This window comes from Caloenas nicobarica, chromosome 2 (genome assembly GCF_036013445.1).
Source record: "Caloenas nicobarica isolate bCalNic1 chromosome 2, bCalNic1.hap1, whole genome shotgun sequence".
NCBI lineage: Eukaryota > Metazoa > Chordata > Aves > Columbiformes > Columbidae > Caloenas > Caloenas nicobarica.
In genome coordinates this window covers 20,219,656-20,336,942 of record NC_088246.1, presented here as the reverse complement: position 1 = coordinate 20,336,942, position 117,287 = coordinate 20,219,656, and the positions used below count along the sequence as shown (strand labels likewise).

Here is a 117,287-nt window from a genome sequence, read left to right as displayed (position 1 = left end):
TGGAACAAGCAGCAAGAAGATGGTGTTGCCATAGACCTGTGCGATTTGCATAGTGTTCCATCTGCTCAAGTCCTGAGGACCAAGTATTTGTATTTTCAAATCGGGAGTCCTGAAAGAAGATGGGTAAATAAGCAAGCTCAGCACCAACACTAGGGGAATGTGAAACATCTGGCACAGCCAGGAGCATCTCTTGAGTCCTACCTGCTGAATGGCTCCTCAGCCATGGAGGCTAGAAGATACTCCCCACCTTCTAGGGGCAGCTGCTGACTGGTTTATGGAGTGAGGTGAAGGCTGGGCAGACCAGGCATTTCCACTGCTTGAACCTGTGCACTATCCCGGTCAGCCCTAGAACTGGTACCATCTTTCTCTGCCTCTGTTTGGGTGTTGACTAATTGTTAGTGCCAAGGGAGAGCATAGAGCTCATGTACACTGGGCCACTAAGACTTCAGTGCTTCACCTGTAGATGAATGGGAAGAAAAGCCCAATGTGGCCCACCAGCATGAGACCTCCAGGGAATCCTCAGTGGCCCTTTGCCTGGAGTTATTGATACATTACTGCTGCTTCATCGATGGACCTCAGCTGAAGAGAAAAGCTTTATGTGGCAGACAAGAAGTATCAGTAAGCTGTCACGCTCCTGCTGGAGCAGCACCACAGAAACCACTACAACTGGGTTTTGCTTGTGTGTTTCTTTCACTTGAGAGGGACTGCCTAGACTCTGGTGTCTGTCTCTTGGTAAGATGCACAAAAGCACAAAAGGGACAAAGCTGGAAATACTAGTGAACTGGTCAAATTCAGGACATTCTTAAAATCTCACCTTGTTAGAGATTGGTGCCAGAATCCCACAATAGCAATGGATGTTTTAGGGTAAGCATAGTCCTGAGGGACCAACAACAGCAGGGAAATCATGAAAAGGACAGTGCTGACATCCAAACAAAACTCCAGTTCACCAGCCCTTTAAGGAAAGAGACCACATCACAGCCAAGTTCACATGAGGGCCAGATGCAGCCAAACCCAGCCTTGTTTCCATGATTTTGCAGATCCTGACCTGCCATCAGTGATGGGCTGCCCTTCTGTAGTGTCTTGCCCATCCCAGCAAGAGGGACATGCAAAGATGCTCAACATACACTCATACCTGACTCATTTAGGTGCAAGTCACAGTACAGAAGCCACAACACAGGTCCTCTAAGAGTGGAAGCTTTTCATGCACAAAGTTATTGTGCAAAAGGCACTACAGCTCACAACTGCCCAGGAAAGAAAAACATATTTTGCTAGCAGGCAAATACTAGCATTACTTAAAGAAAATCTGCACGCTGTGCTAGAACCAAAGTTAGAAAAAGTTGCTTAAATCCCAAGACCCAAGTGACCTCAGTTTTCATGGCCAGAAAGTTTTAGAAAAACTAGCTTTGGTGGTGGATACCAGAACCATGAGAAAACAAAGCCTGGCTCTGATTTACCACGTCTCTAGTGAGCACCACATCTGACCTCTGTTATCACAGATGAGAGCCACTGCCAGAAGGGCCGGTTGTCTCGCCATGCAGCGCACACCTTGGACCTGCAGGAGAGCACCCTGAGCAGCCCTGAAGATCTTGGACTCCACCCATACCACCCTCCTCCCCCCAGCCAAACACAAAAGCCAAAGCTTAGGCTGGGCCAACTCCTTTGGCCCTCGAGGAATCCAGTGTGCATAAGATTGGATGGGGCCTGACGAAGCTCTCACTTCAGCACTATGCGAAGGATCCCTCCGACACAGGTATCTCTGCAGGTCAGATCCACCGAGGCTGGACACCGACTCACGTTCCTCACCCCACGACCTGCACTGCCAGAGCACTTGGTGTGAAACACCCCTGCCATTCCAAATCACGCCCCAGGGCATTGCAAAGCCTTTCCAGTTCCTGACAATGAGCCAGTTGGTTCTGCCACCAGCTCATAGTGCAGGTCCACTGCAGAAGAGGCCAGTGCGTTTCTCTGACACTGCCAGATCGCCTCTGCTTGCAGGCAGCTTGATTCTTCAGGCAATAAGGACACAATCCAACAATTCACTTCCATCCAGGCATGAGCAATGCCTGTGATTAGACACTGACATCCATTGCTTCAGGTACTCAACCTGAGCAGTGTGACATAATGACACGTACCATCTTTGCCCAGCCTGGTCTTCCTTCAGCTAAGCTGCATTTGTCAGGAACACTGTTTTAAGTTTCTTGGTGTCAATGATCTTACAAACAAAGAGAAAAAAAGTTTCTTACCATCAGTGGTGCTTGTCCCTCTTCCTTAGCGCTCCCTCCGGAAGGCCTGGGGCAGATGGAAGCTGCAGGTGTTGCATGGGGAGCGGGTAGTTATTGCCACATACACAGGAGGGATGCAGGCAAGTCTCACACAGGTGCTCTTACACAGATAAGTTTTCAGATTTCCAATGAAAAAAGGTGCCAAAGTCCCCCCAAGTCCTTATGACATTTGCCCCAATATCTAACTAAACTATTTATTGCCCCAAACTGAGCCCATTATTATTCCTCACAGCCACAACAGACATAGAACAGTTCTGTGTAAATTACATCGGGGAGCCACAGAGATCATGCAAGTGCAAAGTTTTATGGGAAGGGGATGAAGTTTGGTGAAATACTGATCTGTCAGGAGCCACACAATTTGCAAGCAGTTACTGGGGCAAAAAAAGAAAATCAGTGGTGTAAATGGCAGAAAGTTAATGGAGATTTCAGCCACCAAGCTCCGATTGAGTTCAGATGCACGGTCCTCTGATTTTCCATTTTAATTTTGAATTAAGGCTCAAAAACTTATTAGAATCCTGGTACTAAATCGGAACAAGTGCTAAATCTTTAAAAAAAGCAAGTCCTAAATATTTCTTGCAAAAGACTGTGACCGCTGTTCCGAGTTACTGATATAATTTACAGCCCATTAAGTACTCCTCATTGCAGCATTTTAAGCTTTGTATAACTTTTCCAAAATTATGAAAAACAAAATAGCAAGTAATGAATTAACAACCCTTATTACCTATTCTTCAAATATAAAATCAAACTATATTGAGTCCAGGATATACAACCCCCCCCCCAATAACGTCATCTTTTAAGCCCTATTCTGTACTTAAGAACTGGTCAGGACGCCCTTGCCCGACGGATCGTCATGAGAGGCCTTGAATGTTCTCACCCGTTTCAACTTTTCCAAAAAATGGCACTATCAAATATCCCTGCGCATTAGTCTGCAGAGCTGGTAGAAAGGGAATGATATTGCAGATGCATATAAATGTAAGTGGAATTTACAGTTAGAAATACTGCTGCTTTCAAAATATTGATGGAAGGAACAGACATTTCATGCAGCAGCAGACATGCTGGTGAGCATATTGTCTTCTATTTATAGCTGCAAGAAAGAAAAAATATCTCGAGTGCAGAGTTCCGTTACTCTTGTCGTCGCTTAACAGTTTCAGCTCAATTCTAATTTTCAAAACAAGATTTAAAATTCTACATATTCTGTATATTCATTAGCTGTAGACCTACCAGTTCCAGTAGGCAATTATCAGTGGGGCTTCTCCTGAAGGTCCAGGAATTTTTAAGACATTGTTATCACACATCTGCATAAGCAGCTCTCCAACGCAAAAATACACCTTCATTCTTCAACACACAAAGTAGGTAAGATGGTATAAGATTATTTATTAATATTTTCTTTTACTAAGGCACATGACGTATAGAAATAGTGAGGTACAAAAACGCAGTTTCCTGCATATGAGATGTAAACCCCCATTTTGACAAAGATGAGCTACATCTCTTCTGCTCAGAGCATTCAGCTTTTAGCCATTTTTTTCTTTTGTACCAGTTCAACAAGCAACTTGTATCTTGCTATACACTCCTCCTAAAAGGAAAAACAGAAGTGTTAATTGAAGTTTGATATTTTGGTATTGCTTTAACTCTATACACGCTGCCTCGTTCTAGGAGAGCCAGGTTCCGGGGGCTGAGGGGGTTTTGGGGGGTGCTTTATTGTTTAAGTTGTGCACTGAATTTCAGAAGGAGAAACTGCATCAAGTGAAGAGCAGATCAGAAAGATGAACCTGCAGTTTACATTTCTTAATGGATACTTTCTCTCTTTAAAGAGCACACAAGCCCAACAAAACAGTTGCTTGGTACTTGTTGCCAATGACGGCAAAAGCAGTTATTAAGCACTTGTGTCGCGGTGCCCATTTCAGAGCGGTGATTCTGGGTGAGCCGGGTGAGGACGAGCCCCTGCGGTCACTAACACGGCACCTACTGACACCAGATGCTGCTGAGCAGCTTCGCACCACAGAAACGCTCCAGCACACACCCACGTTTGGCACAAATAAAATGAGGGTTTTCTGCAGTTACAATGACTGAAGCAAGCAAACTAAGCTATCAATCACAACTACTATGAAATCTAGCACAAACCAAACTACATCACAATGAATGCTGTTTTAAAAAGATTATACTTACAAAAAGAGTATTAGATAGATTATTGAGCATTTAACACTTGCAGATGGATTACTTAGTTTGTTCATTGAGATGGGTTGAGAAATGTATTGTAAAAGTGTAAGTAACCAACATTTGGTTACTAACTTTGAATCAAAATTTGTTTTAAAATCTAATTTGTCCTGCAATTGAAGATCTGAAAGGCAGAGGAGAGGTAGGTATTTTAAATGAAACAGGAGGTATTTAAATGTTTTCTGTAATAGATCAAGCAAACTGAATTAAATGAAAATATATTTTAAATAAAAAACAAACGACGGTAATGCTCTTTAGGTCAATTACGTCTGGACTGAAGGCTAAGCAAAGACTTCACCTTTCTGCATGGACCCTCAGTTCTTAAGGTGATCATAAAATTGGTAGAAAATCTGCTTCCCCTCAATTTATACTACAGTTCAAACAAAGCTAAGCATACCTTGCTCTTTCCAGGAACACATTTTGCTATTTTATCCCAGCGATCCGATGTTCCCTTGGGGTACTGCTGCAAGGCCATTTCAAGAAGCTTCTGTTGATTTTGAGTCCACAGTTCTTCTGGGACGCGGCTTTTCTCTCTTTTTCTGCTCTCATCATCACTCTCTTCCTCTTGCTCGGTGTTATCAAAATCCTTCTGGCGTCTTCCTCTGCCTTTCTCTTCTGGTGCCTCTTTCGTGGCTGGTAGAGTCATTTCAGGTGCTTTGAGAATTTTCCGTTTGCGGTGCCTGATTTCACTTGCCGTGGTCTCCTGATCTGCTTGGACATCCATCTGCTCTGGGGTATGATCGTAGTTCCCCTCCTCTCCCTCCTCCCTTTCGCGCTGGGTGATTATGTGGTCGGGCAAATTCATGTTGACTTTGACATTCTTGGAATTCTGGGCCAGCGTTTTAAGCTCTGAGAGCCTAATGATACCTGTTAGAAGTATTGTTACACTTGTAAAAAAAATAAAACCACAAACAAGCAAGGAACTGCCCACAAATGAAAGATACCAGGAATAGTGCAGAGAGGAGAAAAAGCTCTTCTGCATGAAGAACTTAAGGAAAACGCCTATTGAAATATCAAGGTATTTGTTATGAAGCAATGAACTTCGCCAATTATGATCTTATCTGGTATATGTGAAGTACTAGGAAATTACCACACTGATACAAACAAACGTAACAGAAGAGCCTGAACAAATGAACAAAACCCACAATAAACCGAGTGAGCAAGGCTGGGGGGAGGTAGCGAAGGGAAGCATCCCCTCAGAACCCCCGTCAGCTCTTTGCTCACAGTAAGGCAAGGCTGCCAAGGTCTCCGCAAAGCGAACCCCGAAAGGTACAAACCGCGCTGTGTTTGCATGGACAGAATCCAGACACCATGCTCTGTGTAAGCGCCAAAGCGAACCCCGAAAGGTACAAACCGCGCTGTGTTTGCATGGACAGAATCCAGACACCATGCTCTGTGTAAGCGCCGGTGAGGATCTAGTAGCACACACCTGGTGTATGTGTAACAGAATCCTTCAGTTGTTTGGCTTTCATGGTAACCTGCACGGAAACAAGAAAAAAAAGAAAAAAGGACTATTAAAAATTACATTATTTGGGCTATTGAAGAATTCATTAGCAGCTTACTGCAAAATACCAACACTGAACATACATTAAATAGACTGGGGTTGATGTTGTTCTGCTGGTTTTGCTCAGATACAGATCCCAAGCTTGCAAAAAGTACCTTTCTAAACTTTTTCCTTCCTAAAACATTCCTAACTTATTAATCTAAGCAATGCTACACATTTCTATTCCTATCACCATAATACATCACAGTTGATATTCAAATTTTATTTTCTTTCATTTTTAAACCCCAATTCTCTAACCGAAAAATACCACAAGGAAAAGAGAAAAAAGGAAACAAATCACTTATCTTCTATACATATTAGTTTCTTCTTATAATATTGAACAAAAGAACAAACCAGCCCACATAGGTCCTGATGATGAAGCACACTAATGGACAGGCATTCAGTCCCAAAATAAAATGTAACAGTTTGACTGCCAAGGATCAGCAAAGACACCTATTCCTGAGTCTATTCCTGAGAATCCAAAGGATGGAGATCTGCCTGCTTCAGTCTCCATGTACACCGAAATCTGTGTCCTGGGAGAAAATTAACACCAGATGTAGCATTTCCATTTTTACTTGAATAAGACAACAAACAGGCTTTCTCTCCACCCAGAATGAGGAGCTTCACCGCCCCAAATTTCTGGACCTCACTATAGGTAACAAAGATGACGGGCTTCATTTAACATCCTTCTAATCACTTAGTACCCGTGTTATATCAAAAGAGCTAGAGTGCAAAATTCAAATACCACACAAAAGCATCTTAAAATAGAGTACTCAAAGAAATATACACACTTTATAATTACTGAAAATGTTTTATTAATACCAGATTTCTATTTCTTTTTTTTTTTTGAATATGAGATCATTGTGAAAAAGCTAGAAACTGAAATCAAGTAGTCTGAGCCACCCAGACCAAATAAAACTTAAAATGTGAACAGGCACCGCACTGAATGAGAACCGATCCCACCTGGGATGGGTAACCTGGGGGAACTTCAGACGTTTCATGTAAGGCACATGGCAGAGCGCTGCCCAGAGCAAAAATAAAAAATACATCACCTACAAAGTCAGAAATTCCTCCACGTGGGATCGTATTTACCCACGGTATGAACCTTTTAGGCCTTCAGAGCCAGAGCTCCGCTGTTTCCACTAACTAACATGAACAATTATCCCCTGCATAGAGCGACACGAGAGAGCAAACCTGCCAGAGGGCTGTACGGCTGTTTGCTGGAAGAAGAAAATACAAAGATTCAGGATTTTTATTCCATGAGAGGATTCATAAGTGAGTACTTCAATAGTTAAAATACTTCGGTACCATTTGCTTCTACTCCAGTCTGTTCGGTTCCTCCCACCCACCTTTCTGCCCATGAAATTGCAGAACTTTGCTTTAAAAACAGGCAAGTGCTGGATCTCCTTAACGAAATGACAGCAAGACTTATCAAGGTGAACTGGCCTCTCTTCCCCACAAATTAAGCCTCATTTTCTGGGATGATTACGTATAAATGGGAACTCCGCGAACAAAAAAAATTCCAACTGTAATTAACCCAAACCTTTATCCAGAGGTAGACATCTGGCACAGAACGCCCCAGTTTCTGCCGTTGCAGTATGATAAAGTGTTAATAGTTCAAGGAGAAATCTCACAATAGTAATTTGGACAGATAACTTTACATAGGACTAACAGGTCTGCCTGTGATCTGCATGATCCTGATTTTGAAACAACAGGACAGATTGTCCTTGAAACAGGCGATCCAGTAACAGAAATTGCTTTCCTTGAAGATTTTATAGTGTAAAATAATCCAAATTAAAATGTTTGTGTTCCATTTTCATTATTAGCAGAGTGTCTCTACAGGACCAATGCTTTAAAAAGTTAGAGTGAAGAGGAATCCATTTTTGATACCTGAAGAGAGTAGATCCTTAGTGGTGTCCCTATTACACATCTCTTAAATAGAAATCATGTTACATGAACTGGATTATAATAGTTTATTTTGAAAAGAGTGAAAAGAACTTGTCATGCAAACGATTAGAGCTTTACACTTTAGAGCTTACTGCAATGATGCAGTGGATTCATCGTGAATATGACAAGGCTTCATCTACCTATGTTCACGTATTCCAGAGAACCATTTCTAAACCATTTTGCAATTTAAGTACTTCCTTCAAAGATTTACAGCCTACTCATAAGGCCAAGAAGGCAGGAAAAAAGAAGACTCCCTGAACAAAACAGAGCAGAATAAATGGCAAACAAAGACAGATACGCTGAGTTGCTACCTCAAGGCCAATGTTCAGTTTTCTCGATGTTGAACCTCTGACGTTTTCGGAGGTTTCCAATTATCCTTTTATCTTTCAAAGTGAGACCACACTTGCAACAGAAACTCTGCCTTGGCAGTGGTGCAAATCAATACGCTGGATTGAGGTTCTCTTTACAAGACAAGATATTCCCAAATTAGGTTAGCATATGTATCCTATAATAGATACAAATTTTGCTGGATATTACGTCTAATTGAATTAGAATCTGAACCAGCCTTTTCCACTAGAACAGTGAAGGACTTTGGTTTATTCCTAGATCATAATTGGCATTTTGCATCTGCCCCTACATGTAAAGCATTCAAAAGTAACACTCTTGCTGTAGACTATCTAATTTTGGATAGATTCAACCATGATAACTTGGTGAAACCAGATGCAGCATTTGCAGCAAGTTACTCCATTTACCACATCTAATATTTCCAAGACTTTCTCATTGGAAAGCATTATGATACCTGTCCATATTTTGATGGACTTTCAATTTGAACATCCACCAGGTAAGCTGGAAATAACAACTGTGTGTATAGTTTAGATATTGAAAATCTACAGTTCCAAACACTGAACAAGCACCTTTAGTTGACATAAGTTTGACAACTCATCAAGCTTCTTATGGCTTCACTATCATTATTCACAGGTTACATGAGAAGATTATTTGTCTGTTACTCTCTTTTTTTTGGTCAGCTTTCTTCTTCATATGGATGATTTTGCAAGTCCTTTTCCAGGTGCTATGTAAAGTTCATGTTTACGCCGGGTCATTTCACTGAGAGTTCAGGTGTCTCTTATGTAGACTTAAGATTCATTTGTCCATAAGCTTCAACTGTCAGCGCTATTGAAGATGCTGACACAGGGCAAGAATCATAACATGTTAGTATTAAACTACTAAGGATTATTAGGAATCCAACCTAAGGAACATATTAAATTGTATTTCAATTTGATCTGTTTGAATTTAATCATTGCTCTTGCCACTCAAATTTGCAGACTCTTCTGTTGCCACTTCCTCCATGCTTTCTGACATCCTTAATATCAATTTAAATTTCTTCTCCTGTGGTGAGTAGTAGTATCTACCACCTAGTTCTTAATGGTGATTTAAAAAACAAAACAAAACAAAACAACTAACTTATGCAACCTAAGTTGCTCCACTGCTTTCTCTAATCAATTTCTTACCATAACTTACTTTTATTATTACTTTTTCATTAGGTAACAGATAACATACTTGGAAATACTGTTATCCAAAGTATGAAGCAGTTGTAGAACTACTCTTCTAGTTATTATTGCAGATTTTTCCTGCATAATACTTTAAAATTACAGTTTTCATGTATATTAAGTTATGAGTTTTATCATGACTGTGAAAAGTTGTGCTAAAAGCCTGCTGTTATTGACGACAGCTTTCAGCAGAGCATTAGCGAGCCCTTAAGAAATCCTGGGTCTGGGGACACCTTAAATAACAAGGATCAAGACTGTTAAATTGATTTAAAACAGAAGAGGGTAGATCTCATATTCCTGCAAGCATTTGTAGTGCTGAACAGACACACTGCATTTTTTCATAGGCATCAACTATGTCCAAATAACCCAGGCAGCCCTGTAGTCCACCAGGGATCACAGAAGTTACAAATGAACTCAGGTAATCATATGCACAGTAAAACACATTTTCTTAGACAGAGAAGGATGACCAGAAAAAAACCATGTTGGATGCAAGCAATCAACTTGCTGAAGTAGAAATCAAACCATCTTACTATGGGACCTACAGAAAGCAGCCACAGAAAAGTCTGCTTCTGAGAATTCTCTTCTGAATTCACTTTCAATACTTGTTCAGCTACAAAAAGATTTTATTGAAAGCAAGTGGAGTTAGTGGGACAAATTTATGCGATGAAAGCCAGACAGAGCTGTTTTTCTCCTGTACTGCTGACAATTAGTCCAGATGACAAGACTAGTTGCTACTCAACAAGACACCTAGCAGTAAAAACATTCCTCATCGCGACTATTCACGTGTCAAAGCTCTTGTTACCCTGGACACCTGCCACCTCTTTCAGATGGGACAATCGATGCTTCAGAGACACACAGGATTAGAAAAATATATTATTCAGAGTCAGCTTAAAAGACTCAGTAGCGCAGGCAAAAGTAAATTTTGCTCTGACATGAACGAGAAGCCACTTTTCATCCTGCCGGGAAGGCAGGAATAAAAAAGCACAGAATTGTGATAGATCTAGAGGGAAAACCCTGTGAAGTCAGGTACAGTCATCCTACTGATGCCAAACAGAGAGAAAGAGCAATTCTGCACAAGCTGAAGAGCAGTTCCCCACTCCCAGAGCAGCAGCCACCAGCCCATCACTTGAGCTGGACCCTCCAGCACCACGACCAGCCCAGCTTCGCCGGGCACAGCCAACAGGGCTGGGAAACCCTTGTCATGTTGCTGTCTCCTGGCAATCTTCCGCAGACAACAATCACAGAATACCAGGCTGGAAGGGACCACGAGGATCACAGAATCACAGAATGTCAGGGATTGGAAGGGACCTCAAAAGATCATCTAGTCCAATCCCCCTGCCAGAGCAGGAACACCTAGGTGAAGTTACACAGGAAGGCGTCCAGGCGGGTTTTGAATGTCTCCAGAGAAGGAGAATCCACAACCCCCCTGGGCAGCCTGTTCCAGTGTTCCGTCACCCTCACTGAGAAGAAGTTTCTTCTCACATTTAAGTGGAACCTCTTGTGTTCCAGCTTGAACCCATTACCCCTTGTTTTACTGTTGGTTGTCACCGAGAAGAGCCTGGCTCCATCCTCGTGACACCCACCCTTTATATATTTATAAACATTGATGAGGTCACCCCTCAGTCTCCTCTTCTCCAAGCTAAAGAGACCCAGCTCCCTCAGCCTTTCCTCATAAGGGAGATGCTCCACTCCCTTAATCATCTTTGTAGCCCTGCGCTGGACTCTCTCCAGCAGTTCCCTGTCCTTCTGGAACTGAGGATCACCTGGTCCAACCTTTTTTGGCAGAAATACAGTCTAGACACGATGGCCCAGCACCCTGTCCAGCTGAACCTTGAAAGTGTCCAACGTTGGGGAATCCACCACTTCCCTAAGGAGATTATTCCAATGGCTGATGGTTCTCATAGTGAAAAATTTCCCTCTTGTGTACAATTGGAATCTCCCCAGGAGTAGCTTGTACCAATTGCCCTTCGTCTTTTCCATGTGGCTCCTTGTAAAAAGGGAGTCTCCATCTTCTCTGCAGCCACCCTTTAAATACTGGAACACGGTGATGAGGTCTCCCCTAAGCCTTCTTTTCTCAAGGCTGAACAAGCCCAGTCCTCTCAGCCTTTCCTGACACGGCAGGCTGCCTTCCTTCTCTGAATAGGATACTATTTTGATCAGGATTGCACCAGACAATTACATAAGTACAAATCTCTTGGGTTCTGGCAACATTCAGAGAAAATAACGTGGGGGTTTTTTGTAGAGGAAGAGATAACCCAGGTCACTTGGCCTCCCAAATGTACATAATCTTCTCTCAAAGAAGGATGGCATGTTATTGTACCGCTGAAAACTGGAGGTCCTGATAAAATTGTTTACTATTCTTAGCATCTTCCTGAGCAGAAGTTCTTTAAATATCTACTAAAGCTGCCACAGTTTCTCAGCATCAGCTATCAGAAATTTGCTGTCCCAGAAGCAGCGTTCTGTTCACCTCGTTGTTATCTTCCTGCACGCTCTCCGTCCAGTTATGTCATGCAAGAATACCAAGATCTGTGAAATTACAGAAAAAAATAATGTGGACATAGTCTGTGAGTAGCAGAGGCTAATATATGCGGCAGTGAGGAATTTCTTGAATCTTTGAGGCTAATTTGAATTAAAATCACATTTTTTCTCATAAAGGACAGCCAGACGGTGAAGGACTTTAATGCCTTCCTGACTTGGTCAAAGGAGTAGGTTTTTTGCAGGTCTAACCTTCCAGAAGAGCACAGAGTAAACTGCCAAATTTGAAGTTCTCTCCTCACAACCATTACCTGCTTGACAGAGTTGTTCTTCCAATTTATATCTAAATAGCTTTTTCATAGCAACCACAACTACATCAAGAACTGTGTGATCCAAGTCAGACAACAATAACAACCCATTCCTTTATTTTCATGTGACATATTCAAAATTTGTTGCTTTATAAACTTCCTTCCCCTACATACACTAAAAAGGCTGCTAAAAGCGTCTTGCAGTTTTAACAGATTGGTGATGCTTCAAATACTGAAACATCAAGCCATATCGTTCTCCATTTTTTGCAGGTGTCCTTATTTGCAACTTACTGGATCTCTTAAAATATTTCAAGTTAGAAGACGCACCTTTGTTTTGTCACTGCTTATAACAGACTTCTTAGTAGATTGTTACTAATTTTCTCAAAAGTATGTAACATAACTAGTCTTTATCCACTATGTAAATGACATGTTGAATTTAATGCTAACATAACAAATGCGTATTTTATGGACAATGTGCTTTTATTCTTGAATGAACTGAGAGAGGCAAACTTGGCCTAAATCACCAGCTGTAGAACACTAGCCTCTCTCCAGTTTAAGTACCCAAATAGTTAATTTAAAACAGCAGAAGAATTGCTCCTTTATTCAGGACACAGAAAGAGGAAGAACTGGGCAACTAGAATTGTCATTATGTTGGAGACTTCATACTAGGGGTTTTTTTGGTTTTTTGGTTGGGTTTTTTTTTTGGTCAGTTAAAATTGGTCAGTTTGAAAATCTGTAGCTCAATACTATGGGCACTCATGTAAGAGAGGAGCTTGGCTCAAATGCCTGTTGCAACAACTACTCAGACATCTTATTTTGTGACTGTTGTTGCAAAATGCATTACCTTTCCTAAGAGTCAGAAGATTTGAATTCTGCAATGGAGTTCAAACCCAACTCACCAGATGTATGTGGGATGTTACATTAGTTCAAGCCACTTTTTAAAGCTGCTGCAGCACTGGCTTGACCACCCCACAAGCCATCTATTTGAATTAAAAGCTGGTGTCCCACTATCTTCTGTAAAAATCTTTCTCCTTTAAGTGAGAAGAACGCTCTGGTCATGCTTTACGAGAGGGAAATCAATCCATTTTGCATCTGGGTATAAGATGCATTGTGCTGCCCAATTCTATAAACACTGTAGGGGCAACTGTAGGAGAGCACAAAAATTAACTTCTGTGCAAGAAGGGAACTGTAAACAGCAACCACCTTTTCCTCCCCTCCAAGCATCGGCAGAGACTGTGGGATTTGACAGGTGTTTCAAAGATTTCACTCTCAGATTGAGGGATCTACATGACCTATGTACGATCTAAATCCCATCTTAGATATTCATAACCTCTTTAGGACCTCAATCCAGAGCCAGGTCTTCATACTTCAATAGGCGACTGGAAGAACTATTGATTACATAAATATATGCAAGCTGCTAGGGGTGAATGTTTCAGAATATCCACAACTAGAGAGCACAGTAACTGAGTGAACACAGACAGAGTACACAAAATGAAATGTAAAACAGACTTAGGAAAACACTTCATCTCCAGAAGCAAAAAACCTAATCAATTCATGAACTTTTACATATGGATCATTTATCATATAGATGTTTTCTTGCTGGAAAAGTAACAAGCTTGCATTTGTCAAATATAAGGAATCTATTTTAGAATGGCATATAAAGGACAATGAGTATGAACTCACACAGTCAGAGTTAAAGGCTGAAACTGTTGCGTGGACATACAAAAGATACCACAAAAACAGCACCACTTGAAGCTTATGCTTCCGGGTTTCATGATAATTCAGAATGTCTGCTCAAATATATCCACCTGTCCATTGTTTTGCTGTCTACCTCAGTGTTTTTCTATACAATCAGCAAATCCCAATCAGGCTGTTTTTGCAACACAAATGCATGAGATTAGTGACTGCAGGAGCAAACAGAATCCGTTTAAATCCTGAAAGACAAGTGAATGATATTAATTCACAAGTATGAAATCTGAGATCTCTTTGCCTTTAATTTAAAAAACCTGTACCTAATAATCACATTAAAGTCTGTTTGGCATGCCAGACAGCTTTTACTTCCTCTGTTATTTTTACAATTTGAATGTCCTTTGTAGTTACTGAAATTAATTTATGCCTTTCAGCAAATATTTTTTTTTATCTATAAGGGTAGCTATTGTCCTGTACAATATACTTCTGTAACTTCACATCTAAGTGCTTTTTCTCAATTTTTGAATTCAGCAAAAGCTGACAATCATTATTATAAATCTTCATAAGGCTTAGCATTTGTCAAATCAAACAATATGATTCTTGCAGAAATAGTAGTCTTGCAACTCCATTCCAGTCATTATTTATACTATGTTATAGGGTGTTCACAGTGCTTAGGAAATTCAAACATAACTTTTTTATTTTGTTTTAAAAAGTCAATTATTTCCTTAAGTATTCAAGGACAGGAACGAGAACTAACCCTGGAGCAACAAATTCAGCAAGGAAAACAGGTCAAAGAACAGATGTTTAGAGGATGACAGAGAGCACTGGTACAGGTAACCAGGTCAGCAGGCAGGAACCCTGATTGGAGTTAACTGAGCTCCATTTCCCTTTCATAATCAAAATACTTGAAAATCTACTTTATAACACCAGCCATTTGCAATAAAAATTACTTAAGCTGTAGAAGCTTTCAGTTGCGAAAGCAGTAAGATTTCGTTACGCTAAGCCACTTGAAAATCATCTTTATTGGAAAAAGATTCCTAAGTTCCTAACATGCACATATTAAGATGACATTTAGCAATTTAAATAATTAAATGTACTGACAAAATAAGCACAACTTCACCTGTTTTGGGTTGATTATTCAACCCAAATTAAACCCTGTTGTATTCAACCCTGTTAAAAGTTGTCTTCCTGAAGACAGACAAGATAAACATATCCTATATTTAACATGACAAAAGTTAAAGAAATAAACCCTCTTATAGTGTGTCTGCCCCACAGTTGCAAACTTACCCTGAGTCTGAGCTGAAAAGCATAGGCATAACTTGCAAAGATATTTACGCTGATATCACATGAGGCAGCATAGACAGAGACAGTAGAGCTGAAGGAGCTCAGGGGCACTACAGCACGGAGAGAGCTGTTATTGTTGGATTTCGGCTGTTACCTTCCCAGTGGTCTGCACCCCATCCTGTGGATGTACCTGCTTGGATGGGGAATCTGGCAGACGTACCCATGTAATGGGCCTTCCAGTAAGCCTTATTTGTTAATATTTTCAGAAATAACACAATTAACAAACTTAACTGTCTACAAAACCTCTATTTGAATACTAGTAGAAAAGAAAAAAACATCTAAAAGAACACTTTGTAGGAATTACTGAATTTAAGAACAGTCCAGCTAAGGTATAAGCAGTGATTACTAACCAACTATGGTGACTATCTGGCTTTAATTTTACATTTTTAAAATGAGTTCACACATGCTTCCAATTGCAGGGAAGGTTTTGTTTCCTCCCCCTTTCCTCCTAGATAGCTCGCACTTGCTAGTCTAATCACAGGCCCTGTGAGGAGCAGGGCCTAACCTCGGGCAGAATCACTGCATTGATGTCGGGTCTCGCAGATGTTTGGCTGCCAATGTGGAAACTCCGCAGCAGCTTATTCCACTGCTTTATCCTCTCCATTGGAATTCTTTGCCCCTCAATGTCTAACTCTGCAGCCCATGATAAAATTTGGGGTAACTACTTTTTGCCCTACAAAACCAATGCATAGCACAAGCCCCATTCCTCTTTACAGCTCTCCTTTACTGCAGTTGAATACTAACCTCCTCAGTTTATCTTTTCTTTCAGTCTCTCAACATGAATTCCTTCACAACCTTTCCTTGTCAGACATACTTTATAGATGTACTATTCTCTTTATTCTCACCTGGACTCTTTATATTGACCCACGTGTTTAAGTGCAACACTGAAAACTATACACAATTTAAGGCTGCAGATGCAGGTTTACCATCCTCCTGTTTATATGTTCTCCGTAAGCCGCTCGCCTTTTTCACAATAACTCACTATTTGTTCACTTCTATCCAGCTCATTATCTCCACATTCCTCCTGCTTTTTGGGAGCCACCCCTAGCCAGTTGTTTGGTTTCTTGTATTTGTGAACCTGATCACCATCATGCTGTGTGTCCTTGCATATATTATCTTTTTAATTTCACCCTATTTTCTGCATCTTATTTTTCTAATTTGTCCGGACCTTTTTGAATTCTACTGCTCTTCCAATATACTTCCAGTTCCTCTTAGCTTTGTAATATTTACATGTGCTCACCAGGTCTGGGGTATCAATGTCATGTTCTAGCAAAATCAATGAAGAATTTTCCAAGCTGAACAAATCTTTCTGGAAATGAGTCAGACACACACAGTTTTTGGGCTTTCTTTATACGTGAAAAAGCAGTATTAAAGCTCCATGCATTAGAAACGCCACTTCATACTGTTCCGAAACTCATTACCACAATGCCTGGAGGAAAATTCAGAAATATATTAAAGAAACCTCCAAAACAAATAAACCCACAAAACTAAGTTAAAACAACACCATGCAGCTGAAAAGTTCACAAAAGCCAAGAACACTCTCTTCAAGTCACTTCACTCTGCTTAAACATTGCCAGTGGAAATGAAGATAGATTAATGTAGGAATTTACTTCTTAAAAAAAGGAAGGAGTTTAAGACAATTTAAAATGGAATTTCTTTGGGGTGGTTGGAGTGAATTTCACTGATGCTCTTCTGGCATATACAAATGGTTGCAGCTTATTCTTTAAAAAGTATTGAAATATTTTCCTACCTTTTTTTTTTGCTGAGGAAGAACACTTTGAGACAGAACCAACAATGGAGTGATCATTTGGGACTGGATTACTTTGAACTGTTTTTGTTAAAACCTGTTTAGCTAATCTACTATTAGAATGGGTTTGGATGCTTAAAATCACATGGAAACAAGCACACTGTACCTTGCCAGTCCTTTCTACTACAGCTTTCTAACTGAAAGGAAAACTAAGCCTTAATGCTCTTGATACCTAACAGGAGAAGAAACAAGCAGAAAGTGGTCTCGAGTTTTTAAAGTGTGTTTCCTGTGTCACATAAAATGTCGGAAAAAGAAATTCCAATTTGTCCTTGAATGTTTTCCTTTTTTAAGATCTAGTGCATTTGCCAGATAATACACACTTCGAACCCTCTCTGACTTTGACTGATGTTAAATTAGCTGTAAGCAAGGGATTCCCAAACTCTGCTACACAAACTATTTCAAAACAGCACCTCATACACCAGAATGTACCTCCCTGCACCTCTCCCAGTGGAAACAGGGACCAGTTGTTTGGGCAGCAAACGTTGCCTGCACAGGCCAACACCTCTTTTGTTGTGCACAAAGTTTAACAAAACCAGACATTTTTCCTGCAGCTTTAGTGTAACATTTCTTATTCAACTATGGTGATGCCCAGGCAAAATAAGAAACCTTGCTGTAAATTTAGATGCTATTCTATGTCACCTTCAACAAATATAAAGGATAAGCTGTACATCTTGTTCAATAGCTAAATGGATATATCTGAAGTAGTTCCCAGTAACAGTTTAAAATACAGAGAAGTTTCCAGGAAGCTTTTGTTTAAGTGTTTCCTTTTTAAAACCTAATCACTGTAACTCTGTGCAATCCAATGATAAAAGCAGCAGAAACTCTAATAAGTCTGTGTCAGGAAAGCTGCCCCAGCATTATCAGCAGTGGGAAATTTTTAGAGAAGCAAAAACTTGTGTGGAGAACACTTACTTTAAACATATAGTTGGAGGTCACTGGAAATAAAAGGGATTACAGTCAGACCTTTCTCTACACATAAACACCCCTGAAAATTCCTTTTTTCATACAATAAATTGACAGCTCTTAGAACATACGCCTTTCCTTTATTTCTCTTTCCAATTCACCGAAGAGCACATTGCTCAAGACTTCTCACCTAAAGGAAGAAGCAAACAAGCTTCATTTTTTCTTCCCAGTTCTGGTTGTGTGCAAGTATGGTGGCCAAATATATATTGCAAAGGATTCTTAATAAATAATGTTCTTACACATGCTTCAAGGAATAAAGCAGAAAATGGGTGTAAAAGGCAGTGTTAGGATAGTGTTAGTTTTGTAATGAGTGTATGTGGAAGCATTCCACATATTTGTATTATCAGTAACAAGCAAATTCATCATTTTTTCCAAAGCAATCTCAAAAGATCTTTGCCATACACACTGCATACTACCAAGCCATGTGAAATATTTTTGCTATTACCATCTGCTTAGTAAAATGCAGCACCTTTTTAATAAAGTCACTCCACCTCAGTAGTATGAATACTTCAGGAGTATGACAGACAACACTAAACAGAATAAAAAAAAATACAATCTCATTTGCATAGCAGGTTTGTAACTTCTTGCTTACATTCACTTATTTGCAAATAATATGTGGTGTTCTAAAATGGTAAGAATGCAAACGGGTTATTTTCTAGTATATGCGAGTAACAGAACTGTATAGTTGCAGTAATTCTTGAAAAATAACTTCTAAAAATATATTTTTGTGATTAATTAGCAGGGAAAAAAACACTTAAGAAGTACACAAATTGCCCAGAAGGCTATAATGGTTACGCTTCATTCTAGCCAGAGGCTATGTCTACCATTATTTAAGGTAATTCCTGAAATATAATAAATAAAGAACATCTAATCTCAAAATGTACATCAACAGATTTAAACGTTATTCTCATTAACCCCTCCACAGCCTATAAAATAGGGTCAGCTGAAAGGGCTTTCAAATGGTCCTCAGCAGACACTACATCATGTTCTAGTGATCTATTGCTTGAAAAGTCTTTTACAGCCTAGCCCCTAAGGGTTTCAAGATCATAACACTTAAAAACCGTAAGTACAAGCTTTCTTTGATACCTGGTACAATACTATAAAATATGAATTAACAAGGATATTAATCATTTTACACAGTATCACTATTAACCATGTTATAATCCAGAAAAAGGGACTGAAGTAGTATCATATGTTTAACTCGTTTTAAAGTTTGTAGAGATATTTCAGCTTAATTAATGGAAACCACCTGTCTAAACACCATTAGCTCATCTACATTTTTTAAGGACTGGCTTGAGCAGAAATGTAATCTTTAACCAAGTCACACAAACATTCGCCTGCAGTGAAAGGAGGTTACTGCAGAACCCGAAGCGCATTGTTTTTCTGTTATTGGGTTACAGTAGCTCAGGTCTGTGAGCACCAGAATCCCCCATCCAGCTGATCAGTTACAGCTGTTAATTGTGGAGGGAGAGACTGGCTGACATCTGCTTCTTGCATAGTTAGTTAATGGTTCACTTCCAGGTCCTAAAAGGATTGTAGCCTCTCTCAAAAGACAATGTCGGCCCCCACATACGCCTGCCTTCGACACTGCCTGTCTTGTTCTGGTTTGTCATTCTCCACACAATGCAAATCTGAGTGAACTCACATCTGCCACTGATCGACCCAATTCGTGAGCAATCTTTTCCCATCGACCTGGAGTCCCCCCTGGGAACTTAACCATACTTCTTGTCAGCTGGCTGAGGTCCTCCTCTGTCCATTCGGGTGCCTGTAAAACATTCGTAAAACATTCATTACACTGGTATAGTGGGCATATTTTTGTGAGGTAATATACTGGGAAAAAAAAATCTTCAAAGGAATTAATCAAATCATGTAAAAAAAAATATTAATAGTTTCAAGCAACTGGGTACCATCTCCTTGTGCTGTGGCCAAAAACACATAAAAACCAGAGCAACAGTAAGATACTAAAAATCCTTAACACCCCCAAAATGCATTTTGTATATTATACAGACTAACACTTTAAATTTCTATTAACATTTATACAATATACATAACACCATAAAATGCAGCAGATAAAAAGCAACATTTTTATCAAAGATTAAATCACAGTTTAAGATGCAAAATTTTAGACATCTATTTAATTGCACATGTAAGGTTTTTTTCAGCAACAAAGAAAATATTCTCACTTTTACATTTTTAAAAGGCCTTTAAATAAAACATAACAGTCATTTTAGCTTTTTGCCACTGTAATCAGCCTATGTTTTAGCATTCTGAGACGATTCAGGAATGAAATCTGTTGATTCTAATATTCCATGAAGACTACTAAACGACACCCCTCCCCCCCACAAAAAAGCACAGTTACGCCACAAAACCAAAGCCGATGCTTCTACCACCCCATAACCAAGAGCTATAACAATGTTTTGGTCTATCTACATAAGACAATCTCTTAAAAATAACTGTCTTCATAACGGCCAAATAAAAGCGAACAAAGCAAGGAATACACAATTAGAGCAGTGTACGGCACGGAATCTTGCCTGCCTGGGAAGGCAAGTGCAGCAACCACCTTTGATGTTTGCAGCATCTTTGGCAACGACTGCAGAGCCAGATCTTTGTTAGCATCAGTAGTTTGCCATTTTATTTATTTTTAAGGAATCCTTTATGACATACCTCTTCTAATCACCGTTCCCAACAAGGACCCGGCAGATATCACGCAGTTTGCATTACAGAGCCATCAGCAGAGAACAACAGTCAGAGGTGAGTGACCCCAGGGACCATCTCCACAGCCCCAGCAAAGCTTCTCCCTGACACTAATCCCGCCTGTCACTCTCCCACTGAGCTCCAACCAGGCTGACATCCGCCCGCCGCACCGCCAGCTTAGCGGGGCCCGGCCTGACTTTTTACTGTCTCCCCCAATCAATGGTTCGAGCGTGCTCTTTTCACCATGTCCAAATGGCAGCTTCACTCATAATCAAAGTGCACTGCTCCTGTTAAAGGGCTTCCCGAAAGGCTCCACCATTTGCATTCATTTGCAAAGCAAACTACTTTTATTCACTTTGTTCTGCTATCAAGAGTGTTCCCTGAAGCAGATAAATTGGCATAAATACAACCTGCCACTTAAAAGACAGTAAATAATAGCCAATAGTAGCAAGGATTTCATCAATCGTCCTAGGTTGGATCCATGTAGTCCTTTATTCAATGCTGAAAGCCTCAGATTTTCATATTCGGATAGTTTTTAATACCAGTATAAAATGAATTATCTCTGATAGTTCAAATGCAAGATGCTTAAATAATGTGTGTGTATGTGCAAGATCTCGCACGTACATTATATATGCATTATCGTACAATTACACTCTGGCCTACAGAAGAAGTGACAAATACATAGAAAATCTCCACACTGCACAATAACCTTATTACTTTTATTGTATTAAACAAGTTAATATACTCCATATATTTTTAATATGTTATAATCCATATATGTATTTTATACTAAAATATTTCTCATCGATTTTTAGGAGGGAAGATGTGGGGTACCTAATGTTCTACTTACAAAAATTTTCATTGCTGTAATTTAAACAAATTCTTATAAGATTTTTGGTTAAAAGGCTTTTGTTCAAAAGTTAGTCATATTTCACACCTCAACATTAGCCTTAATACGCAGTTTATTGCAATTTGCTATTTACTTTTGGTTTTGCTTTTGTTTTGTTTGGTTGGTTCTAAGTAAATTTACATCTATTCTGTCTGACCACATCCAAAGCGTATCTAGGCAATTACACACGGAAATCAAGATTATCTTTTCAGTGATGTACACACATAGGAAGCTTTCTGGTAAGTTTTATTTTCAGACTTTTCCAGTAAGCTTTGATTTTCCCATGTGCTCACAACTTTACTAACCATTTGTAAATATCACAGAACTCATAAGGTTATCTTCCTGAATAACAGACAAAACCACAGTCATTCTGTAGATCTGTAGCTAATTACACAGCTAATTCACAGCACAAAAAATCATTAACTACATTAAAATATCAACTTGTTAATCTTATTTCAAGCTGACAATAATTTTAGAATGTGAGGATCTAAGATTTCTAAGTGTGGAAAACCTTTGAAAAAGCTTTTAGAAAATCCACTCTCAACAGCTAAAGCTGTAAAAGAGCTTTTGTGAATTTGCAATTCCTCAGCAACAGTTAATTGTGTCTTTAGATGCAACAGCACCTACTGTGATTCGACTCCTACAAGCAGCTATGAGGGTGGTCATGGTGTGAACGTGTTCTCCCTGTTCTCATCTGTAGCCAACTGTAACTGCGAGAGTCAAATGAATGCATAAACATACTGCTTTGTCACTTAAAACCATGTGTGTCCAATATTCCTGAAACACTGGGCCAAAATTCATCTCTACAGCAAAGCAATGGAAGACACCACATGGTGAGGGGACAGCTGTTGTTACTACACAAGCATTCAGATTTTGCATCAAAAAAGCCTCATTCTGGGATTAACTCCCCATACTGAATACAAAATTAAAAGTACAGAGTTATGGTCTACAGTCTTTAAAATGAAAATAAACTACAAGTGTAGATATAAAAAATTCATAGCATTCTCATAAACAATAATCCTCTAACATGGTTTATCATACATAGCTGGCAATACCAAAGGATTAGCTCACCAAACCACTATGTACCTTCTATAGAAAATAAATATGAATGTGGTTTATTGTTTATCATCACTCTTACATGCGTATCTGCACTTAGCAACTCCATAGCATCTCTTTCAGCATGACAGTTTTACACTATTAGGATTTTTTTTTTTTTTTTTAATATGAGCAACTCTTTTTTCAATTACATTAAAATCAAATTTTTAGACAATAAAGAATTTGTTTTCAAGAAAACAGCCTGACTTTAGACCTGCTAACATTAATAAGTCATGCTGGTTTTGGCTGGGGTAGAGTTAATTTTCTTCATGGTAGCTAGAACAGGGCTATGTTTTGGATTCGTGCTGGAAACAGCGTTGATAACACAGGGATGTTTTAGTTACTGCTGAGCAGTGCTTACAGAGAGTCACGGTCTTTTCTGCTTCTCACTCCATCCCACCAGCGAGTGGGCTGGGGCTGCACAAGAAGTTGGGAGGGGACACAGCTGGGACAGCTGACCCCAACTGACCAAAGGGTGATTCCACATCATATGACGTTCTGCTCAACAATAGAATTAGAGGGAAGGTTGGCCAGGGGGGCGCTGCTCAGGGACTGGCTGGGCATCGGTCGGTTGGTGGTGAGCAATTGTTTTCATTCGCATCACTTGTCTTTCTTGGGTTTTCTTTCTCTTTGTTATTTTCCTTTTAATTACAATTTATTATCATTGTTTTATTTCAGTTATTAAACTGTTCTTATCTCCACCCACAAGTTTTCTCACTTTTACCTTTCCAATTCTCTCCCCCCATCCTGCTGTGGGGGGCAGTGAGTGAGTGGCTGTGTGGTGCTTAGTTGCCAGCTGGGGTTAAACCACGACATAAGTATTAAACTATATACCCTTTTATTGGTAAAACTGGGAAGTGGCTAGAATTTGAGAATTTACAAAGAAACTTTAAAAGTTATTTATATTGACTTGACAATATGAGATAATTGGGTTTTTTTAAATTAAATTTTAGCTTTAGACCATTTCCTCCTGTCATCCGTATACTGTAGATTCGACTAAAATCACTGTTGTATGGAGGTTTGGATAATGTTTTCAATCTGGCTAGGACTTTGTGCTATGCTTCATCTAACTCGGGTGATTCACCAATTTTAGTATGTCTAGTCCATGATCTTGCAAATAAACCACGAGGCAGCATCTATTTAAAAATATCTTTGCAAACGTTTGTAGAACAAGAGTCCTAGTAAAATCCCAGACAGTTTTGCAATTCAGGATACATTTAACCCACAAGAAGGTGGCGTTTCTATACAGTAACTATAAAAACAGAATGTAAAAGTATTCCTGATTTAATTTCTTGCTCTTGATGTCTTATTCTTCTTACATTATTCTTCCATATTCTTTATCTACAAGAAGTCTTAAGTCAGTCTTGTTTTATCAAGTCTAATACACATCTGGCATTGTGATCCAGCTTTGGCTGAACACTAAGGATCTGCTACAGTTTTAAAGATCTCTTGTTAAGCTCTAAAGATCTGAACTCGTATTCAAAACCATAATATGTTCACATAACCCTTTGTTCCTTCAAAGCCATAACTCAAATCCCATTTCCATCAGTACATTTTTCATTAATTGAGGTAACAAAACCATTAGGACAGCTATACTGTTTCAGACCAATGGTCAAGTTGGGCCAGTAAGCTCATCATTCGTGCTCAGGGAGTGCAGCTGCAGAAAACTTTACCACATACTTTGTGATAACAGGAAGGACTGACTTTATTATTCATCCTTTCTAGTCCCTCTCTGCTTTGAAAAAACAGGGCCATATGCAGATACTAAGAGTAAGAGGAAGGCGAGGATATAGTTTACCTACATTCCCCCTAATATTTTCCCTAATTTCAATTATTTTCAGCCACAGGAATTTCTCTAGGCTGAAATATTTTTTCTGTTTAGGAACCCTCAATGAATCTCTCTTTCAGTGTTCTTTCCAGTCTCTACTGAAACTATTTAAACTTTCTGGACTTGCAACATCATCTTCATGAGGAGTTGCACACATCTGCTATCCATCGTACATGGAAACACCTTATTGTGTCTATTTTGAACCTGGCTCCTGCTAGCGTTGAGGACACCGAGCTCTTGGCTGTGAGTGAAGAACCAGCAAGTAGTTTATGTCTACTGACTTCCACATCACTCACAACTTTGTTCAAACTGTCCCTCTGCAGCATTCCCCCAGAAGTTGTCTCTTCCTGGCTAAAGAGTCCTCCTGCTCTAGTCAGCTCGTTTTTCATGTAAAAAAGATTTTATGCATAATACTGCCCATGATGCTTTTTTTCTAAAGCACCTGCAATTCCATTATAATTTCTTTGCAATGAGGTACCAAACTGCACACAGCAGGATTAATCATAAGTTCATACAGTGGAATACGGATGCGTCTGGTTTGCTCTCTGTTCCAAATAATACTGTCATTGATAAACTGTCTCACCTCAAAGCTCACCTTTTTACCATATTATCATGTTAACTGTACTATGTGAATATACTGAGCAGCACAGTTCCCAGCAGAAACCCAGCCAAACTCCACTGCTAACCTCACTGTACTGAAAGAGCTATTTATTTCTACCCTCCATTTCCCATATTTTAACTAATTATTTATCTGGGAAAATATCCTTCCCCTTATCCCATGACTGCTCTTTTTCCTTAAAAGCCTACAAGCCTTGTTAAACCCTTCAGGAAAATCAAGTGGACTTTATCAATCAGATCACCTTCTCCCTGCATATTTGTTAACCCTTCAAAGAAGTCCAGCACGTTTAAGTCAGGACTCCCCTTTATAGAAGCAAAGTTCAAGACTCTGTGCAGGTCATATTTACATGGTGCTCAGTAATTCTATTCTTTATTTCATTTTTTGATAGTTTTCCACAAAGAGGTGTCAGATGTACAGGCCTGGAAAGATCCTTGAACTCCACTGACAACTTAATAAATAAATAGAACTACACATTTGCCATTTCAGTCCTCAGGCACCCAAGAAAAGAAACAGTTAAATTAATTATTTAATCCTTAAATTTTCTTTGAACTCTTGATTGCACATCCTCTGGTCCCAGAAACTTAAATAATTTAATCTTAAACAATATATTACATAGGTCTAAAAGAACATTAGAGATTAATTTTAGAATTTTCAAAGCAACTACATGTAAATATGAAGATACAACTAATTATCTTCACGTATATCGTAAGCTTGTCAAGATAATAACCTAACCATAATAATTTTTGTTTATACTATTCCTCACACAGGAAGGCCTTCAGCATTAAAAGCATTAAAATATTAAACAATATACATAATGTAAGCAGACAAGAGCTCTTAGAGAAGAGTGAGAACCTAAGAAGAGTATCAAGTCGTCTACCACATGCAGCAAGTGTTCTAGGACAGAGAGATTCTTTTCCTCTCAGCTGCCTCCAGCCTGGATGAGGGATTTCCTAAGCATGAAGTTGAATCCATTTCTGTTACAAGGCAAATAATCAAGTTGTTGGCCATTTTTGCTCTTAATCAACATTATAAGTTGGCTTTCTACACACATTCAGTTTCTCACTTCTCACCGTACTTGCTGCCTTTTCATTTCTCTGTCGAACATATTTCTGCCCTGTTCTACGGCTCTATGTGGAATGCAGGAGGGAGAAAGGAAACAACAACCACCACCACCCAAAAAACAACAACAACAACACCAAACCCCAACAACAACCAAAACAAAAACAAACCACAAACCCCAAAACACTACCAGTAAGAAATGTGGTTTCTTTAATGTCTAAACACACAGTTGGAGACAATTTTCCTGCAGTAGGAGAGTCCAAAGAAAAAGACAGGACTTCTCAGAAGAGATTTTTCCAGACCTTGCCTGTTTCAGAATGGGGATTACAAAGACACTTCAATTAGTGCTGCCCTGAATAATTCTGCATCACTCCTTGCAATTCGCCACACCATTTCCAGTACTGAACAGAACCTTGCAGATACACATGAAACTCCTCTAGTGACATTTTGCAACAGCAGAAATTTATCTGTTTCCTGTTGTTTAATGAAGCATTACTCTAAAGATCTTCCCTTTCATCTTATCATTACTCTGTCTCTGTAAGAACTCTTGCTGACAGAACCTGCCAAAAGCTTTATAAAATCCAAGTACACTGTAAAGCTCTAATAATAAGGCATAACTTTTCTTTAAATTCACAATGACTTTTTACTATGATTTTAAAATTGGCACATCTAATAGTATAATTCATTTCATAATTTCAAAAAATTACCCAGTGTGGAATTCGTGCTAACCGGTCTGTACTTACCAGAATCCTCAACAAAGCTCAAAAATTGGTATCATATTTCCATCTCTCATTTCAAGGCTCATTTAAGTAATTGCTAAAATATTAACAGCAGTATTAAACGGATTTTGAGTACTTTTTAGGTCAACTAATGGAGAAAACCATTGTTGCAAGCAATTTTTTATTTATCAACTTCAGATGAATGCCTTAATCTAAATCACTCCCTCCCCAGTTGCCTTCAATACATGACGTCAAAAACTCCCTAAACTCCTTTGCAGTAAACATGAGTGAAAAGGACTTTTAGCTGTAGCATCTTCTTGAAACTGCTTTATATTTTGATCAGCCACTACTTCAACAATATCCTTGGCACTGTTCATTCATCTGTTTTCCTTGAAAACAGTCAGGTTTTTTTTGTTCTTGGGCTTACCTTATTTTGGATTTGCATTTGACTTGTAAATCCTGTGTTCTTTTGCATAAGCCTTGCCCTTTCTGAAGCTTTTTTTCCCTCCAGTTAAGCAGCTATCTTCACTTTTAAGTCTGAGACAAGAATAACTTAATTCCAGTAAAATGGGTATATTTGAAATTCTTCCACTAGCTACCATAGTGATTATTTACAATTTTGACACTTTTTTCTAGACTTCAAGCAGTCTGTTAACCCGTCCTAACTGGATGTCAATAAGTGATTTTTAAACACACACAAAATCTAAGTTTACTTTGAGAGTTTAAGCAGATTAGAAACCAAACTGCAAACACATCCATAAGTGTATAATCTCAATGTAACAGCTCCCCTATGTTTTTGGGAAAGCAAAACCAGTTGCCACCTATTCAGAAACATCAACTAAAATCTTCATTTACAAGCACATTTCACAACTAATGCAGGTCAAAAAGGAATTATTATTCAGCTTGCTCATTCCTAAGCTGTGCATCTATATGTACCTATATATAGCTATACCTATGTATATAATCTTTTGTAACCTCAGCAGGAAGCCAGAGTGAATAATAGATTCTCCCATCGCCACCTTTGGCAGTATTACATGGTGCTGCCAGGCTGTTCCTAGACTTATTATAAGCCATACCTTGAGACTAAAGAAATTGTGTTCTAACAGACAGACAAAAAGTGGAGGAGGAGGAGAAGAATACAAATCAATTTAAGAACCAGCTCCATGAAGCAGTAAGATTATTTTTAAAGTTATTATTATATTCAGGAAGTTGCAGACACTCGAATAACAGTAGTAATCAGTCATCTGACAGAAAAGGTGGCAAATAGTGACTTAAAAACTAAGCACTGGCTGAGCTGTATCCCCACAAGATGATGGCTGTGACACCACATTCATTGCAGCGTCTCTGGCCGTCACTTGCAGCCACTGGCTCCTCCGTGTGTCCCTCCAGACAGAGCAGCCCTTTAGCAGCAAGTACTTTCTCCCATGAAGGCACCTGCTTGGTCAAAAGGTCACTCTCCAAGTATCAGTAGATACCATTTCCAAGCCTGGAGCAATTTCTAGAGACTTTCTTTATACCTGTTTTCCAACTCTTCCCACGTAAATCCCCAAATTACAAAAAGCCATTCAGAGCTGATCTTTCTTCCACTTTCCTACTCATTCTTTATTCGCCCTTCGAGAATTCAGAGCCAAGAGCAGTTTTTAATACTTTCTATGGAAGTGCTCCAATTCTTCATAAAGAATCTGTAGGGGAAAGCAATGCTGAGATGTAATTTTCAGGTTTTGCACAACACAAACGCCTCAAAAAACCCCCTCTAAATTACTTTAATAAAAATATTTTCTTGTTAGAGCTGAATTACAGCTGAATTAGAGCTGAAATTGCTCTAAAATTATGACAAATAATGTTTGACAGGAGGAAACACAACTAGATGTCTTAAGGTTCATTTCAGCCCTAAGACATACATTTTCATGAAACGAACATCTCTTGTTCTATTAATATGACATCAGGATAGGACACCAGAGGAAAAAAAAAATCGTATTTTAAAATTCTACTTCTTGGCAAAGATCAGCACTTTATGAATCTGGTAATACAAATGGGATGATATTGAATAAAGTGCATGATCCTTTCAATTTACGCATAAGTCAGAAGCTCACCAACTCACATTGACATAAAAAGAGCCAAGTTTACTGGCAGAAGGGTGACTATAAACTTCTAGTGTTATTCAGAGATGAAAAAAGCAAGATACTGCTAAATGGATGAAATAAGGTCTGTCCAGAGATCCAGCTTTAGAAAACAAACAAATAACCCAAACAAATGTGCTTTTTAGGCCAGGTTTTGTTTTATATAATCTAGAATGGTTTTCTGATCCCATTTACACCGCTACAGCCAGTTACCGAAACATAACAGACTAACACACGACAGAAGTGGAACCTGAGTGCTCAAGTGTTCATTTACCGTAAGTTTAGGCTGGAAGTTAGAGAATGCTTCAAACAAAAGTGATTTTCAGACCCGGAGGGAGTTGGGTTCAGGGAGGAAGAGAACCTTGTAATCCACTCTAATATGGAGCTTGTTCCATAGCAAGTTCCTTCTAGTATTAACATAAAAATATGTCAGATATATGTATTTTTTTAAAAAACAGAGCTAATGCCAAAAAATAGTAAAGCACCTGCTTCTAGCAATACACACCTGAAAAAGGCCACTGCTCTACAGCTAATGTTTTCACACTTCAGTTTCTACCAGGCTTTGATTCTAGACTTAATATGAGGCTTTCTTTAAACTACAACCATTAACATGGCCAAATACACACAGGAATGTTTCAAATATCCACCTACACTACCATGAAGCAATCTGAATATTCCTCCTATGAAGCAGATAGTTTTCAAAAACATGAAACATAATTCAAATAACGACACATTTTTATGGCTTTTGAAATTAAATTGTTCTGTTGTATTTACACCAAGCCCAGCTAATTTTGTCTTTTTCTGTTTGTCATTACAGAAACCATAGGAGGAAAAAAGTTATTTCTTGCTGCATTCTCAAAATCAAATCTACTTTTCCATCATGCAAGCCAGAGGAAAAATGTCACAATTTAATGGTTCATAAATATAACACTAAAATTACTACTTAAGTCAATGTAATTGAACAGAAATTAAAATGTAGTTTTTAATTGCATATTACAACTTAAATGGTAGCACTTAGCAGAAAGTGTTAACTCATTTATTTTTTAATTGTTAGCTGCTTCAAGGCAATTGTTTTAATGCAGAAAAAAGTGAGAAGCTCTTCAGTAAATTTGATTGTAGGACACTCAGGCATGCAGATCAAATAAACTATAGGTTGAATAGGTAATTAGGTTTGGCCTGTGATACATTAATGTGGAGACAAATTCCCAAAGAACAGGAATAAATGTTTTTCATTTAATTCTCTCTCAAAACATCACAATATTTGGGTTTTTAAATGCAGTTTGAAAAGTATTTCCATTTGATAGAGAACACGAAATTGCAAATCGTCTAGAGTACACAGGTCAATGAATTCTTCAGGAAAATGATTTTGTAACTTTCATAAACTTTAATAAATAAATGCATAGGGTAGTAAGTCCTCAACAGACTGCAGGTGACAACTTTTTCATAATTACTTGATAAATTAAAAATTTTTGGCCATGCTGTTAAATTTGCTAGAGAGGATGAGCCCAAAGGCATGCAGATATATTAAAGCATATGGTTAGTCTTTATCAGTAAGGGTTGGTTTTCGTTGCAAGGTTATTATTTGTCTCATGAAATACTAAGCAGACTAAGCAAGTGTCAAACACATAACAGCGTTGGGCTGTTATATATTGGGCTGTATACACTTCTTTAATCCACTTCAGTATAACATAGCATGTTATGAGTATTCTGAAAACATTCACATATGGTATTAAAAAAAACTATTCAATACACTAAACCATCCTCAGTCTCACAGACTGTGTCATAATGAACAAGATAGTACTACACTCCGCAGTCCGGTCCTCTCCTGGCCTTTGCCCAGCTTCTCTATCTTGCTTCCTGGCACACTTTAGCATAAGATCTCTATCTCAATAACTTCGGGATTTTTTTTTCTTTTTTTCTTTTTTTTTTTTAGATCTTGGTCTATTGCTGGCAACCTGTTTCTCCTACCTTCATTCACCTTAAATAGCTTATCCCAAATCAGTTTTTGTTTTGTTGTCCCTTGTCTTTCTTCACAATATAGTTTCAACTGTCTCCATAAGAATTATTTCAACAAGACAGTTAATGTCTAAAAAACACTATTCCACATCAAATGCAACTAAATTATTTCACTAGCAATGTTATCTTGCTCTGCAAATAATCAGTTATTCCCTAAAACAGCCTGGATATTCTGATCTCTTCATTTTTAGCTGCATTGCACTAGGTACTGTGCACCCTAAACATACCGCACAATTACAGAGCAATTATCTCCACCAGTGCTATTCAAATATTTCTTCTATAGGAGAGTATGGCTCATAAATTTAGGTGTATCAGTACGTTAAAACCCAAAAGAAAAATCCAGCACCCTTCTCCAAATGGACAAGAAATCCTAAGGTAATGAAATTCTGCTAAGCAGAATACCAAAACTGAGAGATTTTGTTTCAATATACAAGTTCTCTTTGGTAGAAAACAAAATAGATAATGTTATCAAGCCTACCAGCTAACAGATATTTTGACATGGCTCAAGGCAGCTGTGAATTTTGGGCACAAAGGGGAAGAAAGAAAAAGGAGAGGGGAGATCTACTATCCCACCTGAATATGCCTGCAAGAATGAGAAACAATATGCATTTAGGACCCTAAACAGGCTACCTGGAAAATGTCACAAGCACATCCCATAATAAACTAGATTTTCAGTTCTGTTTTCCAACAGTCCAAGTTGTCATGTAATAATATCAGGAGAAGAAAAGAAAAAAAAAATCTGAGAAATTTTCATGAATTCATAAAGCACAGATCTGTGATGGCAACTTCAAGCAACTACACTTCCAAAAGAACTGCTGATATCAAAATCATTAATTATCGTGAAATAGTACATGTGTAATTGAAAATAAGGGTAACACTACTTAAAGTGCTTAACTTATAAACACTAAATCTGCCTGTCAAATTCCCAAATATAACCACAAAGTCTAGGCTAATTAAAAATCAAAGTTAGCCTTTGCTTTTCTCATACACACAGCTTTTCCTTCCCATACTTTGCAGCAATTTAAAAACGTACCATTAACCTCAGTCTCACTCCTTCCACACTCGCTGTCTCGTTACTGGGCAAGTCTTTCAAACAAGGGCAATAAAGTCCAGGGCGCTGAAATATTGCTGATAATGGTAGGTATCCAGTCAAGACCAGCATAGTTAAAGAAAGCAAACACACACACACAAGAAGTAACTAACTTACTAACTAGATTCTCCGTTGACATTATGTTCTTTATAGAGCTGTTCCAATCCAGACTTCCAAGGTGAATTACAAGTATCACCTAGTAAATAGTAAAAATTTAAGTATCATGGTTTTTTGTGTTCATGTGTGTGTGTTTTAACAAAATAACAAATCTAGGCACACAGTTTCTCTCATGATTAAAAAGAGAATACCACTAGGAGAACTTTGGATAGTAAGAATGCTGATGTTCCCTGAAGAGATCTATGTAAAAAGTCTGATGCTCTACAGCACATCAAATCTGCTACTTTTGTAAGTAAATGCATGCTGTAAATGCATGGTTACTTTATGAGAGTATGAGGGCTGCAGCAAAACACAGATCTTCCGTAGTGCTCAACGGCAAATGATGCAAGACCCTCCATTCCTTCACAATTTGCGTCTCAAGGATAGTCACTGTATTCAAGAAGTTCTGCCTTTTGGAAATTATGGGAAGTGCCACCACCAACCTGACGAACAAATCTCACCTGCGGTGTACCACTTCTCATATTGTGTGCCATCATTAGGAGTGCCCTTCTCTTTCGTATGTTTGGGTAAGTATTAATAATATATTATCCAGCAGCATTTTATAAGGAATGGTTCAGGACAAATAATTTGCATCCCAACTCAGAGTGTACTTAACTTCAAATATGGACAGAACTCCTATTCATTTAAATGGAGCACAACTGCATGCTCAAGTGTGCTGAACTGAGGGTTTGAAACTAATGGTGATCTTTCCAAGACTGCATCCTGCCTGTCAAAAACTATACAGAAAATGGCTAATAACTAGATTGAGATTCTCTCAGAATTCCTAGGTGGGAAAATGCTTATGTCAGCAGTATTAAATCTTTCCTTGGCAAGGCAATATTACACATTTATCTTTCCTGGGAAAACAAAAGCCAAACATCTCTCACATTGTTCAGTTTATTTTTAGTTGCTGGAGTTTACCCTAGATTATAGTTTCTGGGGAATTCCTATACATAAATTTGACCAAATCCCACTATAGTCGTGGCCTCAGGAAGAAAAGGAAAGCAGCAGCTCTGTGTATTGTAAAAGAAAGTATGATGCTGAATCTAACCAGATTTTAATTGGTTTGTCTGGAAAATATGATCTAGAAACATCAATATCTGTTTACATTTATAAAATAAAACTAGATTTATTTGAAGCTAACTCCACTCTCTAATTTAAAGACGGCTGAACTCATATGAAGAAAAGTGAGTGACTATTTTGCAACAGTCTGCACTTTTCAAATTCATGTCAAAAAGCCAAAAAGCGCTGCAATGATTTGTACTACAGAAGTTGGTGCCATAAACTGCAAATTATTTCTGATCCCTACGTTGTAGATCCTGTGCAAATCCCAGTTCAGGGATATTTATCATCCTTGCCTCTCATTTATTGGCAAAATTCCAAGGATACACTGTGTCCATGCTGGACTGCTCTCTCTCCCTTCTGTCAGATGGGCAGGAGCAAGTGGGACAAGGTCACAGTGATTAAGCAGCTTTCACATCTTCCTCCAGCTTCTACTCCTTGTATGTGCAGCTACAGTTCCTTCCGTCTGCTTTTCTGCTCCTCCTTTCATAGCTGAGACAGGAGTGACTTTGTTTTGGGAGGTGACACGGAGGGAACGTTGCCAAGGAAAGTCAGGATTTTCACCACCCCCCAACCCCAGCTGGGCTAAGTCAGAGTGGTCCCATCAGATGTTTTTCTACATCTCTCCCAAGCTGCAAAGAAGACAAAACCAGTGTAATGAAGACTAATATTTACAAAGGCACTGCACAGCTCCTCGCAAATTTACGTAAAATGAATATCAGCTTTAGGACAGAAAAGCCGCTCGCAAGGAAGAGAGTCAGACTTTCAATGCTTGACTGGGAAAGAGCTCTTGTTTCTCCTCAGGGGTACAAAGTTTCCCTTTAGTCAACTACCTTGTCTTTCTGTGATAGACAACTAGTGTGTCAATCTGAGAAACTGAACAGGACTCGAGAACTGAGGTAAACTAAGAAGTCAAACCTGAGTTATAAAGTTAATATAACAGAAGCTATAGCCCTAGTTCAGACCCAGGGAGGTGTCTAAACAGAGGTTATAGTGCTGCCTGGTGCGGAAACAGAGCTGCGTTTTAAAAACCCTGTGTGTTTGTCCACACAGATTAATGCTTTGCACAATTACTCGAGCTCTTGGGTAGTTTTCAACCGACAGACTCAAAAAAACCTGAGGACTACAAACAGAAAATACACATGTAAAACTAGTCAAACTGAATTACGGCAGCAAGTCACATCAATCACTTCTTCTGGAGTACAGATTCAGTTGAAAAACTATTGAAAGCAAGAATTTGACACTGCAGCATCTATAGCATGGTGTTGAAATCAGTGTATTATTCTTCTTGTCTGTACAAGAATCTACACTACTATACTTAATTAGACAGAAAGTTTAAAAACTCAATAGAGATCAGGAAATAGGCAAATGTCAACTGAGTGGCCTTAATTCAATACATATGCATGGCTGATTTTTTTAAAAACTATTTTATATAACGTATTGTTACTATCTTTAGGAAATGTCCTTAGAGAAATATATATTTTGGCTGTTTGTTTCCTTTGCAATCTAGACTGAATTTTGCTTGTGCTGTGAAATACACTGTTTCCAAAAAAACTTTTTCCCTGGCTGTCATACCAAATCATTTCTGTATATCATTTAGAGGCTTTTTAATATTCTCTTTGAAAGCTCATAGCATGACTTCCCTTCTTGCATAGATTACAACACCTCTCCACCCAAACTAGTTCTAGCCAGCGTGAGCATGGCACATTTGGGAGCAGAATACTGACAAATTACATATTCTATAAACACACCGTTACTTTCTATAAATATAAGAATAAATGAAGTAATAAAGTTTCCCGTAGGAGTTACCTATAGGACATAAACTGTGGAGTTATTTTAAAATACAAAATCCAACATTCTACTCAGGCCGAGTCCACATTTGCAGTGACACAAAGCACAATAAACTATAGGAAAGCCTGGAGTCTTCTGAGTTAACACTTTCAGTGCCACTCTAGTGCAGATTTTTGGGTGTTTTTTAAAAAATGAAGTATCTTTTCAGTGACGCTATATTGCTGAAGAGTTGGGTAATAGCATACTCAGATTTTCACCTCAGGGTTACTAAATTCAATATAGCCCAGATCAATAGTGACTCAAAGTCATCACCATTTGATGAGAGTTTGGAGCTCAGGTTAAAATGTATTATGAGCTTAGACGGGCTCCTAGTGAATAGCTTCATAAGTGACACTAACAGGTATGGTTGCTGGCAGTCTCAATATACCGCCTCAAATTCAACAGGCACACAGAGTGATTTACTTTCTTGACCTACAGCAACCCCTCCAGGCCAGGGTTGAGACACATCACTGCCAGGACACCACGAGGAACCTCAGACTGCTAGTTCCTTACTTGTACCTGTCCCAGAAATAAAAGATTTAAAATACAGACATACTTTTCAGATACCATATTTGTTTCACTGCTTAGAAAAAGAAAATTAAGTTATTTCAAAACTAGATGACCTCAGGCAGCACACTAAAACAGAATAACCCTTCCCCTTGAAGACCAATTTATTAAAGCATCTCATTTAGGCAGCACCTTAATCCTGCAAAGATACAAACTGCTTGCTTAAGGAATTAACATGTTTTAAAAGCCTGGAAACTGTATTCAGGTAATCCGTCATATGACGTCTGATTAGAACAAGCACCATGTTATTTGCTACTAAAGAAAAAGCATACTCGGATTTCAAAGCAGCACAGATGTGGGAAGATTCAAGGCAGAAGAGAGCAGGTGGCAGGCTAGCTGACAATTATGAAATGTGCAAGATTATAAAATGACTAAGATTTAATTGTCAAAACTATACTTTTTAAACTAACAAATTAATAATTTAGCATTTGTATAGCATTTTGCCTTTTAATGTTATAAAGCAGAGAGACCTCTTTTGTACATTTAAAGTTAACTTACTTTATATCACTGTTCCACAGCCAGCCTTCAAATAAATCATTCATGATTAAAAAGCTCATGCAGTTATCAATATCCTATCTATGAAACACAGTGCTTTGATGGCCCAGGTTGAGAAAAATAAAAACACGAACTGCATTTCAACCAGAAAAGAGTTCAGTAAAAGATGACCATTGCCTACAGTTCAACAATTGGAAAAACTACAATTGGTAACTACTGTAATATGTTTCCAGCATCTACTAATAAATTGTGTAAAAACAATGCTTATGCGTACTTTTGTTTCATGGTATTTTTAATAATCCTAATTTCAGGGCAAAAAAGTAAAGTGTACCAAATGCAGGAGATCCATTTAAGCTTCCCAAGCTCTGTGCATAAAAATAGTTTTTACTACTCCTGCTTCAGTAAAATCAAGCCAGGTGCTCCTGCAATATCAAAAACACCCAAATGCCAAGAAGTGCCGCAGGATAACATGAAAAACAAAAATAATGAGAAACATGATTTTCTATCCATACATCTGGTCCAGCTGGAAGGGATCAGGCACTGTCTTTCTCCACCTTTATCTCCCCTTTACAGAGCAAGCAAATATCAAAAGGTCAAAAGTATTCACCTCTCATTGAGGTAGAACTTGGAACTCTATCTTCAGAGACAGATGAGTCAAATAATTATATGGAACGAACAGGAGATTCCAGTGGAAGAAGATGAGCAATCTATAAACCAAAAGGAATTATAATCCTGGTCCCACTGATGACAACAATAAATCTCCCTTGGGCTCAAGGCCCAAGATAGTCATGCAACAACAACATTATTCACATAAACAATGAACTCTCATGAAAACAATGTGTGTCACAAATCATGTAAAATCAAACCAGAATGAAGAATATGAGAGAAAACCCACTGGGAGAGAAATTACCTGGCAATGATTCATCAATAGAATTATTCCAGAAATGGTAAATACCTGTATTCTCGCATGAATATTTGCAGAAAGGACAGAACAAGATCAGATGTAACAAAACATGTCCTCTAACAAGTTGCTCTTTTCTCTTCCAGCTCCACCTAATAGGTTGCCCACAGGAAAGTAAATGGTTACATGGCTGCAAAGTAATACAGTAGTGACTTAACAACAAATGCAGGCCACAAAATAATGCAACCTAGAAGGAAGCCCATGGTAACATTCCCTCTTAAATTCCCAGGTAAGTATATGATTTCCTACATAGAAAGAAACTCTCAAGAATCTCCTTGCATCATTTCCATGCTCTCAAATACAATTCAGTCTGCCTACACTACTTTCAATAAATGGAGTTTAAGAACAAGATAAATGGTCAAAGAAAGGTTTTCATAAATGGTCTAGGTAACGTGCTCTAGTTACGCATTCCCCCTACATGTGCTCCCAAATCTGAATTTAAGCATCCTGGCTGCAATGAAGTTCAATATTTCTTTCTCTCCAAATTTATGAAAGGTAGTAAGCAACGATAAATTACTATCATTTTACCTAAAAGAGCCTGGAATTGACTGGAAAAATTATGCATTCAGTTATTACCCAACAGATTCCCTCTTCTGGCCTTAAACTCCATCTATTTAACCTTTCCTCATAAATACGACTTTCCAGATTTGTTTTTATTGTTGATTGAGTCTTCCTGCTAATTTTCTTTCTTTCTGGAAAGTGCAGTGATCAAAACTATAGAGAGTCCTAAAGATGCATGGATCACTGCTGCAGAGAGATGTAGAAAAATTACATCTCAGTTCTGTAATACTAAATATCATCTAAATATCTCCCAATAGCTCATTTTCTTTTAATATTCATTTCTAAGTAGAGAGTAACAATGTAGCAAGACAAGCCCCTTATGGACATAAACTTAGCGTGTTCTCAAACCAAGACAGAAGAATAACTTTACTACACTATAAGCACATTTTCAGCCATCTGTGTAACGTTATGGAAAAAAAAAAAAAAAAAAAAAAAAAAAAATCAGAAAACACTCCTCTTTCTACATCCCTTGGTAGATCATTTCACCTTGCTTAAGAATGAAGCTGTTTTCTTCTCTACAGCCTGTTCCTTATCTACTTCAATACTTAAATCCTATGGAAGCAGTAATCAACAGTACATTAATATCTTTCATAACATATTCAGACACCAGACAGAAAAAATCCAAATGTTTCTAAGCAACTATCAATAAAAATTAGTAGACCAATGCAAAACCACACTGGTACTTCCAAACTGCGTTTTCTATTATTTTTCACGTACTTCTACATTGCTGCTATTTCATTTTGAACTGACAGGTTACTTAGTAGGGTGACAGTGGTACATATTTTTTTCCTTCTTAAAAAGGACAACGTCTGCTCTTCAGTAAGGAGTATATCTTAATGAATTCTGTGGTGAGGACCAGCCTACAGAGTCTTCTGAATTTGAGATTAAAACTTTATCTCCCCGTTAGAGATGTTAATTCTCATCTCCAAGCAATTTTCTTTAGCCTTTAGTTTCGAGATCTTCTTCAATAAATACTGAAGCAAATTACTCATTTTATTCCAAAGCTATCCCCAGATCGTTACTTTAATTCCAGCCTCTCTGCCCAGTTCCTCTTGACCTATTTCTTTACATCAACATTTATCATCATCTTCTATTCAGTTACAATATCCAACAGTTTAACTTTTGTCAAGTTGCACCTTATTCCTATACCTCCTGACTTATCAGACATACTGAAAAGATCAGCAAAAACGTACATCTTTCTAGGCTACCAAACAAAAGTGATTTTTTTTTTTTTCTTGAAGCTCAGGAAACTGGCCTCTGAAACCACCAATTTTAAATCCATCAAACCCTTAACAGAAGACAAATATCCTTTTATTCTTTACAACTACAGAATTCCAGTTATCAATAATTAGCAATATTTTACAAAGAAAATGGCTGTTTTACTCTTCTGCAGTCCCAAAGCCAAACTATTGCTCTACAAATAAAATGTCGAGCTCTTAAGTAAGCTTAATGAAACAATAGTGAGTCAGATAGTTCTGAGTCTTCTCCATGTTGGCAAATCTACTTTACAGAGCTATTTAGTCTATGATAATGTTACTTCCTTGAGTAATATCTGTCAGAAAAATATTCATGTTCCTGTTGCAGGTGGAACAAAATAAAAATAATAGTTTTTCTTTTATACAGCTTTGATACATCAAAATGTATAACCTCAGACTTCCAAATTCACTCTTCTGAAGAGCACAAATGTTTCTTCCAGTTTGGAAGAGTACATTAGTAAACAGCTTACAGGAACAAACAGCAAACAAACAAACACACCAAAAAAACCCCACCAAAACAAAAAAAACCCCACAGCAACCCCAAAATGAAAGGAACCACAGGGACTGACTTCAACTTAAACACTGAACATAATCTAAATTTTTACCAAACTGGGCACTCCGCATGGTACAGAACTTCCAAAACACCAGTCCACAGATTAAAGGCACCTCCTAAAGTACAAATGTCTACAGTGCAAAGCTGCTCATGAACAATATGAAATGAATTGTAATCATCTACACTTGGGATATCAACATCAGGGACAGCAACTCCTCTTCCTTAGTTCTGGATGGGTGACATTGTAACATACTATTTTATCAAGCTACTTTGATCTTTCCCCATGGATAACTGAGCTCCAGTCTGGTTGACTGTACACAGTCCACATCCCTGAGCTATCACGAAAGAAAAAAACCAAAAAAGCTAACAAGCTTTCTCATGAGTGGGGCATGACAATGCCAAGAAAAAGCCTCATGGCAAAATGATTTATGAAAGAGTAGCTTTTAACAAAGACAAGCAGAACTGAGAGGTGAATGTTACACACCACTTGCACGTTCATGTAAGAGGGAGGTAGAAGAGGGATGCTGTCCCAGTTCTCTACAATGTGTAGTGGAGCAAAAGACATCTTTCTAAAATGGAAAACGTGCCAAATGACAGTCAAGAACAATTCGGTTGTGGTACAACCATTTTCCCACTGAGCTTATTACAAATCATATAACACAGACATTCTCATATTGACATACAAATGGCTCCTACAGGCTACTAGAGCCAGTAACGTATATTCTCTATTTCTTTGTGCAGTTTATGAATCTGTTTCTCTCCACTACTGTATTAAATGTTGATGTTGCATTGTGGTAATGTATGAGCTCACCACAGTTTGTTCAGGTCAAACACTTTACTCAGACAGTACACCTGCAAATTGCCTGCTTGTCCCTAAAATGTTAACCGCATTTGTAACAGAACATAATTCAAAAAATAAACTCATGGATCAAATTTATGAGATGCAACACTGAACCTCCAGGTGTAAGCATAGAAAAACAAGTTAGTTACTTTTTAATGACTACACTTTCTTTGGTAAGTTTTAACTGATGTGACTCCTGTTCCTGAAAGAATGTACCTACAACTTGTTCTCTTAGCAGTGTCTCTGAAGACACAACTTCTATTGTGTAGGAGGTGTGAAATTAAAGATGGAATAGACCCAGTCTTATCCAATTCATTCATTTTCATAGATATCCAAAGAAAGACAATTTCCATCAGATAAGAAGGTGAATTTGGGGATCCAGGTAGTCAAGCATGCAACCAGGCCAAGCTACCATAAACAAACATACATCTTTTCTCCTTTAATTGTTTGCTCACATAGCCGGGTAAGCAAAGCTGGTGTACAGAGATGCAACAAACAGGAATCCAATCCACAGGCACCTCTTGAGTGAAGGTAAACAAAGCAATGACTGTACCTGTGCTCTGAACTCCCAGGCAACTCAGCTACAGAATTTAGGACCTGAGCTTTTCCTTTCTCTAAGTGTATGAAAATACACTCCACTGTTTAAGGATTTAGAGTGTCAATCCCTTACACAGAAGTCAAAAGCTAAGCATATTTGCAGAATGGGTTTGTTACAGAGATATAAAAGTAAATGTAATGCAGATGTATTAAATAATACAGAAAGATAAAAGTAACAGCAAGAGAAAACTGACAACTGGGAAGTCATGAAGCTTCGGAATCCAATAGTGGTAGATGATTAAATAGGTTATGCAAAAATAAAATTATTTTAGTAAAAATTTTAGGTCCAGCTAAAAATGGAAGGAAGTATTTCTCCACAGGCTTGAAAACAACTAAGGAGTAAGCAAATCTGCAGCACAGAGGAATCAAACAAATGACGGCAGGAATTTCTTTCACTGTTTTGACACTGAAGTCAATGTGTTGCCCTAACTCCACTCCAAACACACCATTCTTCTCATCCCAGTCTTCCAAGCAAGGCAGATTTTCAAGTTAGGAGACCAAGTTAGAACATTTCTTCTGTCATATTTTCAAGCCAGTATATTTTAATAAAGTTTACCAGAAGATAATTACACTAACTGCCACTAATAACCTTTACTGCTAAGCAGAAAGAACTCTAATAATAGGCTTAAGTAAAATTGTTAGGACTTTTCTGTAAGTCAAATAAAATGCCCAAAGTACATAAGTAGTTCCATAATCAAAAGATTCTACATCTGGATATTAAGAAGCAAAGGTTTCTTCTTTCTTTTTCCTTTGCCGCCTTTTTTTTTTTTTTAATAGAGAACAATCTATTCTTGCAAGCAAAACGTTATTAACTGCAATTAAGAGAAAGAACCAAGCTCCATATAACCTGACAGCATTATGTTCTACTAATTTCTAGTGAACAAGAGTAGTATTTATATGAGAAACCATAGAGAGCTTTCATACATTTTAGTCAACAACATCCTATTAGAACAACATTTCCAGTATCATTACACAAATTATATTGAACATCAATATAATCTTTTCCATTATGTCTGCCTGACAATTAATACTTCTCTAGACTTAATGATATATGAATATTGTGGTGGTATACATACAATATTACATTTTCTTAAGAGGCAAGCAAATGAATCAACATTTAAAGTATATAACAACATAAAAGATTTTGAACATACCTTCTTTTTTTGTGTTTTGTTCCTGCCTCCCAACCAATCATCCATCTGTTCCTCGATCTCTTCAATTGAAGCTCCATGATCATACGATGGTACATATGCACTTGACTTCAAAACTGTGTATACAGGAAACTCTGGTTTTGGTTTCTTGACTTTAGGCTTCTTTTCCTCTATAAAAAAGTAAAAAAGAAGAAGAAAAAATAATGCTACTAATACTGCAGAGAAATATAATTCAGAAGCAGGCTTACCTCCTCAACTCTTAATGTTATATTAAAATTTCCACTGAGGAAGGGGCTTCAATTTCTTTTTAAAAAGAGAATTCAGAGTTTTGCATAATAATTTTATTTTTATGAAAAGTAAATAGCAATGCACCTACTTAGCTCCTCTTCTATCTGAACTATGCCTTAAAGAGCCAAATTAGGAGCCCCTCAAAAACACAATTAGGTCTTGTCACTGCTACACCACCTGGCAATTTAGATTAGTTCAGGCAAAAGCACAGGGAGTTGTTAAAAGATTTTGAAAGTCCAGCTGGCTTCAAAGAAACTGGCAAAGGTAGAAAGGTGAGTTTTAGACTATTTTGTATTGCTGTATGGTCAGCTGTGCTGCATAAAAGCTTCTGAGTGAATAGATAGCTTCTTTGTTCTCAGATTTCTGTAACTACAAATAGCTCTGTTCTAGCACTTAGGATTTAGGAAAATTTAAACGTTGGACCTAATTTCTCAAACTGATCACCGTTTTCTGCTCTTTCTGTTCTTCAAATGGTATTAAACGTGAACAGCAAACTTATGGGACGGGAAGGAGGAACAGCAACAACCTAAACCCCAGCAACTGAAGACATATAGATATGTCATCTATATAAGATCTCAAAAGAAAGATTTAAGATCGATTGAAAATTGCCAGAACTTTAGGGAAGACAAGAGGATGACGATCAGAAAAGCCTGAACACTCAAAAAGCATCCAGAAACCTCAGGTATACCAAGTGGGACTCTTGGTTTTTCCTCATAGTTTTAAAAATATGCTGTATCCACAGTAACTGGATGCTCCTAAGGATCCTGCTAAACCGAGAGCTGATCTTTGACTGCAGCCCAAAGAGGAAAGTTCTACTCCACCTCCATCTTTCCACTCTCCAATGTGTGCTTATGTGCTCTTCTCTCTTCTATTTGTGCTTTGACAGTCATTCAATCACTTAGAAAACATTCAGTTCACTAATTTAGTAGAAAATTACTCCTTTACACTCAAGTGAAAAGAAAGAATCCAAGTCTTTTAAAGGTCGTGGGCAAGGAAAAGGAGAACGAGCACTTCTCAGCAGCAGTGGGCCGTCAGATCAGCTCCTCTGCCTGTGCAGTTATGCCCTAATACTTTTCTGAGCACCAGAGAAGAAAACATCTGTTTTTCATTAAAACATTATAAAAAAAAAAAAAAGTCCTGAAGAGGATAGAAGGACTGTTCCCTGCAGACTGATGCAGAATGCCTTCTCTTAAGGCTATATGTACAGGAACAGAACAATTAAAAGACTCAACGGACTTGACAAACTCCTAGGAACTGAATACTTCAGAAAAGCATAAATGGAGAGAGAACTGTTTCATAGCAACTTTCAGAAGTCCAAAAAGACCAGGAAATCCATACAGATGTTGAAAACTAACAGAATGATTGACAATCTTTTAAACTTCTAAACGTATATTGTTCAGAGACCTCTTTTAGTGAAAAATCTCTAACTTTGTTTGTAATGGTCAAATTACTCTCAATAAATGAAATATTAAACAAAGACTTGTATCCGTATTTTTTAAAGCATCCTTCTATAGGTATGCATAGTAAATATGATTAAATTACACATGCTCCCCTAAAACCAAAACAAAGCCCAAACACCTTAACCAGCATATCTCTTATTGTTGAGATGTTATTAAAGACAATACTGTTCCAAAATTATTTCTCTCTATTTCAAAAGGTAATTTTATGACCAAACCACATTTATTAATCATTACCTCATTTTTCTCCAAAGTTGCCATATGTAACAGCTTCTGTAGTCAGAGTGAAGACTTGCAAGGATAAGTAACAATGGCTTCACCACCTATTTACTGCAAACACATGTACTGGGCAAAAATATTCTAGGAAGCTACCTTAAATGACAATTTCCATTATGGCATTTCAGTTCTGCAAAATAATCAAGCACACTGCATGTGTTCACTTGGAATTATTTAACAGTGGAGACACACTGAGACAGTTGGATTTTCCTGTATCTTGCACCCCACCAGCTACTGTTTGCTAATTTTCCGTCTCAAAACATGCAATTAGAGCCTGAATGCATCTAACTAACATTTAAGAATTAAGAACCTTGCCTGCAAATAGGTCATCTAGGCTCTTTCTGTAGTTTTAGAACTAATTCTGTAACAGTATTTCCAGAAGGCACTGCACCCCACTTTAAAATGAGGTATCAAAGACATTGTCTAGGCTTTATTCAGGCAGTTAAGTGAGAGATGAAGACCTAACATAGATAAGACACCTTGCGGTTTGCTGACTATCAAAGGAACGAGAAATTCCACCTAGAGAACATGACTGTACAATCTCAAACAAGCACTCAACCAGAATTAAAAAACCTGTCTCTACCGTCTCCCGTGCACATACAAAAAGATGAAGGAAGGAGCTCAGCATATCCCTTACATACCACAATGGCTGTCATATTAAATTAAAAAAATAGAATTAAGTCACAGAACCTTTGACATAGGGCTCCCAATAACCCGTTGAGAACAGTTTCACCTCAGAATTTTCGAAAGCCACCTCTTAGAATACAAAAGCACATAAAAGTTGTTTAACAGTAACTTCACAAAGGATTTTAGATAGGGGAAGTTCAGAAGTTATGTTCAGAGGTAATGATGCCTCAACTGAAGGCAGCCAAGTACCGTCGTTCTTTCAGGTGAAGATGGAGAAAGCGATACAGATCACTGAAACTATTTCCCCCAAACAACAGAAATCCTCTTTCCAGGTTATCTTTTCATTATCAGCAATTCAATCGGCAGTTCAAAAGACACTTCCAGCCTGACCTGGTGTTTTCCCCTGAAGAGAATAAAGATCGGGTTTTCCAAATAGTAGATGATGCCCAGACAGCCGAGTCCTACATCTGCTAAAGCTTGACAGTCAGGCACGAAGCTGGTGCTGCTGTCACCACCACAATCTGGAGCAAGGATGTGTTTGATGGTGCTGACAACTGCAGCTGTGATTCAGAGTTCAGAAACACAAGTCTTGTCTTAATACTTAAGTGTCATCTTCTAATGGTGCTGGGTTTAGAAGATGTGGCCATCTACTATAACAAAACAGGCTTAAAAATGTATTTTTCTCCTTCAGTCTCAGATATTGTTTTAATATTGTTGCATATAAACCTAACTAAAATGCAGGAAAAACATGTAGAAAAATATTTCAGATGTTCCTCCCAGTTTAGTGCCAGCCTACTCACTGCCCACTGGAGACACGATCAGACCACTGTGCCCCATGCAGGCACCAATAGCCAGCGGACCTTAACTTTGACCCAAGTTACTGATGCTCACACAACTAAATGCAGTGGAGAGAAACAGTCTCCGTGACACCAGAGCCTGCCTTCAAGCTCAACTGGGTAAATGGACGAGCTTAATCTTGCTACTATTTTCTGGGAACATTACGGATTTCATTTGCCAAATTACAGTGTAGTAACTTTCGTAGTTTATTAAATAGAATAAAACCAGATAACAGCAGAAATGGATAATCAGAGATAGTAAGCACCATGGAAATTGTTTGATACCTACCGAAGTGCAAAGTGACTAGTATTTTACATGAGTTATGACTTCTACAGAGTTCTAGTCCTTCTGTAGCAGAAGAAATTTTATCAGTTGCTGAATTTATACTGCAAGGATACCAATTTTTCTATGAGTATTTTCCACCTTTAGAACTACCAAGTTATTTCCCAGAAGACTAAATTTGATTGTGTATCTAACAGCTTTGAGTTTAAAAAAAAAAAAAAAGAGAGATATAACTTGTCCCCTATGTTTGAAGAGCATATAGGCACACCCATAACTGGGACCCCTAGACTTTAACACGTAACAATTAGCTAACTCTGAACAGTACAATACTTTACATTTCTAAAGGCCTCCAAAACTATTCCAGTACTGGCTACACATTTTACAAGTTTATGGTGCCATGATCCAGATTTTGAAGTTTGATGAATTACTTGTACATAAGCAGATACTTTGACCTACCTCATTAGTCCTTCCACCTTGTTACTACATTAATCAGTTGCAGAAATAATAGTATCTGGCTAATGGTTATTTGCTTTAAGATATATCAGCTGTCATTTTTAGAAGATAAGGAACCAGAGAGCATTTTGGATCAAGAGCCATGTAATAAAATAGTGGTGCTTTTTCCATAATAAATATCAGAGGTCCTGCCAGTTGATGTAAATGTAAAGAATGAAGAGAATTTTTCACAGAAAAAAAATAACCACTTTCTATAGAGAGAATCAAAACAAAAACAAGTGCTGAACTTCTGCAAAAAAGTATAACACATCAAGCTGGAGCACCCTCTCTCTGCAAGGCTTCTAAGATTTAAGCATGAACAAGAATTCACAGAATTCACAGAAAATATGGTCAAAAAAAGACAGTGAGGTCTTGAAAAATCACAGAATTAAAAGGGACAGACTGACTGGTATCTCATGCATTGATAAGCAAGAAATACAATCACATGCAGAGGTACATTGCAAACATCTTTTTGGCAAGTCAGTAAGATGCTGCACTTTTTTTTTTTTTCCAATGCTGTTCCCTTACTTATGTAACTATGAAAGATAAACAAAGCATTTACAGCATTAAAATTTGTTTAAAACATGGCAGAAAAAAACTTACTTGCATGTACAGCAACACAGTCAGAAGACAAGAGACTCAAAAGTTTGGAAAAATAAGGTTTTTACAGTCCATTGAAAAAATTGAGCAAATGATATTCAATATTAACGCAAGTATGGGGCAAACACTCATATACTTTTAAAAAAACCCCAAACACTTCTGTACTCATAATAAAGCCAATGGGATTATATGAATGCATCACAAGTTGGAGACAGATATATACATTTGCTGTACTGAGACCTAGAAGCAAGGGCTTTTTTGAGTAAACTGACTAGAAACATACTCAGTGATGAATATATCCTCAACTACAAAAAAATTCTCACATGCTGTAGGGTTTGATGTCTTTCATTTTTTTTCTCTGAGTATCTACCCACCCCAAAACTTCCTCTTCCCCCAAAATCCCTCATCCCCATAATATGAAAGAGTTAGAAATAAAACTTCAATACCTGAAAGCTAATTTGCCTTCCAACGAACACATAATGAAACACACACGCCTCTTTCAAATGAACCTTGTGACATTGTATATTAGTGCAATATTTTTCATAAAATCTGAAGGAAGTTTTGCAGGGCAAGGCATATATGGCCTAGTTAAAACAACTGGAAAAAACACATGAGCTTGCAAGTTCCCAATCCTTCCAGCAGGTCTGCCAAAATAGTCAGTGAAACAGATGATACTTAGTTTGCCATAATTAGGCTTCAGAAGTAACAATTAAGTGATCAGAACTTTCATACCCATGCTGACCAAAAAAGCATACGCTATATGAATTTTCTCTGAACGTGCCTGTCAGCAAATCATTACTGCATTTTGGCAGGGATCAATGCTGAACACAGTATCTAAGATATTTATCAATTATTTGGAAGTAAATGTAAAGACACCTTCAGTATAGTGCTAGACTACATAAAAATTGGGTCAAAATGGTTTATAGTGAAGAGGAAAGTACAGGAACAAGTAGGAACATGGACTGGCTGGTAGTCTGGGACCAATAAAATCAAAAGCATTTTTGAGAATTACTCAGTTAAGGAACTTATGCCACATCTGCACTGTGTGCCAGGAACCTTTGATGTAAGAACCTGCAGTTATGGCAGACAAACGATATGAAATGAGCTATGAGTGCAACGGGAACTAATGTAACCTATGATTCTGTTAAACAGAACAGCAATTATAGAAAAAAATGTGATTTTATAATCAGAAGATGACAAACATTAGAACACTACATACAAACCCAGGGTCCAATACTTACAGCTACATTGGAAAACTAGAGTACAGAAAATCCAGAGGCTAAAGAAATGCTTTACAAAAAGAAAACCTCCAGATAAATTTTTTTTTTTTTTTTAAAGCACAGAAAAATGCTAATAATGAACAACTGAAAGCTAAAGCTAGAAAAATCCATATTGAAATTCAGTTATAACTAAACAACAGTAAAATTAATTGTGTGAACAAACTGTGGAAACCAGAAAGGATCTCAGGGTTTTCTGATCAATATTTTCTCTTGCATAAAAAGATGCTAAAGCTAAAGTGCATCACTGGTACAAGTCAAACAAGACGAGCCATGAGAATCAGTATTTTTCACTGATGTCTTCTACCTCTAAGTCTCATGAAACAATATAAAAAGCTACCCAAACAGCTACTCCATGCTGTCTGGAAAGGGAGAGCCACCAAGCCTAACAAAACAATCAAATGTATTCAAGGTTTCACTACTGGTCTGGATTTTTCACCACAGGCACTTAGTCAAGACACGTCTTACTATAAAGCCTTACAGAGATAGAAATACCGCTATAGATACCATCATAAAACCCCAGTACAGAAAGGCAGCTTGGAATGCAGCCGTGGGGCTGGTAACTTTGTATTTCAGTTAAAGCTTGAATGATGGGGGTGAGGAAAACAATCAAAACAACTAAGTACCTTTCGACATGGTTTATAACTAGAAACAAAACAGTTTCTTGCCATGGACTGTTCCAGACACCTTGTACATCAGGGCAAGAAGTCTGGATACACAATGCAAATATGTTCGGTAACTGGGATGCCAGCGAAGAGTTCACTTGCAATAGGTGTTACTTCTTTCAAAAGGCATATTTTGAATATAAATTTAAGTGTTCATACGGAAGGTCAGGAAAAACATAAGAAGAACAGAAAGTACGAGAACTACCAAGGCTAAGTATAAAGAATGAGAAATAGATGCATTTTCCCCCACAATGGATGTGGTTGAAAGAAGTATTCCATGCAAGAAAAGGAACAGTAGAACTGCTAGAATTTGTCTTGACAACTACTCAAACCTGGCAATTTAAGTTTAAAAACTGGCAGTCATCTGTCCTGACAATGTATACCTAAGTCTTCTCAGTTTAATGACTACTCAGTTCAGCTACTATATATTCTTTTTTACATCCTATGACTATGAAGAACAGGGCTATTTATTGTTACAGAATCATTCCCTGATGCAGGAATTACACACATGTGTGACACTACAGGAGAGGGAGAAGTTAGAGAGTTTATTAATTAAAGCACTTTCAAGGGCATTAAAAAATATAAGGCAAATCATTTCTATTTTTCTACATAAAACACTCAGTTATCTGTAATTCCATACAAAACCACATTTCCTAAAAACATAAGGTCTGTATTGTAAGTTGCTATGTTTTTTGTAAAGTAAAGTTGTAAAGTTGCTATATTTTACTAAGATAGTAATGACAGTTTTGAATGGCTCAAGAAGTGACAAGAAACACTGCAAAACTGCCAGAAAACTGAATCAAAATTGTGCATAATACTGACTTACCAAGAAAGTACTTTTTCACACTCCTTACCAAATATAGCACTTTAATAACATCTCAATACTGTCCTCTCTTTCCTACTTTGCAAATTATATTTTCCTCCTCCAGTACCCTTCTCTGGTTTAATTCAAGCCACCTACAGAATATTGCACTATTTCAGCAGGAAAACAGACAGACATGGGGGTAAACTAGCAATTAGGTCATGAAAAAACAAGCACTGCAAACCAGCTATTGCTAATCTGCATGAGATACATTTACTCAATTAGATAGATGGAACTGTTATTAAGAACTCACATTCCATGGATGGTCTCTAAAATTAAGAAGAAATGGGACAAACAAAATGCACGTTTGGTGACTGACAACCTTTCTATGCTAATTGTGAAGTGACAATGCAGAAGAACAATATAATGAAATAAACACATTTAAGAGATGCTTTGCAGGCAAGCTTCCGGAAAAAAATTATATATTTTTTTTTTGCCTACACTAACATAGACGCATGTCTTGTTCTTCTCTTGAGAGCCTTATTTCTTTTTAAAAAAGTTAACTGACAGCTCATTCTGCTGCCCAGCAATAGCACTGCTATGGCTGACCAAATTAAATCCGTGCCAGATTTCAACCTCTGCTATTTCCAGGTGGTGACTCTCAATCCTGCCAGCAGGTCTGCCATGGGAGGGCAGGATGCCAACCAGTGAGACTGGTGAGCACACGAGTGACGTTGGGTCAGCTGGCAGACATGGGGCCACACACCAGGTCACAGCTGGGAGCGTGACAGGGGACAGGGTGGTGCTTCTGTGAGGTGGAGGCGACCAGCAGGGAGGTGTGCCAAACCCACACCTCTCACCTGCGGGCACTGCTGCTGGAGACAACAAAAAAAAGTGACTCTCACACGACACCTGGCAGAGGAGAAATCTTCAAGAGTTCACATGTGGTCGGTCTTTCAGTAGAAACACAGGAACATGCACACTACAATTTTCATGACTTTACACTTTCATTTGCACTTCTGTTTTAAAAAAACCAGTCCTTTTAAAACAGTAGTTCACAGATTTCAGTGAAAAATGAATGCCAGCTATTTTGAACAAAGGCAATACGTTGCTATCTGACAATTTAACAAGTTTTTAATAACCCGAGTCAAGACCCTTTTCAAGGGCCCATTTTGTGGTAGGTATCTCAAACATAATGGCAGGCCTCCCTAACAAGCATTAAATGCACTATTTTGCTAGATTTGGCCTGGGTCCATGATGCTCACTGAGGTGCTGAATGTTATCCATTTTCTCAAAATAGATTCAGCTACAGATAAGTTAGAAATTATAACTGAAACTGGATCTCTTTGCTGATTTTACAAAATTAAGCTATTTTGTAAATATAAATAACGCAGCTGTATTTTAAGTGTCTAAAGGCTTATGCATACTCAAAGATAGTAAATTATTATAGGTCACTCAATGCACTTGTCAGAATAAAGGAACTTAAAAGCATGCACTTAAGTACAGTAAATATAGCAAGCACACACATACAAATACAGACAAAAAACTTTTAAAATTGTCTTAAGAAGAGGGTAGGTTTAATAATTGGCAAAAGCAAATAAGTGAAAGAAAAAACCCAAAAAGTCACCTATAATTATTCTGAATGCTTTATAAAGAGAAATGTTAATTGCCTTCTCTGGTCTTTTGTAAGAATGTAAAGACTTTAAGGCATTTATTTCAACAATAGCATGAATCCATCTCTGAAGGCTGCATCCATGCATTTGGAAATACAATTTATGTTCAATTTATGTAATAAAAATTGACTCAATATGCACAAAAGAATTATTAAACATATTATTTAAAACAAATATTTATAGACAATGAGAATACAAGAACGCTCAAAATACAAGAGGTCACTTCTGGAAATGTATACTTCGAGATCTATACATTTGAGATTTCCCTCTCTTGTAAAGCAACATTTCTAGCAAAGTATGCTTTTGTTGCTACCAGCAGCCTACTGCAAAATTAGTCACAATTTAAGAGCTTATTTAAATTCAACAGCAGTACAGAAATATATAAAGCACATATTTTAGAAGATCATAAAAATGTTTGCTCACATACATCCTGTGTAGTAGGTAAATCATATTACATCTTTGTTTATTAAGACAGTGGTAAAAACTCACTCTGAAGTGTTTCAAGTTCAGCCTTAGCCAGGGCATCTTCTTTCGCCTTCATTTTTGTTTCTTTATATTCTACATATAATTGTCTGGCATCCTTTAAGAAAATGTTGCAATGGCATTAGCATCCTTATACAAACAAGTTATTGCAATGGCTCTGTTTTAAGTTGTCAATTAACCTCACAAAAAAAATTAAGGTTCATTCGTTTCCTTGAGTTACAGTATAGAAAGTATTTGTTTAGAATGTAGAACTTTTGTGTAATAAAGGTTCAAATGTAATAGTGTTGATATTATAGACTATGATGCTCACTGAGAACCTGAAAAGCAAAACATTTAGAAAAACATTTCTGATCACTGCCTACAGCTTTGCAAGAGGCCATGTACCCACTTTGCTCACATTAGCAATCTGGAAGTTGAAGGAAAAAATAAGTTTTTAATTAGTGTGTGCAGGAGCAAACAAAGGCAATTGCTAGGCAGCAGTTGTCTTATAGTGAACTCGTTACGGTAACACTAACTGCTTGTTCCAAAATCCAACTTGTTCCACGCCCTCTCCCCCTTTTTTTAAAACCAACTTCTACATAGCTATTCAAATGTTGAAATTATGTAACTTTTTTCTGCAAAGATTAGATTCTAATCTGAAATCTATCTGACAAATTTACACATAAAACTAAAGCCCTGTCACAAATCTCACAATAAATTACACATTTCTAATCTCAGGTGAATTACTAATTACAGATTTGCACTGCAATCTTTCCAATATTAACAACCAGATTGCTGAAGTAAGACGTATGGAGAGTTTTCTTACTCTCACCATTTTAAGAGATTTCTATATGCATTTTAAAACAAAGCAATGAATCTAAAATAGAAATGCTGAAATACACAAATACACAAATTATTATTTATCATTTCCAAGCATGCAGAACAGCTACTGTATTAAATCAAAATTATAGTATGAGATAAACTTAACTTTCGTTCTTTATAGCCAAAAATAATTGTATTGCTGTCATTATGTTAACAGTTTGACTTTTTACATACAAAGGGTTATTTAAATTTTAATGTAGAATGTATTGTAAAATATCAGTAAATATTTTTATAATTTCAACTATAATTCTATACATTTGAACAAAACCTGGTGTCATTAAATAAGAAATAAGACATCTTAATAAATTTTGAAAATAAAAACTGAGGCAAGCAGTCATTATTGCTGCATCTAGCAGTAGAAGTAATCCAAAAACATTGCTTTCTGCAAAGATACTACAACACAAGAGTTGTTCTTCACATTATTCTGGCATCTGCCCCTTCAAATACACTTGAGGGAGGTGGGACAACACCAAGCTGAGTCATAAACCTGCTCTGAGCACAACTTTGTAATGTTTTGGAGACATGTCTCTGATCCAGATCAGCACGCCTGAAGAATAACTCTGACAAATTCTCAGAAAAGATCAGTAAAGTTTCATCTCCTTCCAAAATCCCTTTTCTTCCTCTCTATTTGTCTTTATATTTGGACACAGGAAATGGGAAGTTCCATTTATCTGACAGGTTTACGTAGGAGATCATGGAGCACAGATGAAATTTTAAAGGCTTTACATAATTTTTGCTGCTGGAATGTAGCCGATGAGAGCACCACATGTGCTTACAGTTTTGGTTTTGGAGACCGAGAAGGCAGTGGTTTGGGTGGTTTTAGTAGAAATGGGGCTAAAAACCATGTGTAGGAAAAGGAGAACTACCATTACCAGCAGATACGAGGGTTTCCAGGAAACATATTCTGTGTCTATGTTATAATGTTGAATGACAAAAATCAGGATCGGCATTGGTTTTCGGTTTACCTGAAATATGAATTCCCTACCACATATGGAAACTTTCTTTGCACTCTCCAGATTTGGACTATTTGCATCATTAAGAAACAGAAACAGCCATCACTGTAATGGTTAACTTCTGCTATAAGTTTGAGGCATTTGGGTTGCGTGGCATATGCAGGACTCAGACATACTGATATCCAAAAAATGCTTTTGTTTAAGGCTATGGTTTCAAAATGGCTACAATTAACCACCATTTAAATTTAACCCATTTGACACTGAAAGCCAATATTTGATGCTAAATTCTGGTGTAAAATCCATTATTGCTTGTGGGATCTCCAGACAGCAGGCACTAGGGGGTAACTGTCAATCTCTCCAGCATGTCAATCACTGAACAATTGGAAATGTGGCTCAGATGAAAATGAGACGCAATAGCTGAACAACAAAGAAAACTAGTCAGAAGCACATAAATGAAATTTAGCAGTATTCTTGCTTTATAGATATAAAACGGATTACCACTGAAAAAGGAATAATATCCAGGTAACAAAGGCAACGTTAGTCTTTTATCTTATTAATCACAGTTTATTACGGCTGATACCATAATCACTAAAAAAGGAGAAACTGCACATTTTGAAGCACACATAAAAATGTATACATATAAGGCAAAGGAAAAAAGAACCAAAAAACCTAATCAAAATGGATTTTTAAGATTTGAAAAACAAATACTTCCCACAAAAGCATAAGAAATGGCTCTACAGGTTGTAAAGAAAAATTAAGAGACATACCTGAGTAAAGATTTTAGCCACAGACACAAACTATGTGGGTACTAGCCCTTATTTGTCAAAATGAAAGAAACACTGGAAAATAGTTTAAAATAGGAAGTCTTTGAAGAAATAACTTCTATTTTAACACAAACAAGCACATTTCAGTTTACTCCTCATTAGTTTTCAATAGCATCCATGTAAACAAGAATATTAGTTTTCAAGCATATTCAGTTTTGGTAGTAAGAATATTTCAAAACAGATTTATGTTCAGATTTTTTACTTTTCCAAAGGGATACATTTAAGCAGTCATTTTGCCTCAATATGAACATTTTAGGGCCCTAAAAACAATGGCAATATAGATACAGCCTTTTCCAATCCAATCTAATGTTCTTTCCCAAGATTCAGTAATGATTTTTCTTTTAGAGGATCTTTTCCCAAACAGCTAAAAACATGTGCAACATCAGAATTTTATACCTGATGTATCCTTTACCTTCCATAAGTAATAAACATAAGAAAAGCAACATTTTTGTCCTTCTGGGGGTAGAAGACGACAGAGGAAAGAGACACACAAGCACAAATCTTGCAACTGCTCTAACTAAAAGCTCCAGCTTACCTAATCAAAAGTATTTTGTTCTCATTTGGAGGAATTTGAGAAGTTTTCAAAAAATAATATCAACACAAATACATTACTTTTCTTCATCATCACAGCAGTAATATGTATGTAGTTAACAACAACAAAAAAAAGAAACCTAATATACGCTCATTTATTATACTAAGATTTCAAACAGACACTTTCCAAAAAGGAACAGAATGAAAAATGAGTGTAGTAGAAACGTAAAATTCTGTTGTTAGTATTTCCAAATAATATTTCAACTGCCACATATAGGAAGCTCCTGTGATTACCCTCATACTTAACCGAAAATTCCAAAACGTGTTGCAGAAGCAAAAACATTTGACAAACACTTCATTAACGTATTTTCAATATTTTAACCACAATTAAGAACTAAGAATATTGAAAAATTATTGTTTCAGTTCCTCTTTACATCAGCATCATCTCATGTCAATAAATTTGAGATTGCCAAGACAAAGCTGCACTTGAGTTATGCAGAAATAAAGAAATTCTTGATACTCCAGTATCAATCCCTTTTAAGGGATTTTTTATATTTGTTTGGAGGTTTGGGTTGAGGTTTTTTTGTGAGGTTTTGAGGTTTTATGTTTTATTTCAGTTCATTTGTTTGTTGATTCTAAATCAACACATACAGTATTTATTCAAACTGTACTGATTCTGGAATGAAAACCTTCAGTTCTGAGTAAGACTCAGCCACTATGGCCTCTCCTGGACTTCTGGATAGGGTGATGAGGTTATGTTGGTTTGTTTGCCTTGTGGGTTTTTTTCCCCTCCAGTTAATTTTCCTGGCTTTCTGGTCTACCTCAGAAAGACTAGAGGAGAAATAAAGTAAACTTTGGAAACAACTTGCTGTATTGGCTATATATGAATCTTCGTTACAGATTTTGTGATAGAATCGGCTCCACATTTTACTTCTCTAGGTGAGGGTCTGATGCAAACAAAATGCAACACCTCAAAATTTACAGTTAACTGGAAACTTTGCCACAAGCATATTTAAAATCAGTATAGTGAAATAATTTTTTTGCATTGTTATTACATCAATCTATAGACTTAAATAGAAATAATTGGATGAAGTTGTAGAACTATTTTTTTCTCTTTTTGAGTATAGCATTCTTGTACAGCTTGTACAAAAAACAGAGAGAGAAAAAGGAGTAAAATTAAAATTCCCGCAACATCTGACCTTCAATTTGCTATTTCCATGCAACAAAAACGCCAGCCGTTATACCACAGCAAAACCACTCTTTTGATGGGTTTATAAATTAGTCATACCAATGTGTTATGGTAAGAAACAATGTTTAAAGAAATGTTAAACATTATGATTTGTATTTCTCTTTGGCATTTTTACTTGTTTACTCAAAGGCAAACTAGTAAATAAACACGGAATTTCCTTACTTTTTCCTTTATAATCAGAAAATAATGCTTTGACCTCGGAATAATACCAGGCATAGCTTGAAGCGTGGGCATCCCACACCGGTGAAACAACAGCAGCCAGGAGGGACAACCAAGGCCGATGCTGCTAGGCGTCCTGGCACCCAGTGACACCCCTGCAGCCTCACATCCCAACAGAACAGCCCCGTTAAACGAGAGCCAGCGGCGCCTTGGGCACACGAGCTACTCTGGAGCTCCGCTCCTCTAATGTGCGTGCTGGGATATGCAGATCGACAGCAAGTGCTTCGAAGGAGCTGAACAAAATTGGCTGCCACAGAACAACGGGCAATTAAAGACAAATTTCTTTAATGTCTTACGTTTACTTGAAACTTTTACTGCGCAGGAAAGCACATTTCATCTCCAGAGGTTCAGACAGTACCCAGCTAGACACAAATTATTTTCGCTCAGTTGCATACACCCAGAATACTTGTTTTACTATCCACTCTCCTCTGACCTGCTTCTAAGCTTCTAATTGACCTCAGGGTCAAGAGCTTCATCCCTACTTTGGTTCTCCGGCAGCTGTGAAATAGCAAGAAGCAGAGCAAATGGGCAATCACTTGTGCCACACATCCTGCAATTGCTGGGTCCCCACAACTGACATCAACATTGGTGCTGTACAGTAAGTCGAAACATGTGAAAACCCTGTAAAGCTGGGAAATAAGGAGATATTTAACCTTACCGACTTGAATAAATCCCTTCAAAAAATATTTTCTAAGGCATACATTATTAAATGCAATAAATTGTATTTTAATCTCATACAATGATTTTATATAAAGTCATATGTGAAGACAAAAACAAGCCACACGAATGTTTGCTGACCTAATCAAATCTTGCTTAGAAGCTAACTTTGCCAAAGGAGATGCCCTGCTGGCAAAGCCTCTCGAGTTTAATGACACATTGCCAATCCGTTTAAGGCCAAAGCTGAACCATTTCTAAACAGGTGTTGAAATGTAATCATGGATTAAAAGAAAACCTGAGGAAAAAATGCCAAGAAATTAAACACCTCTGGGTCACTAGTTTGAATCTATTCCAGACTACTAAATCAGCTACAGTAATTACCATCTGGTAGTCTACATAAAAATAAATTACTGGCCTTTTTGTTTTAATTCACTTCATGCTACACAAAGGTCTTTATAAACAACAGTTTCGATTGCAATTGAAGGCTTTGTTGATAATCTAACTAGGTTATACCCAGTGCAACTACGTACTGGGCTTGAACCGCCCTCTCATTACTGGTGAGGCACCAGAAGTTCTGCCAACTGTTCACTGCTCAGGTGTATGAGCTACATCTACGTTATTATAGACAGAAAGTAACAGGAAACTTTATTTTCTTAAGAATCCATTTCTGTCTGAAACAAAAATGTCTTGTGCTTCGTTAGACTGAGGACAACAGGAAGTTTATAATTTAATTAATAAAAACATTCCCTTGTGCTGACTGGCATTGGTGAGGTTGGTGTAAAAGAAAAGACATTCATTGCTAAGCTCCACCACATTAAGGTGGAGGAAAAGTAGTTGACAGGAACACTATCGAACACTCCTATCTTCACTTTTCTGAAAGAGAAATTTTGTGAAGAAAAATTAACAACATTTTTAAGAAAGACTACTTTTCCTAAGTTGTATGTCTGCGCATCCAAAGAAAACACTCTAGTCAGCTGTTTTGGGAATAAACTGCAATTTACATATGACTGTTCTCCCACAAAAGAAAAGTATACCTAACACCACTGTCTATTCTGTATTGCACTCACCATTTGAACTGAAATTCTTGTACACTGTATTTAGCTGGTTTATTTCTTTGTAAGAACAATTTTCAGTTCCAATAAGCATTTTGAGTTTTGTTTCCTTTCTTCTTCATCTTTTATTTTTTAAATATATAGCCTTCTTTCAGGTCATACTCATGAAAGAGTAAACTATAAATGACCTTAGAAAAAATTTGCATTCTTTTTCTATCTTTTTCTTGAGCCTACATTATAAGAATTAAACTTGGTAATAGTCAATGTAATTTACACTCCATTTAATGTTTCTTTCACACCACAGATATTTGATTTATGATACATTTTACATATTCTTTTCCCTTTGCTTCTTCAAAGAAGCTTAAAGATGCTGTTTATACCCCCAAATTTAACTAAACTAAATGCGTGGATATAAAAATCTTTATAATCTCTCTCAAAATACAATTGTCAACAGTTTAAAAAAACCCAATCATTTTTTAGTTTCTCTCATCCTCCTCTCACCCGTTTTTTCTTCCCGTTTCTTGACATAAAATGCAGACTACGATAAAATGGCATAGGCCACCACAAGGGCGTACAAACAAAGCATTTTTCTTCAGTAAAGGCCCACCTTAATTATTTTAAGTGCCTCCTTCTGAAATCTGGCATTTTGAAGGAGGAGGGGAAGTAGGAGAAAGACACTCAATTGGATAAATGAGAGCCAGGCATGGGCAGAAGCTCAGCAACCTGAATCCTGAGACAGAGCTGTTGTAAATAGAATATTCACACTAACTAATGGTGTGTGGGGGGAGATGGATGGCAGGTAAAAGGAATCAATACAAGTGGCAAAAATTTTAAATTGACCTCTCCTGATGGTTTTTGGTTTGTTCTTTTTTCTGCTGTTGGTTTGGTTTTGTGGGTGTGGGGTTTGTTTTTTGGTTTGTTTTGGTTTTTTTGGTTTTAATAAAGTTTTCTTTGAGGAGGAACTTGTGTACACAGGCAAGTGGTTTTGTTTTTGTCATGTGAGGAAGCAATTCAGCTACTTCAATGATAGGGCTTTGAAAAACCTAGTGGCAGAAGCAACATTTAATTAAAAGTATTGCTAACTCTTACCCTTTTCTGTCCCAAACGTAGCTCATTTAAATATGGATGCATTTTTAGAAGTTAATCTACAATTGCACTAGTAACAAATGAATGACAGCCAACTTTGAAAATAACTTATTGGCTCTGAAATGACTGAAGAAATCATTTACATTGACTCATTAAACAACTCAAATCTATAGCAGCCATTCTTATGTCAACACCTTGTTAAATAATCTGCATGTGTAACTAGCACATGTAACACTATCCAGTATCTGTAGGCTCTTATCTTCCAGATAAACTGCCCCAGTGATTCTACTCATACTGAAAGCCTGAAATACTCTGAAATCTCAAGCCTATGTTAGTGTACTATTGAAGAGGAAAGCATTTATATTCGAAACAGGATCTCTGTACCAGGGTATAATCATGTAAGTATAGCTACTTTTTTGCTATATGTTGGTAATTGCAACTAAGGCAGAACTTGTTAAAACCTTAAATATAACTCAAAAAGAGCCCAGACATCTCTCTGTCCAACTAGCTACAACATAAAGGTATCTTTTGTACCGTCATTTCAGAAAACATCTCCAACATGAGGTCACTGCTGCCCTTATGTACTTCAGAAGAGAGAATACTACTTTAAGTATTGTTAACTAATAAGCTACTTTCATTTCAGGTACCTGAAGTCCTGAATATACTCAAAATTGAAGATTACTTGTATTTTATTGCATTTTAACCTACTTAATCAGCAGGTCGTCTTAAACAACAACAAAACAAACCCTAGAGTTAAGCAGTAACGTAATTTTTATATGGGGCAATTCACTCTAGAAACCCATCTCTTCACTTCCTCCTTGCTCCGAAGCCTCCGGCTCTGAATTCGTCCTCTTCCCGCTTCCCTGCCACCAGATCCCTGCTTGCTGGGGCTCCAATTTGCCATGAGCTATTGGATAGCTTTTTCTCCACTACCATTAATTTAATGTATTTAAAATCCACAGCAAAATGCATTGGCTAGGTGTCTACAAAGTGTGAAACATCACGTTTGTTGTATTCATCTTTTCTGACTATTCTGGCAGACAGAAGCTGCTTTTTGAACAGGAAAATCTGAAACCTGTTACACTGACTTGTTATCTTAATATCATAAAAATGAGAAAATGACACCTTAGAAAGATTATAAGTAGTCTTATTTAAAATCCACCTTGCATTCCCTGATCTGTATTCATTAGCAGTGACAAAGGTATTTAAAACAAATGGGTGTATTCAAAGGAAATTAAAAGAAAGAGCATGTGAAATTAAAAAAGTTATTCTGGTAACTGATCTGACAACACTTACGCTGGATGAATATCAGCTAAATTTTACAGTTCATAGTATTAGATTTAAAACCACAACAGTGGTCAAGTCTACCAACATCTATGCTTCTAAATTACAACCATACCTTTGTTACTTCACCTTAGTAATTTCGGGTATCCATTTATATCATTTTCCAGTGACTCAAAAAAAAAGCTCACTCAATCCAAAAAAGTAATTACACTGTTCCCCCAAATTTAAATGACATGTTAATATTTCCTATGAAAACATAGCATTGCCTATTTGAGATAAAACCACTTTTGTTAACAGATTGATTAAAAGACACTGATATTCCTAATTAGATGTATTATAGCATCTCTCCCCCATCATTTATTCTGGTAGTTTTGCTTAACAAGAACTGCTGCTGAATTCCCTAACACATTAAGATTAACATCCATTTAAAATATGTTCATATTTTTATGAACTTATGACATTAAATTTGCCTCCAAAGAGTAATTTTTTAATATATGCATAGATATATTGTATATGCTTGAGTCAGAAAATCCATAAGAACAAGTACTACACATCTGATTCTGCATAATAACACCATCAAGAAAAATAAAATAACTTAAAATCATTACTATTACCTGGAATAGCTGAGGTAAAGCTTTCACAGTGAGACAGAACCATATTCCCAGTTTGCATGGAAGCAAATCATGCCACTGTGGTTTGTCCAGTACTCTGCAGTCAAATAAAATTGTAAGTTTTTCATTACTGCCACACAATGTTAAAGTCAGAACCTTCCCATTATCCTTTAAGATGACTAGCACTTGTCCACTCCTACAAAAATGTGTAACTACATAACATTAAAGATACATTTTGAATATTTAATTCAAAATACATAACAGCTAACTTCTAATCATCACTGTATTTTAATCTCTTAAAATGGGCTTTTCTTCAAGAAAATAAATTCGTGAGCCACACAATCACTTCAGTTAAAAAACAAAAAAAACCCCACCAAACAAACAAAAAAACCCCAAACAAAAAAAAAAAAAAAACAAAAAAAAGGGGGGGAAGGGTGGGAAGAAAAAACCTCCAGCTTCAACCAAGTGTTCACAAGTGCTGACAACCAGATATGAAGACTGTAGCATAAACAAAACAATACATAAAAATTAATGTCATTTGCAGTTCACTGGAGCATTACTCACTGATGTCATCAGGAAAGACGACAGGCAGAATGGTCTCTGATCTCCATCCTGCATTGATCCAGTTCATGCCCCTGCTGTGTGAACTATTTAAATACTTTATTTCTGTCTATGAATCAATAGAAGAAATGGTGGTATCTTTTGGAGTGTCCTGAAAGTCACTATTTCCCTACACATTTCTTAATAAACAATGGTGTCAGAAGCCTTTACCAAGACACTTAAAATTAAGTTAACCAGATAAAATCCACTAAATCAGGCAAGCATTAAAAACCTATAAAATCCCCTTGCTTGGTATGGTAATAAGCTAAAGCTTAGATAAATTGAAGTTTTTAAATTGTAATCAAAGGCAAAAATCTTCAAAGATGGAAAAAGTTGTAAAATCTTCTAAAATCAACTTGTAAAAATAATACCCCTCTATAAGCCCAATACCATTAATTCAGCCTCAATCTTTCAATTGTCGTTGATCTGCTGAATAAACACCGCACATTTATTCACAAATCAAAACCTGAAAACACATCTAAACTGGCGCACTTTATATCAACAATGACTGTTAGTAAAAACAGTTCTTTTTTCCTCATAAAATGTTTCAAAGATGCAACAAGAAAACGATAGAACTAAACCAGCAGCTGAGAAAATGTTTTAAAATGCAGAAACCAGGAGAGTTCCTTCCCACCTTTCAGTTTTGTCAAGAGCAGCAAGTTTGGTTTCATCTGCACTCCTGCCGCCTGTTTTTTTCTTCTTCTCTCTCTTTTTTCTGCTAAGCAGTTCATCCTTGAGGCAGAAAGAACGACGGTTACAGGTTATCATTAACATGTAAACCACAAATGTTACTGGGACTCTTCTGTGAAGGGTAAACAGTAGAGTAGCATTTATGCAAATGTATCTAGGGGTCCTACATGATTAAGTAAAATGATCTATCTTAACAATAACTGTTGCCATGGTATCCAGTCTTTAAACACACATGAAGTCCAGTTCTGTCACTCATGTGTATCTCCATAGCAATCAAAGTTTTCTAAGAGGAGAAAGCATTCAACTTGCCTCCTTTCTCATTCATCAACTTCAATAATGCAGTGGAAAACAAAACAAAAAAAAAGAGTAAATACATGCTAATATATGAATATTTCTCAAGTTATTTTTGGGGGGGGGGGGGTTAGTGTACTAAGTGCAATAGATTTTTATATGACAAAAAATGAAGCAATCAAAAAATAATGTGGTTTATACAGCTTACCAATGCCTATCTTGTTAACAAAAACCCAAAACAAAAAAAGCATTTAGCTAAGAACAAAGGCAAAGCAAGTATGACTTTTAAATGAATAAAAACTGGTTATTTTTAAACAACATTGACGAAAACCACAGACATAACTACAGTAGCATATGATTCTGCATCAACAGATGACAGAAGAGTTTTTATTCCTTTTGTTCCTTCCAGTTAAAAGTGAAAGAACCAACTCTTGCTATTTATTACCAATTCTAAAAGAATTAAGTAGTTTTTAGATTACTATTTCTGATATGTTGAATATCTTATTCTATTATCACAATTTTAAATATAATCCTTTTAAAATATGAAAAAATCCAAATTCAAAACAGGGGAAGTAGTAGAGATCCCTATAAAATGCCAACTTCTGCAGGAAATTCAATACTAATAATTGAAGCAAGTTTGATTTATTACCAATACTTACCAGCTGTTTTTCCAGGTAGATTGACCAAACCACAGCATAATGACCCACTGTGAGTATAATGAACAAGAGTAATGCCAGCTCAGCATTGCTCATTTTTCTCACCCGCCTGTAGTAGAACACAGGCTGTCGCCAATCTGGTAGTCCATTGATCAGAATATCATCATACCTACAGTAGCAAATATAACAGGCTTTCATGGAGAGTTAAAAATGAAATAAGCCAAACCATCCAATTATAAACCAAAGCAAATGATAATCCACAGACTGTCTGAAAAACACATATACACAAGATCATATAGTATTTTTTTTTTTTTAAATAGAGCAATGCCTTGTTTTGTCAGCTGCTAGGCTTGCACCTGGAAACAAACAGAATCCAGAACCAAATGCTGGGGAAACGTATCTAGTCTTTTGGAGAAAAAAATTCAATTGCTCCTGCAAAACACCTCCCCCCGCCCAGTTCATTCACTTCTGAAATAACAGACTTGTAGAGATGTAGATGTGTTCTACCTGCCTAGGAACCAGTGGGCAGATCTCCATGACAGAAGCAAATAACAAACCACAAACTACTAAACAAGTAGCAAAGAGCAAAAGTCTCAAACACCAGAAACCTTTTTTTCTTTTACAAATTAAAAGCACAAGTGTGTGGGGGAGGGGAGAGGTAACTTCGCTTTTGTTTTGTCCTTTAGTAGGACGGAGTTCATTAAGTAAAAATGCTGCCAGACTTAACATCCATTCTGTGTCAAATATGGGTTTAACTTAAAGGTTTGATTTCGATGTTAGAAAACAAAGTTCCCCACAGCGAGATGATTTTGATTTTCTATTTGAAAAGCTGTCTTCAAAATCAATTTATTTTAAAACTGTTTAATTTTAGTAACACTACGGACTGAACAGAAACCACTTTAGGAAAATTTGTCAGTTTTTCTTCACATAAATGTCTTGAAACATCTTAGTGTGTCTGGGGTCTGTTATTTACAGTATGTTATCATTAATTAAAAAATAAACCACAGACATGCAGAACAGATTCTTCTATTTGTTAACTTTTCAGAGTAAAGTTTCAAACAAAAAAATCTCTACAGCAAACTCAAAAACCTGTATGTTCAAGATGCACAACCTGTTAATCTTAAATTGAACACAACTCATTACACATTCTAATCACACTGTTTCCAGAATTAAATCTGCACTGAAAGGCCTAATTTGGTGCAACACATTGACCAAAATATTTTAATTAAAAATATTCTGAGTTAGTCGCAGGCCTAATTACAGGAATAGAAATAGGGCCTATATTGTCATGCAGGTCAGTAGAACTCAGTAGTAGGTTTTTCTCAAGTAAATTGACCGATCCAGGAATAATAGCGCAGCTGCTAAACTGCCAGTCTTGACATGTAAATCAATTTAAATGCAACAACTGCACTAGCTACTTTGATAGTTATTAAATTGATACCTTGGAGATGCACTAAAAAAAATTTCAACAAGCAAATTCATTTTTTAAGCAGAAGAAGAGGCAATGGTTTTCAATTTAAGAAATATACTTTAATTCAGCACATCTAAAAAAGCTCACTTCTGATAAAATATTTGTTCAAGTTGACGCGCTTATTTCTATGCAAAAGATTTAACACTTCAGGATTCTGCAGTGTTCTGAATGCTACCAGAAGTACAATTCATATTAGAAAATTTTATCTTCTATGACAATTATGAGAATACTAAGATTAATATTCATTATTGTAAAATTCAAAGTATTAACTTGCTTTTCTCCCAGTAGGTCAGAATGGATTAACTACTGATGCCTTAACACAAACTCTGTTCAGAAAAAGTGCTTAGGATGTTATTCCAAAACTAAAAGTTCTACTTAATTTTTTGTTTAGTAATTAAGTAGAAGTTTTATCAGTTAAAAATAATGCATTTGCTAAACATTTTATTGTTTGAATACAAGAAAATATTTTAGAAAGAAAACCACATTTAAAACAAATAACCTTGATGACAAGATTTCACAAAAGATGCTCTTTCTTTGAAAGCTTCAGAGAAATATATGTAGAATCAAGAAAGAATTGTTTTAATACTACTACAAATGTATTAAGCATTTGCCTTTCTTATATATTAAGGCTTGTTAATTGATGTACTGAACATGTAGCTACTGATTAAATAAGGTCCATATATGCGAATGGTGACAACATAGTAGTATGTAAAACACAACTGCAGACTAACATTTGGCAACCATGTTCTGTTCCAAGTTATCTGTTAAGAAAAAATAAATTAAGACAGCAGAGGCTCTTGCATTAAACACTTTAAACAGCACCGTGTATTTACTAGGCCATGTCTGCTGTTCGGAACAACAGTCTCCAAGGATTAAGTCTCAGAATCAATGCTCTATTGATTTTACTATCAATGAGCATTATGGCTCACACGACTGGCCATTTTAAGGGAAGATAGCTTCTATTATAACCCACTTTTTAGAATATATACTGTTAAAAGATAAATCACTGCTTTCAATAGTAATTAAGCTGTGTATTTGAAAAATAAAGATATCAATGATTTTTAGGTTTTCAACTGGAAAATGATCCTACTGAAACTCAGAAGCTTCACATAACTTTTAAACCTTGATTTCTAAATTTAGGATGTGGTTTAATTAAAAGCATGTTTCTCATTAAATTATTTCTTTATAGAAATCTATATTAACTATGAAAGAGTGTTAATTCATGTGCATCAAGAACTACATTCAAAATCTAATTACTAAGCATTATTCTTTTGGCAACCTATATTAATTCTTACTCTATGTAAGAAAAAAAAAAATCAAGCTGAAAAGGAAAAGTACAGTATTTTTTCCTCAGATATATGTACACAGAATACAGCAAATCTTTGACACATGAGTATGCCTGCCAGTTGTCTCTAAAATGTCGCAGCTGGCAAGCTAAAAAACCCCAAAGCACCAGTACAAAAACAAAAAGACAAAAAACAAATTCCCATGTATAACTTAAGCTGAATCTTTATTTTAAAACTCAGAAATCCATACATTACTTGTTAGTCTCGTACTAACAAGTAACCAATTGAAAGATTACTAAAATCTCATTCTTCTGTAAAGTTTCATGAATTAGTTTTTAGAGCTCTCTGCAGAATCAATTACATTGCCAGAAAAAAATAATCCATTAAATGTAGTAGCTAATTACAGTATCATCTATTTTAATATAATTATAATTTACTTTTCCCTTTAGGAGAGCCATTGCATTTCATATTTCAAACACTTCCAGAGATCTGATCTCATTTATATACTATTACCTTGAATTAATGAGATCTATTCTGAACTATGGGAAGACTGCACTGGTGTTTTTTATTTTGGGGACTTTTTTTCCTCAAGCTGTCAAAGACATCCAGTGCAACATCAGCCAGAACAATTTATACCTATGAATACAGACATTTAATTATAATGAGAGCTAAGATAAACATCTTTCTTACTCTAAACAAGTGTATCTTGATTCCTTTGCAAATGCTTCCTGTAATCAAGCCCACATTGTTAAAGAGCATAGGCCTGGTAGGTAAAAAAAGCTCCTTAAAATGGTAACGAACAATGAAATTAAAATCTAAGATTTTTGCCTAATTACAATTAATAGAAGTGCGTAAAACGATCTACTTTTTCATAAATTAAAAATAATCAAAGGCTAATAAAATATATCATCATCAACTTGATTCACCAATAAATGCCCTAAAGTAAAGTGTATTTCAGGAAATGCACCTATCTCTACATGCCCTAAAGATAAACTTCTCTGTAGAATTTCACACACGCTGCAGCATGTATGTAAAGCAAAGTATTTTGTTCTGCGGCATGTATGTTTAATGTTAATCACTACCACATTAAACTACGCTGCATGTATGTTTCATGTTAGAACATTTGAATGTTTTGATCATTTATCAAAGTGTGTACCAGCAAAGTACTAGCACCATAATATTACTATATTCAATAGTACTACTAATAATATTAGTATACTTTACAAGCAACTATGTAACTTTCTCAAAAAAGCAAACCACATTTTAATTATAAAGCCTTGTATTATAATTGTCAGTAGAGGAACTATAACATTTTAAGAAAGGCTTCTGCCATCAGATAAAAGTAGAAATTCACTGATAAATATGAAAATACAAAGATTTAGAGAAATAATTACATGTCACTGTTCAACAGATCTGTCTTTTTAGAATGCTGTTTCTGCACGCGCACACAAACAATTAACACCTCTGACATTGACCAAGACATGGAGGAAGGGTGTAATTAGATCCAGTTTTACTATTTCAAAATGAGTTAATCACTCTACTCATACAGTGCAGGACCTTACTCCTGCCACTCCTGGTTGCACTCTCTGCACACCCAGCAGGCCCTTTTGTGATGAACACCGAGGCAGGTACAGTTGACTTCACCGGGCAGAGGAGCAGACACCCGCAGCTTTTCGCAGGGTGCTGCAATCCCATGCCCCAAACCATTCAGGTGTCCAGTTGTGAAGGGATTCCCAGCTAAACTGCCAGAATTCCTCAGGAACTAATTTGTAAGAAACAGAACTGATTTCCATCCCATCCCATTACATCTTTCAGTTATTTTAGAAATAAAAACTACTACACTGCCAAGGGCTCGGGGAGGGGGGCAAGAAATCTGGCAGAAAGCCTTGTTACGGCAGACCCAAACAGGTGTCTCTGGAATCAGGACAAAACTGAGTTGATAAGCTCTGAGAGACAAAGGGTACAGTATAGTTTCTACTCACTGCATGGGCATGACAGTAAACTTTGAGCCTCTTCCCCTAGGTCCACCAGCTCACACAGCACATAGCCAAATATCAACATTTTGGGAGATCCCAAAACCAACAACTGTGCCCTTTCCTTTGCCATATGGTTGCAAGAAACCCATAAGGTACCTTACAACAGGAACAATATTACAGGGGAGCAGCTCCTAGCACGCTTGCTTAGACTTGTCTTAAAGACATGCTACAAGAACGCCTTGCAGGGTCCAGAACAGACCACCCTCCATTTACAAGCTCAACTGAGAGTTTATAATTAGGCTGTAATAAGTCAAATCAATACAGGTTTTCTCAAAGCAATGAGACCATATAGCTGTCCTACTCTTTATGTTATTTCTAAACGCCGCATATTATTTCCAGAAAATTATCTGAAGGTAAATATTATCTATTACATTTATATTTAATCAATTATAGAAGCAATATCAACCGCACTGTGCAAGAAAAATACTACATTGTCTATGTACAAAATAAAGTATTGGCAATGAAATCGATCTAAGCTAGAACAACCTACTACTGCTTTACCTTCTCATTTCTAATCACAGTGCTGCACTAATTAACAATTTTCTCACAAACAAGCTGGGTAAGTTAGTCACATTCGTAACACATACAAGGCTTAAAAACATAATTTCTACACGCTACTGCATGACAGTTCCATGCAAAAAGCTGCTATTACAGCTGCAAAGAAATTCCTAGAAGTTCCATGCTGGAAATAGGTTCAAGAGAGGCAATATCATGAAGTGAATGTAAACAATGTTATAAACAAAAAGGTGGGAAAATTTTTGGGAGAACTCACTTTTCAAGTTGTCTGAAACCATTTAACTAACAGCTCTTTTTAAACTTTCATTGAGTAGAACTTCACAATGAAATTCTCTTGTGAGAGGTGAAATTAAAATAAAAATTTCCAAAGGTACTTCTATGAACTACATTTTCATTACACTTCAAGTGAGGATTACCAAAAAGTAGATAATCTGTACTATAAATCCTGGACTCCTGCCAAGAAATCTACAAAGCCAAAAACCCTTCAAGAAACGTCTCACGAAGCCCTGCTTAAAGACTTGTACACCGAAAGATGATTTACTAAAACCCCAAGCCAAAAGCAAAACTCTTTCAGTTCTCCTTATAACCATTAGTTTTAATGGTCATCCACTTAAAAAGCCAAAACAAAACAAAACTCAAAATAGTCTTCCAGAAGGCAGATCAGCCCCAGGTTTTCAGTTCTTAATCCTACTCTCATTCTTAATCCTGTTCCCTTCAGGTACTGCTGGACCTGCTCCTGAAGCATCAAGGACCAACTATCATTTCTTTAAAAAATTAAAATTATGCTATGTATATCAAAGTTTACAGTATTATAGATAGTACATCTGAAAGAAAAAACAACAACCTAAGCAGCAGAAAACAATGCTGAAGAAGGCAAACATTGGAAATAATCCCTAAATATAATGCAAAAAACCTTTTATTTATATAGTGAGATATGAACGACAGCTGAATGAGTTGCCTAGATTTTCAACCACAGCCTTAATAAAACAAGCAATGATAATTGACACAACTGAACAAAAAGTGATGAAATTGTTAAGTGTTAAAAAAATGCTCCAAATGACAGCTAGTTTTTAAAGTTCTTTCAAATACTAGTTTTAAAGGAGAATAATCAGTATGTCACACAAAAATATACACCGGCTTCTCCTTTAAGTCACATACAATGTTTAATAAAAAAAATAGGAATGACAAACTTAAATTATGCAAAAAGTCACCTGAAGAGTTGCAAGTAAGACAAGCAGGACTTTAATATACCACTGGCATGCATGCTTTATTTAAGAACCTGTGCAAATTAACTCACCTCTGCCTCCTTTCTTCATCCTTTAAAACCTCATAGATGGCCACCAACTAAAACAAAACCAGAAAAACACACAGAGTTTACTTTAGGACTGAGTTTATAAAATCTGCATAGTAGTACCACTTTTAACATTTGTCAGCTAATGAACTTTGCTAGTTTTTGCTTTTCCCTACAACACTAAGAAGCAAACTCAGTATGCAAAAGAAACAGTGACATATTCATATACAAAGTGTCACGAGATATACAAACAAGTAACTTCTACAGAAGACCTTTTTTCCTCCTCACAGTTATCAGTGTCTTGTCTCAGATACACCTTAAAAATAAAAGGTAGCATTTGTTTCATCCTACAGATCTCACTGAAATTAAGTAGCCTGTATTTAGTCATCAGAAGTATATTTTTAAAGGTAGAGCTAATTACAAGTCTCATGGTTTCATTCTGTAAAGATTCAAAAGGTGAAAAATCAAAAAGTAAAATGAACTGTTTTCATTAAATTATGCCTGCACATGATTCACATTGAGAACCGAACAGAAATTTTTCCCACTGCTTTTGAAAAGACTATTTATAAACAGTCTTACAAATAGTGCAAAACATATTTTCCTCCTAAGAATATAAGTCTAAATATTACATTCAAATTATTTTTAATACACAGGTAAATACTAAATCAGAGTTATTCATCAAGTTAATTGCAAAAAACTGTACTTGTTTTAAATCCATCTACATCAGGAAAAACGTAATTCAATGTTCAACTTAGTCATTTCAAAGGTGTACTACTGTTCTTACTAAAATGACATAATAAAAAAAGAATTATTCTATTTTCCCTAAAACTTCTATTGCCACGCATTGCACTTACTTGCCTAAACTGTGTTTCTGCATTTTCATCTTTATTCTTGTCTGGGTGTAAAATTAGCGAAAGCTTTCGATATGCTTTCCGAATGTCTGCAGACGAAGCATCCTGAAAAAGGAAAACAAAGCAAACTGTCAGAAACTAATTCCCAGAACTTTGTTAAGACGTGAAGAGTGGCAACCAAGTGCCGGAACTACAGCAACGTGATTTGAGATGTCTCACAATCCAACCATGCAACCAGCCTAAATGACTGAACAGTCATTCAGGTCATCTCTCATCTTCCTTCATTACCATACATACATCACAATGATATTTGCCAAAACTTCCAAACACTTTCTTGCTTAAAAACTAACCCAGGTACCTTATGCACTATTTAAAAGTTCCTATAAAAACTGAAAATGATTGCATCTGCATATGTTCAAGACAGACATCATTTCAGCAAATTATCATGCTCAATTTCCCAAACTCAGGACTTGCTGTGAACTCTTCCCTTATTAATATTAACATGTAATTCACCACTAATAGGACTTCCATTCAACTTCAGCTTCACCATGTCTAAAGAATTGCATTTGTCTAAAGTAGCTTCAAATTGCAGTCTTGAAGCTATACTGTAGCACTGACATCAATCTGTACCTTAATCTTTATCAGAATTGCGCACATTTTAGGAGAAAAATATCAAACTCAGAACATAAAATGCATAAATGATGTAAGAACTTAGCTGCAAAATGTACAAATTTCTGAATTAATGACCACTATTTAGTACATGCTATAAAGGTATCCAGAAATAGAAAATTTTGAGAGTTGTATTATATAGTATATAGGTGTTACACTCACCAGAAGATCCACAAAGCACCACATTTAAACAGAATTACTTGCATTCTATTACTAACATGTCCAGGGCAACATTTTAGAACAACTGTTTATCTGACAATTTTTATTTCTTCATTTTATATATATTGTTCCCCAGTACATTCTCTCTCTCAAAATTACAGTGTCAATAGGGATTAAAAAACACCAAAACCCAGATTTGAATTAGCTGTGAGAGGAACAGAGCTGAAATAAGATAATAATTAATGCAATACTGTAATTAGTCTGTCAGGCTTTTTATTACAAATAATTATTTTCATTTCAAAATTTTCAGTGTATACAAGTTTGGGCCAGGAGCAAATATTAGAGAAAGATGGGAGGAGGGGAAGGGGAAAAGGATAGAGCAGGGAAAACCGCATAATTTGAGAAAATTCAGCTTTGAAATTGTATTTTAAGAGAGCTAGTACTATCCCCTAATGCAAGACCAGTATCCATAATCTCTTGTCTGTCAAAGGAAGATGCTTTTATTACTCACAGGGAACATCTCTCCTGAAAAGACTGCATATGCATTTTTTCATTTTTAAATTTTCTAACAGCTCCTTCTAAGGCATGTGCCCACCAAAGCAGAATTCCTCAGGTTAAGTACCAGCTTGCTTCCAGCTTGATTACTGCCAGCGAGTTGTTTCATACTGCCATTGTTTTATAGGTTTATTTTTAACTCTTGGTTAAGGGGAAGGAAGAGACAGTGACTAAATATCTCTTCTAAGCAAAAAAGAAACATTAAATTCTTGAGATGTAGACATAACAGTATTACATGAAATAAGTGTGAAAATGCAAAGTAAATAAATCTTTTATAAAGTAAGGATTAAGACCATGATAACCTCAAGAAATGACTACATCCAGACCATGTCCTTTGGATAAACCACCATCTTATTCCTTCTCTACCACACATTTAGATGTGCGTGGTATTATTTTTGGAACACTCCCAATGGACAGTTAAAAACATTATGAAAGCATATTAAAGAGTTTCCCACAGTATTCTTCCAGTAACTTCAGACAACAAACAAGCAAAAAAAAATACAGTGTTTTTAGTTGTATCCAAACAATTTAAACTTTTATTAGGCAGCAGCACAATTATTTGTGTAAATGGTCAGGACAAAAGGTAGTTTATCTGTTTCATGCTTAAGAAAAGCAAGAGATCTCAACTCTGTAAGAATAAAGTTGCTTAAATATTTATGTTGCTTTATCTTCAGAAGTTTAAAATATATATATATATAAATCTACAAAACCAGATCATTCATTTTAGTTACTAGAAATAATCTAGAGATTATTTTGTTTCTCCTCATGTATCAGTCCAGTCAGCCACTTCAAAAACAATGTGGAATTGTCTTCAAAACAAAATATAATATTTCAACACTACTATAGCAAATAAAAATCAGGAAACAGTTTACTGGCCGTGGTTTTAGCTAAACCTTGAAAGTGATGTCTATGAATATATCAGCTAATTGTAATTAACCCCCTAAGAGGTTGAAAACAGGACAATAATACCAATAAGTAATTAAATATGGGACGTTGCTGTACATGATTTAATTACAACTAGTCCATATAAATTTCTAAAGCAACAATAAGTCTGCCTGCTAACCAGTTCTCCACTGTACTGTCAAACACAACACAGGAAAATGTTGTATGTTCCAAACGTGCTGGAGACCACTCTCATATATGTCACTGCTGTTCAGGAGGAAAAAAGGCAATACTACATAACATATGTTTTGAAAAAAAAAGCATAATATAAGCACTTATATCAAAAGAGAATGCAAAATGAATGCTCTAAACTACGTAGAACCTGCTCAGCTGTCAGCTGCATAGCTAGAAAAAAATGCACATAGTAGACAAGTTAATGAAGAAAAAGGTGTTCTCAGAAATACCAAACTGCAAGTCTATGTTTAGGCAGGCCATGGTTTGGCCTCTTATGCATGCAAATATGCAAATATTCATGAGGGAATTTCTTAAATTGCTAACACTTTACTGAACAACCAGAGTGTCCATGTGTCTAGTTACATGACCTCTAGGCATAAGTTAAAAAGTTCCACCTTTTACACTTTTTCGCATAATCCCCTACATTACAAACAAGTATTTTAGTATACAAACAAAATTACCATCTGAAGGAATCAACAATACCTCAGAAGTTAAACACATTTCTTAAGGTACTCTGTTGGAATTTGTAATTTTGGTCTAAATGGTGATATACAACAGTTTCCAAAGGCAGGGGAGAAGAGGAGACATTCTTCTCACTATTTATGACATTTACTTTTGGCAGCTTGTTCAATCACGGCAATGAAAAACATATTACTAAATTTTATTTTACTCAGCATCATTTTCATGTTCTCTAGTACTACCAAGAAGAGTTACAGAATCACGGAATGTTAGGGATTGGAAGGGACCACACAAGATCACCTAGTTCAATCCCCCCACCAGAGCAGGAACACCCAGATGAGGTTACACAGGAAGGCGTCCAGGTGGGTTTGAATGTCTCCAGAGAAGGAGACTCCACAACCTCCCTGGGCAGCCTGTTCCAGTGTTCTGTTACCCTCACTGAGAAGAAGTTTCTTCTCACATTTAAGTGGAACCTCCTGTGTTTCAGTTTGTATCCATTGCCCCTTGTCCTATCATTGGTTGTCACCGAGAAGAGCCTGGCTCCATCCTCATGACACTCACCCATTACATATTTATCAACATTAATGAGGTCACACCTCAGTCTCCTCTTCTCCAAGTTAAAGAGACCCAGCTCCCTCAGCCTTTCCTCATAAGGGAGATGCTCCACTCCCTTCACCATCTTTGTTGCCCTACGCTGGACTCTCTCCAGCAGTTCCCTGTCCTTCTGGAACTGAGGGGCCCAGAACTGGACACAATATTCCAGATGCGGTCTCACCAGGGCAGAGTAGAGGGGAAGGAGAACCTCTCTCAACCTACTAACCACCCCCCTTCTAATCCACCCCAGGATGCCATTGGCCTTCTTGGCCACAAGGGCCCAGTGCTGGCTCATGGTCATCCTGCTGTCCACCAGGACCCCCAGGTCCCTTTCCCCTACACTGCTCTCTAACAGGTCATTCCCCAACCTATACTGGAACCTGGGGTTGTTCCTGCCCAGATGCAAGACTCTGCACTTTCCCTTGTTATATTTCATTAAATTTTTCCCCACCCAACTCTCCAGCCTGTCCAGGTCTCGCTGGATGGCAGCACAGCCTTCTGGCATGTCAGCCACTCCTCCCAGCTTGGTGTCATCGGCAAACTTGCTGATAGTACACTCAATTCCCTCATCCAAGTCACTGACGAATATATTGAATAGTACTGGTCCCAGTACTGACCCTTGAGGCACTCCACTAGACATAGGCCTCCAACTGGACTCTGCCCCATTGACCACGACTCTCTGGCTTCTTTCCTTCAGCCAGTTCCCAGTCCACCTCACTACTCAATCATCCAGTCCACACTTCCTCAGCTCAGCAGCGAGGATGCTGTGGAAGACTGTCAAATGCTTTACTGAAATCAAGGTAGACCACATCCACTGCTTTGCCATTACCTACCCACCTGGTTATGTCCTCATAAAAGGCTATGAGGTTGGTTAAGCATGACTTCCCCTTGGTGAAGTTGTATCATTAGACTAGAAATACATAAGAAAAAACAAAGAAAGGATTTTTTTCACAACGCGTACAAAAATAATCTCAATAGGCATTTGCCTTTTATTTTTATAAAATTAGATCCTTGCTGAAAATGCATGAAAATTCAAATCTGGTCTCCTTCTCTGTCTATACAAATTCAGACTCCCACCTACAAAGTTCACATGCACCTTTACAATAAATAGAAAAACCGGTGTAGTACAGTACACTACTCCATTGCCTTCCATTCTTAATGTAACTATGATTACTAATGAAGCTAAAAAAAAAAATGCCTCATTGAGGTCCCAAGACAATTCTTGGTGAACACATAACATACCAGATATTGCCATAGGCAAACAGTGATTAGGTCAAAGGGAAAAAATAATCAATGTCTACATAGTTTTCACTTACCAACACATACAATTCAAAACCTAAATTGTTCCCTTGAGTGCAATGCAGTTATACAACAAGACTTAGTTACTTACAATTTAGCAACTGCTTCTAACACAGTAAATGTGCTCAATTCATCTTGGGCTTTAAATATGCCTGCCGATGTCTTCAAATAGGTGGCATTATCTTTATTAGCAATAGGAAGGCATGTGGTCCACAGGACCAAGTATACAGACAAAAATCACATTTCTATTCAATTGCTGTTTGTCCAATCAGCTGTTAATGGGTGAAAAGAGGATGACATCGATATACCTGTTTCATTGCAGCGCTGCTGAATAACTGTGTAAAATTTTCCACAGCACGTGTTACTGAAGCTATACGTCAAACAGAAGTGACAACTGTATAGAGCACCACCTGACTGTATTTCAAATGTGAACCTTACACCTGTAAACAACCTCAGTGCAGGCAGGCCTTCACGAGGCCTTTTACAGGCTTCCCAAATTATAAATCAACCGTATATAACCCAAATGCATATGGTTTCTTCAACAAAATATTCCATTCAGAACTTTTGTGTAGAAGAAGGAGTATAAGTCACTACTTCCCTTTTGGTAACCATCAGGTATACAAGTCAAAGGAGAATAGCACAGAAAAAGAAACAAAAAGTAAGCTTTGTAAATACACAATCACATATTTTTCTTCCGTGATTTGAAACTGCAGAATGCACAGGCTGTCCCACAAAATTCCACAAAACAAGCAGAGGCCAGCTGTCTATTAAACATTGTGTCACCATTGCTACTTTCTACCTGGTTGTTTTCATGTAAAGTCCACAGAAAACTAATATCCCTAAGTGTCGGAGACCAAACAAACATGACTGTATGCCAACAATTAAATATCCACAGACCTCATTCCTTGAGCAACATCAAGGAACACAGTGTGACCCATCATGTCTCATTCTCATATGGGGACAGAACAGCAACCACTGATGCTCCACAACCCTTCTCTAGGTAATTCTTAGGACAGAAACCGCATAGCTGTGACTCGTCTTCCAACCCGATTCTCACCCCCACTTTGGTTCAGCATAGACCTCTTCAACCTGCTTGAAGGCCATTCTGACTCTGGAAAATTACCACAAAAACTGTCTAATTCAATGGCCTTCATTCACTCTAGACTATCTGCTTTTTTTTTTTTTCCTTTATTTTTTTCCTTTTTTTTAAAAAAAAAAAAAGTAAATGAGACTGTCTTAGAAACAAAAAAGTCCCTCCATCAGTACCGATAGACTTAAATGTCATAATACATATCTTCTGTGCACAATCACAAGCATCCCTGTTTCCTTAAACACCTTTTTCAGAAACTAATTTCCCTTCAAAAAAAAAAATCAAAACACAAACAAAACACACCTGCATGCTGTTCCTACACACAAAAATTACTCAGCAGCACCAAGAAGAAAAGCAACAGCTACCTAAAGCAGACACACCCATAGCCAACATGCTTGCTCCTCTAACAGCAGCAACAGCACAAGACAATGAAATAAATTAATCTTCAGCCATATCAAACTTGATTAAAATACCACTCCCATATTTGTTTCACATGCATCCACTGCAACCTGGTCCTAATTTAAGCTCCCATAACCAGATTAGTTCCAAGAAGTACACCTGAGTTTGCAAAATTTGCACTTGGAAAAACATCTATGAAGGAAATAGAGCCTTGTAGCAAATTCCAGAGGTGGGAAGGACCTGCTGGCAATCCTGAAGAATATAACTCTAGGAAAGAAAAGCAAGTATCTCCCAGAAGACCAAGCGTTATCTCTGAACTTTTATAGTTAACAGATGCCAGCCGAGTTTTGGCTCAAATTCCTTGCTGCATAACCTTTGTTCGATTCACCCTTTATTTTTACTGAACTTCTTTTTAAGACATACACCTTTTTCAAGGATGCAAAATGAGTTAAATTCAAATTTGCTGCTTCTCTACAGATGAATGCTCCAAGTATACCCCGGCAGGAGGAGAGATATGCTCTGCTGCAAACCAAGCCATGTGTCTCACAACATTCCGTTGATTTAAACTGAATAACAGCACAGCAGGGAAATACGTAGGAACTAAAAATAATGCTAAAAAGATGTTTTAATGCTTTTTTATGTTGCTAAGTTTTAAAGCAATTCATGAAATGAAAATGAATACAAACCAGCACAATGTATTCCTGTGAGCTTCTGATAACTGGCACAATCCCTTCACTGGCATGTTTGTTTCCAGGGGAGTGTGTCAAATGAAAGAAGACTCTGTTTTCAGCCTAGCATGCCAAATGAATGAAAATTCTGCTGCCTCATGCTTGAGACACCAAAAAAAGTGTTCACCTCAGCACATGTGCACAATTACACAGGCTTACGTTTTCTTGACCAATTTGAACAGCAGTATTTACATGTAATTTTTTTCTTCTGTTGAAACTATTTTAGCCTTTTACCTTTTTTACTCTGATTTTCAGAAACTGATTATTTAGGAAAAATTAGATTGCCCAAGAGAACACTGTCATGTATAACCATAAGTTATGATTTAACATGAGCTTTGTCTCTAAGATGCAGAGAACACCCAATGACTCTCAACATTTTTAGAATTACTCTTCACATTCAAAATGGAGAAAAGCTATCAAACAACAACTGAGGACATTATTCAAGCCAATACTGACTAATACAAAATCCTGCTACTGTTATAGTTTATTTCCATTTAATTTTTCATTCTGGTAGTTCAAAATGAAGGAATGAGTAGGTATCCTTTATTTATTTCACATTTTTCCAGGAATACTATTACATATTTATTTTTATTCCATATCATATATTACATTTATTGTTTACACACTTATATATGTTATATACACTTTTATAATACTGTTTTATTGATTTATGTATACACCTGTGTATATTCCCTTTTAGACTAAAGAAAGTTGTTTCTAGGGAGTTCTCTTGAAAATCTGCCTATTGGATCAGAGATTTCCAGTCTACAGCTCTCAGCTAAAATAATATGTACAAAATTCCTGATCCTTCAACATATTTACAGGAACTAAACTGCTACAAAGAAAGACCACTGTTTTTACAGTCCAGGTTGGCAAGGAAAGCAAAATGTGATGTCCCCTGCAGCGCGTTTGTTAGGGAAGTTTATTTTCCCTGGGTTTCCTGCAGCAAAGACTCGTAGCATTTCTTGCTCAATGCCTTTGCCCCAGACAGCACAGCCCCCTAATTCACCAGAGAGGTGACACTACACCCAAGGACAGCTGAATGCGGCCCACACTCACCGCTGAGGAGCATCAGCATAAGGCAGTGAAGATTTTTGAGTGTTGGATCTGACAAGCTCCAATCCTTCCTACAACGGAAGGCTAAATATATGCTGCTATTTTATATCATTTTCTTGCTACATTTCAGCTTTAGTATGTTTCCAGCTTCTTTCAAGAGGATAAGGAAAGAAAAGAAATTAGAGAATCAGCAAGGCTACATCCATGCCGGGCCTTGAAAACTTCCTCCTCTTGCTTATCCTGTTCTCATTACACCCTTTCACCAGAACTGACATTACTTACCCATACGTTCCTACACACCTAGCCTGTCTCTTCAAACAACTGCTTCACAGATCTCAATTTAAGCGTAATTTTTTTGGAGGGAGATGACTAATGACCACAGACTTCGGTCTCCCCAAAAAACGCTTGGGCTACTAATTACTGAATTCCTGTCTCGCCTGAACTGTTGCTGTCACTTCTGTGACTATATCTTTAATTGACTTGTAAGCTCTAAAACTCTTCATATTTTTGAAAGGTGTTTATTACTGTCTCTTCTGATGTCCAAAAATGAGGAAAGGGCATATGAGAGATAGGATATAGAATGTATGGCTGAAAAGAAAATACTATAAAGCCATACAAGAAGCCAACAGAGAACAATTATCTTCAACACAGAAGTTTTCAAAAACCTACCCATTATCTTATGCATTAACACAACATTTACATGGTGAATAATCCCCACAGGCATCCACTTTCAGAATAAACATTAACTATTTATTAGGAACCTCCTCAGCCCTATCAGCAGTGAAGGACACCAATTTATATGCCCATACATCCACACAAACGCATCATATATATTTTCATAGACACACACAGACACTAATAAAAAAACCACACGTAAACAAGTGTACCTCCCCAGCAGACCTTGATGTTTATACAATGCTCTAATTTGTAACTGTTGCTCAACTTCACAAAGTATTTTAAGAACACAGTTAAATAAAAGCTGTTACATAAGGTAGGAATGAATAGACAGTGGTTGTTTTCTTATCTTGACTTAAGTAATGTTTTTTAATACACAACGTTTTTAAACAAGTGACAAAAACTAAGCTTCTCCTGCAGGTGCAAAACAAACTTGAAAGAAAATAAATCATACCTTGAATAGTTAAAGTGTCTGTCAAAAATGAAAAGGTGTATCAAACAAGACTTCATGAGGTCTGTCCCAGGTCCACTGATACTCAATAATTTAACCAGCAAGTTGAATTACAGGATCACTATTAAACTAGTAGTTAATGCTAACCTGGCAAAACCTACAAAGATGCTGTCAAAGAAAATTAGAATTTCAAAAGATCTGGACAAACTGGAGAACTGCTCTTAAAAAAAAAAAAAAAAGTTGCTTTATTTCCTAAGTAAAAAACTAATGATGTACATCTGGACAGAATTCATCAATTGCACAAACACGGGACAGAAAAAAGCAGTTAAACAGAAACGATCAGTGAGTCACAAGCTTAACATGAGTCAGTGGCACGATGCTGCCTCTCTGTGCAGCACAGCCCACCGCGACACCAGCGGTACGGCAACGAGCAACCGTGCCATTTCACACAGCAGCGGTAAGACCTCAGCAGATTGCTGCGTCCATTTCAAACAATGCGGTTAAAGAAAGCTATAAGGTTGTTCAGATGATAAGCAAAAAAAATCTGAATAATAAGAGGTCTATGAGAAAAACAATAGTGACTTGTTCAGAGAAACTCAAAGAACGAGAGTGACTTAAGCCTAAACAAAAGGCAGCTGACACAAGGAAATAACATCTTCAGATACATAAAAAATAGCAGTAAAGAAAAACTGAATAATTGCCTTGTCTGATCTATCAGGCCTAAGCAGTAACAGTCAGGTAATAGCACAGGAAGATTCAAGTTAGGTACCAGGAAATTTCCTAGAAGCATCACTAGCGTATCACTGGAACAGACAGCTGAAGCCTCCTTTACAAGCAGTTCTTACACACATTTTTCAGGCGTGACTTAGATTTAACCAGTTCTGTCGCAGCAGGATATAGCAGGTCACTAACAGTCCTATATTTTAGAAATTAAATATACTTTTGATGATCAGTTTAATAATTACTCTAAAAATATTCCAACTGGATTTACTGCATCTGTTTATGTAGTTTAAAAGATCCCGGCTGAAAGACAGTATTCTTGTCGCTCTGAGGATGACAGATGCTCATGCTGGAAGAGAAAGAGTCAATGAGATTTTCACAAAACCTAAAAGGGCTTTGAAAGGAGTGGAGAGTACCAAGAGGTGGCAGGAAACACTTCTTTGCTATGAATTTGACGTCCCAGGAGGCCCTGCTCTATGACTTGGACCGCTAGGCATTAGGCTTATTTTCCTGTTACACAGCAGTTATTCTGAACTACTAAGAAAGTCATTCTGTAGTAGATGACCACTAATAAGTCATACACATAATTTGAGTTTAGCGTACCTTCTCCATCCATTATCAGCTTTAGACTTGAAAGGTAACACAGAACAGATATGATCAGCAACATTCCTTGAGAAGGTCAGATTAAAAAAAAGACTGAACTGAACAAGAAAAGCAAGAAAGAACTTCTACAAATATAATTAAAAATTTTTAAATTAAACTCTTTTTCAAATGTTCTGTATTTAGTTTATTATAAGTACATACTTAATTCCTGCAACATGAACACCTAAAATGAGGATATGGTACAGCTGCTGTAGTAAACCATATTCAGGCACAGCAGTTGTAATTTCTTGATTTATGACAGAAAGCGGAAGCACTGCTTTTAAAATCATATATATATTTATTATGTGTTTACAATATATTTATATATTTTAATAAATATATTTAACATATTTTATATTTGCTTCCATCCTCCTTGTTTACCTAGCTTCTGTACCATAATATGATCTTTCTGAAGGACTCGTTTTGTAGAAGCAATGTTATTTCTCTTAGTTTAAGGAGGCTTAAAAATAGCCTTGTCTCCTGAACTTGAGCTTTGAGATCTAGGTGTACCCGAGTCTGCAGTCTTTCATTTGTTTGTTTGTCCTTCTAGAGCCTGGAAGAAGACATGAAGCTTTACTGAGATCAAGAAGTTTTTCATCTCTCTGCTACAAAATCCACATTGTTCAGTTTGGATAAGTCCTTAATACCTTTCTCCACAAAATAACCATAGTTAAATGAAAGGCATGAAAAAAGATGTGTGAGGTGGTTGTATTCTCCACAAACAAAATCATGTCAGGGGAACATTACTTTCCTCCTCCTTCACGAAGTTGTTCCACCATTTATTTTTGGCATATGGAACAGAAAATGTTTACAAATCTTGAGACCTAAAAAAAAATTTAAAAAAAAAAAAAAATCCTTTCCTTTTTTTTTTTTTTTTTAAAGCCTCAAACCCAACTGATCAGAAGTGGCGAACCACTGCATATTTTTAACTAAATATGCTTCATTACAGACTACGTTAAGGTAACTTTGAGATTATATAGTAAAACCTCTGAAAGCCCTAAAATACATTTACAACCTGTATTAATTTATTCAAATTCTAAGATGCTTTTTCCAAATGCATTGCTTTAAATAGCGAGGTTTACAAAGAACTACCAGCAGTATTTATCAAATTCATTCCCTCTTTATTTAGAATACTTTCTACTGAAATAGTAAGGATTTAGCCCTACCCGTGATGTAGGAGAGTTGCATAATGATCCCTTTATACTCATTAACTACCATTTTAATGAGCTATTACTACCTCGGGACTCGGAAGACCTCAGGGAGGTTGTAACATGCCACTACCTATATAGTAATTCACTGCTGACTTAGTACATAGCCTCCTTGAAAGAATATAGGAATGCCCTCCATCACCCTCTGCAGCACAGATGCCAGCGTCAGCAAAATTTCTGTGTGTAAGACACATCCAAGCCTAAAACTTAACAAACACCTCAGTTAAACTCCAATGAGCTTAACAGATTACCTCGTACTGTGGCCCACCACTTTCCTAAGAGTTATCACGCTCCTAACAAAGTGACCTGAAAGCAGGAGCATTGCCTGACTGCTGCAACTCACAGTTTGATGGCATAAACCATGGCAAATCTGACAACGGGCCAGGGCAGAAGGCAGGGGACACTAACATCCCAAAAGACTATTCGCAAAACCTGCCAGAGTCTGCCTTGGCCATAAATTAGTCAGGCGATGTTTAAAGGTACCTGGATAAAGAAATCAAGTTTAGCATTAGGTACCATCAATTAAAATTGACACAGAAAAATTATAAGCAACTGAAAGCTAAATAAAATTCAATTTTTAAAATTGTGCCCATATTAAAAGAGCCACATACATGCAACGACTTGTGATGGAACTGACTTGAAGACAGCCCTTCATTCACTAGCAATTTTGTACGGAAATTTGGTATTATGGTCACTAAAAATGCTTATCTGACATTATTTCTAGCGAGAACGAGCCAAATAATCCTTAAGGAAGATAATTACCTCTCAAGATTTATGGCAGCTGTGGGCAGATACTGTTACACACAGTGGCACACTGTTCCCTGAATTGCTCTCTATGATTTTCAAATCAAAACATTTGAACTGAACCACAGAGGCCCAAGTGAGAGGCAGAAAGATCACGTCCCCGCTTTTCACAAAGCCATTCCCTGCAAACACTTACTGCTCTTCTCTTCCAGTACTACCTTGAAGGCATCGTTTGCATCAGGGAAGGAGGGGAGTAATTCACACTGCTGCCTCCCTCTTGGCCTGCAAGAGCTGGAAGAAGAGCAGAAGACAGATGCTACCTAAATTAGGAGACCCTCACAATGGGGCACACCCCTACAGAAGCAGCCCAGTTAGCAACGGGTAGAGGCACCACAAATGTTGCTTCTGCTCCCTCAGCAAGGCTGCAGCTGAACCAGACGCTCTGAAAACCCAGCCAAGTCCAGAAGAGACAGAGGGCAGCTCTGCACAAGGAGGAAGGAAATGCTGAGAAGGTGAGTGTGAAGTAAACACTTCTCCTGATCTACTTTAATCGTTCTCCATTGAGGTGAGTGCAACACCCAACAACCTCATCTACTACAAAAGCTGGTGGGTATCAGATACATCTATGTCACTGCTTCTCTGCTTCAGCAAAAACAAGCCTTTTTTGCTGGGAAGCTAAATAGCTTGTCACCACCATCAGAGGGCTAAGAGAGGCAAAGTAATAGCTCTTACTCAATATTCCCTCTGAAGTCACAAGTGAAATAGATTTGGAAATGCTCCCTGCTCCTGAGAGAAAAATAAGTGGCAAATGTAGAGTCAGGTTTTTAGCCACTGATATTAAAAGGCAGCAGTTGTATGGAGTGTATTTGCCTCCCATCACATTTCATCCACTCCTAGAGACCTATTCACAAGTCACAACAGCAGAGTTGGAGCTGGACAGCTGAAAAGAAATCTCTTGCTTCCTCCATCCCTATTTTCACTTTCCCACCATCACAAGCAGAAGTAACAGATAAGAGGAATTTTCTTCTGAAACTTGTATTTTAAGGATAGCTCCTCAGTCTGGAGGCAGTACAGAGCAAGACAGGGAGCAATAGCCAACTGCAGGAACTACAAAGTTGGGTGAGAAGAGTTGGTAGCAAGACAAACATTGCAAAAGGAGAAAAGACCAAAATAAAGGGGAAGAGTATGCCTTTTTCGATGTGTGGGAAAAAGAAGAATGAGCAGTTGAGTGAGCAGCAATGAAAACTTGGCACAGGTTACATGCCATTAACTATGCTACCAGAAAATCTGTTTCAGCCAACTGACCGCAGAAGATAGTGACTATTACCAATTCATTTACTTGCCTCTCAACATGGGATTACAGGATTACCGGCATCAAAGATAACAGTGAAAGATAAAACTGTGGTCCTGCTGCCTCAAGTAGAAACACTGACAAATGCGGAATATTTCAAGTGCAAAATATACACGAAAAGTTTTGTGATCATGGGACTTAAATGAAACTAAGGTAAACCCTAACATGGGTTCTGCCCCAAGTTTTCAAGTTATACAGTCAAGACTAAAAGAAACATCAACAGGCAAGCAAGAATATATTTAGTAGGTAACTTCTGACACAGGCGGAGAGGAAAGTAGTGAAACTGTAAATCCACAAGCTACTACATAGAAAAACAAACAAACAAACAAACATTCTGTTACTTACAACCCTACAAGTATCAATAATAGGTCAAAGACACATTTGCCTCTGTCTCATAATCCCAGCCATGGAATCAAATCCAAGAAATAAAAAGATATTCCATCAGGTGCAATTTCTCCCTCTCATAACTTGTATTTTTTGGAAGGAAAAAAAAACCCCAAACACAAAACAGTGGTGTCAGAAATTTGCAAAACTATTTCTGAAAAAAAAAAAAAAAAAAAAAAAAAAAAAATCAGTCATGGTAAGTATCACAGGCCAAAATAAAAAAAAAAAAATTTACTGCAGGGTGAAGAAACTGAGGAAGAAAGGAAGAAGGGGACTAAAATTAGTCTGTTTCCTCATCTAGTTCCCTCTTCCAATTAATCCCATACAAACCCAGAGCCAACTTTAGGCAGATGCCAGCAGCAGAAGCTGTATACCCTGTGGCAATGTCGACAAAGAGCAAGCTGTTGGCAAACAGACTAAAAAGATAAAAATTTTTGGTCAAGTTCTATTTTTGTTCTTTGAATCAAGAGAAAGAATGCTATCTGGGGTTTTTTTGGGTTTTTTGGTGCGGGTTTTTTTAAGTAGCAAGAGGAGCTATTGTTAAAAAATTATGAGATTGTTAACAGATCAGATTTTAGTTTAAATATAAAAAAAAATTTACTGTTGAAAAATTAAGGGATAACAAAAACATGATAAAGATAATACACGCTACAGACAACAATGAGTATTTTGAACAGGTAAAGGAGACTTGGGAAGAACTCGGTGGTTCCCTGAAAAGGAACTACAATCTGTCGGCATTACTCCTGCCGCTTTGTCTTTATGCAATGCACAGAAGATGACTGCTTACTCAGTGAGCAGCTATTCAGTCTTTTTCTCCACACATTTTTCCATGTGTGGCCTCATCTGCTCTTAACTGCATGCTGTTCAAACACGTTTGGAAGCCGTGGTTATTTGTTTTGAGGCCCATCACAATGGCATCGGAGTTCATCAATAATATTATTCACCATTGTAATATCTTAAGAGCCAAGCGTGCATTACTTTCCTTATTTTATAGATTACAAAATGATACACGGATTAAGGTAAAATATTCAGTAATCTCAAGTGCTAATTTTACGTCAGATATGATTTTTCCAAGTGCTTAGTATCAAACAACATTCCATACATTCAGTGCACAGACTTTAATCGACTTCAGCTGCAGCTGCAAACCCTCAGCATTTCTGCATATAAGCCCCTAGTATCTCAAATTATGCAACCAGAATTGCAGAGCACTCAAATCAATTAGTCACCACTTGGGAAAAGTTTCATTTAAACGACTTGCCTAGCATCACATAGGAATTCTGTGGCAGAGAGAGGAACAGAACCCAATCCTCAAGGGCACTTTCCGTCTGACTGGCTTACCCATGGAACCTTTTTTTTTTTTTTCCTCCTGCAATCTTCTCCCCCACTCTCTACATACCCTCAACATCTACAGGTTAAACAGTTTTTACAGACAACAGTCTCTTTCAATACATAAGCCTGAAGCTGCACTGGGGCCAGATCTCTCCCTGAGCCTGAATAAGTAAAGACCCTGTAGAATATAATGTAGTGAATTAAAAATCATCACAATGAACAAGCACAAAGAAACCAAATTAAGATTTGAAACATTCTGAAAACCGACATTCCCTAATTTTATAGTATGCAGTCCTGGAATTTGTTACTAGTCTTTAAGAGCAATATTAAGGTACATGGCTTTTGTACAAAAAAGACAGAGAAACAAGTAGATTCAAAAAGGAAAAAAATATTTGCATAAGCAATGCAGACTCGCTTCATAATACTAACTCTCAAGCAGTGTTTTTCCTCCCCCTTTCAAATAAACGCCAGCTCTCTGAAGAATCATTTTGATTCTAAGAGGCTTCACTAAATTGCAGAATGATCTGGCTAGTTATCAGCTTCCCTATTTCAAATTACAAATCTTAAGACAAACATAACATAAAATGGATTATGCCTTAAAATAAAAGTGTAGCATTTCTGAAAGATATGCAGAAGTAGACTGGCATCTGCGCAGAACTAAAAACCAGCATATGCTACATCATTTTAGAAGGGCAGGGAGAAATCAGTAAACCCAGGGCATCAATTAGGAAGGGGAAGGAGACTGCACGTATTACAAGCAGATGAGCCCAGGTATAGACAGCCAATTCTGAAACACGCAGTGTCCAAGCAACCGATGATTCTCTTACAGTAAAGTGTACTTTTTGTCTCAAAAGACCCAGAAGTATTTACCAAGCACTTTCTGCAAGGTGTATGTATTTTTATCATCTGAGACAAAGAAACACAAGACCCAGTACCTTGCAAAATCTCTCAAGTATAATGAAAATAATGAGATCCTAAAAATAATGGCGGCCACATGAGAAACCGGGTGAGCATTTTAATTACCAATTTTATTATGGTACAACAAAGTTTTTCCTTAATAATTCAGTAGAACTCCTCTACATGTGTGGATACTCCAGAAGCACAAATGGAGATCTCTACTTTAAGACCATAAATGACTGCAATCATTTTTTTATCCAAATTACTTGGAATCTTGTTGAAATATAATTTCTGAGGCACATATTCAGAAGTTATAAATAATCCAGAACTGTTGTTCTTATGTGAATGGCCTTGTTAGCATTTAACAATACAAGACATACTTGCAATGCTTTTGTGTCACCTCTATCTCATTTTATCACCACATTTAATGTAAAACATTCGAGTAAGAATTAAAAAGCCTTATATACCCTGGAAGACAAATTCCATTAGGGCTGAAGAAACATGAATAATCCAAGTCTTCTCTTAAGAAAAAAAAAAAAAGTATTTGTAGCCATTTATATTTTATGTAGTTTTCCAGTACTATGTAAGAATAAAGGAATAATTCAAAACAAAGAACTAGACTCTTATCACAGAGGACAATCGAAATTTGCATGCAATTGAAACAACATTATTTTAAAGATTAAAATTCCAACTCCACAAGTTTCCAGGAATCCTAAGACTCATACATGTATTTACATGGGAGTCATGCTGCCTAAACACCGGTAGAATTGTGCTGCCAAATAAACTGAGAGGCACACTAAGCTTTTATTCAATAATATTTATAGATTTAGATTCAGACTTAAATATCCATGAACTGAAAAATTGCAGGCACCTTTACAAGCAAGGCAACTCTACATATGGAGAACAGTTTATCTTGCCCAAGAAAACCTTTCTGTTTATATTGATCTAGAGTTGCATGAAAGAGTCTTGTTTATAAAGGATTCTTAGCATAGCAAGCGTTCCTCGAAAAACTGAAATGAGGGCATTTTCCATAATCATCTTAATTTAGACAGACTTTACACACATGCATAGGTTAAAAACTATATACATACTTTATGTAATGATCTTCACCTGAAAGACTTCAAGAAAATTTTTAAATTGGGTAATAGTGGTTAGGTAAGACCAAGCAAGGATCTAAGGGAGAGAAGCAACTCTCAGAAATGAGAAAACGACAAAAGAAAATTTGGATATGGTTCACCAAGGTACAACTATAATCAGTTTCCATATTTCTATATCAATATTTGTACAAAAAAAGTGAAAAGAAAAATATTTTTAAAAGACAACAAGTCACAAGTCAAGGATATTTGTTCAGTTAATTGTTAATATTAACAGGAGATACATATAAATCTAGACACAAGTGAAAAAGCTTTACTGATAAAACACCAAAAAAGGAATTATTATATTTTTTTTTTTACTTTCTTTACTGAGTCTCCAGAAATCTTTAATTGGGGCTGAAATTTAGGTGAATATCAAATAAAGGCACACAAACAAAAACCTTGCTGCTCACTGCATTAATGAGTTGCAACACAATGAAATTCAAATTCTGAAAGACTCTCTTACAGCAAAATAAAACAAAAACATGAAGAGTTAATTCTATGAGCAATTTTAAGTTCTTCATACTTATTCTGCTCTCACTAAACATTACAACAAGAAATGCTTATCATTGCACCGTTTAATATGACCAGTTTTATCAGCTTTTTTCTGATTCTAATACAGTAAAATAAAATTATTTAGAAGATCTCTCCACAGAAACTGACCTTCTGGTTATTTTCACTAATTCAGTAGTTTTAATTACTGAATCTCTGCCATCACTATTAAAAAGTAAGCTAAGGTAAAAATTAATTCTATATTAGTATCAAGTCTTCAGTCCTGGTAGGGTATTTTTACTTTTAAATGACAAAGTTAAGTATTGCCCAAAGATACAGAATTAATTCTTTGTTCAAAATACACATCAATGGTGAATCCAGGAATATTCAAGGAAATTTACTCTATATATTGGTTGCTATAATTTGTGCAATTTTATGCCTTTTCCAAGAATTCACTTGTTCCTTCAATTCAAATAGGAAGTAACCTTCTGAGATTTGCTCAGCAGTCAGGGATAAATAAAAACATAATCAACGTTATTTTTAATGCCAAAGAACTTCAAAGTTTTAATGATTAAATTAATATAAAGATATAACTAAGAGACAATTTCAGGGCAAAAACGACCCCAAGTGTTAGCACAGTAAGACAAAAATGCCAAAAGATTTTTAGAAGATCAATATGAATTTGCCAACTTTAACAGAGATTAAACCTAGAAACTGAGACCTTCACTATTACCTGCAACTCTTAATGAGATAAGGAGAAATAAAAATAATACAGTGCTTCTGGGGCATTGCTATTACTGCACTGATTAATACAGAAACTATTTAATACCAACAAGGTACCCTTCAGAAAGTGTGAGAGTTGCGTTACATCCACGGCCTTTCCCCCCCCGCCACTTTTATAAAAAAAACAACTTTTTGAACACAAGATTTAACAAATGCATGCAGTCATATAACATAAATCCCTGAATAAATTGCCCATCAGCTAGCTAAGTTTATGTCTCGGCTGAAAAAAACCCCAAACAACCAAAACATATTATTTTTAAAGTTACATTTGCTAAAATTCTTGACAATCACCTAGAAAACTAAAATTTATTCTGCACAAATATATGTCTTCTTCCCATATCTGATTTTTGGCAATTATGCTATTCAGCCTGGAAAGCAAACAGAGCAAGATTAACACTAACTTCCTAAACCAAATTGATTTCATGTTCCAAATGCTGTGATAATTTTCTTTGTACCTTTCAAATTTCAAATTCCCCTAAATCAAATAGTAGCAGCTGGAAAAGCTTGCACTAGGTATACTAGTTGTATTGCACCACAGTAGCTAAGATTTTCCACTGACATTAAAATAAATGCAACCATATCACATAATGAAGTAAAATTTCACTGTTTTCTAACAAATCTTGACAAGAAACTCATTTCAATATTGTTTTATACCACATGATGAACTAATGCCACAGATGAAGAAATGCTACAATCTCACGAGGGCATTTCCAGCAAATGAGTCTCCACTGGCTAAAATGATCATTCTAAATGCTGCACTATCTTCAACTCCATCTTCTAACCCTTTCTTTTTCCACTACACAGATTATCTTTTGGATACTTATTTCATAAGACAAACTTGAATTTTGCCCAGTAAGTATGCTCTGGCTGCCATTATATTAAACCAGCAACAGCAATCTTTCAATTAGGCTAACAGATGCCAGCTAATATTAGAAATAACGTGCTTAAATGCTTTTTAAAAATAAGAATGACATCTGAAACCCAAGTAAATATTTGATACATCCAGTAAATTTTCGCTTATTTTCAACGGTGAGTTTACGTAGTACTGTCTGTTACAGAACTAGAACAATGCTGCTAATTATTAAGATATTTAATAATTATGCAAACTTTTAATTTGCTTTTTAAATATTTTTTTTTAAATTATTAACAGGCTGCAATTCCACAAAACTTAACAAGTTCTTTCTTTAGTATCCAATCAAAAACATAACTGCAAAATATTAGCTATGTGTATTTTTAAGAAACAAGTTCAATCAAGTTCCTTGCTATAATCTGCATGGATGTTTTTGATACTCATTCAAAATCACTTACATGTCAAAGACACTGCATGAAATTGAAACCTTTACTAATGCCAAGGTTTGACCCAGGATCCAAAATAAATCTGCATGTACAGACCCTTGTACCTACACAAAGCACCAATTACTTCAAATAAGGTTTTGTCTGTGTGCTAGAGTCCACCCATGTGGAGCCAATTACTATAGCAGGGCCATTATATGGTTCATTTCCCCATACCAGCTTGGCAAGAGGTGTACATGGGTGTAGGAAGTGCAAAAGAACCTTCACTAATAAAGTGCCTCAAACACACGCCCATGCATTGTAATATTTAATGTTACAACAAACACTTTGTCACTGGGACTAGACCATGCAAAACAGTAAATATTGCAGGGCAGTTTCCAATTTGAACAGTATTTTTCAAGTTTCTCTTTTTGGTCCACCGGTAAAATCAAATTATCTTTTTTTTAAAAAGGCTTGAATAATTACGCTGATCCTTAATCTACGTCACACATTTCTAACAACATCTGAGAATTCCTAAGAATGTTGAAAGGCTGTAGGATTTGAACAGAGGTGTGAGAAAAATGTCAGAATTGCGTGCTCTTCAAGAAGTATCGTATGTTTATAATAGAAAAAGCACTGATATTACTTATTGATTATGTCTGGTATCATACCATTCCTAAATGGGAAAGTTGTGGTTTGAAATAATTATTATAAATAGGAGCTAACAACTTGAGCATAAAAATCTCTCCCTCATTGGAAGTACTGAAGCTCCATCTAGAGGCTTTTCTTCCTCTACTGTCATTTGTGGTATATGTAATATCACCTAGAAATGTGAACAATATTAAATGTCAGAGGCTTCCTTTGTACCTCCTCTTTTGTTATTCATAATGGGTTCTTGCCCTGAACCTTCGCCTGGCAACACTAGCTCCTTCACTGCCATCAAGTGGTAAGAAACCAAAACTGAACTTAAAAGTAACATCTCAATAATCGGATTAAATAATCAGGATAGTATAGAGACCACTATAAATACTGAAAACAGTTACTGTTCTTTTCATTGAAGTTCTGGTATATCTATACTCCAGACCACTACAAAGGCTCACACAATAAATTCAGCAATGGTTTCAAATCCATTTTTGTAAGGTTCATTTTTACTTCAGATTGCACATAATAAAAATCTACATCCACATTCCCCAACATTATATTTAGAACAAAAAGGCATCACAGTAACAGAATTTTTAAGCACTAATATATGTCATTCTTAACACTTCAGCAATATCGAATTTGGCAATTAGGAGGAATACCACAACATAATTAGAAGGAACAGCATAAATGGCTCCTCAGACTTAGTGTTGCCTATTGGCAGTATCTCAAAAGAAAGGGTGAAGCAGCAGCCCATCTCTTCAGCAGTGTCTAATGCAGCAAGTATGCAGCTATGTCAGTCTCTCCCTTTGTGCTCCACAGCTGTAATCAACTGTGGATATTTGTTATGTCAGGAGAAGTCTTAACACTCTACAATCAAAAGTGACCTACAGGGAAACAAGCACAGAACACACCAAAAAACTGGGAGGGTTTGTCTAGATCAAATAAATAGGAAAAAAACTAATAAAGCAACAGCAGAATGGAGCCAGGCTGGAGAGACCTTACTTCAATTTCAATCCCTTGAATGACTTATGGTACAACTACTCCCACAGTCACCCATCACTCCCACATACAATGCTTCGAATTACAGAAATCCCACAAGGTCTTCACCAGGCCTAGGAATACCTCCAAAATAAACCTCCTAGTACACATACAGTGAAATTGCATTAACTACTTTCTGCACTTCCATGCACACAACCTTATTTTACTATCCTTCCTCTTCAGCAGTTATTCCAATTGGGTATCTTGTCCACGGCAGAAGATAAAGTACAAAGACTTCTTGGTGTTGTCCTGTTAGACAGAACAGTGACTAGCACATGCAACGGGGCTTAAGAATTCAACTTCTGTGACAGAAATTTAAAAATGGAAAAATGAATAGTTATCAGATTAAAATGAACAGAAAAAATAATATTCTCTATACCAGAGCTATTTTGTGCCTTATCAATACTTCGCTGGCAAGGGAAGAACTATTGAACTATATCAAATCCTGTTTCTACCAGTCTGCAGATTAAATCTGCACTGTGTAAGTACTGGGTGGCCACTTCCCTACTTCTAACTGAGCAGAGCCAGCTCCCTGCTGAAAAGCAGGCTCCCACAAAGCAGTCTGCTCAAACTTGGCCATTGGGAAAGCAACCTCCAGACAGCCAAACTTGCCAGCTGGAAAAGGTCAGTCTGAAAGATCTGACTTCTGTGTTTGCTTGGCCCTGGAACCCAGCCTGCCCGTCCAAAGACACTTTGTTTCTAGACCAGCAATTTTCAAATACAGTTGTAAAAAATCCTCCTTCAAAATAATCATTGGTATAACACCTACAATACTGAAATTGAGACCAGATCAAATATTTGTTTGAAACTGACTGGAGAAGGCCACATGTAATAGAAGTATATATTTTGAAACTCAGGACAATTATTTAATCTGCAACACTGGCAAAGGAACAATAGGACTGATACTGACATGCAGAAGTAAAAATGGATCTTCAGAAATGGCATGAGTAAGAAACTGAACAGAAAGGATCTAGAAATCAGTGAACAACCAAAGAAAATAAATAAATAATGAAAACCCTACCACACAGAACACTAACTAAAGTATGTAAGGATCAAAAAAAAAAAAGACTAAAAAAAGGGAATATACAGAGGGACTACAACATGCAGCTTAAAGCCACATGCACCTTTAAGCTCAAGGCAACACTAACTGCCTGTTGCTTGGCAATTCAATCTCGAGGTCCAACTGAAAAGCCAAAACCAATTTTTAGACAGTCATTTTAGTTACAGAAAGCATAGGGATTAGACAAAGAGGCTGTTCCTGAAGTAATTGAAATGTAAGTTAACCAGGGTGCATACAACCACTTTAGCTCCTGAGCTGAAAGGACTGAATTTATGATGAGCAGTGAAAGCCACAGTAAAATCTGATGGCAGCAGGAATACATTTAAAAACAAACCAACCAACCACACAATAAAAGGAAAAGATGACCTCCAAGATTAAGAGTGACAAAAAGAAGTAAAAGACATTGGAGATTTAAAAAAAAAATAAAATAAATAAACCATAGTTTTTCTTACCAAACATGTAGTTCAAGCTGACTGCAGATTCTCAAATGGATGTACCGAATACACTGATAAGAAAAGGTAACCAGAGAAAGGGTGCTTTAAAAGTTACGGATACCCCTGTATAGTATCCCTGATTGATAACTACAGTTCTTAATGAGGGGACAAAAAAAGGAAAAACAGGAAGCAGAAGGTAAAGTACAGTATATACTTGAGCAGGACAGAGGACTGTCAGGCTGTTCACTCTTTCAGCCTCTGAAAATTAGAACAGGGGAAAAAAAAAAAAAAAGCACAAAAGCTATGGAAGGTGTCATCAAAGAAGAGAGAATAATTATTTGCTCCAGGGTCTGCATGGACAATCACCGTGAACTGCTGTGCAGAAGGCTCCTAAGACGTATTTACAAAGCCCGAACAATACTCGAGCATCGCAGTCAGCTCAGCAATTCTCAGCTGCGGCCACCAGAGACCCTACATACTGCCCTCATTAAAACCCTCAGAGCAGTCCCAGCAACAAGGCTGTCTAGTGAAAAATAAAGCTTTGGACACAGCAAAGAACAAGAAGCCATTTAAGAAACTGTCTCATTCTCCATCATTATTCTAGGATTGACAGTTTGAAGACAGGGATTTAGTTTGGGGGGAAGAAAGTAAAAAAAATAAAATCCATGATGCCCAGTGAGCCAATGGCTAGTGAAAACTGTGAACCTGTTGTCAAATATTAATCTAGCAAATGAAGCCCTGGTAGGCAGGTCTAAACAGATCTGCTATGAAGTCTAGTGAAGAATGAAGAGACTGAAGAGGAAAAAAAAACCCAAAAAAATCGGCATAGATCATTCATTTTGAGGATTTGTTTGTATCTTTTCTGGGTAAAGTAAACAAGAAGAGCAACTAAAACAAAATATGCAGGAAGTCTACAGCAAGCATCTGTTCCCTTTTTTGGGCCACAGGTGCTTATTCTAGTAGCTGGAAGGAAACCTGCCTTTCCCTCTTTTGTCAAGGTGGGAACATCACTAGAAGGAAGGCATAGCCTAGAAATTAATTAAAAGATCAACTCATCCAAAATACTGTCTGGACCCAGCTTTGTCAAAGAATGGGGTAGGCTTTCATACTTTATCCAAATAAAATTACCAAGCTCCAACTTAAACAGGAATCAAGGGATAGCATAACAAGCAAGATGCAACTTAAAACATCATCAAAAGACCAGCAATTATTCTTTTGAAGACTGGAGCCTTTCCTTGGGCTATATTTAGCAACTGCAGTACATTTTCAAGATTACTGATGCTTGAAATGAAACACAATTTTAGAACATTATTGCGCACATGCAATGATTCTTTCTAAAATCACCAATTCAATATTTGCCTTAAAAAATTAATAGAAAGCTCAAGCCTGTTAGGCAATTGGCAAGACCGTAAGAACCTTCCCTGAAGTGACCTGCCACTCCAAGCACACACAGCCTTCACTGGATTCTCCTTCCTCTCGCCAGCGTCCTGGGGCTCAGCAAAGTGCTCTCCCACACTGTGTCTCACTTAACTGATAGATTTTACACTAGTATAACCCATCTAGAGTAATTTTTCACCTCTTGTAATGATGTTTTTCCTTAACCTGGTCATTACAAGAAAGAACCTTGTGAAAATGAGCCCTTTTTTAAAGGTGCCCACTGCCAGCGTATGAATCTGTTATTACTGGGCTGAGAGTCAGAACAACATTTTCTAGACTGAACAATTATCTCAAATGCTTTTATCATAGCCTAGCACACAAATTAACAGTTTGTATATTAACTTTGTCACACAAAAAAACAGCCAATATGGGGGAAGCAGAACTGGTTAAATCCCACATTTCACAACGCTCTTTCATGTTTAATTCTTAGAGTATCTGAGCAATCAATATACTTCAGGGACTCTATCCTTCTTTTGGCCACCACTTCAAGACTCTTACCATCTCATCTTTAAGTGGCACACTGGTTTCATTATATAACTGGACAAAAGGCCAAGTTTTTACCATGAAAGTTTAATCATTTTTTTTCCGCTTTGCCATCTTATACCAGATACCATCCCTTTAGGCATTCTTTTCTTCATGACTAAATCCAGTAATATAATTCTTTTTTGGGGGGGTGGCAGGTTTTTTGTGTGTGGATTTTTTTTAATCCACCCAACCCCTACAAGTGCAGAATCCAAAAGGAATCTCTGCTTGAGCAAACTACCCCTTAAGAATAACCAAAATAATTATCTTACAAAATTGTCCTGTGTCTGATACTCAAATGAAGAATGGAAATGGCTGCAATATATGTACCTCTTTAAGGTTTACAGCCAAACAGTCTGGGACTCCACAAGCAATCCTTGTGTAAGTTGGAGGTGGGTGTAGGCTTTTATGCTAATAGCAAGTTCTGCTCTTCCAGCTGGAATGGGAAATACTCTGTTTATTTGTCTTAGCTGGACTGTAAAATATTGAATACCTGATCAAGATACAATTCTATCTTGACTGAGAAATCAATTTCAGAAACCAACTTAGTCCAGTACAGTCCTTCCTGGCTATAGTATCAATCTGATCACGTCTAACCAGCTGTCATGTAAGGCTCTCATATCTCATGACAGCAGACAGGATAACCACTACCCTGATAATAATGGGATACTGTTAATTCAATGACAGTGTCTTCGAGTTAATCTGTTAGAAAAGAGCACAGAAGCTATGGGTATGCATCTTACATATTCCAGAAGTGAAGAAAATCACATTTTACAGACTTCTGCTTTCTTTAGGTCAGAAATTTAAGAAGATACCATGCCCCTGTTAACAGTTCTCTAAATACCAGACAAGTTTTCTTTAAAAAATACTTTTTTTTCCTTGTTAAAAATATGAACTTTGAGGAAGGCAAACACACAAAAGACAAATAAAATTATATCCTAGAAGGAAAACATGGCTATACAAACTGAATGTTAAGCAGTGTTTATAATCACAAATACATTTGCAAGAGGTCTACATTTTGCAATGAAAAATGGCAATCTATGCAAGAGCACTTTTTAGACAAAAAAAAGTGCCAATTTATTTTCTAGACTTCAAACACTACAAAATGAATGCAAACAGATGTTTTGTACTGCAATCTTTAAAACATCATGGTTTAAAATAGGAAATGTAATATCAGGATTAAAGTTCTCTATTATTAGGCTATTGTTTTTTAATTCAAGCAGTTTTCTCTCAAACTGTAACCCTTTTATAGGGAGAATGTTGTATTACCTAAACATTTCAGATTTAAAGACAGTGTACTCAAACTTCTAACTTCAAAGACTGATAGAATTAGACATTATGGTTTTACCAGGAATTAAGATAAAGCTAAGACATCTGTGATAAAAATCAGCTGCAATACTAAATGATGTTTCATTGCACCTATGTGTTTTAATTGCTGTCTCTCTATGACAAAGTGGAGCCTACACAAGTCAGTCCTAGATCCAACTGTCAAGGTCTCTCAAACTAGGAAATATTTACCACCAACACCTCTGCTATGAAATTGTCCATCTGAACTCTGCACCCAATACACAGTACCTCCAAAACTAGACTTCCCAGAAAATGCAATCTGATCTAGTCTTTCACTACCCCGTACTTTTTTCTAGTTATTGTTTCTTTGGGTTCTCTAACTTGATTTCTCGGTGCATCACTTCAGCAACGTAGTTACCAAGTAGCCAAGTCTGCCCTAAATTCACGTCTCCTGATGTTAGTCAAGGCACATGCACAGCACAGAAGCAACAAGCAGGATTAGATACAGGGTTTAGTTACTTTAGATAGTACCCACAAGTATGAGTTTATCAGGTCTCTGAACAATAAATAGATCAACTCTATCTAGCAGAAAAATAAAAGACTGTACACTGTCTAAACTGTACTAAACTGTTGAAATTCAATACAACTTTTAGCTTTAATATGTTCAATTTAAGTTCCTGCATTTCAAACAAGTTCCCTGCTGCAAAATTTATTTTTACAAGTTTCTGTCTTTTAAGAACTTCTAGAAGCGAGGGCATTTTGTAAAACCCTCTCATGTTTCTCCTCACAATGCTAGCATTCAATAGAAAACAAAATAATAATCTGATTGTTTCCAAAACTATAAACTTCAGTACATCACAGTAAGAACCTTAATAGGAAATAATAAATCCATAGAATTACTATGGTGCAAAGATATCGTAAGTCAAAAGGAGGGGGAAAAACCCTAAACCAACTCTGCTTAAGTCTTCACTAATAATCCAAACCCAAGCCTTCCATTTTACCTTCTGAAAAGAAAACTATTGTCCAAGACTGAGACGTTACAGAGTTAATGCTCATCAGTAAAGCAAAGTGACCAGGAGCAAATTATACATTCCTGAACTCATTCAGAATATCTCAGTTAAAGGACTGAACTCCTAAGAAAATGTGCTTAATCATACACATGTAACAGTTAGTAGAACAGGAAAACTGCATAACAGCAGCTCTTCTTCCTCCTAATAAACAGTAACTACAATGGCAAGGTGGTGGATTTTGTGCCAGTTCCAGTAGCATTCACGGAACATATAGCTTAAAAAAAAAAAAATTCAAAAAAAAAAAGTTGACTACTTCTTTCTAACTTAATACAGACTTTTGTATTTGTCCAAGCAAACCAATTTATTCGATTTTCAAAATCCTTTTACTTCTTTAAATGTAAACAAAAGCAGGATGCTAGCTATGGACTGCTTGACGACGAAACTATAAAAAGTTTCATTCAGTAATAAAGCTACTGCTGTGCAATTTAATAATTTATTTAATGAGTCTTTCGTGTTGGAGATGTCCAAGAGATTCCCATACAAACACATTCCTTGTAGTCAAGAGAAGCTAATTCAACTTGAAATAAATATACAGACGTATTGCTCCAAACAGACAAATTTTTTCAGGACCATGGCTTTTACCTGAGATTGCTGAATGGAATTTACGTACAAAGCTGCAGACCTGCAGGTGAGGAAGGTAACGCAGAACTGCAAAAGCTGCCACCAGGGAGCTGGCAGGCTGCCCATGTGATTCCCATCCACACAGACACACACACACTAAAAAAAAACCCCCCACAACACACATACAATTACAGAGCAGAAAATTTGATGTCATCCTTACTAACAGCAGCAGGGGCTATAAAAATAAAGTCACTGTAGACAGGGACAAACATGGTCTGTTGGAAAAGATGTTACAGGGCCGTGCCTCATGAACCCTCCCCAATCATCAGAGGACACCAGGATAGAAAGAGGGGATCTGGCAGACACAGCATACTCCAATTTTGAAAAAGCTTTTGACGAAGTTCCACACCAAAGGGTATCAAAGAAACTAGCTTGCCACAGGATGGGAGGAAATAGTCTTACAAATAGAAAATTAACTAACAGGAGACAAAAAGCAAGGTTTAATGGTCAGTTTTGAGAGAGAGAATAGGCAGCTGAAAGGTCTCCTACTGGGGGATTGGTGCTGGGTCTGGCTTTATTCAGCACTTGCAATGACGACCTGAAGAGTAGAGCACGCAGTGAAATCTCACAGTTCACAGGTGACACTATGCATTTTGGGTAGATACTGGACACTAGCGAAGGAATGCCAAACCAAGTGATCTGGCAAAAACAGACAAGATTCAGTGTAGGTAAGAGTCTGTCACCTTTAAACCATGCCTACACAGAGCAGAGCTTGAAGCTGGCAATTACAAACCATTAAGCAATCCAAGACATTGCTGACGGTTCTCCAAACCAACTGTGCAGCACCAGCTGACTGAAATGCACCACCAGGAATGAACCTTTTAGTGTTACTGATCAAAAACTGTGAAGGCTGAGAGGTACAAATGAGGTGCAAATGGACTGCAAAACATGGACAAGTTCACATGCTCTTCCCAGGTAACACCATCTATTGCCACTGGCTTTATTATTTTTATTTAAGAAAGAAGTGAAATGGCTATACAGAAGTAAATAAATATTAAGAAACCAGGGTAGAAATCAGCCAGAGCATGTTAACAGCAACCAGTGCTCCTCAAAGGCATCCAAGGAGCGGTGCCCTAACTGGAGACCAAGAAGACTAGGGAATGGAAGCAGGCCCTCACAGGCACCAGGAGACAAAATACTAGACTATTACTAAACATTTGCAATCAAGACACGGCAAAGGTGTTTGATACTCTCAACGGCAAATAAGATTAAAAAAAAAAAAACAAACAAAACACCACACATTATTTCTTAACTGATACATGTTTACTCAAAAATAAAACCTCTTCAGAAGCCATACTACATGATACTACAGAGGAAAAAAATAATTCAAAAAGAAAACAGAAGTAGGTATCTCCAATGACCAAAAGAATACCTAACTGCACAGAGACAGTGATAAAAAGAATATCTAACTACACAGGGATAGGCGGTGATTTTTAATCAATGAATTGCAGGACCTTGGAAACCAGTGAGCTGCTGATCTGCTTCATTTATTGTCCTTAAATCTACATTTACTAACTAGTGGCCTGCACCTCTACCAGAAGATTAAAGTGTCTATAAATCATATCCATTTGTAGGTAAGAAAGCTAAGTATAAGTGTGTGAAAGGCATAAATCATTATGATTGAGGAAATTAGCAAGTCAGTAACTCAATGATAGCTTAGTCTCTCTCTGGCACGCAGAGGATTGGATTTTTTTTCCTCCCAAAATTAACACAGCTTTCTGGTTAAGCACCTATTAGTAGTATTACTCAACCAGAAAACACAAAGACCACAAAGATTAACTAAATGGTCTACTGGTGTGCTCCAGCATGTGAACTCTGTATTGTGTAAGTGAACATGAATGTAAGTCAGTTAAAAACTTGATTTTTAAATACAGTACATAACTTAAGTATGAAAGAGGTTTGTTCTTTCACCATTGTGAGTTGCAAAAGACAACCGACTGGCTGATAACCTCAATCTGTATTTCAACTGTTGAAATACTATTCTAAACAGATACAGCCTAACATTCAAATTCACTATTTTGTTTTGAATGTTGCTAGGTTAGCTTGTAGTGTTGAAAAGCTACTGGTGCTAGAATGAAAATATTCAGTAGAACAAAAACTATGAACCACACAGGTTACAAACTCACAGAAGGAACACTTTCTATTTAACAGACAAGTAGGCTTAAGTTGGAAAACAAGTTTCTTTCAGATTTTTAATCGACTGAAAGAAGTGCTTGAATTGAATAAAATTTCCTGTCCATTTAATAAAATTTTAAATAATTCCTAATAGGAAGTAGAAAGAAGCTTCCACATAGGATGAAATTTTACTGACTTTTTTTTTCCTACTGTAACATTGTAGTAGCCACTGTTAAGACTCAACATCCAGTAAAGAAATTACCAATATGATTACAAACTGTCACAAAATCAAATGTCATATAGCTCTTCTACTCTCCCATTACAGCATTTATATGCCATAAAAGAATGATAGGAATCACTGACTATGAAATGGTGATTATTAAATACAAAAGCTAGTCTAAATCAGTTTGAAATTTAATAAATCATTGATCAATTAGACTACAGAATCATTCGCCATATTTTCAGGGGTAGGTAAAAACAATTATTGCCCCCTCAAGGAGAAGGGGCTATTCACCTCAAATCAGTGCAATAAGGCCACTTCACATGTTTCTCACGTCCTTATCAGCACTGAATGATTCCTTCAACAAAAGCACTTTACAGTGTTGGAGACAGCAGCATTTCAGAATTACAGCCATGTATAAAAGCAAGACTCTCGTAGTTGTTCCTTCCCTCTTTAGCCAGAGAAAGATTGGACAGTGGACTTTATTTCAACAGCTCCTATGCATCTTCTCGTTTGCTCTGTGTGTTTTCCAGATTAACACTGTGAAGGAAGAATTTCAGATCTAGCACAGATGAAGGACCACTTATGAATTTTCTTCTCATTCCACTACTTGTTTACTTGACATCATGAACAGTTTTGTAAGGCCTGTGAGCCAGGTCATTTAAGAAATTTGCACTTAAGCAATCCATCAGATAAGAGTCCCATAATACACAACTCTATTTTAAAGAGTTACATTCAAACTGTGTTATTGTTTACATAACTGTAATATAAACCATGTGTACAACACATTACCACATACATAAGATTGGTTACAAATCACTATTATACACAGATAGTAACATCTAAACAAGGCTGACAAACAAATAAGAAGCAAAAGAAACCCAGAAATCCCAAATCTCATAATTTTGGGAAAAACAACAACTTTAAGCTGTAGGGCGGGGGGGGGGGGGGCAGGGCGGAAAAACCACACCCCACAAACCAAAACATACATACATACATATATATATATACACACACACACACTACTGTTTAGGAACCCAAAACTGAGCGAAGCAAACTTTTAACAGGCACAGCATACAGCTAAGCAAAAGCAAATTAAAAGCAAAACTACAGGTTTTGATATGCTGCATGAATTTTGTTAGCCCACTAGGATGCCGTGGAAAACGAAAACACTTCAGATATACATTAATTTCCTCTCCTTTTATTCGTTTGAATATCAGACCTGTTCTTATAGATGAAAAACCCTTTGTTATCACTTATACTCTCATTCTTACTGGCTTGACTGCGAGACAGCACCACATCCTCTTTGTTACTGGCTCTGCTAAGAACACAAGGACCACAAACCCAACTAAGGAACATTCTATATGCTGAATTTTCATTTTATTTTTTAAATGTTACCAAGTACTTAAAGTTCAAATAGCACCACAGACATTTCCAAACATCTCCCCTAAAGCTATAGTTTTCCCTATATCTGATTAGAAAACAGTGTTAACGTTAATTGTAAAATGACTCTAGATGGAACATAAAAGGTTTATCATTCAGCATAATGAAATTAAGGCTGCCTCGAAGACTTTTCTTTACTCAACTTTACAAACATGACAGTTACAATCCACAGCAGTCAAGTAGTTAAAAGCCCACTAGGAAATCATTTACGAAACTTTTTGTTAGATTAATTATGTGTATGTTAGATTAATTATTGTTTTAGATACCACCACAGGCACATTCATGAGAGCTTCAGCAAAGGAGATGAATTTGAAACAAGCATAAAACATACAGCCTTGTGTAAACACCAGAGGCCACCAGCACAGGTCACCTACCATTCCTCACTGAGAAACGGATCACTCCCTTCAATGAATTACAGGTCAAACACAGAACATCTAGGAAGAAACACAGCCCCCATTTGAAGAACAAGCTATTACTGATACATTCTTAAAGGATTAGTGAAGTTGGAAGTATAGAGAGAAAGAGCTGAAACACTATTGCTGGTGCAGACAGAAAAACAAAACAAAACAAAAACCACACACAAACCTGCTTGTTTTATCCCTTTCACAGCACTTTGCATGCTGTTAGTTCCCTTGGGTTCCCAACCATGGTAGTTTACTATTGCTGTATGTCCTTCTACATAGCAAGAAAGAAGAAAAATATGAAAAATATTATTTGAAAGAAATAGGGAAAATATTACATGAATGAATTGTCAGGGAAAGTTAAGAGTAAATGTCTTTAAAACTACTTATAAGGGTAGACTCTGAAACACTTTCGTGTTAAGAAAGGAGCCAACAATGAAAGCAAAAAAACCTGGGATTTCCTTGGACAACATCCAAGCAGAAATGTAATAGGAAACAACACAGAAAACTCATTTTTATGGAAAATACAGGTTTTACGAGTCTAGATGTCTTGGTCATTTTTTAAATGCAGCAACTGTGAACAAAACCATTAGGGAACCTTAAGCACACATGATACTTGTCAGGGCACTTACAGAATGTAAGTTCAGCACTGTTGAAAAAAAGCAAAACACAACCAGAACACACACATGACAACCCATATCTTGCACCATCCTTGGTTACAAATGGGAGCAGTTATCGTAAGTGCTCTCTATGGTGACTCTCGTGAGCAATTAAACTACTCTATAGCTCGGAACAACTTTGTTCTATAGGATCCAAGTGAATGATCTCAACAATGACTTCACACAATTTAATAATTTTTTTATGAAAAGCAGAATTTCCAGAACTGCTGGAAATCTTGCTTCCTTGTATAACTAATAAGTAACAGGCTCAAATAGGAAGTTTAAAACCATGAAGGGATGCTGAATTATGTCTCAATAACATACTGAGAAAAACACACAATTACTTTTATTGAATATACTGAGATTACAGCTAAAGCCACTAGAAACAAATCTGGATTTTCTAATGTTATTTTTGTTTGAACTACTGCAATGAAGTCTATTGCTGTCTCAATGTTGATAGTATATTTGGGAACTTGGGGGGGCTTTTTTGGCTGTAACTCCAATTCCTGAAGTCAAAAAAACAATTTAGAAGAACCACTCCCTCATCCATCACTTAAATAAACATACAGTTTCAGAAATTACTGTTATCCCTCGCTGTCTAAAGAAAGGTCTGCTACTGCTATCACCTAGTTGTGTATTACAGAACTTAATTATTTTTGACAGTTTGGAGCAATAAAGTTGAAACGTATTTCCTCTTTCCAACTGAGAACTCCGATGTTACGATTGACATTGCATTAAAATCTAATGCATTCCAAAACTACTAGACCTGCTTAATAAATATTTTGAACAAGAAGTAGAAAACAATCTTGAAACAGGCTTAGACCATTACACATGATGTTTAATCACTAGCCCAACAACTTTGCTTCCTCAAAGATGAGTAACTGAGGTATCAAGCTGCTACATGGCTCATGTCACTCCATGGCACAAGACTGTCAAAGGTCACAGTGAATATCTTATTTGTCATGCAAAGACAAAATCATCTTACAAAACAAAGCGAGAAAAGCCTACAGCTCAAAGTTTTGACACAATCATCTGAAAAAGCGATGTCATGATTGCATGTGTGTGAAGCTCTATCTCACTAGATCAAATACTTCCAAAGCCTGGAAGACTGAAGCAGTATTATCAACCCAGATTTTCTCTAAAACATTTGCAGATTATGCACACTTCAGGATTTTAGTAACACTGCATCCACATATGTTAACCTTAAAAAGCAGCAGTGAGGATAACTGCCTTAAGCATTAGAAGAGCAACCAAAATAAGTCTTTGGAGTATGATCCAGGTTGTCACTGGGAAGAAGAAACAAATTGCTGAGTTGCTGGGATCTCTCTCATTATTTGCCCTTCCTTGTCCTCATTATAGGCACCTTGCCTGCCAGTGGAGACAGAAGACCTGTGCCGGTACAAGTAGGCTGTTCTTGCTGAGGACTTGAGAGTATTCCTTGAATAGATACAGCTTTCCCTCACATGCCTCTTCCTACTTGAGGGGACTGCTCTGTGTCCTCAAAGTTCCCAAAAAGCTCTACAGCAAAAATAGCTTTATCTAGATTTTTTTTTTTTCTATACAGTGGCCCAATCAAAGCAAGTACTATGGCAGTGCCAGACGATATAACATTGACAGCTTCAGAGATTGCCATTCTTTCTGAAAAACAGGTTCCCAAATCTATGTCCAAGAACTTTACTTATATAACATACGAATTCACAACTTTAGAACTGCTGTGATGTAGGCACTGCATGTCATCAGTCGACACACTTGCATAAAAAAGACTACACAAATATCTACTACCGAGAATTTTCTTAAGTCTCCTGTAACGCCTTGTAATACCATAAAAGCACAAATTTGTCGTGGGGCCTATTCCTGGAAAGCTTCTTACAGGGCAATGCCAAGACACAAAATTCAGCTTCAGCCATTTACTATAAACCATAGACTTAAAGGTGCATCTACCTCCATTTTTTAGTGCAGATGAGGAGTTCCTTTTTGTAGCCACTGACTGCATCATGAAGCAGTCCTGGAGTGGATGAACTAGATTTCTTTTGGACAGAACTGAACTGTAAGTTGTAAAACCAGGAGCACAGACAGCATGCTTCAACACAAACAGGCATTGAGTCCATGCAGCCATCCTGGAATGCAAACACTATGGACACCAATACCTCAGCACCAAACGCTGCATTCTACAGACTGTCAGACCCTGCTATTTGCCAAGGTACACACAGCTCTTCTGTTCCGGTGTTCTTGAAAGGAGCCTATTAGCCCAATACATCCAGCTCATCTGGAGGGGTTGTAGTTTCCCACAGCTAAAGAAATCTGACTCCTTGGTTTTCACGCCTTGCACTTTCTTGGAGTTGCTAACATACCAGTGTCTCACAGGCTGAACGACCAAAATCAGGTTCTGTATGTGCAGTTTTGACTTTGTGCTGCAGCATCATCTAGCAAACCCACCATCTAGCAATGACACAGATACAATGCTCTTAATTCTCTATAGTAAAGCCAAATTAATGGATTAGAGCCTGGTTCAAAATAAATCTCATATGCCACAAGGAAGGCATAAGTTAATACTGAAGAAAACATCTCTCTCAATATTTTTCGGGGGTTATCTATTTATCCACAGTGTTGGTCAGCAAGCCCCATCCCTCAGGAACTTCAGCTCCCAGAGCCTCTTCTACTCCCTCCAAGGGTACTTGGAGAAACTTTCTGTATTTCCTTTCACGCACTGCACAGGCCTAGCACAATTTTCAATGCAAACCTGTTCCCTTATCTGATTACCAGTAGAAGCCAAATCCTTATTCAGAAATTCCTTGGTCCTCACTGAAACATAACATACTGCTCTGCAGAGGCCAATTCTAGCAACACAGCTCATGCATTTTAACACATTTTCACAAACAATGTTTCCTAAAAATTTCTTGATCAGATCCCTGGTATCGAAGAACCATATCATAAAGTTTCAAAATACATTCAGAGGCATGTAGTGCTTTCCTTACTGCAAGCCAAAATGAGTACAGGAGCAGGTAATTCCCTTGAGGCCACATAAACAGTTATAATCAAAAGCATATTTTGGAAAGGAGATCCACAGGTTCAAACTGATGCCTAACTGATTCATCCAGAGCATATCATATTTATGGAGGTATCAGCTATTGAAGGCTGTAAGAGATAACAAAATTAACTTGGACCAGTTTGTTTGTCTGCCACACAAGCTTGTAGCCACCCAGATCTTCCTGGAATTTTTCCAAAAAGCTGACTTCGCATTTGCATATTCTCATTCTCAGGTAACAGGGTAGTTTTATTACTGAGTCTGCATAGCCTCTGGTTTAATTCTGCTGCTTCAGCCAAGTTTTTAGATTAATACTATGTAGTCTGATCTGACAAGAGTTTATGATTCTATTTTTTTCATTTTGATGCAACTTCAGTAACCATTTGAAGAACATGGAAATGTAATAGTTTCTCAAGTCAGAGGTTATCTTATCTCCCCATTCTGCTAGGTTAAACTTCTGAAGAACAGCAATGTCTTAAATCACATCCTCAATTTAAGAACAATCAAAAAACCAGGAAGGTAGAGCAATTCCAACATTGTTCACAACAGCAACAGTAACAACGCAAAACTTCTTATAGATGCTAAGCTTCTATTCCATCTGATGGATTAGCAAATACATACATTGTGTTCTTGTTTAAATATCTGATACTTTTTAATCTAGGTGCTCATCCCTAACACTTGAGGGTTGGACAAAATGACCTCCAGAGGTTCCTTCCAATCTCAACCATTCTGTGAGCATTTGCATATTTCTCAGCCAACACCTCCTTGAAGTCAAGCCCTGAGGACAGTTATTCTAATAGCCAAAACAGTCACAATCTTACTCTCTTTCTGTCATCCCACATTCACAACAAAAATTGCTTTCATTAGATCGTCCTCCAACTTGGTAACTGCTCTTTGAAAATGCTACAGCAGTTTCAAACCTAACATCCTGGCAATGCTGGATGACAGTTACCTGACAGTGCCAGGAGGCTTCCACAGGGCCCTCAAAAAGACAAAAGGCAAGACCCTTACTCCTGTAGACATAGACTAGCAACAAAACAACAACAAAAAAATCATTTCTCTCCAATTCCAGGGAAAAATCCAGCAGTCAGAGGCTTCATCAAAGGATGCCAGAGAGCTACAGGACTCTCCAGAACGCCTTCTGCACCCTGTCAGTTGAGGTCAACAGCAACTTCTGACATGGCGTATGAGGTTCAACAAGCAGCTGGTACCAAAATTCTCCCATCAAAACCTAAGTTGCTTTAATGCCTTGAGGAAGCATTGGAGTCATTCCCTGTATTTTTTCAAGACACAAAATGACACGTTTGGAAAAAATCTGGCAGCCCTGATATACTACTGTTAACAGACGTGGTTGAGCATCCATATCTCAGACAAAGAAGTTACATCTTGCATAAGGGAGAAATACTCTCTCCCCTAGAAGTACACAATGGAAGAAGGGATTATCAGAACACGATACAAGGCAATGAGTGCCAAGAGGAATATGGAGGGGCAGAAGAGGGGAAAGCAAGCTTTGATGAATTAAAGATTATGAAACAGTCCAAAGACACAGCCACAAAGGCCATTGTCACACACACTCTGACCCTCTTGTGCTAAAAGGCCAAGAGAAACATCTAAGCATAGGGAATAAAACCACTAGCACCAGAACTACAATAAATTAATCAGAGCATTCCAGTCAAAGGCATCCCAACTAAAACAATAGTGACATACAAATAGGCAGTAAGCTCCATTAAACCGTTGTTTTTAAAAAGAGCAGTAAACCTGAACAAACATGCAAACCGCATGTACAGACATTATAGTAGAAGGCAGCTTTGTGCTAAGACACAGATAGGATACAGCACACTTGAGATTTGTGCACTTCCCTTGACCCCATTACAAGACCAGTTACCCTACCATACAGTAACTTAAACAGCTGCAGGAGTCACTGCAAGTCAGAACCTCACTTCAGGAACTGGTTTGAAGCTTCGGGTATAGGTCAGAGCTGGAGAAGCAAGCACCAGGGACAAAGATACAGTGTGGAAGAACCTGTAAACCTATACAGCATCTTCCAATGCTTATGAATTCCTATTGAAGCTCAACTTCAACATTGTATGCTCTATTACTGTACTCATAGTAATTCTGGTATATTCTGCTGAATGTGCAAAGCATCTAATATTATTTATACCTCAAGTCTTGGGTATAATTACATTATAAGTGACTAGCATATGCTTATAACGAGCAAAACTTCCTTTCATTTGTGTTGCACTTCCACCAACTTTTTCCCTGCTCACACATTAAAAGTGGTTCAAGTTCTCCATTAAGACTAGAAGTGTGAACTAGGAGAATATTTGCTTGCTAAAAGCAACATTATATTTTGCTAAACTTATTGTGCAAGATACAGACTCTGCCCTAGAAAAAAGGATTGTGGAAGATATTAACAGAGAGTTGCATACCAGATCTGAACACCACTAAGTGAAACAAACAAAATTTTGTATCCTTACATTATCTAACACTAAAATTGCCTTTGAGGAATTAACATCTAGATTTTTAGGCTCATGGAAGTGAAACTTGGGTATAAGTGTTTGCTGTGCTGTATATGTTATGATATTCCATGCTTCCACAGATGCTTAAGGAGTAAAGAAAGAAAGATGAAACTGACTCACAGTCCCCCAACTATCATTAAGAACCACAGCTGGCAGTTTCTAAAACAGGACCCTTACATACTGCAGAGACCTTCCCTCTCTTTTAGACATGGCTCTAATGAAATTCACCTGAAAATACAGCTATTAGTCTGAAAAACTACAAGAACTACACCAGAAACTTTAACGTTGTCAGGGAAGCCATTCAAATAACAGAATCACCCACCAGAACACAGAGGGCTAGGAGACAAAGAAAGAACAAAATGTCCTTTGGGGGACTCTGGGTGAAGTAACAGATTATAAAGAATTGCATATTTAACTACTGATGAGAGGAATATCAACTGGAAGAGACAACAAGAAGATTGCTAAGATGTATGAAGAGAGACCAAGCAAGATCACACACAGAGCAGAGCATCTAGAGCTGAGGAAAGCCATCAAGTGGGAGTCAGGGCAAGTGATACAAGTGAAGATGCCAAGTGGCAGCAAAACCAGCAACCACATCTAAAACATACACAAGAAATATGAGATAAAAGTGTTCAGACCAGGAGTTCCTGTTTTGACTACACATGCATGAAAATTACCTGAAGGTGCACAATAAATGCTTTAAGATAATCTTAAGTGTTGCCTAGCAAAGAGAGATGTAAACTATGCACAATAACCAAGACACATGGAAAGTAAACAAGTATAACAACCTAAAAGCCATTACCACGGCAAAGGGTCACAGTCTACCACATAGCACATGTGAGAGAAAACAGGAGCCAGAACACACAGTGATGCATAATCTTAAGAAGATAAGGAACCAAGCAGCTATGCAGAATGAGGCAAAGATGAGAAATAGCCACATCCAGGATAGGTACGGGAAGCAGGAGAAGCCCACGAGCTACTTTTGTCTAGCTATAGATACATTTGGAGAAAAAGAGATATATTCAGAAGAGCAACAGGCAGTAGGGTACAGTGGGAGCTGGAGGGTTGATTCATGGTGGAGGCAGAACGACAGAAAAATAGAGGAGTACCCGAAAGAGAGTGGAGCTACTGCAGAGAGAAGGAAGAGGCTGGGGAAGGGACAGGAACCTTGCTGAGCGGCGGGAGCCGGGGCGCGGGGTGAGCCCGGGCTGCAGCGGCAGAGCGGGGCCTCCGCACGGCTGCCAGGGCAGCAGGCGGCTGACAGCGCCAGGCGGGCAGGCTCGGCGCCGGCGCCATGCCCAGCGCCCGGTGCCGCGGGGGCGGGGAGCCAGCCAGCCAGCCATGCTCGCTGCAGGCAGGGACGGCGGTGACAAGCGAGGCCCGTGCCCGCGGGAGGGGGCCGGGGCAGGGGGCGGCGGGGGCGGCGTCCCTCAGGGCCCGAGCCGGGCAGGCGGCGGGCCCGGTCCCTCGCTCACCTGCTGCACCCCCAGGAAGTCATAGAAGTTCCGCGGCACCTCCTCCACCAGGTCGAAGAGCTCCAGGTCGCCGCTGTCCCAGGCGCGGGCGCGGGGCGCCAGCAGCGCCAGCAGCGCCAGGAGCGGCAGCAGCCGGAGGCGCGGCGCGGCCCGCGGCCGGCCCATGACCTCCGCCCGGCGGCAGCGAGGACGTGGCCGCACACGCACCGCTGAGGCCGCGCACGCCCCGGCGGCGGCTCCGCACTGAGGGGAAAGAAACAGGCCCGGCCCCGCCGGCCGCCAGTCCCACGGAGAGGGGGGGGGACAGCGCTCCGCGCCTGGCCAATCGCCGCCTCCGCAGCCTGTGACGTCGGGTACCTCGGCAACCGCTGGCGCTCGCGCAGTCGAGGGGCTGCGGGGGAAGGGCGAGGTGCGCGCGGCAGCGCCGCCCTGGCACGAGAGGTCCCCGCGCGGCCGCCGCTGGTGCGCGCGCTCGCCCCGCGCCGCCTGCCGGCCCTTCCCCCTCGCTCCCGCCGGCCCCCGGCGGACCCCGAGGGAGCCCGAGCTCCCCGGCGGTGGGGAGCGGGCCCTGTGCCCCCGCCCTGAGCAGCCTTCCCTCCGCCGGGGAGCGAGGTCCTGAGGGCCGGCAGCCGAAGCCCCGCTCTCCGCTCCCCTCGGTGCGGGGGGCGCCGGGCCGGTTCCGGGGTGACCGCGCCCGGCACGGCCGGTGCCCGCGGGAGGGGAGCGGCGCGGGGAGCGGCTGCGCGGGCCGCGCTGCCCCCGGTGCCCCGCGCGCTGGACTTCTCCTCGGAAATGCGCCGAATTTATTAATTCTTTAAGGATATGCTTGGTTACTGTAACCCCTTGTACCCTAAAATCACTCCACCGTGCTGTCAACCTGAACTCCATTTTTAAGATGTTTTCCCTGGACCTTTCATTCTGTCCTTGCTTATATTAACATTAAGCATGGATGCTAGATGAGAAATTAGATGGACACTTAATGGCTCGGTGGTACAAATCATTCACATTAACTCACTTTTCTCTGGTCGGACTCCTTGGGACACCCCATCTGTTTATCTCTCCTGAAGCAAGGCCTGGTCAGTAACTCACCGTGAGAATCATCTCTTGAGAACAGGCAGATTCATTCACCCCAAAAGTATCCATGAACTGATTCAAGCCCAGAAAATAGGTTTTCCGATATAAAAAAATCCCAAGTGGCAACCTTATGTGCACCTAAATTCACCTAAGAGGAGGTAGGCACCGTCTACAAAATCTCTTTACAGTAAAGCACTGCCTTGGATATCTTATGGGAATTGCAAGATGTGCCTTTAAAGTACGCCCTGCTTAATTCAGAATAAGGACTTGAACCAACGTAACCATTATCAATTTTCCAACTCATAAAGTATAGAGTAGTCTTAGGTATTCTCGTCTATTGAAACTGTTCCCTTTAGTACAAACTATTTAAATATTAATTAGGTTGATATTTAAACTCGTGTTTCCATATCCCACATGCATGCCCACTGGGCTGTTAGGGTCATGATTCTGCCTCCGGCTCTGTTTTCTGAAAAGACACCTAAACCCATTTGCCAGGAAATGATAATTTAACCAACAGTGCCAGATGTAGACTCTCTTTAACTCATCCTTTTTAAAAAGGAATGCTTAACTGTTCATTCTGATCATCTTAAAAAGTGCTTCTCCCACTTGATCACAGAGCCAAAAAAACCAATGCTTTTTTAGGGAATGACAAAGTAAAGAGAAATTCATGGACTTGCTAATTTATCAGCTGCTTTGTTTTGCTGGAGTAACTGCACCTGATATAGATCAATTTCTTCCTTCTTCCTTATTTTCTTAATCTCTTCTGGTTTGCACATCAGTATTTATAGCATAAATTCCCTTTGTTGCCTGGCATATCTATGTTCTTCTTGCTTTCAATCTTCAAGTTTTATTGCATAAAAATACGAGCTTTGGATTCAAAAAGTTATCTACTCATAGGGTTGTAGAACAAGGTTAAAATATGCAAAGTACCCTCAGAAACCAGGGGCAAATGAAGAGTTCAATAAGGTAATATTATTTTTAAACTAGGTTAAAGATTTTTTAAAATGTGAGATTATCAGCAGTCCATTCCCCTTAATAGATGCTTTCCAAACCCTCCTTACCTTCTCAGTCATTCTGCATTTTCCATATCTACTGCATCTTGCCTCCTTAGCTTCTAAGCTCCTCAGTTAAGTTGATCTAGCGCAATGATCAACCTCGAAGAGAAGCATTTGTTATTTCAAAATCCACCTCTGCAGCTCTTGCTGGAGCTGTTAAAATAGCCTTAAAAAACCTGATAAACGCAGATGATCTATTCCATTCTGCTGTGCCTAGGAATAACTGTCCTAACGCTGACTGCCAATTGCAGGTAGCTTGTGGCTTCAGTCCTGTTGAGAACAACAGCTCATGATAGCTATTTTGAAAGGAATATCTTGAAATTCTTCACATAAATTATGGTTTCAGTCAAGAGGAATGTGAACTTAAGAAGAATAATAGGAGAAAAATGCACCGATGATAATGGGATTATGATTATTTCAAATACATATTTAAAAGATATCTCACATTTAAGTCAGCATACTTAAATTATTCTCATGGGTTTTAACAATGTGGAAAATTTGAATACTCATTTTTATTTTGCTCCTTAAACCAACAGAAGGGAAGGCCTGATACCACATATAAATTTTCTAAAAAGGATTTTTTTTTAAATTCTAGGCTATTAGATTAGTTTAAATGTTTGCATTAAAATCATTCCGTACCCCAATAATAAATATTGACATTTTGGGAAGAAAATGCTTTAAATTCTATTAAAATTCTATAAGCACCACCATAATAATGATTAATTATTGTCTTCTTATTTTTCTGGTTTCCTCTTTAAAGTCATGAGACATCATTTTTTCTTGGTGAGTCGTTAGAGTCCTTCCCCCTTCTCCAACACTTCAATTAATCCAAGTCACACTAGGCTTCCACAATACAAAATAAATCAGTTAAATTAAAAGTCAGTTTTCCTGGTCTCAGAGAAAGCTTTAGAATATGAACCAAACATTATCAAATTCAGCAAGGCTTGCCTTTGCTGTGAGCCTGCAACAATACACATGAGAAATTTCCAGTGACACGTGCCATGATGGGTGAGTTGGGTGAGCAGTGGTGACGACTGAAATCTTAGTACTGAGAATTCTGACGCGAATGTAGAGGAGAAAGTAGAGGATTACGCATGGCTTTTTCATTACAATCTAAAACTACTCGCGTTGGGAGGCATTAGTATTTTTTTCTGTGACTCAGTCATGACAGTTAAATGGCTAGAGGATCACAGAAAGGTTTTTAATTCTGTATTTAGTCTCCACAGCTGGGCAGCTCCGTTACTTTAATATGGAGAGCTACAAAGGCAAGGATGGCATTTTCTTTCTCTGCCCCGAGTCTGCCCGCACACACAGGCAGGTATCGCTAAATCATGAAGCTCTCTTTCACAAACCGTAAGGGAAAGAAGTGTATACAGAATAATTTGTTTAAATAAATCTCTCTTCTGACACTAATTGACAGTAGCACCCACGGCCTGAGGCATGAACCAGTTATTATTAGCGTTTTTAATAGCACTGAAAGACCAATATGTTTCATAAGCCCAGTAGGATTCACACGATCATATTCTGAATAACTAAACAGCCTGCGATTTCCATGTCTCGAATAGATGACATCGAGGGGAAAGAGCTTGTTAAGGGACCACCCCTTTTCTTCCTAAAGATAAAGCCTTATCTCCAGTGATTTGAGAGGCTGACTACTCTGCAGTCTATTCCAGTTTTCTATTCCAGCTGTTTAGTTTAGTGGCTCTACATGGTTTTGTATATTAGCAGTAGTTTTCTCTGCTAACAAAGCTGGCTGAAGAGTTTCCTGCGCCCTTCCCCCAGCCTAGTTGCTTGCTCCCACCTCTGTGCTGCTGTTCGCTGCCTCCTCAACTGTGGTAATTCAACTCTTTGTGGGCCACGTTATAAATCAAATTACTGAAATGATCCAGTTTGGGGGGTTTCTTGGGGTTTTTTTTCTTTTTTTTTCCTTAATTTTTAAAGCTGTTTGCTCACACATACATATACACACAAAAACTGCGAGTTATTTCAGTGATCCAGTTTACAGCACATCCCACAAACAGCTGCATCGGCACAATCAAGGGGACAGCGAACTGTGGTGAAGGAGCAAGAACAAGAGGGCAGCACAGGCAGGAAACTGCCTGGCTTAAACTGGCTTTCCCATTGGAAAAAACCTTTGTATAAGTGCAGCCGGAGAGCTGAAAGCAAGCTGTTCCCGAGCAGTGAGGCTAAGCTGAGCGGAGGGAGGAATTCTGTTTCACAGCTGGCAGGAACGTTTTAGGACTTGCAGCGGAAGAGAGGGTTCTCCTGCAAAAGCAGCGAGCGAGACAGCAGTAACCTTGCTCCCAGGGGTCCTGGAGTGCTCCCTCCCGATAGGCAAGTGGTCCAGTTATTGGCTTTTTAAGGGATTTTTTTTAAAGCCAGATCATTTCGCAAATGCAGTTTAGAGCGTAGCCACACAAGCAGAGGAATGGAGACCGAGGGAAGGCAACAACCAGCGTGGCAGTGGGAAAAGAAGGGAGGACAGCGTCCCTTTATAGCAACCCTGCTCACTGAAAGATTTGTAAGGAATACGCCATTTGTGTAGACCAGCTGTTACCTTAGGCCAGACATAAGTCAAAGTAATGAGAAAGAAATGTGGGAATGGAAAGAGAAGCAACAGAGCTAAAAACAGAAAGCTATTATGGTCCATCAGACATGAAAGAATATTATTTAGGAAATAGCTAATTTGTGCCTGGTCTGGGCAGCTCAGTCATCTCTTTTAGCTATGTTACTTCTTTTTTTTTTTTTCCTCTTTTTCCTCATGTTACATCATCAGTGCCAAAACCTGAACAATCCCTGACTACTGCACATGCCATGCCCAGTGATGCTATTTTCCAAACCAAAATACTACCTGAAGCCACATTAACATCATACAAGATGACTCACAGGCTGTGGGACAGGAAAAGCAGGTTCATTTTCAGAATAACAGCCACATCCTGATAATATAAAGCCAACATATGGAAGCCTTAATCATTATAAATGGCCTTTTTTCAGCATAAATGCATAATGTTTTGCTGCATGACATGGCAATAGTCTTTGATTTTATTTTAATATGTATTTTACCAAAGAAGAACATCAGCAAGCACTGTCTTATGCAGAAGTTTAGGAGGCACAAGAATTAAAAGACAAAACAAAATCAGTGATAAGAAAGCTTATGCCATATTTTTAAACAATGTATCCTTGACACCTTTCAAAATGATCTGTGCCTTAAACCACAAGTGGATGACTTCCAATGTCAATTCTGTTATTACCGAGAGCGGCATCCTGGTACTCCATTCACATACAGAGATGCTCAGCATATACAAGCTGAAAAAAACCTCTAGACAACTTTTAGAAATACATACAGCTCCTTTAATGTTTTCATCTAGGGAATGTTATTCTAGTTTCCCATAATGAGAGCTCTCACTGTATGGACTACATCACTGATTTCTAGAGAGTGGCGTATTGAAAGATGCTGTGCAGATGAATATAATTCCCCCAGTCCATAATGTAAGAACACTGGAAATCAGGGACTCTCAAGGCTACACTATGTTGTCAAAACATTTGTGTTAACCTCCCCCCTAAAAAAGCAAAATAAGAAACGTGATTTTGGAATGTTGAAGGTCTACAGTTTTCAAACGATTATGTTGACTCCTCTTGTTCTACAGTGACTATCAAAGATTGATGTAGCTTGTTCATAACAGGTTTTTCCTTAATTGTATTTAACACATTAAGTACTGTTTAGCAGTTTACCTGTATTCACTGAAGCAATTAGTATCTCTCTTTAATTTCGAGTAAATTTTCCTAAAAGTGTTTTGTAGTATTTTTCAAAATTAGTTCACCACCAGGGGGCAAAGAACTATTTATCTGGAGAGAACATTTTATATCAGTTTCATAGATGCACGACCCTTCCAAGATCCTTTTCTACTTCACAGTAATTGCCGATGTGATTAA

The 117,287-nt window shown here is 37.6% G+C and overlaps 1 protein-coding gene across 1 annotated transcript; it reads right to left on the bottom strand.

Moving 5' to 3' along the window:
• Window positions 1-3,649: 3,649 nt before the first annotated feature.
• On the bottom strand, window positions 3,650-111,490 carry DNAJC1 (DnaJ heat shock protein family (Hsp40) member C1). The gene is made up of 12 exons (XM_065628847.1): window positions 111,226-111,490; window positions 71,056-71,157; window positions 70,208-70,254; window positions 63,605-63,770; window positions 62,599-62,696; window positions 61,368-61,461; window positions 52,044-52,134; window positions 42,282-42,448; window positions 19,765-19,884; window positions 5,926-5,974; window positions 4,894-5,363; window positions 3,650-3,855 (listed from the first exon to the last, which is right to left on the bottom strand). The coding sequence occupies exons 1-12, from the start codon at window positions 111,388-111,390 to the stop codon at window positions 3,787-3,789; spliced, it is 1,638 nt and encodes a 545-aa protein (XP_065484919.1). The 5' UTR covers window positions 111,391-111,490; the 3' UTR covers window positions 3,650-3,786.
• Between the last annotated feature and the right edge of the window lie 5,797 nt (window positions 111,491-117,287).

Excerpts from the sequence above, each read along its gene's own strand:
- DNAJC1 (XM_065628847.1), bottom strand. The coding sequence starts at position 111,390 with ATGGGCCGGCCGCGGGCCGCGCCGCGCCTCCGGCTGCTGCCGCTCCTG. Across the intron at positions 5,364-5,925 it reads TTCTGTTACACATACACCAG|GTATCATTAGGCTCTCAGAG; the intron begins GTGTGTGCTACT and ends TACTTCTAACAG. Across the intron at positions 3,856-4,893 it reads GTGTTCCTGGAAAGAGCAAG|GAGGAGTGTATAGCAAGATA; the intron begins GTATGCTTAGCT and ends TTTTCCTTTTAG.